At 44.3% G+C, this 144,179-nt stretch overlaps 1 protein-coding gene and 3 long non-coding RNA genes across 12 annotated transcripts; 1 reads left to right on the forward strand and 3 right to left on the reverse strand.

The window, feature by feature from the left end:
• Nucleotides 1–6,214: 6,214 nt before the first annotated feature.
• GALNT15 (polypeptide N-acetylgalactosaminyltransferase 15) lies at nt 6,215–54,720 on the reverse strand. Of its 9 annotated transcripts, XM_038570768.1 has the most exons (12): nt 30,190–30,295; nt 29,999–30,034; nt 28,010–28,117; nt 27,361–27,524; nt 25,002–25,098; nt 23,089–23,256; nt 20,920–21,037; nt 18,756–18,950; nt 15,775–15,906; nt 15,308–15,412; nt 10,821–10,964; nt 6,215–8,258 (listed from the first exon to the last, which is right to left on the reverse strand). In XM_038570768.1, exons 3-12 carry the CDS (start codon nt 28,042–28,044, stop codon nt 8,112–8,114), a joined length of 1,305 nt encoding a protein of 434 aa, XP_038426696.1. In that variant the 5' UTR covers nt 28,045–28,117; nt 29,999–30,034; nt 30,190–30,295; the 3' UTR covers nt 6,215–8,111. The 9 variants fall into 9 exon arrangements, 8 of the variants coding, with proteins under 8 accessions (XP_038426696.1, XP_038426700.1, XP_038426701.1 ...); XM_038570772.1 differs by lacking the exons at nt 25,002–25,098; nt 27,361–27,524; nt 28,010–28,117; nt 29,999–30,034 and adding exons at nt 33,875–34,041; nt 52,364–52,463; nt 53,495–53,526 and having other exon boundaries at nt 30,190–30,394; XM_038570773.1 differs by lacking the exons at nt 25,002–25,098; nt 27,361–27,524; nt 28,010–28,117; nt 29,999–30,034 and adding exons at nt 33,875–34,041; nt 52,364–52,463; nt 53,509–53,514 and having other exon boundaries at nt 30,190–30,394.
• LOC119865381 lies at nt 44,459–46,661 on the reverse strand. Its single transcript, XR_005377002.1, has 2 exons — nt 46,358–46,661; nt 44,459–45,203 (listed from the first exon to the last, which is right to left on the reverse strand). It is a non-coding gene; the product is annotated as an uncharacterized LOC119865381 (long non-coding RNA).
• Nucleotides 54,721–69,347: 14,627 nt separating the features above from the next.
• Nucleotides 69,348–71,164, reverse strand: LOC119865308. Its single transcript, XR_005376719.1, has 3 exons — nt 71,060–71,164; nt 70,697–70,910; nt 69,348–69,501 (listed from the first exon to the last, which is right to left on the reverse strand). It is a non-coding gene; the product is annotated as an uncharacterized LOC119865308 (long non-coding RNA).
• A 38,033-nt stretch (nt 71,165–109,197) lies between these two features.
• LOC119877421 lies at nt 109,198–120,401 on the forward strand. The gene is made up of 3 exons (XR_005376720.1): nt 109,198–109,361; nt 112,117–112,288; nt 119,808–120,401. It is a non-coding gene; the product is annotated as an uncharacterized LOC119877421 (long non-coding RNA).
• The last annotated feature ends 23,778 nt before the right edge of the window (nt 120,402–144,179 follow it).

Genomic DNA, 144,179 nt, shown 5'->3' on the forward strand with positions numbered 1-144,179 from the left:
AAGGTCACCACTTAACTTCGTTTTCTTTGCTCACAAATACTGAGAGGCAATAAAATGTGTAGGTCAAAAGTAAAGGACTTGAAACTAGATGAGCCTGTGGTCTAGCTGCATTGCTCTCTAGCTGTCTGGCTTCAGGAAAATTATCTATTTAAGTCTCACTCTTCTCAACTGTAGAATGGGATAATGTAAAATAGAATAAGAATGGGACCTACTTCACTGGCCTAGTTTGAATATAAGAAGAAATAATGTAAATAAAGAGCTTAGCACAGGCTTTACACTTGTGGTTATTACTGTTATTTCTGATGATAGTACATATATTTGTTCACAGATACCTTACTGTCTCTTGCCCATATGGTATCCAGAGTCTTTTATATCTGATTTTTCTCCCAACTCTTGAAATTTCACTCTTCTATATCACAACTCCTGGATTTTTCTTCTCCATAATATAATCCACAGAATCAGGAATCCAGCCCTATGGTAATGGTAAGGGCAAAAACAGGGAAGTATGGATCATGGCTCCTTGCTAAAACAAAATGCCTATTGCTTAGTCTGGAATAGAAGTCTACCATAAGCCATATTGAATAGCGACATAGGATAGGAATCATCTTAAGGCAACCTATATTATGTTTCCAACTGGATTCTACCTACAAGGTGGGGGCCAGCTGGGTAGGGACGCTATGCAAGGAAGTGGCAAATGGCTTGGATAAAGGTGCTGGAGACCTACCTGACCAGCTGGGAGGGCCATTACTCAAACAAATATATGAAGGGATGTCATTACTGGGGACAGAGCTGGAAACTTAGGGAGACAGTGGTGGCTCTATCACCATGCAAACCAACCTACCACCTAGAATTATGTGTGAAGCCCCCCATGGAGAGTAGTCAAGGATATTCTAGAAGAGTTGACTGAAGAAGAAAATTATTTTCCCAATGAATAGTAAGAACAGGGACTTCTCATCCTTCCATTACTTTAAGCATCTGACCAACATGGGAAGCAAAACAGGATCTCTCCAAAATAGAAGTCAATAGGCCTCAATTGTATCTCCCATCTGGGTAACCTGAGCTATGGAACTATCTGTCCCTTGTGCATGGTGAAGGCTCACAGACAATGACAGGTGGGGATAGCAGGGTGCAGAGTAGACCCATATATTGCAAGGTAGAGATGGGGTTGGACAGCTCTGGTTCTGTCCGTGACAATGGGGAGAAGGAGGCACTCCAAGTTTTTTGTTTTATCTGGAGCCAGCCTTGGATGTGCCAACATTGACACTTGAAGGGATGTGGTGGGTTAGCAGTCCCAAATATAGATTATAACAGGCAGGAGGCACCCCAGGGTCTGGCATTTAAGCATGTGTTATGGGCCTATGGTGGCTTAGGAGCACAAGGAGTGAGGTTTGTTGGTCTGGTACACCCTTGGTCTCAAGCCAAACTACTGGAAATCCCTCTGGGCCACTTGACTTTTGCTGTTTGTGCTTTGAATCTTGATGAACCTGGATGTCAGGGATGAGAGTCTATGTAAATAACACAGGGGTTATTGTTCTTGCCCACATAAGAGCTTGTATCTGATTGTCTTCAAATCCTGATTGCAAGAGAACTGTGGCAGGAAAGGGAGGGAGTGTGTGCATTGCCCTTTGTGTCTTAACCACAATCACGAAAAACTACAGTGGCAATTTTATCTGTTAGCACAAATTAATCCCACCAGCTTGGCTAAAATGCTTCTTAGCAGCCCTCCTTCCCACATTGCTGTTCTTACTGCAGCCTGTGGTCTCACTAAAAAGGTTTGTTCTGCCCAAGCCCTGGTGACAACGAAGGGCTCTGGAATCTGTGTGTTTCCAAAGGAAAGAAGGCTGTGGGCTGAATGTCAATGTTTTATATTTTGATTAAGAAATAAAGATTTCGGGGCAGCCCAGGTGGCTCAGTGGTTTAGCATCGCCTTCAGCCCAGGGTGTGATCCTGGAGACCAGGGATCAAGTCCCATGTCAGGCTCCCTGCATGGAGGCTGCTTCTCCTTCTGCCTGTGTCTCTGCCTCTCTCTCTCTCTATCTTTCTCTCTGTCTCATGAATAAATAAATAAAATATTTTTTAAAAAGAAATAAATACTTGTTTATTCCTATTTCTTTCTAAAAAAGATTGAAGTCTGCTTACAGTGAGAATATGATATATATTTTCCCCCTTTTCTTTGCTTTTTGTATTTGCTTTTGTACCAATTTCTTTGGTAATATTTTTCTGTTTTTAAAAAATCTATAATTTACCTCCTTCTACAGCTGGGTCAAAATCTCTACTCCAGGGGGTGGCAAACTACAGTTGTGGGCCAACTCAGTTTTTGAAAATAAAGTTTGATTGAGACACAGCCATACTCATTTGTTTATTATTGTCCATGGCTGCTTTTGTGCTACAGTACAGTTGTGAGTAGTTGTGACAGAGATCATGGGGCCTGTAAAGCGAAAATATGTACCATCTCACCCTGCGTAGGAAAAGTTCGCTGACCTTGCTCTAGTCCACAGTCTAAAATAACTTTAACATATCTTGCCTCAGTGAATTTATCCTTACTGACATGATGTGGTAGCAAGAACTTGTGTTAGTTCTCTATGCCGATGTTAGCCTGCTTCCACTGAATGCCCAGTCTCACTGGTATCTATCCAACCTGTGGAGACTTCTCTCTTTTGACTTCTCTCTATTCTGGACAGGAGTTCAGTCCTGTTTCTTGATTTCCATCCTCCAACACAGCACACAATCAGTATATAAGTCTTGGCCAAAAGTTTCAGGTGAGGGATGCCTGGATGGCTCAGTGGTTGAGTGTCTGCCTTTGGCTCAGGCATGATCCTGCGGTCCTGGAAATCAAATCCACATCAGGCTTCCTGCAGGGAGCCTGCTTCTCCCTCTGCCTATGTCTCTGCCTCTCTCTCTCTCTGTGTTTCTCATGATTAAATAAAATCTTAAAAAAAAAGAGTTTCAGGTGAAAATAAGATGACACCTTTATAGTGAGGACTAAAATAAGGTGACACACTTTATTAGTCACCTAACCCTGAAAATCCCTCTGGCAACCTCTCTGCCCCCAGTGGAAATACTCCCTGGATCATCTTGCTCTTCAGGACTTTACCATATTGTTTGGCCGATCTCCTCCTCAATACCTACCTTATATCTAAGTGCCCCTCAATCATGGAGAACAACCATGCTCTCTGCTCTTAGCTTACATAATGTATTTGCACACCCGCCAACACTGGTATGTACCAGTTATTGCACAATAACTAAAATATAAAAGGGAACATTGTGTGTGTGTGTGAGAGAGAGAGAGAGAGAGAGAGAGACTCAGGAGGAACCTAGGCTTTCCGACGCTTCAGGTTTCTACAAGGAGGGATATCAGTTCTTGGAATACTTGTGGCCTCTCGCTAACCCTCATTCATTCTTCCCCAAGAAGGAAGGATGTCTAATATTAATGATATGTTTGAGATAAGGACTGAGCAGTTTGCTCCTTCCTCAGTCTCTCCCTTCCTGAGACACAGCTGCCTAGAGGCCCATATTCTGGTCTTGCAGTTCAGTGCAATAAGTTCAGCTCAGGGAAGTAGGGCATCTGGTACATGGCGGGCAACTACTGATAAAGAGTGGAATTTGACGAGCAGAATAACTCCCATAGGTAGAAGCTTCTGGAGGCCTAGGCCATGTATGTTAAGGTGAGTTTCCCTTAGGAGACACTGAAATAAGGATTTGAGTATAAGTGGTTTACCTGGAAAGTGGGTTTGGGAAGCACCAGTGAGGGGGTGGGAAGGGAATATAGCCAATTAAAAATGTATTATCAAGCCAGCTACCACTGTGGGTGATGAGAGTATAATCCCACAGGCTCTGAGAAATGGTGTGGAATTTGCATGTCAGCATTATCCTACTGGAGAGGTGAGGGAACTGAGGTATCTATACTCTTAGCAGTCATTGATTGAGGACTGCTCCTTACAGGTGACTTTCTGGCCTGCCCCACATCATAAAGCAGCCTTCTTCAGCTTTAGGAAAAACCCTCAAGCAAAGAAATGCAGATAATAACAGTTGGGAGTTCTTCAGGAGCTCCCTGAATCTATTAACACCAGAGGGAAGTGAGTGGGGCCAGAATACTGTGTCACTACCAGAGACTCCAATGTCAAAGGGTGAATTTGGCATCTCCTTCTTTTCTTAAAAAAAGATTTTATTTATTTATTCATGAAAGACACAGAGGTGGGTGGGGAGCAGAGACACAGGCAGAGGGAGAAGCAGGCTCTATGCAAGGAGCCCGATGTGGAACTCGATCCCGAGACTCCAGGATCATGCCCTGGGCCGAAGGCAGGCACTAAACCACTGAGCCACCCAGGGATTCCCTTAGCATCTCCTTCTTAGTTAGTTGTGCTTTACCTTTATTGTGTGACTTAAGGATTGAAGGAGTCAAATTTTGGGCTTTGGCAGGATTTGTTTTCTGATCATCTATTCTTATGCCTGGCTATTATATGTGACTATTTTCAGAGGTTATGGGTCTTGGCCCATCTCCCAATAGTCTCCTATAGCTTCCTCTCTGTAGATCCTCTAGATAGGGCTACCTGCCTGGCAGACGCCGGCAGCTTCCTCAAGACAAGGGCTGTATTCCCATGATTAGTAGCAGCATCTCTAGTAGCTCAACCATCTCACATCCATGTGACATGATATTTCTACTCCTCCATACTCTGGATTCCTCCAAGACAGAAGCTAGGGCTGAGAAAAAATTTAAAAATCCAGCAATTAATTGATGTGCTGCTCAGTGCTCCAAAAATCCTTTGGTTAAACCAGGGGTGTTCACTCCATCAAGATTGGTCAGTTGGACTTGGTGATGGAAGGGAATAGAGGGTCAGAAGAAGGAATGGGAGAGTAAGAGAAAAGCTGTCACAGGACCATGGATGCGGGAAAAAGCAGCGTTGATCAGAGATGAGAAAATGAGGGAAGCTGTGGACAAGATAAGCAAAATAAGGCGATCACAACACAGGCCAAGCAGCAAAACAACAAAACTAACTCTCCTGGTCAAAAGAATAGAACTAGTCAACAGAAAGAGAAAAAGGAAAAGTGTGGAGGGAAGAGAGGAAAAGGTATTACATTGGACAAGGAGTGTTGTCCAACATCCTACAGGATCAAACCATCTTGCTATGTGGATTCAAAAAAGAGATCTGTGAGAAGCAAAGAGTAGTCCAAGAACTGGTCCGGTGGGCATTCTCCTAGTTCCAAGTAGCAACAGAAGACTGCTGGAATAGTTTAAACCTTAGCTATTCAACATGAGAGACACCTAACTCTGGGAAACGAATAAGGGGTGGTGGAAAGGGAGGTGGGCGGGGGGTTGAGGTGACTGGGTGATGGGCACTGAAGGGGGGGGCACTTGACGGGATGAGCACTGGGTGTCATGCTATATGTTGGCAAATTGAACTCCAATAAAAAATATACAAAAAAAATTTTAAAAATAAAATGTGAGTGCTCGCTTCGGCAGCACATATACTAAAAAAAAAATAAAATGTGAAAAAAAACTTGAAAAAAAAATAAACCTTAGCTATTCAGATAGTGGTCCATAGACCAGCATCAGCATCCCCTGGGAGCTCATTAGGAATGCAGAATCTCAGGCCCCACCCCAGACCTACCAAATCAGAGTCTGTATCTTAACAGAATCCCCATGACTTGTGATCACAGTGAAATTTGAGGAGCATTGGATTAAACGAAAGTATTATGGGATGTCTCACAGGCTCGGAGGACAGGGGTCTAGCAAGACCTCAAGAACAAACTAGAACCAGCAACCTGAATACTAACAAGGTGTCCCATCTATCTACTCCTGAACAATAAAGTCCAGTCAGGAGCTTGAATTCCTGAAAACCACAAAGTTCCATCACAAAAGTGGAGATCACACTCTTGGAAATAAAATCTTTCAAATGCCAGGTTTCTCTACTTTTAAAATGATCATTATGGACAAAATTAAAGCAGAGTCCATAGAGAACAGAAATTTGAACACTTGATTACACTATGAGGAGAAGGTTGAATTTCTTTTAGAACTAAATGGAGACATCTGTTTTGTTTAAATTAAGGATCTGTAAGTACCAGCTAGGGACAGAGTTGACAGCCATTTCTACAATAAAGTAATAAATCATGGGGATGGTTAAGGAAGCAAGGAACCCCATATTCTTGCTTTGTTAAACCAATTAAGCAATAAGCCATCTGGGTCCTTTTGTTAATTACTGTCAAACACAACTTACACAATTGAATTCAGCCTTTTATTTAATAATATTAATTTATTCCAGCAACTTCAAACACTCACAATGCCAATAATTAAGTTTACTTAAAAAAATAGAGGTCTTGTTTAATTTTTAGTTTGCAACTATTAATACCATTTACAGGGTTGCCATCTGAGAACTTTTAGCTCCGTCTCAGCCTCAGGATGTTAGGAGAATTTGTTTTAAATATAGAACGTCTGAAGGACGCAGACAGTGGCTAAAATCTCTTCTCTCAATGGGCTGATGAATCTATCGAGATCAGCACTACCCAATAGAACTATTTGCAGTGATAGAATGTTCTATATCTGTGCTCTCCAATACAGTAGCCACTAGGCACAAGCAGCTATTAAGCACTAGAAATGTGACCAGTACAACTGAGAAACTGAGTTTTAATTTTTATTAAAAATTAACATTTAATTTAACATTTAAATAGCCACATGTGGCTAATAGCTACTGTAGACAGCACAGGTCTGGAGTGTATTCTGAGGAAGGAAAAATGCAGTGGGCTATTGACTTAAGCTGATGGAAAAAGAATACATAATTATGATAGGCATTGCTTAGAAACCCTCACTTCCTACCTAGTTTTTCTTATTTGAAACACTCTAAATTCTGAGACAGCCCAGAGGAGATAATATCTTTGAAGGGAGGTTTCTAAGCTGACCGTGTAGAGATCAAACTCTACTTAGAGGAGAAACAGGGGGATAAATGGTGTCTTCTTAACAGTACAATCAACTTCACTCAACAGCTCCCTATGGCCAAACTAGGTAGGCCAGGTCACAGCAAGGAGAGCCCTTCAGCTCTTGCTAGCACTGGCTCTGCTCTAGCTGAGGCATGTTCCTCCCCCAGTTATGAACATTCAACCTGCAGGCACATTTGGGGATCCCAGGCTCAGAAATGGCCACATCAGCCCTAATGGGTATTGATACCCAACTCTTGTTCCTTTCATATGAGTTTTGGCTCAAGTGCAGGCATGTCCCTTCTGGGGAGGCTTGTTTCTTTATGGAGGTTGCTATTTCTGATTCAGTCAATGCAAATCCTATGACAGGGCATCAGGAGAATTTCTCAATTGTATATACTTTGTTACTGGGAATGCTCAGTCCAAGCTGACCCTTCCAATACCAATGATTAAAGAGAAATACATTGCATGAGATTCTGGTTGGGGTTAGCCAAGCTAGAGAAGGGCTAGGGCAGGGAGAATGGAGGTAGAAAGTATGGAGGAAATTCTCATTTACATGAAAACATCCTATTCCAGGTCTGCTGACTTTCCAGCTAAGCTGAGCTGGAGAATTGGGTCAAAGCTCTTCCATCTTCTTTTCAACTCTACTCTTCCTCAGTGGCCTCCCTTTCTTCTTCTGAGCTATGGCTCAGCCAGTGAACATGGAATTTGTCCTAATGAGCTTAATCCAAAGTTTTTGGGATGTCAGGCCATTATATCCTCTTCACACTTGAATTTTCATGGTTGGCTACACAGAGGATCCAAGGTAAGGCCATTTGCAAAAGATTTATCTATTAGATTTATGTATCATTGGAGATGTTGCCAGAGACTGCCCATGCCTCTTTCTTTTGTCAGAGATAAAAAACAATTATCAAGTGCTCAATGGGAAAAAAAAAACCCTAATCTTCCATACTATGTAATGACCATCTACCAGTGATGAAGACAATGAGCAATGATTTTTTTTTTCCTTTTTCTAAAACAGCCAGCAGTCAATGCAATAAGGTGTAAGAAGCAAAGACTTTCTATATTCATTCACGGAGCTTTCTTTTCTACTGTCACCAGAAGCACAAACACAAAAGGGTCTGCTTCATGAAATAAACATGCTCTTTCAGTTCTCTTGGGGCTGAACTGCGATGACTAAACTTCTGTTTTCCCTTTGACAGTCACCGTTCATCCACAGTGTTGACATTGTCAAATCGCCACAGCTGGCTGGCTTTTCCATCACACTGGTGCAAGTACAAATCTTTACTGTTTTCCTGCACCACAGCTTCCATGCATTTTCCAGAAAGAATGTGGACAATCATTCCATTCTGAAAAGAGAAAAAAAAAAAAGGAAAAGAAAAGAAAACCAGTCAATTCTCTACAATCAGTCAGCAAAGAAGAATATTTCTAAGCTTTGTGCTCATTATTATAAGAATTATAGAGGTGGTCTGAACTGGCTGATAGGAACTGTAGTATGTTGGCTAATATAAAGTATAATTTAGGGATGCTTGGGTGGCTCAGCAGTTGAGTGTCTGCCTTCGGCTCAGGGCATGATCCTGGAGTTCTGTGATCAAGTCTCACATCTGGCTCCTTCGCATGGAGCCTGATTTTCCCTCTGCCTATGTCTCTGCCTCTCTCTTTCTGTGTCTCTCATGAATAAATAAAAAGAATAATAAAAAGATTTTAAGAATCTTTAAAAATATAAAGATTTTTATATTTAAATCTTTAAAAATATAAAGTATAATTTAGGTAGCCCTAAAAATAAATATTATTTGGAAGCTTGAGGTCACTAATTAAATTATCTTTGTTGAGATTGTATAATTGTGCCAATTCTTAGAGAGTTGTGGTTAGTAGCATGCCAGTGTACAGAGCATGTTCAGTCTTTATACCATATTGGAGACATTCACTGTTATCCTTGTCTTGTATATTTTTGCTTTCGAAAAGATTTTAATCTGGTCTCTGCCCACTCTGGATCCTGCAATTTAGTACTGCTGCCACCAGGTTGCAGTAGAAAGTGAAAGCTCAAGGATATATAAAGGGCCTAAGTCAGTCATGTTTGAAGGATGATAGCCGCTTCCTACTCAAAAGCGACCAGATTTAATATTGAATCTGGCTATCCTTTTTTCCAACAAAAATTGATTTCTATTTTAAAAGATTTTATCTGTTTATTCATGACAGACACAGAGAGAGAGGCAGAAACATAGGCAGAGGGAGAAGCAGGCTCCATGCAGGGAGCCCAATGTGGGACTTGATCCCCAGACCCCAGGATCACACCTTGAGCCAAAGGCAGATGCTCAACCACTGAGCCACCCAGGTACCCCCCAAAATTTATTTCTTTGTAAAAAGTTAAACATTTAGACCAGCAATGCTGATAAATGTCCATTTGGTTTTTTTTTTTTGAGTTATAATTCACACTCCATAATATTCACTCTTTTATAGAATACACCTTGATGGCTTTTAGTATACTCACAGATTCCATGCAACCCTCACTGTAAAAAGAAACCCACCATCCATTAATAATCATTTTCTGTCTCTCCCTCCTTCTAGCTCCTGGAAATCACTAATTTGGTTTCCATATTAATGGATTTGTCTATTCCAGACATTTCCTGTAAGTGAAGTCATATAATATATGACCTTTTGTGATTGACTTCTTTCTCTTTGTGTAGTGAAGTAGTACCTAATTTCTTTTCATTGCAGTAAAAACAAATTACATAAAAGTAACCATCTTAACCATTTTTAAGGGTAGTTTTATAGTATTAAATATGTTCACATTGTTGTGAAACACATATTCAGAACTTTTTCATCTTTCAAAATTGAAACTATACCTATTAAACAACTCTCCCCTCCCCCCAGGCCCCTGGTAACCGCTATTCTATTTTCTGTTTCTATGAATTTGACTACTTTAGATACCTTCTATGGGTGGATTCATATAGTATTTGTCCTTTTCTGATACATTTATTTCACTTAGTGTGATGTCCTCCAGGTTCATCCATGTTGTAACTTGTGACAGAATTTTTCCTCTCCTTTTAGGCGAATAGTATTACATTATATACATATGAATATATAGGTATTTATAAATGAATAGTATTCCATTTATTTATTTATTTATTTATTTATTTATTTATTTATTTATTTATGTGGAATACTATACCACATCTTGTTTATCCATTCATCCATCACTGAATGCTTGGGCTGCTTCTACCTTTTGGCTATTGTAAATAGTGCTACTATGAACAATACTTCACTCCTTTTCATGGCTAAACAATAATACTTTTTTAAAGTCTTAGTTTTTAGTATATGTGCTGCTGAAGAGAGCACAAAGTCTTAGTTTTTAAAGCCTGAAATACACTGGGTGTATCTTACTAATCTTTTACTTATTATTTTAAAATGCTCTTTTTAAAGCATTTCTTATACATAGGACTTGAGTTGAATGGTCCTTTGTGACCATTCATAATGGACCTTAACTTGGTTTCCAAGATGTCTTTGAGCATGTGTGGGCCTGAGTCTTAGATCCACTTATCACCAAGTAGAGAAGGAAGGGCCTTTCTATTGCTCCTAAAACCACATCACTGAGGTATTTGGCTGCTTCTATAACATACTCCATGGTCTTGCTGGTGACCTGAGCTAATAAACTTCAAAAAGGGACTGTCTCCTCTCTCTTCCATGATCATAGTCAGAGATTTACAAAGACATGGCAAATTAGTCTTCAAGAGGCTGTTGGTCCAACTTTGCTACAAGGTTGGCTTTATTCCTCTTGAGGCCTTAACACCAAGTCCCCAAGTTCAACAGCAGGGGCACCAGCCTGTATGGTAACACTTGACTCTTGGAAGACTCCAGAACACAGTCCCAGCCAGAAGCATTGCTGAACACTTCCTGAGTAGATTACTCACCTCTTGGAAGTCCCAGTGCTGTTGATGGATAGCAGGGCCTTCCTTGGTGCAGTTCTGAAGAATCACCTGCTCTTGCCTGACATCAAAGCACAGGTGCTGTGGGCTGCCATAGTGGATCTGCTTCCTGCTGGTGTGCTTCAGGTGCTGTGACAGAGGGGATGGTTGTTAGCATAGCTAGAAGGAGATCTTTTCCAAAGCTAGAGATGAAGGAAGGAGAACTCAGGTCTAGGGGCAATCTTTAGATCCTATTAGGGTCAGCAATACAATCTCTCATAGTCCAAGCTACACATACAATCCTAGACCAGACCCAGCCACTGAAATCGCCATGTGCCACATGCTGTTGTATTCATGATTATACATTTTGGCATGTTTCTCCATTATTCTTTTTATTGCATCATAGGTGAGGCGATAAGGAATACTGTGTATCGTGTGAGTGCACTGCCTGAAGAGCAGATGGGGGACACTCTTGAGGCCCAAGGTTATCTCTTTCTGGAGAGATCTAACCTGGCCTGTAACTAATTCTCCTGCTGTCTGTTGCATCTGCTGACTCTCGCTCATGGTCATTTTTTCCTCCCATGTTTTGTAGTGTTGGATTGTGCATATCTTTGCAGAGGGGCTTTAGCTGTAGGAAGCTTGTGTAGCCTGGCTAGAGAGTACCTTCTGATAAAACCATTTTCTGTTCCTGCCAGGTACAGCTTGAATGAATTTTTATATTAATTTTGTGGCTGGGAGACAGAGTTGGGTTCATGGGTGTGCAACCTGTGCATTCACGTGGGGCCCATGCCTAGAAGGGCTTAGTGTTTTTGGTTTAATATACTTAGTTTAATGCTCTATTGTCACTACCTCGACATTTTTAATAATTATTGAATGATGGGCCCCACATTTTCATTTCGTTCTGGGCCTCACGAATCAGGTAGCCATTCCTACTGGAAGATTCCCACACCATACATATATTTGAACCCGAAACCCATATTAGGTGCAGGCCGGTGGTTAAAAAAATTTTTTTAAAGTAACTTTCTCTATACAAAGACCTTGTGGAGACAGACAAGCTTCCTTTTCATCTTCCTGTGGGAGTGGGTGGATTTTTCTAGTCAAACTTTTCACAGATGTGTTACTCTTTAAAACTCAAAGTTGGCTTTCTATGATGTCTCGTTTCCAGCTTCTCATCTGTCACAGGCTGAAGTTAGGCTCTCATTAACTACTCCTGCCTGTAACTAATGCCTCTGGATTCCCCTGGCTCCCTCATCTTAGGCAGGATAGTTTGGTCCATGCCCTATGGCTCTATTTTCAGCTGCCTCTTGATTTTTGGGCCCTGGAGATTTCCCTTTGTTACAAATTCAGTTAGTTTTGTGTTTCTTCTTAATTTTTATATGGCATATATAGGTGCTTTTATGAGAAGGGCTTTCGACTTAGCTAGTTCAGGATTTTGCTACATGTAGAAATCCTTGCTAATCTTCTCCTTCCCAATAAGATTCAGAAAACCCACCAACACTAACATTCTGTTTGCATGCAGGAGACGGGATTATTGCCAGCTGCAGAGGAGGAAACCAAGACTTGGAGGGGTTAAGAAGGCTTCTGATATCATACAGTTAGAAAGTGGTGAGCTGTTTCTACCACCTTACACGGCTTCCTCACTTAGCACTTTATCTCTCTGTCCCCCTCCCCTGTGCCAGGTGTGAATGCCTTTCGGTGTGTTCTGGAACACTGGTTAAGGGCCAAGCCAAAAGAGGCCACATGCATCCTGAGCACCTGCTTCCTCACAGGCCCTCCAGATGCAGGCTTTCCCCCAGGGATCCCAGGGTCTTCCACTGGCAAGCCTGGCCTCATGGGTCCTCCCTGCAGGGCTGGAATCCAGACCCTCCAAGACATGTTCTGGCATTTGCCCCCAGGCTCTTGGGGCCTCACCTCACTTGTTGGAGCAGTATCTCCAGCAACTTGTACTTTGTTGTTTGTTTTCAATAGAGGCCTTAATGCAAAGATCCCTGTCATAGGCCAAAAGAGATTTGGGGACAGACTAGGCTTTCTAGGTTCATCCAGGTCATGAAAACCCTCAGCCAGCATCACTGAGGCTTCCACCATCTTGGGAGTTGTTTCGTGATGGAAATTTTAAAGAGAAGCTATACCCTAAGATACAAAGAGACCTTCCTGATAACCAAGAGGCCTACAGGATGCTACACCTTCCCCTGACTCAGTAACCTTTTTCTTTCCTCAGACAATAGAGGGCATGAAGTTTACCAATCATTGGGGTACTGAAGGAAGAGACATGGTTCTACCCTTCGACTCTTTCTTTTAGCTTCTGGAAATTATAACCCAGCCAATTATTTGGCTTGGCCCTTAACCAGTGTTCCAGTTTTAGAGCCCCGTGGACCAGAGAGAGCTTCAAGGGATCTATGAACCCTGGAAATTGTTAAAATTTTGTGCAGATGCACTTTTTTCTGGGGAAGAGTCCTTAGAATTCATCACCTTCTTAAAGGAACCATGTGACCTGTGATGGTGTCTGCTAGTCTGACCTCTGAGCTTTCAAGCCCCACCCCTTCACCTTATCCCTTTGCTCCACCTCTGGGCAAGCTCATAAGAAAGCCCTGTGCTTTCTTCATTGGTGTTGGCAGAAAGTTCAAACCAGGTATGCCCAGCCAGAGTTTGGGTACCCTCACCTGGCCCGCCCCCCGACCACATAAGAGCCAAAGCCAGTTGTCTCTTGCTGTCTCAACCCAGTTGCTGGCCTACCTGGGAGCCTGCCCATCTCTCCCCCAGAAAGTCTCATAGCGTGAATAATGATGCTTTCCATTGTTTCATTGCATGTGTGAAGTCATGAGTCTCCATATCTGAACCAAATTTGGGGTCAAGGGTTGATCACGCGTCCCACAGGGCGACCACAAGATATAACCTAAAAAAGGTTAAGAACCATGGGCAGGGAACAAACAAGCCACTAGACTGACCCATCCTTACTAGGCCTACATTTTCACCAGGTGTCACCTGGATTTCTCAGCACTGATTTCAGATTGTCTGTCCCATGGTGAGCTACTGCTATCTGAGAATGGGAACTCTGGCTCAGGGAGCAGCCTCTCCCTGTGGTCAGGGTGCCTGCCGAGTATATTCAGCATCTCTCTTCGACTGCCCTTTGGGCAGCCCCAGCCTTGTTGGGTCCAGATAGGTCCAGCCGCATTGCAGAGTGGGGCCTCGGGGAAAACTGTGTGATTTGTCTTTATTGCTGCCTCTTGGTTCCTCCCTGAGCAAGTCATCAGAGCACTGTAACCTGGGGAGTGGCCCCACCAGCCCTGGCATCCCAGAAGAGCTTATGTGCTATTCCCCTCTGCTCTGAAGGGGTGTTTGTTCTCTCTGCTTTGCTTCTGACCATGGAGTGAAAGGCTTCACAGACCAAATTGCTCTGTGCATGGGAAATGTTCTGAATGAGGCCAATGCTCTGCAGCTTGGAGCCAATGACTCCATCTGTGTGGGAGCTCTCCTCTGGCAAGTGGAGCAGATGGTCATCTGAGGCCACAAGGCCTGTCTGCTCCCAATCCAGCCCTCCTCTTCCGCTTCACATAGACCACAAAAACGTGCGTGTCCAGAGACACCCACACAGACAAACAGAAGCACACACGCCAGGCTCCTCTGGTGCCCTATTGATTCCCCTTTGTGAACTCTGGCTCTCATAGAGCCACATTAAATTCCTGAAAGCCACACCACATTTGCTTGCGAGGCCTCAGAGTCAGAGAACTGAGACAAGACTGCAGCCATGAGTTGTAGGTTTGAGACTCCACTGCAAGTGGGGAACACTTTCTGGGCTTGCCTTGCCTCCTCAGTGCTTCTGTGTCTACGGTGCCCACTTGCGTGACCCTCCTTCCCATCTCTGGTTCTAGCTGGCCGACGATCTCTGGCTGGTCCAGATGTTTCAAGTAGTGGCCTGGCGGAAATGTGAGTGCCCATATGGTGGTCTTCTCTGACTTTGGATGATAGATTTTTAATTTAAGTAGGGGGATTTTCCATAAACTCTGGATTTCAAACATCTTTCAAAACTTGGGGGTGACCTCATAATATTGGGCCCACTTTCATACAAAAGAGAAAGCATTGCTGAGGCTGGGGAATGGTGCTGCTGTCCTTTCAGATGGGCACATGTTCTGCAGACACTCCTCAGTCTCCACCCAGCTCACTATGCTCTCTTTCTTTCCCTGCCTCACCCTGGGCATATATGACCTTGCAATCCCTGGGCTAGTCACTCTCTGAGCCTCAGTTTCCTCACCCGTTAGACGAATGGCCAGATACTCTCCATTTCCCCCAGGCTTGGATAATTGTATTCTCTGATGATGGTCCATGTCTGTGCTTGTGCCTGAGGGTGGGGTAGGCAGAGCTGGGACGGGTCACTGGAGTAGGGGACACAGGACTACTGAAAGGAGATGCCCTTAAAGGGAAGCGAGGAGCATCCCAGGAAAGACCACCCTTAGGTCTTCCCCGGCTATTGAATGCTGAGAACTCTGACTACCTACCTGTTGCTGCCGGCTGTCGCTGCAAGGAGCTAGCATCATGGCACAGCCCGGGATGTCCCCTTCCGCCTGGCAGTCTGCACAGAGGCCAAGTCCGGTGTTGTGGAGCTGGAAGTGGACACCCATGCAGCTATGAACCCCCCTGTCAACTGTAAAGACACCTGCTGTCCAGTGCCATTCCTGCAGTATAGCTCAAGGTACCAGGTTCAGACCACAGAAATAAGCAAGGTCAAGCTGAAAGCTCTAACTCCCAGGGACAGGAAGCAGGCCACACTTGTCATGATGAAGGGCCCTGAAACAGGCTTTGCAGCAATCCAGTGACCTCCCTCCAGGTAGGCATGAAAGCCTCTGAGGCCCCAATGAGCTGGGGACAGTGTGGCTAGGATCATGGTCAAACATCTGGACATCCAGTTCCTGTCTTGGGAAGCTGCCCCCACCTTCCTCCTCATCTTCCCTGGGTCATGCCTTGCCTTTCCAGAGAACCTCAGCCTGCACTCAGACGGGTACAGCTCAGGGTAGATGTTGGCCAGAAACCAGTGGAACATCCGACACCCCAGCCTTCTTTGCAGCTGCAGACGTTCTGTGCAATCTGGCTTCTCGGCCTGGGGCAGGAGAAAGACACAGGTAGGGAGACAGGTGAAGGCTGCTGTTCACCACCATTCACATTTGGGGAGGGACAGAGGTGGCCGGGAAGAAGCTGCAGGAATGGGACTCAGACAGGGGACCAAGGCTGCAGACAGGAGGGAAGGTCATGTGTTGGGGGAAGAGGTCTGAAGGGGACAGAATAGGATGGATCCTCCGTATAGAGAGCTGTGGAACCAGTAATGTGGTTGTGAGGTCACTCCTTCCCCACTATCCCTCATTTTTTCAGTTGACAGAGACCATTATATCTGTGCTTTAAGGACTTCTCTGTGAAAGCCAGTGAAACAGTGGGGCTTTGCACCTAGGCAGGTGAGGTGCAGCACTATAATGAGCCTTATGGAGGCAGGAATTGACCCAAAGGCCACTGAGATTAAATAAGCTGGGAAATTGTGGGGTGGGGTGGGGACAAGGAAAGTTTACTCTTCTTCTCCTCTAAGTGCCCATCTCCTCCATTAATGAATCATTCCTTTGGGCTATGCTATCCCCTTTCTTTGAAACTTTCCTTTAGGGATCCCTGGGTGGCGCAGCGGTTTGGTGCCTGCCTTTGGCCCAGGGCGCAATCCTGGAGACCCAGGATTGAATCCCACGTTGGGCTCCCGGTGCATGGAGCCTGCTTCTCCTTCTGCCTATGTCTCTGCCTCTCTCTCTCTCTCTCTCTCTCTGTGTGTGTGTGTGACTATCATAAATAATAAAATAAAATAATGAAATTTTCCTTTATATACAGTTGTCCTGGGATGGACATCAGGTAAGTCCTTAACACTTTAGTATAAATTTATGTATTTGGCTGTATTGATAAGATGTAAGGAAACCTACGTATACATTTGCTACTAAATCCTGGATATCTTTAGGGAAGACAGAGATGCTAAGGAGGAGATGGAAAGATCAGAAACAAAAACAAAGAGAGAGGGGTGCCTAGATGGCTCCGTTGTTTAAGCGTCCCACTCTTGATCTCAGCTCAGGTTGTGACTTCAAGCTGAGTTGGGCTCCATGCTGGGTATGGAGCCTACTTAATAAAAGAGAAAGTGGGGTAAGGAGAGAAAAAGAGAGAGGGCTAGAATAAGAAGTCCATGTCCTCTAGGATGGCAACTAGACACTGGGCATTATAACAGGCTGTATGAAGTGAGTTTGGTTTGATTCAGCTTTCTCCCTCTTCTACTCCTCAGATGGCAATGTTGGAGGAGTAAGGTCTGAATCTGCCATACTGAAATGCTCTCGGCATGCTTCTCAAACTGTTATCCAAGGCACCTGGCTCAGAAATGCCCAAGGAACTTGTTAAAATGCAGATTCCTAGGCCCTACACTAGAGACTATGATTCCATAGGCTGGGGCAGCACCCCTGGAATCTGCATTTTAACCCTCTCTCCTGGTGAATATTATCCACAGGAAGTTTGGGAGCAACTTCTCTAAGTCAGGAATGTCTTATTTATTTAGCATATTTACCTAACATTAAACCAAAGAGATCTACTACTTTCCTTTAAGGAAATTAGTATAAATTTTTTGTAGTTTCTTGGCATTCGGAGTGTTCACTTGAGACTTTGCCAGCCATTCTGTAGGGCTGGACTTTGGTCCCAGAGCAGGAACATTCCTTCATGCATATTCCATCACCTTCAGCTTTCTTGGTAATGAAACAAACTGGTACATCTAGCCAGCCCTTGTCTGACCTCAAATGAGGAAGGATGCTGACAATGAACTTGCCCTTCTGTACAACCTTGCCTGAGAGGAAAACAAAACAAAACAAAAAACAGGATGACAACTCTTCCAACAGTGAAACCCCAGCCTTGTCTTTTGAGTGCCCAGAATTTCTGTATCTCAAAATCCATACGAGGATTTTGGGGTTGGGGTAGGAAAGGGGATGGAAGGATAGAAATTGTAGAGCAAAATGAGGCAGTGATATTATTAAAATCTTTTTTTTATAAATTTATTTTTTATTGGTGTTCAATTTGCCAACATATAGAATAACACCCAGTGCTCATCCCGTCAATATTATTAAAATCTTGATACTGATGTAAGCAATAGGACAGTTGCAAAACATGAATTAATAGGAATGTTTAAAGGGGGAAAAAAAAGTCTTCTCATTTACCAGTAGGAGGTGCCATTGTCTTTGTGAAAGTCAGATGAACAGATGGGGAGATTTCTGAATCAGAATAGAGCTCGGCCCTGCAGTGTAGGCTGGTGAGGGGCTTTTGGGAGTTGTCCCAAGACCTTTGCGGGTGGTGGAAATCTTACCTCAGGCGTCCCCACACCCTGCATAGCAAACATTAATGGGAACCCACATCTCAAGTTGAATAGTATGTATGTGTCACGCCACAAGAATTGAGGTGAGTGGCAGTTGAAAATGCACTGTTTGTGGACTTAATTAAATATTTAAGATTTTAATTTTTCCATGGCTTGTATTAGATCTTTATGTTTATACCTACATTTGTTTCATGTCTTGGATAATTTCATAGCCTTGAGCATTTTGCCCAGGTTGAAAAGGCCCTCTGAGACCTGTTACTGCTAATATTCCCTGCCCAATCTGTCCTCTGCCCCAATGTGTCCTACACCCCATGGATGTCATCCAACAGACATCAGGGGGCTGCAGACCAAGACCAGCTGGGATGCCCTGATGCTTGGGAGAGACGCTGGGGAGAGACAGGCAGCCCTGCCAAGTAGAGGAGCCACTTGAGAGGAACAACTTAAGGGAAACACAAGGTGGAAGCTTTTATTCCCCCACCCCCACCCCAGGCTAGAGGGGGAGGCACTCCCTGGCCCACTCTCCTGCTGGTGGCCCTGTGGCACGTCCAGAAGCCCCCGCCAGGATCTCTCCTTACCTTGCTCAAGGAGAAGGCCTCTGGGCTGTGCCTGTAGAAGGTTTCTTTGAATGAGCCCAGCCAGGTCTCAGCGATGCGAACCTTGTTCCGCACAGTAGCCTCCTGATCAAAGGGGGAGTGGGTTTCCTGATTTCGGTAGATGTGCCCCACTCGAGAGCAGGGCAGGATTTCAACAGAGCCACCACAGAGCCAGACCTGCCAGAAAAGGAAAAAATAAACATCTGAACACCATTCCGAGGACATGGGAAGTGAGGGACCCTGACAGGGGCTGGCAAAATGCACACAATATCAGGAGCAAAAAAATGGTAAAGAGATTAGAATCCTCAGGGTGCCATAGAGTTTCCAGATCTGGGAGTTCTGGGCAGGGGAGTGACAGGGTGGAAAGAATGAGTATATTTGTCCCAGGACAGAACCAGTGGAGTAAGGGGGCCACATCCATGCAACGTGACCTGCCCCCGAAGCACACATGCAACACTTTTAGAGATGTGGCCATGTGGATTAGCACCCCTGTTCCTCAAAGCTGCTTTCTTGGGGAGCAAGGGGTCCCTAGTTCTCAGAGAATTTCTAAAAACTCATGAAATCTCCTGCTGCAAAGGCACCAGAGCCATTTATGTGACGATCAAAACAAGTTTTCCTTAAACATAGTCGGTCTCTCCTTCTTTAGGAGGGCTCTCACTGTTCACTAACGCTCCTGCCTCATCCCAAATACCTGGAATTCATTTGATAGGAAGCCTTTCATTTCATACTTGAGGGTAAAGAGGAAAGATGAAAACATTCCTAGCATAGGCAGCATGTAAACTGAAACACACCACACATGGAGTTCCCAAACTGTGTGCCAAGGTACCCCCAGGGTGCCCCAGCAATCTCAAAGGGTCTTGCAGACCCTTTAAATGTTTGGGAGAAACATAGTGACATCTGTTGGATGTTCTGCAAACTACAAGCTTGAGCTAATTCGTGGTTTCAACGTTAGATGGCTGCACTTGATAACATTCATCCTTATTGGGTTAGGTTTTCAGTGATTGCTGTGATGAAAAAGCAAGTATCGTGTTAAAATCGACATGGAGGGACATCTGGTGGCTCAGTGGTTGGGCGTCTGCCTTCCGCTCAGGGCATAATCCCAGTGTCCTGGGATTACGTCCCAATCAGGCTCCCTGCTCCATGGGAGCCTGCTTCTCCCTCTGCCCATGTCTCTGCCTCTCTCTGTGCGTCTCTCATGAATAAATAAATAAAATCTTTTAAAAATCAGCATGGAATGGGAAATGAGGGTGGCAGTGTCTGATCTGATTCCAAGGTTTGAGAAGCTGTGTGGGGCTCAACGGGTGCTAAATTTTTAGGACAAATACTTATTTTACTTATTTTTTAGAGCTCTAGTAGTTCCCTCTTATCCATGGGGGATATGTTCAAGAACCCCAGTTGATGCCTGAAATCACAGATAGTTCAGGAATCTATATATACTATATTTTTTCTTATACATACACCCATATATGCCCATGATTTAACTTATAAATTAGGCACATTAGGAGATTAACAACCACTAATAAAATAGAATGGTATAATGATAAACTGTAACAAAAAGTTATGTGAATATGGTGTTTCTCTCTCAAAATATCTTCTTAGAGCATACCCAGTCTTTTTGTGATGCTGTGAGATGATAAAGTGTCCACATGATGAGATGGAGTGAGGGAAATGATGCAGGCACTGTGATCTAGCATTAGGCTACTACTAACCTGACCATACCTCAGAAGGTGGCTCATCTGTTCTGGGCCATGGTTGACCATGAGCACCAGAAACCGCAGATAAGGGGGGAACCACCGAATTCAATGTGCAGAACTGCTTGGCATTTGTTTTGACCTATGGGTGCTGTGAATAATGGCTGAGATGCTGAGGGTGCCATGCCCAGAGAATGTACAGGAAACTTTGTGCTACATTATACATGGCTGATACCGTGCCCTTTCCTATGGGCAGGTTTGATAGCTGGGTTCACTAGGGAATATAGGGCATGAGAGAGATGGGAAAGGGAGTTTTGACACACCACATTTCATGACTTTATACTTTGCCTGCAGCCTCAGACCCAACTAGGGGCATTTGCTGGCTGCCTCCAAGCTGGGACCTTACACACGACTCCATAGAACCCACCCGGCTCCTCCCTTGATCCAGGACATACCTTGAGAGATAGTTCGAGGTTTTCGCCACCCTGCAGTGACATGAGAGGGTCATAGGCTCCAGTGTTTTGGAAGTAATGTCTGTCCATGGCCACAACCCCAATGGGCACCACAGGGCTCCTGGGCAGAGAGAAGACAGGAACGATCAGGTTAATATATAAATTACGTAAGTCCAATTATTAGAAAATCAAGACAATTTTTTTTTTGCACTTCTAAGCTTATGGCTTATCAAACTTCTGTTAGAGTCACACTCCCTTGAACGGACCCTTGGAAGTCCTGTTTGTGCCTAATGTCTTCATTCTGTGTCCCTGTACTAGACACTCAGAGGCCACCAGAATAATTGGTTGGCATTGGGCAGTATATGACTGAGATGGACTGTGGCTAATGGAGATCCACTGCCCAGAGGTGAGCACCACCACCCTTGTCCCAGAGGCTCTTCTTACAATGTGACATTGACATTGCTTCCCCTGAGAGGTGGGGTCTATATTTCCTTCCCATGAAGAAAAGACCTGTGATTATGTTGGAAGTGACCCTGGGTGACTTCTAAGTCTTGGTTAGAGAAGAGGATAATGTACTCTGAAACATTATACTAAGTGAAAGAAGCCAGACACAAAAGGTCACATATCATATGATTCCATTTATGTGAAACATCCAGAATGGATCCATCCATAGAGACAGACAGTGGTTGCCAGGTGCTGGGAGGGGCGGGGAGGAGAGGGTGGGAAATACCACTTAATAGGTATGAGATTTTACTGTATTGTGATGGAAATGTTTTAGCACTAGATCCAGGTGGTGGTTGCACAACACATGCACAACATTGCTACTTGTTACAGAACTGTTCATTTTTAAATGGTTTATTTGTGACATGTGAAATTCACCATTCATTTTTTAAAATTATTTTTATTTTTTAAGATTTTATTTATTTATTCATGAGAGACACAGAGAGATTCACAGAGACACAGGCAGAGGGAGAAGCAGCTCCCTGTAAGACCTGATCCCTGGATCCGGGATCCTACCATAAGCCAAAGGCAGAGGCTCAACTGCTGAGCCACTCAGATGCCCCTCACTCATTTTTTTTTAAAAGGAGCGGGGGATACAGCTTGTTTCACCTGGCTGGCCATCTTGGGATACATAGTCTCAGAACCCAGTGCCATGGGTAGCAAGCCCAACGTGCAGAGATCTCATGGAGGGAGTGGGTGAAGTTCCCATGGAGGTCCCAGCTGATGGTTAGCATCAACCTACAGATATTCAAGGAGCCTCAGGGCTGCCTCCTGCCCCACCATCTTGAGCCATTTCCTGCCATCCCAGATACCATGGAGCAGAGACAACCAACCCTGATGCTTCCTTTCATAATTCCCGGCCAGCAGAATCTGTGAGCTTAATAAAACTGTTGTTGTTCTATGCCACTAAGTTTGGGTGGTTTGTTATAGAAAAGAAGATATCTTGAACATCTTCTTAAAGAGAATAATTGCTCAAAACCCAAACATGCTCCAACACTAAAGCAAGCAAGCAACCCACAAAATTTGATGTATTTTGAGAGTTAGGACGTCTTAGCATTCACCTGACTGAATCCTTCCTTTTTAGCAAGAAAATACCTGAGGTCAGGGAAATTCCTGGGGGAGGTAGAGTTAGGTCAACATCTCAGTTCAAGGGATGCCTGGGTGGCTCAGTGGTTGAACATCTGCCTTTGGCTCAGAGTGTGGTCCTGGGGTCCCGGGATCTAGTCCCGCACCGGGTTCCCTGCAGGGAGCCTGCGTCTCCCTTTGCCTGTGTCTCTGCCTCTCTCTCTCTCTCTCTCTCATAATAAATAAATAAATAAAACCTTAAAAAAATAATAAAAAGATCCCAGCTCAGGCTCTCTCACTGCCCCACTAAGGGGCGTCAACTGAAGCTACCTGAAAGAATTTAAGCTGGACTCCATTCACATTAAGAATATAACAATGAAAACACCAAGGGTTGAGTGCCTGGCATTCTCTCCATGCTTTTCATGTAGTGATTCTTTCAATCTTCACAACAGCCCTGTTATCCTCAATTCACTGATGAGGAAACTGAGGAACAGATTAAGTAACTTGCTAGGAAACGATGAGACTAGGATTAGATCCTAAGCAGTTTGGCTGCCGAGTCCTTCCTGAGGAAGCAAAGGAGAAGCAGGCTGTGTGATAGAGCCTCACCTGATGGGGCTGATGGGGGACTGGAGGACCTTCCTTTCTCGCTCCGGCAAAGGCTCCCAGTGGAAATCCAGCTTCCAGTCCAACACCCCGCGCTGCAGGTCCTTGGAGGGGTAATATTGGAAAGTCTTCCAGTCGATCACATCTATGACTGGAGACACCACCCGGCTCCTGGAAAGAATTGTGGAATCAAATAAGAGATACAAACCATTCACTTGCTGGGGGATAGAAACATAATCTACACCCGTGTTGCCTAATACGGCAGCCAGTAGCCACATGTGGCTAGAGGGCACCTAAAATGTGGTCTGTTTGGTTTTTTGTTTTTGTTTTTGTTTTTTTTTGAATTGAAATGTGGTGTAAGTATAAAAAACACACTGGATTTAGAACACTCAATACAAAAAAAGAGTAGAGATCTCAGTAATTTTACACTGATTACATGCTGAAATGATAACGTTTTGGATTTAGTGGGTTTACTAAAATATGTTATTAAAATTGATTGCATCTGTTTCTTTTTGTTTTATAATGTGACTATTAGAAAAGTTTAAATTATATACATGGCTTGTTGTATTTCTATTAGACAGCACTGTTCTAGAAAACATGTTTTTCCCTAAGCAGCTAGGGGCCCATTTCATTAAAGAGCATGCCTGCCTCTTTCTCTTTTGAAAAACTTCTGTTGACAGCACCCAAAGACAGGAAAGCGGGTTCTAGGCTCAGCTCTGGAGTATGTCTCTGGGCCTCAGTTTCCTCATTTGTAAAATGTAAAATGAGGGAGGCAGAGATTGAACCACTTCCCATAAACACCTTTCTCAGCTGAAACATTCTAGGACTGTGACTCTTGACTTCTTTTGGGGCCTTTAATCCCTTTGAGAATCAGGGGAAACCTATGGGCTTGTCTTCAGAAAAATAATCATATGCATATATCCAAAATACTATGCACAGTTTCAGAGGGTTCATGGGCCCCTGCTCTAGGATCTGGTTTTTATTCTTCTCTATATCATACAAGTTGATTGGCTTTAAGACTCAGGACTGCCAAGTTCCAGAAGTGTCCCTGGTGTTGAGCATGCAGTGTCTATAAGCAAACCAAAGTCCTGAGTCTAGGCTTATCTGCTTGCTCATTTACTGATGCTATTGGTGGTTGTATCTTATCCCTTTGTTGTTGTTGTTGTTGTTGTTGTTGTTGTTGTTGTTTATTTTGTTTTGCTCACACATCCTCAGAGAGGATGATGTGGAAAATGGTACAGGCCAGAAACTTTACTTTTAAATAAACAGGTAATCACTCAGGTGTACAGGAGCTAATCTCCACCTAGCCAATATCTCGTTCACATTTTTTTCTGGCCTGTCATGACTATTATTTCTAAAATCTATCCCATGGGCCCCTGGGTGGCTCAGTTGGTTAAGCCTCCAACTCTTGATTGAGATCAAGAGAGGTCATGAGATCAAGCCATGCATTGGATAAAATAAAATAATTTAAAATCTATGCCATTACATGGATCAGGCTTGAACTTCGGGGATACTGGAAGATGCCACTCTAAGAAAAAAGAGAATCCTGGCAGAGAGATACCAGCCATACTGTGTTTACACTTCTATCAATTTCCATCTCTGATCCTTCCACCTCAGACACAGCCAGGCTGGAGTAGCCCAGGCTACCTGGAGAGGGCCAGGCTGGTCCTAGGACTCAATTATCTGTCCCTAAGTGACTGACATTGGCATGAGGAGTCATGGGGTTTATACTTAGAACAAGGATCCCAATATGATTTTCTTGCCCTTTTCACATTGTGCCCTTTAGAAGGTAAGGGAAACTTAATCCCTTTGGGTCCCCACTACTTCTGGCATCCTGAATTGACCTAAGAAAACTGAGAAGCAGGATCAAGGAAGAAAGGAGGACACCCAGCCCCCCCTCCCAAGTCCCCACTTACTGTGGAGTGAACTGAACAGATGGGATGGATTTGGCTACTGGCAAAGCATTTTGTGGAATTTCAGAATCAAGAGCCAGGGAAGCCGTGCAGCAGAATCCTGAAGAATCCCATCAAATTTGTGCCATCTTAGTAATCAGGACAAGAAAGGAAATAACATCTGAGCATCCACACACCTAGCTTGTCCTAGACCTTTGAGCTGTGTCTTTCCTGACAAAGGTGTACATTACTTTTGACCAGAAAAATGGCAACTCTAGAATTTATCAAATGTTTCTTTTTGCTCTGTCTCGCCGGAACCTCAGAGTCCTATGCGAAACTCACTGTTAAAAACTATATTACTCCAAATATCCAGTGCTATCTTTTCCTGTCTGAGATCTCCGTTTCCTTCTATTTTAACCAGACACCTAAGTGATGAATCACGAGACACTCTGAGTGCCTTTTGGATAGAGATGAAGAGGATAGCAGCTGCTTAACCACGGCTGAATTAGGGAGTAACTTTAGTCTAGTGACTCAAAAATGGTGATTTAAAAAACCCAAACAGTATTATATTTAGCTTTGGGTTTCGTACCTACAGATGTGTCTGGTGTTCTTGGAATACACTTAAAGCAAAATGGCAATGCTGCCCTGTTTGACTTGGAAGGAGCTAGAAGTGTCTGCTTACACCATCATTCTCTCTTTCAAATTGAGTTTTAACTCTCAGGCAAGTACAAGGTTGATTTTCTCTTAAGCCCTTCTAAGCTTCAAGGGGTCAGGCACTTGGGTTTCAAAAAACAAACAGAGGTAAGTTGAGCTGTCAACCAAGACTGGTTGACTGCAAAACGTGAGGTCAACTAATAAACTACTGCCCAAGTATTCAAAAGCCAACTGTGGCTTCAACCTTACCAACCAAACCTAGGTTACTTACAAGCCCTAGCTTATCTCATCCCTTCTAATTACTTCTGCACCTCCAAGTTCCTCTGGGCCTGTGGTCTCTAAAGTCATTTTGGGAGTTCACTCAAGTTCTTGGTGCTGTGGAAAGTATCTTATATCGAGAAGCAAAAGGCTCTGGGTTCTCTCATCCCAGAGCTCTTGCTTCTCAAGTGTGACCTCAGGACTCGTGTCAGCTGTTGCAGTACTGTATCATGCTGGGGCCTATGTGGTAGGGTGAGGGCTGGAGAGTTTCCCTGGGGCATGAGACCAAAAGAAGGCTGCTCGCTGCTTCCCTTGTGGGCTGGAAGTATCTTGGTCCCCCGGATGCTCCTCACTACACACACACATACACACACTCTCTCACATACTCATATTCTCTTACACACACACACATACACTTACTCTCTCACACACTCATACTTTCACACACATATACACACTCATACTCTTTCATACTTTCGCACGTACACACTCATACTCTCACAAACACACACTCTCTCACACACACACATACTCACACTTTCACATAGGATTTCCATCATTTAACCCTTTGTAGGGCAGAGAGCAATGGGAGGTGGTCTGTTCCCTGTCCTTCTTTGCTTCTCCCCATTGAGCAGGCTCAGCCCTATAACCCATTATATAGGAGGAAAGTAACAGCAAATCCATATTTATAAGTAGATGGCTTATGTGTCTCTAAAATAGAGGCCCAGACCAAATTCAAATGGAAAACAGCTTGGACAGCCTCTGGAGCCAGAGGAGTCACCCCTCAGGAGTTTTTGTCTTTCAGCACTTCACTAAGGGACTGCCCCTTCTCCATTGGAAACTTTCCTTTTTCTAGGGCCGTGACTCTCATTCCATGGCTTGGATATTAGAGCTCATGTATAGCACAAGGCAGTTGACAGGTGGCACCTGGAATAACAGCTACCCTTGATCTTCATCTTTGTTACTTTACATGGAAACCAACTACCAATCAGCACCTCTAACACTGCTCTAAAAACTGCTCTTTGAGCAACTCTGTCTGGGGCTGCTATGTACAGTTATGTGGGTTGTGCACTGCCCAAACTTAGAGAATGCCTCAAATATCATAGACATTGTAAATTTGCATAATTCTAAAATTTCTGGCAGTTAGCATTAAAGTAGCTTGTTCTAAAAAAATGAATGTATTATGACACATGTTCTGAGAAATGAGAGTAAAGGGTAATGAAGAAGGGATTCCTTTTACCAATCCATACAAAGTTGCCATATGGCTCTCTATAGACCTGTTCTGTGGGTAGGGGCAGGGAACCAGGGCTAGGAACTAGGCCTAGAACCCTCTGAATAGGATGTTGAGGAAGTTATGACTCTTTGACATAATTGATTTGTGGCTTATTACCTGTTACTCATCATCCCATTCCACCTTTTTAATGAAAATTCTTAAAGACCTTTGTCTATCTTCTGCACAATAGGTCCTCACCTGGTGACAGAAGTCTCTTGCCATGAGCATCAGGGGCAGCTGGGGCCCATTTTCTCTCCTGAAGAGTAGCAGCTATTAGAAGCTGTGCCCAGTGGCTTCTACGGCTTTGCTTTACATGAGGTGAGCTGCCATGGGAAGCTGGAGGAAACGCTTGAGCAAAATTGCTGTAGGACTAAGCAAACCTTAATAGGGGGCACTCCCCCACCAGCCACAGCTTTCAGAGCATCACTGTGTGTAATGGAAAGGGATGAGAACTCAGACCCAAGAGAACTGACTTTTCTTTCAGACCCTCACCTGCAAAGGCCTGTAAGCTGAACATTAGGTCCCAAAGAAAACAGGGTACACAGGAAGCTATGAATGAGGCATGGGATGACAAAAAGATAGTTAAACCATAGGAGAGAGGGGACCTGAAGAGGAAGCCAAACCAGAATGGGTCTAAGACCAGAGGCCATGTGTGTGCACGTATGTGTGTGTGTGTGTGTGTGTGTGTGTGTGTGTGTGAGAGAGAGAGAGAGAGAGAGAGAGAGAGAGAGAAACAGAGGGGGAGGGAGGGAGAGAGGAAGAATGAAAGGGAAGGAGAGGGAGAGGGGAGACATTTGATAAAGAGAGGAAGGGAAGGGCCCAGGAAATGAAAATTTCACAGACCCACCTCTTAACTGTGGAAGGTTTCTCAGGGAGCCCCATTTTATTTATAGCTGAGGACACTGAGGTATTGCCAAGTCTTCCTCTCTCAGCCTAGAGTGAGAAATCTCCAGATCTGCGAAAATGGCACCAATGTGAGAAGCAGACATGAAGGCCTCATTCTAATCAATGTTTTAACACATGTCTCATAACCAGGGTGGGGAGGGGGATGAGTAAATATCACTCCCTCATCAGCTCCTCCAATTCTTAAAATAATTCTTAGACAACAAAAAGAGCAGGAGACCGAGCATTAGAACACCTGACTCAGCTGTAAAGTCTCTGTGTGCCCCCACAGATCATTTCACCCCGTGGAGCCCCACTAACTCTGTGAAACCAAAGCAGAAGTACTTGCCTGAGGCATCTCACAGGCAGGGGTCATTGAAGAATTATATGAAAACAGTCTACAACAGTCATACATACATAAGGCTTAATGATATCAATTCTTGAGTTCCTAAACATCTGCATTAAAGAAACATAGAAAATAGCCTAGTTATTGAGTGGCTGAGTGACCCTGAGGGGTCTCCTTGCCCTCTCTGGAACTCAGTTTTTTTTCAGGAGTGAAATCATGAGATAGGACTAGGTGATCTTACAGGTCCCTCCGAAAGCCATCTGTCTATGACACAAGGATGGGAATTAGATGGGGAATAGGCGGGATCAACTTTAGCTCCCATGCCACATTGTGACTTTGAAGACGGAATCCAAGATGGCAGTTTGTAGGGTTTGCATGTTTGCTTGTCCCAGTCCTGGTGCTGGATTTATACATGTCTCCTTCTCTTCTGAGATAATAGCCAGGAGTGGGCAGTAATCTGTGTCACAGTACTGGGCAAAACTAATCCTTGATTTCATTTGAGCTCCGATTGTTCTTTACTAAAAAGGAATTGCTGGACTGTTAACAATTTACGTTGTATTGCTTGCAACCTCCTCTATCTAGTGGCTAATGCTAATTCTACCAGCATATTCTTCTATCTCCTCATCCAGAAATGTCTTTCCTATATGTTGTCACTCCCAACATCAAAGGAGACAGTGAATGTTTACCGTGGGGAGGAGTATAAGAATAGGAGTCATAAGGCTTGGTTCTGGCATCAGCCTTATCTGGATGGGCATCATCAGAAGTGATAGTTTGTTGAGTTCCTACTGTGTCATACGCCTCTGCAAACCCCAAGGGTATGCCTGAGGGGGTCCCAGGTGGGCTAGCCACCAGGTTTTGCTTTTCCTTTGTGGGATATTCAGATTGAGGAAAATGGTCGACAGGACACGTTTAGGAACTGTATGAGGAGAACAAAGAAGTGGGGAGCAAATGACAGCAGGATAGGGGAAGAAGAACAGAGAAATGGTCAAAGAAAAATTTTGAATGTTTGACTAAGGGGTGTGTAATGCAGTTCTCTATGATCTCACATTCCTGAGACATTGGTTATAACATTAGAGACCCCTCATCCAGAAAACCAATGCTGGTTTTTGATGGAAGTTTAGCAATCACAGAGTCTAGTGCTTTCTGTTTAAGGGTAAGTACCTATGAGCAAAATACAAAGACTTTTTCTCAGGTTATATTACAATCTTGATTAAAATTGCTGACTTAAGGGGCACCTGGGTGGCTCAGTGGTTGAGCGTCTACCTTTGGCTCAGGGCATGATCTCGGGGTCCTGGGATGGAGTCCCGCATCAGGCTTCCTGCAGGGAGTCTACTTCTCCCTCTGCCTATGTCTCTGCCTCTCTCTGTGTCTCTTATGGATAAATAAATAAAATCTTTTTAAACAAATTGCTGACTTAGGCACTAAAGAGAGTGATAACTATAGAAAAATGTTACCCTATCCAGGAGTATTTGCAACTTAATAGAAGCTGTCCTCCAAGACCCAGTGTTTTGTTTTGTTTTGTTTTTGTTTTGTTTTTGTTTGTTTGTTTTTTAATCTAGAGAACAAGGCAGATAGACTGGAGGACCTCTAACTTCCTTCCAACATTACCTCTCTGTGCTTTAGAAAAGGCTCAACTTCAAACATCTGAAAAAAAACAACAACAAAGAAACATGTTGGTCTCTAATGGTAGAGACTTGGGGCCCTTTTCAATGGTGTATAGATGTTCTGTGAGTGGCTGAGGCTGTAAACTATTTCTTCCAGTCCCACCTCTGCTCCCCAGACCCCAGGGGCAAAGTTACCTGTCACCAGCTATTCTGCTGAGGAGGGGCTCCAGCCAGCCTGGGTGGCACTCACAGTGGGAATCCATGAAGACCAGCACATCCCCGGTGGCCCTGGTGGCCCCCAACATCCGGGCCCTGATGGCACCCAGCCTTTTGTTGCTCCTGAGCAACTTCACCCCCTCCAGCCTGGCCACGTATTCGCTGAGAGAAGACTTGAGTTGTCCTAGAATCAACAGAGTTGTGGTCACTGGGGACACAGATGCCATAGCCAATGAGACTGTGATGCCATCCCTAGGATTCTTGTCATCAATTCTCTCTTGGGAGCTGTAGTGAGCATAAGGGTCCTAAGACTCTGATATATTACAATGTAGTTGTTGCTAAGATGTCAGTTGCTTCAGTAATTTAGGGTGGTCGGTATTCCCTCCAGTAAAAACCAGGAGAGATGGTGTGATCAAACCAGGAGAGGAGAGAAATGGCCTGCTTTCTCTAACTGCAGCAGTGGGGTTATGCAGATACTGTTGGTGCCCTACTCAAATGCCCCATAGTTCCTTTTACTGGTTTGATTTGGTTTGCAGGTACCCAGCAGCTATCGGTTTGCTGCTAACTAGTCTGCACCCTTCTCTGGAAACATTCCTTTGGGTATAAAACTGCCTCTTCTGTGAATGCCAGAGAGTTATGCAGAATGCCACCTCTGGCCCCAGGTGCCCAGGGTCAATGACCAACCTAGTGCAGGGTTACCAAAGCCCACTCCTTTGCTTCAAGGGAGGACAGATTCTGAGATGCAGTTTGCACTACCGAGCTCTCTGTGGAATCAGGGTGGGGCTAGACTTCATATGAAACCCCATCCTGGCTCAGTTCCTTCCTCTGCCTCTTCTCCTTCCTCTACTCTCCTACAGGGCTCCCCTGACAGAACACCCCCCTAAAAATCACAAGCACATGAATCCCATCTCAGGCTCCACTTCTAAGAAATCTGACTTAAGACAGCGGTCAAGGAGGTCAAATCCAGGGATCCATTAAATGTGGCCACTCGTAGGTCATTGGTAGGACTGGCCAAAGTGGTCTCATTGCAGTGGTAGGGATGGATGGGCAATGCAGTGGGTCAAAAAGAAAGTGGGACATGAAAAACCAAGACAAGAGTCTAGACATTCTTTTAGGAACAATGATTCTATAGGAGATAAAGGAAGAGAGAGGCTTTTTTATTAGGTTTTATGTTTAAGGTAAGAAAAGTTGTGTGTGCATGCACACACACACACACACACACACGAATACACCAAGATGACCAAGTCAGTCAAGACAGAAAGCATTCACAAAGAAGTAGTGTCCTCCCTCCATGAAGTCTTGGAAATGGGGTCCTCCTCATTCTCTGAATTAAGAGCTTCTCAAGGGCAGGGATTATACCTCATGCATTTCCACTGCTCTGATCCCTAGTGCAGGGCTGGCCCATGGTAGGCACTTAGTACATGTGTGTTGAACAGAACTATGCCAAAGAGCAAGAATGTCTCTAGTTCCCCAGCCCAGAGGTAATCTTGACAGGGACATGTGTAGTAGCCTTGCTACTTTGGTGGCTGGGTCTCCAAGGAGCTGGGGAAGGCTCAGGCAGCCTGACCTGAAGACCGCACCAGACTCCCTGGAGAGCTGCCTTCTGAGCAGTATATGGCTCCCCAGGAAGACTTTTCTGCAGAAGAAACTGTCCTGAGCCGTGGACATAAGGATTCCCAGTCATTGGCTGTTGAATTTCTTGGTGATAAAGTATTGTACCAATTTATTACTTTATAATTATTTTTCTGGCAAGCTTGTTAGTTCCAAGTCCATTCCCTAGAGAAGGGCCTCTGTTAGCAAAGCTATTAAAATTTCTGAACTTGATTGTGTGAGAACCAGCCCCTCAGTGGCTCCACTGTACTGAGCACAGCTAGTTGTTTTATCCAACATTCATTCTCCCCTTCTACCTTACTAACTGAAACTTGATTTTGCTCAGGACAGCTAAAAACAGTAATCTACCAAGACCCCATTGCTGTTAGTAATAGCCTTTTAATCTAACTCTGGTGGAAATATATTAGGTAAAAACATTCTGGAAAAACTATTGTTTTACTAATTTTTTCTAAAAGGACAAACTTGGCTGACCTCTGCCTATCTGCATTTCACTCTTTCCTGCTTGGAAGGTGATGTAATGTCCAGAGGTAGAGTGCCCTCATTGGATTATGAGGCCAAAAACCACACTCCAAGTAGGGCTAAGTGGAAGCAGAAGATGCTGAGGACTGGAGACCTGGGTGGCTCAGTCGGTTAAGCATCTATCTTTGGCTCAAGTCATAATCTCAGGGTCCTGGGATTGAGCGTCAAGTTGAGCTTCCCATTCAGCGTTGAGTCTGCTTCTCTCTCTCCCTCTCCCTCTCCCCCTCCTCTCTGCTCTTGCTTTCTCTCTCTGCCAAATAAATACATAAAATCTTTTTAAAAAACAGAGTGAGAGTATTAAAAAAAAAAAGAATATCCTGAGAATATTGGAGGTCCCCACTGCCCTAGGACACTTCCACCAGCCAACCCAGACCAGCCCAGGAACTGCTCATCCATTTTGCCTAATGGCCAACAGCCATATGGCCTAGACAGCCATATGTACCTCAGTGGCCTCACACATTTCCAGAGCCTCTGGCTAGTTTGACCTGCTGCCATGCGCCAGCTGGACAAATTCTCAACATGAGGACCTTTGGAAGAACCAACAGAGGTATGTGGCCACTTGATCCTGTTTTCTGTCATTCCCCCTAGAAAGGTGCTTTTTTTGATCTCAGCAAATGTTCAGTTGCCCTTGGAGCAGTCTGTTCTCCCCACAGGACCAGAGGGGGTCTCCACAGGCCATTTGGTTGAGCCAAAAACATAGACCTGGGGCCCCAGCCAAAGAAGAGCAGTGGTTCTCAAAGTGTCATCCATGGATCAGCAGTATCCACATCAGCTGAGATCTTGTTAGAGTGCAAATTTGTGGACTCAGTGCCAGATCAGGAAACTCTGGGGAAGGGCCTAGCAATCAGTGTTTTAATAAGCCTGACAGGTGATTCTGATGTATATTCAAGTTTGAGAACCACAGACCTTCTTTTGTCTCCACCTTCTTTTAGCAACTCAGCCATGCAACGGGCTGGTCCCTAGTAGTGAATCTCTTGTCAGTGGAAAACATCTGAGCAGATTCTGCAAGTCTGGACTCTGGGCCTGACTCTGCTGCCCTTGGCATGACTCAGCCCTGGTCAATTCTCTTCTGTAGGCCTCAGTTTCCTTGTCTGGAAAATGAGTAAATCAGGCTAAACAGGAATTATTTAGTGACTAACACACATCAAGTGCTTCACCCAGTGTCCAGGAGGCAGTGAGCGCTTAGGAATGGCTACCCTGCCGTGATACATGAGTGTCTTGAGGAGAAGCACATTGGACTGCATGGAGGCTGGGATTGGGAGAGATAACCCTGGGATCAGGCTGGAGTGGCCCCCTTGAGATCCTTGCCAGGACTACCTTGCCTTGCCTGGCTGCTTTGCCTTCAATGTCTTCTCCCCCCACTTCCTTACTCATTGTCTCAGGGCTCTTCATTGATGAGTTACCTGTACCTGAATCCTCATCTGGAGGGAACCTTGACGATACAGGCTCCAAACCCCACACTGCATGGGAGCCCCACCCCCCACCAACCCAGGGTCTAGGCCCACCCGAGGAGCCGGGAGGAGCCCATAGCCACCTTGCTGGCTGAGGTCGTCCACCAAGATGATCTCCTTCAGAAAGGCCCTGGGGACCGTGTCAAGGATGCTGTGCACCGTCCTCAGGAGGGTGGACCAGGCCTCGTCGTGGAAACAGAGGATGATGCTGGCTGTGGGCAGGCTGTCCCAGGGGGGCTGCTGCAGACACCTGCAGGGAAGAGAACCAGGGAGCCATGGGAAGAGAAGACTACAGGAGCATTGGACATCCTCTAACTCACTCCGTAAGCCCTGGCTGAGGCTGCTTTAGTCAGATGGCTCTCCCCCAGTTCAGTAGCTCCCTGGGTTTGCTTGAAATTTCCATGTAAAGAGAACCCATCACACCCTCACAATAGTGCTGTCCACTGTCTTCCAATCCTCAAATCCCTAGAGCAATGTTTTATCCATGCCTCACTCATAACATTTGAGAGGTGTGGCCACCATTCCCAGCCAACAACCATTCTAACCTGTAAAATGGGAATGAATGACATTATCAACCTCGTAGAGCTATCCTAAGGCTTAAACAGGATAAAGTACACAGTAAGTGTCCCATGAACACACATTGTCATTTATTTAAGGGCAAGAACACTATTTTCTTTATTTTTGTATCCATATAATCTAGCATAGCACCTGGTACATAATAAACATTAAGTATTATTGTTCTTGAAGAAAGGCAAGGATTGAACATTTGTGAGTGCCAGTAATATGCCACATACTATGCTAAGGCCCTTTACACATATTACTGCTTGTTTACACTAAAATAAGTCTTTGGCCCTTACCTCATTTTGTGGATAAGGAAACTGAGGCTCCGAGAGTGGGCAAGACTTATCAAAGCTCACACTATCAGTAAGTGGCAGAGCTTTAAACTACCCTGGCCTTTCCCCTCTGCTGGTTTGTGAGTGGATAGGTGGGAGTGTGAGGTACCACCTCTGCCCTAAGCCTGCCTGGGTTCCCTCCTTCCTTTGCAGATGAATAGGATGCTCTGTATTTGCTTTGCATTTCATCTGCTGAGAGTTCTGAGTGAGACCACAGTGGAATAAATTAGAACAACAGTATGCATGGAGCAGTGTGTAGTTCACAATTGTTCACAAAAGGTGCTTTTTTCTAGGTAGCTTTTAAATGTCCCTCCCTGAGGAGTATTTGCATTGAGTAGGGGTTGTCCTAAGGACCTCCAGCTTCCAACACCTAAAGGCAATTTGTGATGGTTGACCTGCTTGCAGACAGACAACCAGATTAAGGCTGGCCCAGCCTGAGGGAAATGCCGTGCTGTTCCCTCTGCCTGCTACAGTTCTAACCAAGGCTGAAACTCTCAATGTGCAGGACACCTGCATGTAATTCCAGGCAAAAATCCTATGCTGGGGGCTGGTGGGGACTGATATTAGGTAAGTACTTTAAGGTAATGACAAAATAGAAATCCTAGATTAAAAAAAAACCCAAATGTAAGAATATCTCATAACCAGCTGTCAATTATTTTATTAGTTTATATATTTATGCATTATTTCTTTCCCTAAAGGATTTGAGGTCACTCACAAGGAATATGTACAATAAAATAATGATAATATAAAGTAAGGATGAAAAGTCAGGAGGAGGGAAATAGAAGTAAGAATAGAAGGCAAGGGGCACCTGGATGTCTTCAGTCAGTTAAACATCTGACTTTTTATTTTTATTTATTTATGATAGTCACACAGAGAGAGAGAGGCAGAGACATAGGCAAAGGGAGAAGCAGGCTCCATGCACCGGGAGCCCAACGTGGGATTCAATCCTGGGTCCCCAGGATTGCACTCTGGGCCAAAGGCAGGCACTAAACCGCTGTGCCACCCAGGGATCCCTAAACATCTGACTCTTGATTTCTGCTCAGATCATGATCTCAGGGTCCTGAGAATGAGTCCTACAACAGGCTTTGTGCTGAGCGGGGCGTCTGCTTGAGATTTTCTCTTTCTCCCTCTGCCCCTTTCCCACACACTGCTCTCTCTCTATCTCAAATACATAAATAAATCTTTAAAAAAAAAGAATAGAAAGTCAACATTTGGAGAAAGAAGATAAATATATAGGCCATAAGGGCCTTGGAGTTTCCAGAAACTTTCTTCCAGAAAGAATTTTAAATTTGAGCTTCCTAGTAGCCAAAGGAAAATAGAAGTTTATTCTGCAGCAGAATTGTCACCATCAGAGAAGCTATATGCCAAATCTTTTTTAGAGAAAGTGATTCTCTTTCTTTTTTTTTAAAGATTTTATTTATTTATTCATGAGAGACACACAGAGAGAGAAAGAGAAAGAGAAAGAGAGGCAGAGACACAGGCAGAGGGAGAAGCAGGCTCCATGCACTGGGAGCCCGACGTGGGATTCGATTCCGGGTCTCCAGGATCACACGCTGGGCTGAAGGTGGCGCTAAACTACTGAGCCACCAGGGCCGCCCAGTGATTCTCTTTCTAGTACCTTTTTTTTTTTTACAGTTTATAATTTTTATTTTGAAATAGTTTAAGAATTGTAAGTAGTTGCAAAAACAGTACAGAGAGTTCCTGTGTTATCTTCACCCAGCTTTGCCCAGTGGTGATAGATTACATAACCTTCCACCATGAGCAGAATCAGGAATTTGTCGCAGTTCAAATAGTATGAGCTCAAATAGACTTTGTTTGAACTCCAGAAGCTTTTACATCTAGCTCTAGTTTTTAAGAGAAATTCCTATGAGCTTTGGAAAGAAGTCCCCAACTGGGTGACAGTGTCCTTAGAAGCATCCCTATGACAAACAAAATAATGAATTTTTTAAAAAGATTTTATTTATTGTTTATTTGAAAGATAGAGAGTGAGTGAGAGAGAGAGAGTACAAGCAGAGTAAAGGGCAGAGGGAGAAGGAGGTTCACCACTAAGCAGGGAGCCAGATGTGGGGGCTTGATTCCTTGACTCCGGGGACCATGACCTGAGCCAAAGGCAGACGCTTAACCAACAGAGCCACTCAGGTGCCCTTGAAATAATGAATTTTATGTGTACATTCACAGGCTGCTTTCAGAGTTGTTTTTACATCACAAGTTCAAAATGGACCCCCCCCCACCCCGCCCCGTAAGGTTTTTGGGAGATTAATTGAGTCCCTGGTATGTGCTGTTGGCTCTGCTGAGTGACCCCGGCAGCCCCTCCCTGCAGTCACCTTCTTCTCCCCTCCATGCCCTCGTGAAGCCTCTCTCCTCCACCCCACCTGACTTTAAGAATGTCCACTCTGCACTCAGAATTGCTCTAGATCTGCTCACAAACAGGTTCAAAATTTCCTTTGTGTCCTCTCTATTTCCTTTGTGGTTGGGAGTGGAGGAAAATCCAGAGGTCTAGGACTGGGGCCTCTGGTGGCTGTGAAAAGAAATCATGCCTCGGTGAATTCAGTGGGTGCAAATCAAACCGAAAACATTACTAAGGCAATGGCTTGGGGGCTGGCTGTTTTCCAGCTCAGATAGGAGAGATGCTTAGGGACAGAGAGGCCTGCATGTGGCATTCTCACGGCTGCAGTTTTATAGGGACTGAGTCTGTCACTGGAGGGCAAACAGGGCCATGCCTTTTGGAGGGATGGGTCTTTTCCCTCCTCCAATCCACCGATCACAAGCACCAGAAACAGCACCAGTGTGTGGTGTGCGTGTGAGTGCATGCATGTGTGCGTCCTTGAAGAAAGTGGTTAAAGAGCTTAGGCTTCAGACTCATATTCAGATTTGAATCTTCACCCTGCTGCTTCCTAACCCCTGGGGTAATATATTCAATATTTACAAGCCTTAGTTTCCTCCTCTGAACACTGGATTATATTTACCCCTTGGGCCTGTTGTGAGAATCTAAGAATAATTATAGGCACTCCATAGACAGTGGCTCTTTTATAGCTCTCTTGGAAAAAAATGTAATTAGCATGTATACTGTATTTATGATTATCTTTGTAAAACATAATAATCTTTAAGCAACCACCCTACAGTGTAGCGTTAGATGCTGCCTGAACCACTTTTGGAAGACTTGTTTTTCCACATCTGCACCAGGGGAATGCTCCGCTTCCAAGCTTTTGTAAGGAACAAATGTTTAGCTTAGCACAGTGCCTGGCCTGTAGTAGGGGCTCCATCAGTAAAAGGGATTCCTATTGAAACTCTAGCTATTTGGGACCACACTCCTCACACATTCCTCAAAGTCAGGAGACAGGAGAGCTTTCTGTCCTGCTAAATAGCTGGTGAGCCCAGGGCTACTGACTTCCCTTCTTTGGCCTTGGGGAACATGCTCCACGGACCAGGAGTCTAGCTGATGATTCAAGCCATGGATACTGGGGCATCGCCACTTCCTAGCTGTGCAAATGACCCTGGGGAGCTGCTTAGCGTCTTGGTGCCCTGGTTTCCTCAGGTGGTAATAACAGCACCCACTTCGCAGAGCTGCTGTGGGGAGGATTGGCCTTCATAAAGCACAAAGCTGCCATCGTTAGAAGCTGTACCATCACTAAGAAGATGATCATGGAAGCTCTTCCAGCCTGGAAATTCTGTGTTCTTGACTCTTTGGGGCCCACTACAGGTAGGCGAGGGGAAAGCAAGAGGAAAAGCCAGGGAAGCCGGGATTTCGAAGAGAATTTGGTTAAAATTCCTCTCACTCCAGCTGTCTTGCTGGAGGATTTTCTAGGTCTTGTGGAGAGATAGAACTGTGCTCTTGCTTCACAGTTAGAGAAGATGGAGAAGAGATGAATGGGATAAAGGAGTGTGACTGGGATAACTTGACTAAGCTGCCAGCTTTTGTTGAAAAGCCAAGTGGGTTTCTGAGAGCTGTTGCAAGGCTAAGGGAGATGCCCCCCAACTCCGAGCTGCGGTGATGAGTGCCCTGGCAATAACAGTTCAGACACAACTGTCACCTGCTCTGCAGAAAGCAGCTCACACAGCCTCCAAGACATAAACAGACAGCTCTGGGGCACCTCTTCAGGCAACCGCAGGACTGCTGGGAGCCGGAAATAACAGTGGAAATAATCTAGAGTTTCAGGAGAAGACAAGCATGGGCTCTGAGTGAATCCTGTGGTTTACCAAAAGGCCCAGCACTCTTGGCAAAGTTCTAGAGTGCAATGCTAACTATTAGAAACAGAAGTTTGGCAAGGCCTTGTGTCTCAGGGCACATTAGATACTTTTCAGAGGAGCCAGGAATTGATTATTTTGTTTCTGGTGAATAGAGTGACTGGGTGGAGGGGCCTGCAGACAGTGTAGGCTGTGTAGCCTCCAGATACCAGTGGCAGGAAGTCGGACCCACTGTATGCATGGCCTTATGGAGGGGGTCCATGGTCATCATTCCAGGGATGGGAATCATCAGCCTGTGGGTAGCCCTGAGTCTTGCGGGGATGGGCAGATAGGATGAGCCCCCTCCATGCCCACAGACCCAGGTAGTAGCACAGAGTGGAGGAGGGTGTGACACTTGATGCCCTGAAATTAGCTAAACCCCATTCACCTTGCTCAAAACCTGTCAGTTTATCATCTTGGGAAAATTCTATATGTCACATGGACAGAGATCAAGCTTTGGCATTAAGTTTTAACCTTGAATCTGTTCTTATGTGGCTTGGGCAAATGACATAAGCTCTCTGATAACCATCCTGTCCTTCCTTTCAACAATTTCCAGATCCACAGACCCAGTTATATCTATAATAATTAAATCTTTTTTTTTTTTTTGCAATCCTTTTGATTCTAACAAGTCCTTTTTGAGCATGTAATATGCTTAACCTCCATTTTCTTATCTGTAAAGTGGGGGTGTTAGAAGGGTCAAATGAGTTAATATATATAAAGTACTTAACCCAGTGCCTTACTCATAGTAAGAGTTCAATAAATATTAGTCTTTATTTTTTCTTGCAAGCCTTCTGTGTGCCAGGATGCCTCTCTAGGCCTCAGTTTGTTTATCCATAAAATGAGGATAACAAGTAAAGTTACTTTAGAGGGCTATGTAAAGATTATATAAACAAAGAGATGCTTTGTTCATACCAAACTTTCAATAAATGGAAACTGTTGCAGTTTTTTTAGGTTAGTGTTGTATGCTGGCTAGTTTCTGGTATTGCTTCTCATCATAGAAGACTGGTCTGGTCAGGTGTTCTAAAAATAATGATCCCTGATATTTGTAGGATTTTCCCATGTGCTTTGTCATTTAATTCTCCTTCTCATCATGGGGGCTGTTGCATTGCCCAACTCCAGGGGGTGCCATGCCCCCACAAGACCACGTGATGGTGCCTCTTGGAGTTGTGCAGCATGAGGGTGCAGTCTACCACAGAGGATCTCAGACAAGTGACTAGAACTCATATAGATCCCCTGCTGGACCCATCCTCTGTATAACACTAGCCTAGCAGTGAGATGTTCTCAATTGCTCAGGCAGTCTTTGGGAACAAAGTCCTGCTGTACACCCAAGTGGCCTTGGTGGCTTCCATTTTGTTTTGTTAAAATACAGGAAGAATTCTCCTTGAGAGACTAAGGCTTGTGATAGCAAGCATCCCCTCATCCCTTATTTGATATGAGTGGGTAAGGTTGAGGAGATCCTGAAGGAACAGAAGGAAATGTGGGGCCCTCATCACTTGTGTTTGGGGACCCTGGTCCCCTAATATCACCATGGGGACATGAGGTCCCTAAGGAGAAAGAGGCACAAGGAGGGAGGTGGGGAATGGGAGTAGAAGGCAGGTGGTACTACAAACCTACCATCTGCTTCACAACTGCTCTTCCTGCCCACTTCCCACCAATTTTTAGAGCTTTGAGGGGTGGGGAGTGAGAGGTGTAGGTAGGCCAGAACGAGGGAGAGAGGTTAAGTAGTGATTCAAAGAAGCTATTGGAAGCCTCTAAAAAGCAAGCAAAAAAAAAAACCCAAAACAAACCCTCTAAAAGTCCAGCCAAGATTGTTTAAAAGGGGATTTAAAGTTCATTTAGCGCAACTCCTCCTTGCAAGTGCTCTTTTGTTGGATACAGAGTGAGCACACACTCAAATGTCTACAGAGACTGTCAGACAGCCAGGGGACAGTGACCCGACCCACGGGGGTTCCAGTGAGCTAGAGACCACATGGCCTCCCCAAGAGCAGCCAGTATTACCAGGAGGAAATTCAGCTCAACATTGCCAGATCTTTCTGATTTTCAGAAAAAAGCCATAAGCCTGAATTGTTTATGGGAAATCTCTCAATTTTTAAATGTTGGTCACACTTCCAAAAAAAACCTGTGGCCAGGGGCGCCTGGCTGGGTCAATCATTAGACCATGTGACTCTAGATCTCAGGATTGTGGATCCGAACCCCATGTTGAGTACAGAGATTACTTAAAAATAAAATCTTAAAAAAAAAAAAAAGTAAAACTGCAGCCAAACAACATATCTGCGACAGAACACAAGCCACGGGCTGTCATTTTGTGACATCTGAGTTATCCCTAACTCCAGGGACTCCTGTCCCTTCATCCCAGGCAAGACTTTGCCTTCTGCGCATCTTTTCCCTTGAAGACCCTCCTGCTGGGAGCTGGCACTGTGATTACAGTACAGCCTGAGCCAGGAGACTGGTCTGGAAGGAAGAATGTGAGACTAGGTGTCAGAGGGCATGTATCATGTGCGCTGAAAGAAGACCTATGCCATGCTCAGACCTCTGAATCCCTTGTGAGTAAGGGAAGTAAGGGACTTTGAGCTGGTCCATAACTTCTCTGGTCCTAGTTTTCACATATGATGAAGGAGGGGTTCACTCACTATGCAATGTCTAGACATTTCCAGCTTTGCTGTCTGCAATCTGTTCTCGGCACGGGGGATTGGGGAAATTAGGGTGTAATGTCCTATTAATATTCACTGTAGCCATCACCCAATGAGCGTTCCTATACACCAAATGCTTGCTAAATACATACGCTATCACATGTAATCCTCCCAAGTGCCCTTTGGAATAGGTATTTTCATGTGTGCAGAGATGGTCACTATAATTCTATAATTCACCCTCATATGCGTGCTCCTTTGCAACATGACTCTGCCACTTTTCTCATCAAGAGGGGCGACCTATTTCATCACTCCCTGAACCTGGCTGATCTTGTGACTTCCGATAGATAGAATGTACTGGAAGCGATATTCTGGGACGTCCAAGGGTAGATTCCAAGGGGCCTTGCAACTTCCACTTGCTGCCATAAAATGCAGTGTAAGGAAGCCTATCTACTCTAACAGAAGTTGAGAGGCCACTTGGAGAAAAGCTGAGGTGCCCCAGGAGGGGACCAGGGTCAGCTGCTAGATACATGAGTGAGGCCGTCTTGGATCCCTCAAGCCCACCTGGCCTCCAGATGAATGACAGCAGCCACAGGAGGGACCCCAGATGAGGGTGGCAGAAGAAATGCCCAGCTAAGTCCAGTCCTAATTATAGACTTGTGGATAAATGGTTATCGGTTTAAGCCACCAATATTTTGAAATAATAATTCTATGGGCATAGAATTCATATATCACAAAATCCACCCTTAGAAAAGTATACAATTCCGTGGTTTCCAGTATATTCACAAACTTGTGCATCCATTACCAGTATCTAATTTCAGAATATTTTCATCATCCCCAAAAGAAACCCATTACCCATTAGCAGTTACTCCCCAACCCTCTGGCAACCACCCTAGCTCCAGGCAAACACTAATTTGTTTTTTATCTCTATAGAGTTTCCTACTCTGGACACTTTATGCATATTAATGAAATCACACAATATGTAGCTTCTTCTACTCAGCAGAATGTTCTCCAGGTTCATCACTATGTAGCACATGTGTTAGTATTTCACTCCTTTTTACTGCCAAATAATATTCCACTGTTTGAGTATGCCACATTTTGTTTATCTAATTGCCAGTTGATGGACAGTTAATGTTTCTGTTTTGGGTTGTTTTGAGTAATGCTGCTATGAACATTCATGCACATGTTTTCATGAACTTATAAAACAAGTTTTTAGAACATAGGAAATATGTTTTCAATTCTCATGGGTGTATACCTAGGATTGGCATTGCTGAGTTATGTGGTAACTGTTTAACATTTTGAGGGGCTGCCAAACTGTTTTCCAAAGCAGCTGTATCATTTTGCAATCCCACCAGCAACATGTGAGGGTTTCAGTGTCTTCACATCCTTGTCAGCATCTTTGATTGTCTTTATTTTAGCCAGTGGGTGGTAAAATGGAATCTCATTGTGGTTTTTGATTTGTGTTTTTCCTTACTGGCTAATGGTTTGAACATCTTTGCATGTGCTTTTTGGCTATTTCTATGTATTCTTTGGAGCAATGTCTATTCGAATCTTTGCCTATTTTTAAATTGGGTGTCTTTTGGTTGGGTTGGTTTGGAAGGGTTCTTGATCTATTCTGATACAAACTCCTTATTAGATTTGCAAATATTTTCTCATTCTTGGGTTGTCTTTCACTTTCTTAAAGCACAAAAGTTTTTATTTTCATGAAGCTCAATTTATCTGTTTTTTTAAGCCATTAAATTTTGAGGTGGTGTGTATGTAGTGCTAGATAATGAATACACAATCCCATTTTAGAGATGAGGAAACTAGAGCCCAGAGAGCTTAAATGACTTGTTTTAAGTTACATAGCAGATACCTGATTGGGCAGTCTGACTCTTCTTCAGTTTGGTTGCCAGGAAGCTCAGAGTAAGGAATAGGATATTTTGTCATTGAGAAGGTTCCATGGATTGCCTACCTTCGATCTCATTTTCTCTTCGATCTTGACTTTCCCTCTTCCTATCCAGTCATCTAACAGATATTTAATGATAACCTGACACCTGCGAAAGATGAATTAAGCAGGTATGATCCTTGAAGCAGAACCTATGGTGCCCTGCCCACACCTCCTTGAGCCATAGCAGTACAGCAGCCTGCCTTCCAATTGCCTAAGGGCTTTCTCTGCCTACTGGAGATGCTCTCTCCTTTGTTGGCCTAAAGAGCTGGAGAATCGACCTCCCACCCTCTCCTGAGAGCTGCCCTCAACCAGTGACTAAAAGTGCTGAGGTGGGCACCTGGGTGGCTCAGTGGTTGAGTATCTGCGTTTTGCTCAGGGTGTGATCCCGGGGTCCTAGGATGAAGTCTCACATCAGGCTCCCCACAGGGTGCTTGCTTCTCCCTTTGCCTATGTCTCTTCCTCTCTCTGTGTGTGTCTCTCATGAATAAATAAATAAAATCTTAAAAGAAGGGGTGGGGGCAGAGGTATTAATACCCAGCAACCCTGACCCTGAGGAGGTTGGACACATAGAGATGTGTGTTTCGTAGCGCCTCGCAGGTTCCCAGCAGGCTGAGCCCTGGCTGCCCACAGAAATAACTGACCTTTCATGGCCTTCTATTTTCTGCTCCATGGTCCTAGTCCCCAAACAGGGCTCCCTGGCATCGTTTCCAAAACGAATTCTCCTCTCAGGGTTTGCTTTGGAAGAACCCAAACTAAGATAGTCTCTGATGTCATGGAGTTTATAGCCTCTTAAGCTGATAACCAAATACTTATCTAACAGCTGTAGCAAGTGCGCCAAGGAGACACTCAGGACTTGGGCAGTGATGTGAAAACCAACACCTGAAGGGTGGCCTGGATGCAGCTGAAGGAAGGTGTGTGGGTGGGGAACAGTGTTCCTTACTGGCAGATGTCACAGCCCCTGCTCAGGCCTGGAGGAGAAAAGGAGATTGGGTATACCAGGAACTGAAGGGAAGATATTCCAATTTTATTTCCCCTTATCTTGATTAACATTATATTCATAGCAATTTTTCTATTTTTATGATGTATTTTTAAATCCTTGAGGGAATAAGGTTGGTAGGTAAACAAACTCTCTCCCTGGGCAAGAGAGAGCCTTGCAAGGGGCCATGGGCAAGTCATTTAGCCTCTCCACATCTCACATTCTTTGTCAAGTGGGGATGCACATTCTCCCTGCTGTGTCTCTGCCATGGTTTTGCTGGGGCAATCAGTGAGGCGGTGCACAGGGATAGCTTTTGGACATTGCAAGGTGGTACCCAAATGTGACAGGTAGTTGTGAAGAGGTTCCATGAAGAAATGCATGTTCTTATTATTTACTAATGGGGTTACTTTCTTTGTCTTTCAACCATGTCGCTGGTGGATATCTTACTCTCTCAGTTATACATCCAAAAGCTCACCCTGACCTCATTTGTCCATCTTCTGAGTGCCAGCAACAGGGAAGGAAGACCGAGGGCTTTGGAATCAAATCAACTCAGCTTTGAATCCTGACTCTATTTACATATCCTAATTAGCCAACACAGGGATGCTGATAGGTTTCTATTACCCAGGGGTGCTGCTTGGATTAAAGGGATCATCCTGGCCCAAGAGGGCGGCTGAATAAATGTTAGCTTCATAGCTTCACAGTCCAAGATCAGAGGAGTCCAAGGTCTGTGTTTGCCCTCTCTGCATGCAGCTCCAGGATCCCCTGTGAACTCAGAAAACGCATTTGGGTGATGATTCTGAAAAGGATGAGTCACAGCTTTGCACCAGATGGCCTGGCTTTGGCACAAACACTGCCCCCCACCCTCCAATTTCCTCACCTGGCTAGGGCAGAAAGGTTTCTGCTGGGTTTTCTGTTTGGGGGTTACTGACCTCCAGCCTCCACCAAATAGGCAGGGGTCCCCAACTCAGATGAGTTTCCATACTGCTGCCTTGAGCCCACCAATGTAACAACCTGGTTGCTTATCTGCATCCCACATGCACCCCAAGCTCCTTGGGTTTGGGGCTGGGTCTTGCTCACCTTCTCACCTTTCATAGTTGCTAAATAAATATTTGTTCAATGAATGAAGGTAGACATTGGTCTTGCTCACAAGGAGTATACAGACTGGTTGTATAAACAGGAGGGTAATACATAGAGTCAGTCACATTCTGTGAAAATCCCAGGGCTCAGTGTATTTTGTCTGTAATTGGTAGGGCTCATCTCAGGAATACTAATTCTAGGCCAGGCCTGGAGATAGAAGGGCTGGGACACAGCCTGAGGATGATCCTTTGAGGGATGGACAACATTCCTACAAATGAGAGAGAAGGATGGGACGGGCTGGAGCCTATAGCTGAGGCTAACGCTGCCAGCCTATCATTCCCCAGAGTTGGAGAGAAGTCACACAAGGACCGCACAGTCCCCTTCTCTTCATGGGGTCCTCAGAAGCCTCACAACCTTCTTCTCAGGGACTCCAAGCAGCTGTGGCTTTGCTCTGATCCTGGCTCCCCAGCCCTGGAGTAAAGATGGGCACTGCCAGGGAGTCACTGGCCTGAACCCTGACCACAGCCTCTGAGACACCCTGGGACAGTAGTCCCCCTAAAGGCATAGCCTCCCCCAAATGGTGACCAGGTGAACTTTCTTGCTCCTCTATATCAAGGAGTTTGATATTCAGACATAGAGAGAGGGTCAGCAGTTGGTAGCAGGTCATAGAACGGGCAGGAATCCAAAGATGAGGCAGCAGAAGCCAAAAGGCTGCCCAGTGCCTCTCGGATGTTAACATATACCTGATCCACCTGCCCGCCCTGGGGCATCTCTGCCAATGAAGATGAGGCAGCAGAAGCCAAAAGGCTGCCCAGTGCCTCTTGGATGTTAACATATACCTGATCCACCTGCCCGCCCTGGGGCATCTCTGCCAATGAAGATTTGGATCTAGGAGGTCCGGTGGGGCCTGCGATTCTGCACTTCAGGATCTAGATGCTGCTGACCTCTGGACCAGAGCTTAGGTAGAAGGCAGTGGTTTCTAGTGGCAAGACATTGGCAGGTAAGTGGCTGTGAGGGCAACATGAGCAGGCTCTGGGGACAGCAGCCCCTGGAGGGTGTTGGGAAGGCCCAGGCCGAGAGGTAATATGGCTTGGGAGCCTCTTTCTTTTCCTCCTCCCGCAGCCCCCTGCCCTCCTCCACAGATTGTCCCTACACCTCACTCACCGTGTCTCTGCTCCTTTGTACCCCAAAGGGAAGCTGCACATTCGAGTCACTTAGGAGATTCCCAGTGAATTGTATTTAATTGGTTGATCTGAGGTGGAGCCTAGATAGGCGTGATGATTTATAAAACTCTCCAGTTGATTCTAATGTGCAGGCAGGGCTGTGAACCATTGGCCTCATCAGAGTTCCTGAAACTCTGACATGAATGTAAATCAGCTAAGGATCTTGTTAAAAAATAGAGATTTTCATCTATTTAGTAGGTTTGAGTGGGGCCTGAAGTTCTGCATTTTTGATGCTGCAGGTCTGAGGACTAGACTTTCAGTGGAATTACCAGTTTTCCTAAGGATTAAAAAAGATAAGACGGGAGTTAACCACCTCTGATCTGATCCCCAAGCCTCACCTGAAGCACAAAGACTCTGCTGCATTGACTACCAGGAGTACATTTGATCTCAGAGAGTTATAGTCAGCTTGTCTATACCACAAGCCCACTGAGGGGTGACAGATCCAGGGTGGAGATCCAGGAGGCGTGCGGGGTGGGGGGCAGCTCTCCCAGCCATGGCAGCGCTAGGCTTGAGGAGTGAAAGCTTGGAACGTGTGTATTAGCTTTGTGACTCGGCTGGCCAGGGCTCGGAGCCAGCACTCCGACTGTCCACACTGGGTTGTCTTCCCTCCCTTCCTGGTTGGGAGGGTGGATAAGCTGAGTCCCAGCACTAGCTGTCTGCCCCAGCCTGCTGCTTCTTGCCCTCCCCTCCCTGCCCCTGTCCCAGGGCCGTGGCCACTTGCTCAGATTTATTGATGCCTGCCTGCCAGCTGTCTTCTCTGCCTTTTGCAGCCCAGGTGTCAGAGCCAACAAAGGGGTAGGGAGTCAGCCTGGGGTGGCTCCCTGCCTGCCGGGAACTGACCAGACAGGAAGGTACACTAGACACAACCCTCTCCTTGACAACAAATCTTTTTGTATTTTTAAAGACTATTTATTCATGAGAGACACAGAGAGGCAGAGACATAGGCAGAAGGAGAAGTAGGCTCCCTGCAGGGAGCCCAATGCAGGACTTGATCCCAGGATCCCAGGATCCCAGGATCCCAACCTGAGCCAAAGGCAGATGCTCAGCCACTGAGCCACCCAGGCGCCCTATGTTGACAACAAATCTGCTGCCAAAGTGGCCTCTGGACAGGAGGGAGGGAACAAAGGAGAGAAACCCTTCCTGTGTCTCTCCACCTGCTGTGAAATGCCACTGCCCACCTGGTGCCTCGAAGCCCCAGTTCTCAGCCCTGGCTGTGCATCACAACCACCTGGGGAGGCCCAGGCCCTCCCAGGGCCAGCTAAATAGGAATCTCTGGGAGTAGGGCCCCAGTATGAGTAGTTTTTAACACTTATCAGGTAATTCCAATGTGCCACAGAGTTTGTGATGATTTCACAGCCCGTGGGGGTAGAAAATAACTCTTTGATCAGAGATAGGACAGTGACGTGATGTCCACAGCTGCCTACTCTGACTTTTCTCCATTTCTCATTTCACTCCTAGGCCCTATGCTCAAGAATATGATAAGGACAACCTCTGTTTGGACTTGAATACAGAGAGGGGAAGTCATCACACATTCTATCTCATTCAACCCCACTCAAGGCTGTTATTTTAGCTACATTTTAGAGGAAACTGAGGCATACAGAAATTGAGTGGTCCCCCAGGGTCCCCCAGTAAGAGCTGGGGCTGGGATTCAGCCCCAGGTCCGCTGTTCTTTGGGTATATGAGTTAGTCACAGTTGTGGGGATATAAACCAGGGAAACATGGACCAAAATAGAACACGAGTTATAAATTGACGCAAGTAGGTAGTGCAAAGCCAGGTATGGAGCTGACATTTATATTTAAGTACAAAACTCTGGGTCGTGAAAGGGGACTGTGTTCTTCTCTGCCTCTCTTTTCTATTTTCCAATCCCAGGACTACCTCCTCCATGGAATCTTCCAGAACTCTACTCCCTCTTCACTCGCTGTCTATATCAGCAGTTCCCCAAACTAACTTTTAAAAATCAGATCACTGCCCTCCAACTCCGAACTATGGAGAGTCTCCAGCAAAGACGCTTGAAATCTACATTTTAAAAAAAGCAGTACTGGGGAATCTGACAAGTACATACTTGGGTGAACCAGTGATATAGCCCCTTGCTGCTCAAAAATGTGGTCTGTGGACGAGCAGCACCAGTACCAGCTGGGAGCTTGATGCAAGTGTAGCATCTGGGGCTGAACCCCTGGCCTACTACATTAGACTGTGCATTTTAACAAGATCCCCGGAGTGGGGGCGGGGAGGGGGGTTTACACATATTTTAAAATTCAAGAAGTGCAGCTCTGTCTAGCCTGTTAGGTATAGAGGGTGTCCTCAGATCAGCAGCATGAGCATCACCCAGGAAATTTGTAGAAACCAAATTCCTGGGCCTTACCCTTGACCTACTGAGTCAGGCACTGTAGGGGGGGAGCCCAGGAATCTGCATTTTTGTAAGCCCTCTAGGTGATCCCATGTGAACTCAGGTTCGAGGGCCACTGCCTGGACCAGGCTCAGTCAGAAGCCTCTGATCCTGGCAATCAGTGGCCCCATGCTGGATGCCAGGACGATCAAAGGAAAGCTAGGCCTAGAAGAGCCTTGAAAGCCGTCATGCCACACAGGGCTGAGTGGGGCAAGACCCATTCTTCCCCAACCCCCTCGTGGACGGCAGCTTTGAGGGACTGAGTCAACCCTAATCTTCAGACTGGGGCTCTTTATTTCATCTATGTATTCATTCACTTCTGGTCCCACCCGTGTCCCCAGGATCCTGCCCTCCCCATAGCATGGCCAGTCTATGGGGCTTCATGTGTTCTTATAAAGAATGCACTGGTTAGTGTGCATGGAGCTCACTTTTCCCAGGGATGTCATGCTACGGACCTCTTTTCTGCATCTTGCTACACTCCGCGTGGTGCTTAAAGGCCTCCCTCGATCACTGTTGTGCGCCCAGTCTGTGGCCTCTACCTCCCACAAAGTACCTCTGGGGCTGCACCCAGCTCCCCTAGCGCCCTCTGATGACGTGCTCCCGTGGCTTCCCACTCCTTAGTATGCCCAAGGACACTGTGACAAATGTCCTCCTCCGTGTCTTCCTGTGGACCCATGGGAGTTCTCCCTAAATTTGTAGGTGGAAAAACTTGAAAAACTTGAAAAAACTTGAAATGCTTTCAGCCCAAGTGACCTACCCAGGTAGTTAAGAACATGACTTTGGTGCCAGACACACCTGGTCAGGTAACCTGGCCTCAGTCCCTTCACCTTTCTGTGCCTCAGTTTTCATATCCATAAAATGGGAACGATAATAGGATCTAGCTTATGGGTTCATTATGAAGATTAAATGAATGAAAACCACTTAGCAGGGGCCCTAGCACATAGTAAGTGCTCAGATGAATGTTCACTATAATTTGGCCTTTATTTCCAGGGCCTGCCTTTTGATTGTTTGCACTGATTTTTTTTTTCTATTTTGGTTTTCCATCATTACTGATTTCCTTGCATGCCTCTTTTCAAAATGACCTTCCTAGAGGTCCTTAGAGAAAACCTATGGCCTGGGGGGTACGGGTGGGGGTGATAAGCAAAGGCCAGAGTTGGTTTGGAGATTTTGATGCATGAATTGGGGCCAACAGGACTTGTCTGGGTTAGGACAGGCTTGGTTAGGTAGGACACCCTGGGATGGGAGGTGCTTGGCACACTACAGCTGAAGACAGAGGTACTGGGATTTCCAGAATTCTCCTAGCCCTAGTGGGAAAGCAGTGCATACAGCTGTATTCTTCACACATAGCTGTTCTTTTATGAGCTGTATTTGGGCCTAGTTTTAAAGTGGTGAGGGAAGCAAAGTCGCGTCAACCTGGAGGGAGAGTAGGGGGTTATTGCCTCACTTTTGCAGATAACCCCTTGTGTGTCCTGAGAGGGGCCCCAAGGGGAGACACCGGCACCTGGACTGCAGAGGGGAGCCAAGAGGCTGGGGGCCCAGGCCCCAGCCGCACAGGCTGCATGGAGTGGCTGGGGCCAGCAGAGGGTGCCACATACCTCTACACAGAGCCGACAGCCGGCCTGTGATGACCAGGGCAGGCTGGGCACAGGGAGGCCAACTGTCCCTGTTTGCCTGGGACTGAGGGGTTTCTCAGCCAGGAAAGTCCCAGACAAACTGAGACAAGTTGGTTACCCTGGCTTGAAGAGGCAACCACTGAAGCGGTGCACACACATACACACATATCAGTGCATATTGTACACATGACACAAAATGTACCCACATTCACACCACACGTGCACAACACACACCCCTGCACTTCACACCACAGGCATAAACTGTAACACACTTGTACACACATGTGCACAACTTGCCCAACACATTTATAATATACACACAACACACTCAATGCACACATGCAACACACACCAAATGCGTGTGCACACATGTACCCACAAACATGTAAAATACCACATGTGTAAACTCACACCACCACATGCACAGCATACACAATACGCACATATACTACCTACAGGCACACAACACACATGCTGCAAAATTCACCCATACTTGTACCACATGCACACAAACACTCATGCACTTCACACTGCATGGATAGCATACATAGCACACATACACATATACAACTCAAATAATAAGTTTTTACCACACATGTGCAACACATGTAACCCACACTCATACAAGCACATCATGCACACGTAACACAGTCACAACACAGTATCATGCACTAGTATACCACAGAAACACAAACAAAACAAAACCCCAATTACAACACACACATGCACAATGCATATCACACCATGTGTAAAACATGCATGGTCATACAAGTACCACATGTGCCACTTCATACATTAACGTGCACATACATGTGAGAACATGAACACATCCACAACACACAAGCATATGTGACTACACACCATATAACTCATACCTATGCACATCACACCACAACACATGCAGTCACTAGGCACACAGGCACCACATAATGTACTACATACATGTACTGCACACAACACATAACTCTAATGCACACACAACACAATGCATACACAACATACACATGTACAAACACACACATACAATGCACACACAGATATGCATATGCACAGCACAGTTGCATAAGGCAGACACACACACAAACACACACCTGTAGATAGCCAGAGACCCTCCTGTTTGATGTTTCATTGCCAGCAATGATTGTTGTTATTGTTTATGATTACTGGCAAAAGGAAGACATTCATTCTTATTCTAAGCCAAAGAAAAAATGTATCCAAAGAATCTGAAAACAATATATTCTTCATTAAGCCATCATGTCTTTACCATCTGCATGGAAGAGACCTGAGCATTGAACAAACATTAGTAACCATTTAGCTTTGGTTGTAGTATATTTAAAACTTCTGAGAGCACAAAATTGCACTGGCGTGGACCTGGCTGGGCCTGGAAATTTCCTGAAAAGAGCCCAGTGTGGGGCTTGATCCCAGGACTCTGAGAAAATGACCTGAGCCAAAGACAGATGCTTAACTGACTAAGCTCCCCCAGGAACCCCAAAAAGAGCTTTTTAGCCAAGACCTGAAGTTGGAGCAGCAGGGTTGGGATGGGTAAAATGAGTGAGCACCCCCCCACACCCGTAATACAATCTAAGGAGCCACTCTCAGGGGCAGACCTGCATTTGCATTACCCTGAGGGTGAGTGCCCAACAGTGAGACCAACAGGAACACCAGGGATCAGAGGAGTACATGGTTTTGCTCTTGACTGCAGCTCTACATGGATCCATTCACCTAGAAGTTCAAAACATGTGTTTGATCGCAGGGAAACTCTCTGGGCTCTAGGAAGAGCAGTGGCTTATAGAGATGGGACTTCCCCGAACTAACCAGCTGCCTTGGCCCTGGATGCTGGACCAGAGCCCTCCTCTGCAGCCAGCCATGGTGATGGTGGGGGAGGACAGGGGATGTACAAGGCAAGCTCTGCATCTCCCTGGGTCCGGCCTGCATATTGTCACACTTCCCAGCTTGCCTTCTGTGGTGGGACCACACTCCCAGGCTAGGCTGCATCTGCACAGCATTCTAACCCCTGGGCACTGGGACTGTGCTCTTACTCTAGTAGACTAAGGAGGGCAGCATGGAGTGGCAGTCCAAGGAGACTGGAACTTCTTGGATTCAAAACCCTGCGTTGGTAGCTGCTAGCTGTGTGACTGGACAACTTACTTGACTTCTCTGTGCCTTGTTTTCATACCTATAAAATAAGCCTGATGGTGATACTCACACTCATCTTACAGAGTTGTAAGGACTAATATATGAACAGCTCTTAGATTAAAACTAGGCACATGGTAGGAGTCACATAAATGTTAGTTTCAATTGCTCTTTTGGCCCAAAATGAAAGCAAACAATAACAACAATCATAATATCAAAAGTATCAGAGGCAGCGTGTTGGAGCTAGAAGGTAGGTTGGAGAATGTCTACCCAGGCTCACTATGTGTTGTATGGATAAGGCTGTTTGACCTGATAATCCTGAGACAGGATTAGAACCAGGATGGGGAAGCCAAGAGCAAGTAAGGGGCCCTCCTTTTCGCACCTGGTTAAATCACTGGACTAACCCAGACTTTCTCACTCAGTGGTTCTGGAATGTGGTCTGAGACTCTGCATTTCTAACAAGTCCCCAGGTGATGCTTCTGCCACTAGTCCAGGGACCACACGTTGGGAATTGCTGCCCTAAGGACGGTGGAGGCAGAGTGGAGAAAGTTGGCATCCCTGAGTCCTCCGCAGATAACGGGCCTGGGGATCTGGGGAAGGGAAGCCAGGGCCTTACTTACAGTGGATGCCGTACCTCGGGCAGCGCCCTCTGCAGGGGGATGCGGGCACTGAGCGCCTCCTCCAGGCTGAGCGGGGTCAGCTCATCTTCAGCTACCTCCCCATCCTCCTCCTCCTCGGCTGCCCAGTCCTTCCCTGGAGCCTCTTCATCCTGCCTTCTGCTCGGCTGTTTGATGAGCCGGTAGGTCCCACCTCTCCTGCCCTGGGTCTTGTTCCTTCTGGCCCTGGGCGAGGCCACTGCCACCAGGAGCTGATCCTCCCGCAGCGAGATAAAGGGGGGCAGGCCCTCCAGGGGGCCATACTCTTGGCCCTCGTCCTCGGCCTCCAGCACCCATTCCTGGGATTCCCCGAAGTCCAGGCGATACCCAGCATCCGGGCTGCGCTGGGCGGCCCGGGCTGTGGCCGCAGGGTGCGGGGCGTGCGGCGGAGGGTGCAGCATGGCCACCATCAGCAGCGCGCACCCCAGCATCAGCAAGAGCAGCAGGAACTGCAGTCTGCACGATCCATGCCTGCATCGCTTCCTTAGGAGCATGTTGCTGGAACTTGCCAAATGCAACAGGTCATATTCGAGTTCGCTGCCTCCTCCCGCTCCAGGTTCCTTCAGGCTTGCAGGAGAACCTGGCTTCCTAGTTCCACCTGGAAGTTTTTTGCTGGTCACTTAACCTGCTCCTTTCCCCCCCATCTGACATCTGTGTAAGAGTGACTTCCACTTACAATCAGAAAGCCACGGGACCCAGGTCCCACCCTGGCTCCTCTCTGAGTGGACTCCTGTTAATTGCCTCCTGAAAGCCCATTCACAGGGTCTTCACATGGAATTGTTTTGCCCCTTTTACCCCTTTTATCTCCTTGGGGAAAAAAAATTATTCCATTCTGCTCAGGTGTCTAGTCCCACGTGTTTCATCTCCCCCCCTCGCATGATTGGTCAGGTTGCTATGCGATGTCTTGGAGGGAGCTGGTGGGTCCTCGGTCCAGCAGAGCTGACAGTCGTCCTCCTTTGGACGCTTCAAGTCAGGTCAGATCAACAGATGTGAAGCCGGCAGGCAGCGCCTGATCTCCTTTCACACATAGCTCTGCGCTCAGCTGAGAGCCCTCTGCCAGACACATCGGAGCCAAGCGTGCGCCTCGCTCCTGGTCCTAATGCCCTCACTGTTCCCAGGCTTTGCACAATCCCACGGAACACAGCTCCGGGGCAAAATAAACACCGTCACTGCCAAGACCAAACCCAAACAGGAACATCCCAGGAGTTCAGATTTGAATCTCGTTCATAGGAAGACTTCTCTCCCCACCCACAGGGGCAGGAAAGAGTATTCCTTCCTGATTTCAGAAGGGCTGTATCTGTATCTATCTAGATGTAAACAGCTAACTGTTTATTTGCACCCTCAGCCTCCCACAAGTGATCTGGAAAGTTAGGCTGAAGTCTCCCTCCTTCTTGAGGACCGTGGTCCTCATCCTTCTGAAAATCAGGGAAGCTGGGGGGAGATGCTCCTATAAGCCCCTCCTGCCCCCAAGAGCTTCTAATGCCTCCTGTACATGGCCAGTAAGGGGAACCATCAGGAGAGAAGGGGCATGTTCCTTCAGTTGTGAAACCTCCTTCATTCAACCAACAAATATTAATGAGCACCTACTATGTGCCAAAACTGTGCTGGGGCTGGAAATCCAACAATGAGTAGAACACCAAAATTTGGGCCTCAAGGAGTTGACATTCTAGCTAGAGAGACAGGCAGATAATTAATTTAAAAATGCAGTGGGCCAGGTGGTTTGATAAGGGCTAAGGAGAAAAGTGAAGCAGGGGAGAGCTGGGGAGCATGTGATGGGAGTTGACGAGGGACACTGCGTAGCGAGGAAAGGTTTCACAGAAGAGTTAGCATCTGTGTAAGGAGGAGGACCAGGCAGCGATATGGGGATGAGCACTTGGGGCAGAGGGGATAGCAAATGCAAGAGTCCTGCAGCGAGCATATGCCGGCCTTTCCAGGAGCAACAGAGAACCTAAGTGGCAGGAATGGAGTGAGGAGGGCAGAGTGTGATGAAGAACAGGATGAGAGAGGTATGGGGTGGGGGTGGGGGTAAGTGGTGAGGAGGGATCATGTAGAACCTCGGAGGAGGGTATTGTAGGGATTTTGGCTTTTCCTCTTTCCTCTGAGTGAGATGGGAACCCTTGGAGGGTTGTGAGCAGAGGACAGACACAATCGACTTAGATTTGAATGGTATCACTCTGGCTGCTGTTTCGGGATCAGACTGGGGGAGCAAATGGCAGAAGCAGGGAGACCAACTCAGACACTGTTGGAGCAAGACATGGTGAAGATGTGGACCAAAGTGGCCTCCTTGGAGGTGGTGAGGAGCAGTCAGCAGGCATATATTTTTTTTTAAAGATTTTATTTATTTATTTATTTATTTATTTATTTATTTATTTATTTATTTATGAGAGAGAGAGAATGAGAGAGAGAGAGAGAGAGAGAGAAGCAGAGACACAGGCAGAGAAAGAAGCAGGCTCCAGGCAGGGAACCCAATGTGGGACTAGATCCCAGAACTCCAGGATCACGCCCCGGGCCAAAGGCAGGCGCTAAACCACTGAGCCACCCAGGGATCCCCCAGCAGGCATATTTCAAGGATGATCCTATAGAACCTGCTAATGAATTGATATCTGTTGTAAAAGAAAGAAGAGTCAAGGATGATTTCAAGTTTTTGGTCTGGTAATTGGAAGGACAGAGTTGCCATCGACCAAGATAGGGAAGGAGGGATAGGTAGAAGGGGATGTCTGGCAGCGGCTCTTTGGGCCATGTCAAGTTTGAAATGTCTTACAGAGAGCGGAGGGGAGATGAAGGGTGGGCAGCAGGATATGCACTAGCTGGAGGTCAGAGGGGAGCCCTGGCCTGCCGATGGTAAAGCAGCACAGGGATGGTGTCTGAATCCGTGAGATCCGAGGCGGGGATGATGATGGGAGAGAGAAGGGAATGCAGCATGCTCAGAGTCCCTGGGCTGCTGGCTGGAAGAGCTGATTCAGGGTGACTAACCATCACTGTGAGGTGTGTTTCTTATAATGACTGCAGAACTGCAAGGCAGCCCAGTAACCAGGGGGTGAGTGGGGGAGAAACTGCCATTAGGGAATTCCTGAAATGAATTGCTCATTGTTTCTGTTTTGATTTTGATCTTAGAATGTGAGCTTAAACATCTCATGGAAAAAAAATGTTTTTCCCTTTGAATCACTTGCTTCTTCCAGAGCTCAAGCTCATGCATGTATGTGTGTGTTTTCCCTAAAGACATTCAGAACCAGAGGTGACATAGTGGGTTATATGTGATTGTCCTTCATAGCCTGGCATAGTGTCCCAATGGGCAGCAGTAAAGATGGCTGGATTGGACCATATTTTCCAAATCCCACATCAGGGTATACTGGGGTGGGAGTTCTATGGCTTTCAGGTTCAAGAGGCAGGCACTCTGGGAGATGTAATTTAGAATTTCTGGGACATTTTGAGGTTAACAAGGATGAATCCGGGAGACTTTCAGAGAACAAGGAACGTGCAGTCTCCAGCCTCAGAGCAGAACACCCTCCCCCACCCTCTCCAGCAATAGAGGTTACAAACTCACCGACCACCTCCCACCTCAGGGCCTTTACCTGGCCAATCCTTTGCTTGACTGCGCCTTCCCCAGAAAGCCAGCCAGAAGGCTCATTAACTTGCTTCAGCGTTTCATCCAATGTCACCTAGTCAGTGAAGCCTCTCCTGACCCACCTTTTCACACCAGAAGCCCCTCCATCTACGCATGGCACTCTCTGTCCTCTTGCCTTGCTCTCTGAGGATCTCTGTGGATTTCCCCAACACTTGGTAAGTAAGAAACTTGGTTCTTTGTTGTTGATGCCCCCATCCCACCCCCATAAATGGTAAGCTCGACAAGGAGAGCCATTCCACCTGTTTCTTCATTGCTGTTTCCCCAGAGGGCTGTGTCTGACATAGAGTGGGCCCTCAACAAATATTTGTCGAATGAACATAGGGACAACAACTTAGCTCTTCTGATTCAAGTAAGGTCTGCATGGCCTCTGAGACTTCGGGATTTCGATCAGCCCTAACAGGATTCCACACAGCCCAGAATCATGGGATGATACTTGATCTGCTCAGAATGAAATAAAATTCCCATATACTTCTCCCATGGGCAGAGTCATCCCGAGTGGAGAGAGCCGTAGGCCTTCCTGGCTCCAAGCCACTGGGACCCTCTACGTACGCTGCTCTGTCCCATCCTAGCTCCTGTCTCATGGTTGTGTTGTTTTGCTGATGGCTCATCTTCTCTCAGGTGGAGCCTCCCCTTCAGCACCCAGATGTCAGCAATGCATCCTCAGTCTAGAATAGAACCTTGGCTCTTAGCTTCTGTCTTCATGAAGCTGGAATTTTCTGCTTGATGTCTTCTGCTCAGAAACAAAACCAACCAAGCCATCGATCCCCAAACACAACACAAAGTCCTTTTAGTCTTATTTGCCTATTCCTCCCAGCCTGGCTGGCTCAGTCAAAAAAGCATGCGACTCTTGATCTTGGGGTCATGGCCTCAAGCCCCTGTTGGGTGTAGTGATTGCCAAAAAAATAAATAAACTTAAAAAATAAATAAATAAATGAGACTTACCCTCAAGATGTCCCTTCTGTCACTGCCCAAAGTCTCAGGGGCTACCCTGCCCCTGTCCGGGGCTGGATACAGTCCGATGGCCCCTGTCCCCTGTCATCTTTCTCCTCTTTCTCACCTGTGTTCCTATTATGGGTTGAACTGTGTCTGCTCAGAAGATGTTGAAGTCCTGTACACTGGTACCTAGGAATGCAACCTTATTTGGAAATAGAGACTTTGCTGATAATCAAGTAAGATGAGATTATTAAGGTGAACCCTAACTCGACATTACTGATGTCCTTATGTGAGGGGAGATTTGGGCACAGACACACACACAAGAGGAATGTCGTGTGAAGATGAAGCCAGAGATCAGAGCGATGCACCCACAAGTCAAGGGACACCAAAGATTGCCAGCAGACCACCAGATGCTAGGGGAGAGGCCTGGAACAGATTTCCCCTCACAGCCTCAGGAGGAACCAATCCTGCCAACACCCTGAGTTCAGACTGCAGCCTCCAGAGCTGTGAGAAAATGAATGTCTATGGTTCAAGCCACCCAGCCTGTGACGCTTTGTTACAGCAGGTCTGGAAACTAATACAGTTCCTTCTGCCTGCCCACTTTCTCCTTCCTTCAACTCTCCTTCTCCCTGTCTTTCCTTCCTCTTCTCCCATTCCACCTCTCATCCTGTATCACACGGTCTTTGGTCCGTGTGTCTGTCTTCCCACAGTGCAGTCAGCCCTGAAGGAAGGCTCCTCTAAGGACTGGACCTGGCTTGGCTCTGGCCTGGGGCTCTTGGTTCTGGTTTAAGACAAGCCAGGTCTGGGGCCCTCCTGAGGCTGTGGCCTGGTTCTCCTCATCTCAAAGCTCCAGTAAACCGGCCTGCTTCCAGGGGCCGGACGGCAGGACGTCAGACGTGCAGTAAGGCCCGAAGAACTCAAGCAAACAGCACAGACTACTTCTCTTTTCCTCCTTTCCTTCCTTCCTTCCTTCCTTCCTTCCTTCCTTCCTTCCTTCCTTCCTTCCTTCCTTCCCTCTTCCTTCTTCTCTCCCATCCTTCCTTCTTTCCTCCCTCTCTTCCTTCATTTCTTCCATCCTCTCTCTCTGCCCCCACCATGGTTTTTTTCTGATCACTGAATTGTTGAAAATGCCAATCATATTCTAAAACTATGGTCAACCAGTAATTCCTGATGCTGGGTAAGTGCTGGGGAATGGTTTGAGTTTTGTTAATCCTTAAATTGAGTTTTCAATTTTGAAGTTGAGAATCATAGACTCTAAATGAATTTTTTTTTTTTTTTGGTTTCATAATGGTACATACAGGTACCAAGAAAGTTATAACTTAGGGTTTGGCTGTGGGGTTTCTTGCTTGTTTGTTTTTGTATTATTTAAATGATTCATTAACTTTTCTAACTTTACTGAAATTTGCAGCTTATACCTCGATAGAACAGGGGTATTTTAAATCACACAACTGCAGACAAACTGGAGGAATACTGGGAGCTGGGACAATGAACCCTCCAGTTAGGTGCCCATTGGGATTTCTGCATGTTATGTCCTTTAGCTTTTATCTGTTTTCCCATAGTTCCCAGCACCTCTACTGTAGAAAAGTCTGCTATTTGCCTAAAAAAGAGTTGAGTTTTCATTTTTTTAAAAAATTATTTATTTATTTATTCATGAGAGCTACAGAGAGAGGCAGAGACATAGGTAGAGGGAAAAGCAGGCTCCCTGCAGGGGAGCCCAAAGCAGGATTCAATCCCAGGACCCAGGGATCACGCCTGAGCCGAAGGCAGATGCTCAAACCCTGAGCCACCCAGGTGCCCCCAAAATTGAGTTTTCAATTAAAATTGGTATCAGGTCAAAGTGTTTGAATAAGTCAGAAACTGAGAACCTTCATTGAAGGAACAGTGGTCATCAGCTAGTAAAGAAACTCTCTGCTGTGCAACAAGAGTTGCCTGGCCCAGGTCATTCAAGACATCATCAACCGGTGACTGTCTGATCACCATTCAGTTCCCATCTGAATTGGAAGTGAAGAGAAGAGCCAGAAATAAGATGAGAAAACAGTTCCCTCAAGAACTTGACTACAGTCGTGTCCTCTGTGTGATTTTGTTATAACATGTGGGGATGGCTGTTTGCTTTTTTGGGCTCCCCTGTTAATGATCACTCCACCTTTGTCTCTCCCACATGTAGCCCAGTGCCTGAGTCAGAAACGCGTGTCAGATGCATGGTTCTTGGAGATGAGACCTGATGTACACTACACATTGTGCACTGAATGAATTGTTGACAATAAGGTAACAGCCTGGGATGGGGAACCAATGTTTGGGCTCAGAAAGGGGAGAAGGGAGTGAGTGGCCATGCCAGCCCCACTTCCTCCCTTCCTTCAGACCACCTGACAGGACTGGGCTTGAGGTGGCCAACCCCACTCCTGCTTCTCTGATATAACCCATTTGGCTCAGCTTTCCTTGTGCAAAGATCGTACTGGGAAAGAACATTACCACTGATTAGGGTGTGTCCAACGTATAAATGCCACGATGATAGGCATTGACAGAGAGTGGTTTTTACACAGGGCTACATCAAGGGAAGAGTGGCATCTATGATGCCTGTAAGCACCCCCTCTGTGCCCAACCATCACCAGCAGGGTCATCTTCAAATGCAAAAGTGACCAAGAATATAGACACCTTCTTAGGTCCTTCTCAGATTTCCTGAGCTAGAGTTGATGGGGTGGGCCCAAGCATCTGTGTTTTAATAAGCCCTCCAGATGCTTCTGACATCTGTGAAGGATGGAGAGCTCTCTCAAAAGGAATGCATATCCTTCAATGTATATCATTGTCACATCACTATGTTGTACACCTAAAACTAATATAATATCACATGTTTGCTCTATTTCTTTTTTAAAAAAAAGATTTTATTTATTTATTCATGAGAGACACAGAGAGAGAGGCAGAGACACAGGCAGAGGTAGAAGCAGGCTCCATGCAGACAGCCTGATGCGGGACTCGATCTCGGGACTCCAGGACCACGCCCTGGGCCAAAGGCAGATGCTTAACCGCTGAGCCATCCAGGGATCCCCATGTCTGCTCCATTTCAATTCAAATAAAATATTTTAAAAATAAAGAAGGCATCTCCCTTAACATGACAAAGAAAAAATCCAAACTCGGTTTGTTTCTGTCTTTCTCTCTAGTCCAGGACATATCCTTCCTGGGCATGAGAGGGAAGCAACGGAGCTCAGTTTCATGTGTATAAACTTCAGATGTGCAAAGTCACATTCTCCTCAGTGTGGATTCAAAAATAAAAACACTCTTCTGGCCTCACACATAAACCAGTCTTGGGTTGTTCACAGTTTCCCCATCTCTCTCCCCAGGGCAGGCTCTAGGTTATGGGTGCTACACAGGGCCCGGGCATGAGAGGGAGCACACCTGTCCTCATCCTTGTTTTAATCCATACCAAGGTGTCCTGAAAGGGCCTGCAAACCCTTACAGAGGTTCTGCTGAATCCACATGCTCTCCAAACACCAGGCTTCCTTGGGCCACAGGCTTCCTGAGACATAGCTGCACCCCTCTTCTCGGGGGGCATGGGGAACTCTGTAAGACTGCCTCACTCCCCACCACCCTAAACCCATGGAAGACTGTTCTCCTGCTCGCACGCCATGCTGGTTGAAGAGGACTCTGGGGGCTTGTCACTGCCCGGGACTGTACCTGTGCATGGGGACACTGGTCCTCTCTCTGTGGGCCTTCTGTCATTTATCTCCACATACACTTTCTGCCTTGGGAATTAGCTTAGAGGAGGGGAATAGGGCCCTTTCAGGGATTTACTGGGATCCAAGGTCTCTCTACTCTCCCTTCTATCTTTCTGCTTCTGGACTAGTGGGTTTAAAATATATACATTTAAATTTTGTTTGTTTGTTTGTTCCTAAAGAGACTGTAGCAGCTGTGGTTGACTCACTGCACTAGATCCCTTGGCTTTGCTCTAAGCTTACCTGTAACCAGAGATGGGCACTCGATGGGTACCCAGACAGTGTGCCATGGTGCCTGCATCCCCTTGCCTGCCTGCAGGTCTCTCCAGCATCAGGGAATTCGCATCCCTTCCTGCAGAGCAAGTCAGGAGTGCTAGGGACTTAACTGCAGGAGCATCTTTAGCCATTAAGGAAAGGAAACTGGGGATAAGTACCTCAGTGAAATATAGCAAATAAGCTCAGCACAACCGTTCTGAGATGTGGTCTCCATCATTCATTAGAGAATTCCCAGCAGGCGTGAGGCCTCGGTTGTCCACGGTGGCAAGCGGCTCATCAATACACCCTTTATCCACGTTCTCCCTTCTTTGTCTCCTTCTCACCACCCACTCATGTGTACTTCTTGGTTCTCTTCCTAAATAAGCTGCTTACATCCAAGTTCTGACCTCAGGGTTTGCTTGCAGAGGAATCCAAAGTAGGCAGGGATGCCGACCAGCAGAAATATTTTATCTATCCCTTTTATTTTCTGGTTGTGGAGGAAAGTAATTGCTGAAAGAAATAACTTCCTATAGTATCCTGCAGGATTATTTGTGTTCTTTTTGTGTAAGTCTGAATGTGCAATGAAATGGATAGCTATGTAATCAGCACTCTTTTAGATCTCAAGTCCTCAAAAGAGTGAAACATTCTTCAGCATATTCTATATGATGTCTAGAATAATATGTTGAAGGGTAAAGGCTTGACGCTGTAAAGTCAGTCCATCTTAAAAGAACAGTTAATGCCAGGACCCTAACAGTATTTTGGTATTCATGAATTATCCAATTCCACTGAAAGAAACTTTTTAAAAAGATCCTTTTATTTTGTTTTCAAGTCATGATTATGTATTTTTTTAAAGATTTCATTTATTTATTTGAGAGAAATAGAGAGTGCGCACAAGTGGGAATGGAAGGGCAGAGGGAGAAGGAGGAGCAGACCTCACCCCTGCCCCACTGAGCAGGGAGGCCCATGTAGGCTCCATCCCAGAACCCGGAAACCATGACCTGAGCCAAAGGCAGACACTTAACCAACTGAGCCACCCAGGTGTCCTATGACTATGTATTCTTTAAGGGCAACAACTTTTCTCCTAAAAACAAGAATTCAGAAAATTATTCCTGCTGCTCAGTAGGCTGCTCAGCAATACCAGGTGGGTGTCAGATGGGGAGGGCGATCATGGACACTCAGCTTATCCCCCATGGACCCATCCAGATAGTGCGGTGGGGTGGCAAGAGCACTCCTAACTCTGCCTGCCTGGGGAGGTCTAGACTCAGGCAGTGGCCATGACCCAGTTCGACATCTTGCTGAGCCCAGAAACAAGACTTCAGACAGCTCCTGCCAGCTCCACACGGCAGATGTAACAGAAAAATGACTCCATACAAATTCAAGTGGTGTGCATTTCAGCTTCATGTTGTGAGAACATTCCAGGAGAGTCTGTACTTATTTCTTCCATCTTCTCAGCTACCACTGACTCTCTTGTCTTTGTGAATGAGGACTAAGATTCTCATAACCACCCTAGACTAGCCACGTGAGCCCTCTCTGGGTGACATCTGTCACTGTCAGTGCTATGATCTACTCTCAACAGACTCTGCTCAGGGGACCTCTGGCTCTTGTATAGGACAGGGAGGCTCTGTTTATAGTCTTCAGGTGTTCTTCCTTTTTTTTGGAGTGGGGAGGCATTTATGTCCCTACTTAGTCTATTGAACCTGAAAAGCCAAGCATTTGACTTCTTTGTAAGCAGTTTTCTTCAGTGCCATCCTTTTCCCAAAGCAATGAGGATGGGTGCCAGTTGTTAGAATGGGGAAAGCTAGCTAGGGTACAGAAGAAATTACAGAGAGCAAACTTACCAGTTATCCTGCCATTTGAGTTCCAGGTGTTTTTGCAGGTCTAAGGGATCTAGGAGAACAACACGCCCCTGTCCTTCATTATTCTTCTAATTCTGAGAACAAAGGTCTACTTTCTGTCCTGGTGCAAAAAGCAGAAAGAATTCACTACCCTCTTTACTCAAAAATGTGTAGTTTGTGTATGTGTATGTGTGAGCATGTGCACGCATGCATATGCACTTATAGCATACATTTGAAATAGACTTTGCAGATAATTACACTGACTTTAATGGGTTGAAGGGATTAAAGATGCTGCCAAACCTTTGGGAGTACCTGGAAGAATAATTGCAAGGGTGTGGTGTGCATTTGGGAGATAGAAATGAGTTATGTGACCAATATACGAGGTTTGAAGTACCTATAATTATTCTTTTGGAAAAGCGCTGTGAAGCCCTACTGGGCATATTTATTATTATATTGTCTCCATTCATTCTGAAAACATTACTGAATACCCACTATGTGCCAGGCAAGGTGCTTGGCATGGTGGATAAAAAGATGAATCAGATGTGGCCAGTAAGACAGGTCCACAAGCAATTATAACCACAATACTGCGCTGGAAGTAATCACAGAGATGCCCACAAACTAATATTTGGGTAAATATGAAGAAACCAAAATAAACTGTAAAGGCCTGACATTTCCCCAAGCCTTCTGATAAACAACAAAAGTGCAATTACCTCTCCACCCTTTTGTAAGCTGTAAGATCTTAGAAAGCTATGTGGAATCTTGTGTGCTTGGCTCCTGCTGGTGCTGTGACTTCAAAAGGCTTTTTAGTAGTGTGTTAATAATGAATTAAAGCCAAATTGATTCCAACTTTGAGGCTGCCACTCTCAAAGCCTTGCCTTTGGTTCTGTGAAGCTAAGAAGGAGTTTCAACAGATGACCCTGAGGGAGGAGGATAATCCTGCCATGGATGATGAATACTTTGTTTACACAATTTTCCATTGGGTCTTGATCCATGGAAGGTGGGTCTAAAGGGAAAATTCTTGTTTTCATCAGCTCAGAATTCTGATCATATGGGAAACTTTTTTCTTTATCAACTCTGTTCCTGGACTTTTTGTATTACAGTTTTAGGAAAATATATAGAGAGACACTGAACTAGAGAGGCCCTGGTAAAAGGGATGAATTCTTGTGTTGGTCAGTTCTCAGGTTCTATTTCACTCTGGGAGGATCTAAATGATGCGAAAAGTGGAGAAGAAAGAAAAGAAAGAGGCAGAAAGGGAGAGCCACCATGAGAGAGCCTAAGTTGATCCATATAATAAAGAGATGAGACAGAAGAAAAGGAAAAAAAAATGAAGAAAGCCCTATGGACTGGGCATTTAGAGTGAGATATGTCAAGTTTAGAGGAAGAGATGCTCTGTACTAACTACAGAGAAGAGAGGAAAGGAATTTTAAGATGTGGCTTTGTTCTTCACTTCTCAATAGCAGAATATGCATTCTTCTCAAGTGCCTATGGAACATTCTCCACAATAGACCGTATGTTAAACCTTAAAACAAGCCTCAATAAATTTAAGGATTGAAGTCATATAAAGTATTTTCTCCAACCAAGTACAATCAATACCAGAAGGAAATTTGAGAAACTTACAAATACGGAAATTGAACAATACACTCCTTAATAACAAATGGGTTAAAGAGGAAATCATATGAAAAGTTAGAAATAAATGAAAATTAAGATACAACATAGTCAAACTTATGGCATGTAGCTGAATAAGATTTAGAGGGGAATTTATAGCTCCATATGCCTATACTGAAAGAGAAGCAAAATTTCAAATCAAATCTATCCTACTACTTTAGGGTACTGCAAAATGAACAGTGAACTAACCCTAAAGCAAGCAGGAAGAAGAAAAAATAAAAATCTTGGGCATTTTCTCATGTAAATATTTATAAAGCTGCCATTTTATTTGATGACCATGTAGTATTTCATTGGATAAACTATTCAGTGGTTAATTTAACCAGTCTTGTACCAATACACACGTAGGTTGTTATCAGTTTTTTTCTCTTATGATAATCTTGCTTTAAATATCCTTATACACACAAACTCTCATATGAATGTGCATATATTTGTGAATTCTGGGAAGTGGAATTTCTGGGTCAAATAAAATATGTATTAAAAACTTTAAGGCTATTACAAATCATACTCCAAAGAGGCTGAATTAATTTACACTTGCAATAATAAAATATAAAAATCCCTGTTTTCCCATAATATTACCAATACAGTGTTAGTAGCCCTTTTAATCTTTGCCTAACTGATAAATGAAAAATGGTACCTTAGCAACAAAAGCTCCAAGGTGCCTACTAATAAATCTCACAAAATTTATAGGGCAAACTATAAACTTTATCGAAGGAATAAAAGTAAAACTGGAGAGCAATACCATGATGAAAAGACTCAATATCATAAAGATGTGAATTCTCCTAAAATTCATCTATAATTTCACTCTCATTTCATTCAAAGTTCTCATTAAGCTTTCTATAGATCTTCACAAGCTATCCTACAATTCCTACAGAAGGGTAAAGAACCAAGAATGGATAATTACAAAGAGAAAGGAAGGAGATTCCTCTTCCCAGACATCTAAATTTATAAAGCTATAATAATTAAAATAGTGTGGCATTGGCAAATGAATGAGAAAAAGATCAATGGAACAAAATAGAGTTCAGATACAGACTGATAAAAATGTTAAAGTCTGATGATACCAATTCAGTCGAGGATGTGGGGGAAAGGAATTGTTCACATTATTGGCAGCAGTGTCAACTGGTACCTTTGAGGAGCATTCTGACAAAATCCAGTAATATTGAGGATGTACATATTGGAAAGCCCAACATTTGCACTTCTGGGAAAACCTTTTGCACATGTTCACAAAAAACACGTGCAAGGATATTCACCAAAGCACTATAATGGCAAAAATAAGAAATAACCTAAATGTCCACATAATGTCACATAATGAAGTACACATAAAACTCTAAAACATTGTATACATAAACCACATCTTCTTTATCCATTCATCTTTCGATGGACACCGAGGCTCCTTATTACTCAGCCATTAGAAATGACAAATACCCACCATTTGCTTCAACGTGGATGGAACTGGAGGGTATTATGCTGAATGAAGTAAGTCAATCAGAGAAGGACAAACATTATATGTTCTCATTCATTTGGGGAATATAAATAATAGTGAAAGGGAATATAAGGGAAGGGAGAAGAAATGTGTGGGAAATATCAGAAAGGGAGACAGAACATAAAGACTCCTAACTCTGGGAAATGAACTAGGGGTGGTGGAGGGGGTGGAGGGCGGGGGGTGGGGGTGAATGGGTGGCGGGCACTGGAGGGGGCACTTGATGGGATGAGCACTGGGTGTTGTTCTGTATGTTGGCAAATTGAACACCAATAAAAAATAAATTTATTATAAAAAAAACAAAACTCTAAAACATCGTATCAAGTGAAAAGTTAAGTTGTAACAGGACAGTGTAATATCTGTGAATTTTTTAAACAATTAAAATGACACTACATAGTAAGCCTATGTGGTAAACATAAAAATTATTAAAAAGTAAAATACTTTTAGGAGATGTGCACTACTAGGAATGGAGAAAAATGGATTGGAGTAGGGGCAGAGGGTGTAGTAATATTTGTAACTTCAAATGTTAATCAAAACCAAAAAAAAACACACCAAAGTTCTGAGGCCAATATGACCACAAATCAACTTTTTAAAAACTTGTGATGTAACTTTATGAGTGTCAATTACATTATTTTCATTATGTTTGAGACACTTCATCATCAAAAGAAATTTAACTGGTATCTTACTGAGATTTGAATATCCATTTCTGCAGGGCCTCAGCACTTATTCAGGGTATATTAATATCATCTGAGAATGTCCTCAGAGATGTCCATTGAAAAAGGCAAACCCCTGGCCATTTTTATGTTTTACCGACTGGTAGAAACAAGATCTATGGAAATTTAGGGTGGTATTTAGGACATTTCTCTCATCTTCATTTTGTTATTCTTGTCATCTATCCTTGCTCATTAATGAGTAGATAATCTTAAAACCAAAGGTGCCTATGTTTATTATAGAAGGGCAAACATAAGGGAAGGAAATGGAGAGATAGAACCTCCATAGACCTTCCTTACATTTCCTGGGAAGAATATCCCTTAAAAGTATAGCAAGCAACTCCCCACCAAATCTCTAAGGCCTGAATGAAGAAACCTGAGGTGTTCTAGAAGCCACCTTAAACCGAGCATGGCAGGAAGCTTATCCACTGCTTCCTCTTTGACCATGTATCTGGGGACTTGGCCCCTAGTCTAGCTTCCCCATTGTGTCTCCTCCCAAGAACCACAAAAGCCCACATACTGTCATGTTCCAGGGACAAACCTAAATGACCTGCAATTAGAAGCCACACTCTAACAAAGCCTCTAACTTCTCTTACTCTTTTCCTCTCTAAATTTCATTTTCTGCTTCTAGTTTCTATTGCTCTATCTTCAAGTTAACTAATCTTTCCTACTGTAGCATCTAATCTGCTATTGATCCCATCCAGTGAGTCATTACATTTTTCATTGTAGGCATTCTTGTTTTATCACTAGCAGTTCTATTTGGATCTTTTTTATATCTTTCATGTCTCTAACATATTCAATGTGTTTTCCATTTTTGAACATATGAAATAAAGTTATAACAATGGTTTCACTATTCTTGTCTACTAATACTACCATCTGTGTCATTTCTTGGTCTGTTTCTATTAATATTTCACCTCACTATGGGTCATATTTTACTGGTTCTTTGCACGCCTAGTAATTTTTTCTTTGATGCCAGATACTGTGAATTTTATCTTTTGATAAATTTTTCCTTCTGTTCCTTTAGGTGGCCTTGCTGTTTCCTTGCACACATGTTCTAATCAGAGCTCATATGAAGGCTCACAGATCCTTGCATTGGAGCTTTCTCTGAGCACAGCTCTCCACTCTCCAATACTCTGCCTTATGAACAGTAACCACCTCTACATCCTTGGTCCCCAGCTCAATCTCTTCAACTTAGGCTCCACCTGGTTCCTCTTTCCTGCAGTACAGCCTGGAAATAGTCTCTAGGCAATCCTCTGGGGGAAATCATAGGACTTACCTCACTTGTTCCCCTCTCTTGGGGATCCTGTGGTTACTGATGGCCAATGCCTGAAACCATTGTTTTATGTTTCTTTCCAGTGTTTTTAGACACTCCTGAATTATTTGAGAAAGAAAACATTTCTATGGTGCTATTTGGGGTCCTCTGGAAGCAGACTCTGGGGTATAGTTGATATTCATCATTCATGGATTCTGTATTTGTGAATTTGCCTCCTTACTATAATATTTGTAACCTCAAAATCAACATTCATGGTACTTTCACATTCATCATGAACATACACAGAGCAGCAAAAATTTTGAGCATACCTGATATGCCCATTCCCAACTGAGGTCAAACAAGGCTTCTTGTTTCAGCTCTTATATTGTAAACAAGTATCCTTTTCATGTTCTATTTAGTGCCACATTTTTCCCATTCTTGTTCTTTTCGTTGGTGCCCCAAGCCTGGTACTGAAGTGCTGGCTAGTGTTCAAGAAGGCTGTGATGTGGTCTCTGGAGAAAATATGTGTGTTAGATAAGCTCCATTCAGGCATGAGTTATAGTGCTGTTAGCTATGAAGTCAATGTTTATGAATCAATAGTATATATTGAATAACATATCTTTGAACATAAACATAAAAAAGGTTATATATTGATTGGTTGATGAAAGTATTGTGACCAGAAGCCTAGGAACCCAACCCCCAGAAGTAATGGTTCAGTATTTGCTAATTCTGTATTCACAACAACTGCATAAAACATAGCAAATCTAAGTTCTTGTTATTGTAGAATAAACTATATACTCGATTTTATTCAGGTGACAAAAAAAAGAAAGAAAAAGAAAAACTACGAGCAGTGAGAGAAGAGAGATAAGGAAAGTAAGGCAGCCTTTAAAGGTCATGTCATCCAGGCAGTTACCATGGTGGGTCACCAGAGCTTAATATCCTTGGGGACCTCTGGCAGCGAGGGTACAACATGTACCTCAGAGTGATCTCAAACCGGGGGAGGAGGCTGGTGTATTTATGCACCAACTCCAATCAGTTGGAGACTGCTGGGAAGGGGCAATTTTTGACCTGCTGGGAAGTAGACAGAGGGACTGGCTGCCAAAGAAAGTCCTCAGGCAAAGAGGTACAGATATTGGCAATTGAAGTCCAGCCTAGTTTCCTACTATGGTGGGAGAAGGGGATCTCCTACCGACAGGATGATCAGAGCTACAAACTTAGGTGCCTCCAGAAGCCAGGCAGGTAATAAAAGCAAGAGAAACAGGCGAGGTGGGACTGCAGGAGCTGGCAAGTTCCTGTCTCTGTCAGACAGGAACAGCTGTCACTAAGGATAGCCAATTTTTGCCACGCAGGAAAATAGGTCTATCCTTGCCAAATCTTTTGATTTTTCAAGAAAAGTGGGAAATTCATATTTTTTAAAATGTGAAATCCCCAATTTGCAAAAGTTGGCAATAGCGTCAAAAATTTTAAAATACACCGTTAAGGCCAAAGAAAACATCTTGGCAGGCCAACTTCAGCCCACAGACTGCCAATTTGCAACCTCTCTGATAAAGGATGTGCAAAACTCTACCTGTTGGGTATGAGCCCAGGAAAATATATCTTTATCTTCTGTGCAATCTAAGGCATTCTGGGAGGGGCAAGAGATGCCGAGAAGTTTGCCCGGACATGAGAGCATGGTGAGGCACCTCTGTGTCTGTCTAGTGAGCTTACCTCTCTCTCCTGCCTTGAGGTTTATTCGATGTCCAAGGACCACCATTCGTTGTGGCTGGTGGAATTCTCTTTGATTTCTTGTTCCTGTTCTGGCATTTTTCTTCTCATGAAGAGATAGCTGAGCCTACTGGGTTATTTTTCTTGCATCTGCTGTTCTGCACAGCCAGTCAACCCTTTCCAGAGTGGAGACGAGGCTGCCTGCCCAAACTTCCACCTGCACACAGAACGGAGATTGTCAGGAGGAACTTGCAAGTCAAGTGGCAGTGTTTGCGGAAGTGGAGACTAGGGAATTAGCCATCATGTGGCATTCTCTGTGATGCAGAGGGAGGCAGAGGTCAATGGTTGTGGAAAATGGAAGAGTACCTCATCAGTCAGGGGTTGGGGGTCAGCCAAATCACCAGGAGATACATATATATTCTTCAATTCTAGGCCATTATTCTTAAGTGGATCTCCCAATTGGTGAGTTGCAGCCTGGCTGATCCCACCAGCATGATTCTTTGACTCATGGTGACCCATAGGGCCTCTGTAGCCAATAAGGACTTTTTTCGTTGTTTGTTTTTTTGTTTTTGGCTGAGTCCAAGAAGGCTTGGCTGTTCTGGCCTGTGACCTCATTGTTTATCATTATGTTTTAAAGCTTCTACCTCCCTTCCTTAGGCTGGATCAGAGCTGGAGAGAGCAGGGTAGATGTGTGAAATAAACTCTAGCCAGTGGCCAGTGTTACTATAATCTTGAACACCCAAACAATGGGTCACATGTCTACAACTCATGACTTCTCTGCAGCTTGGCTGGCCCTGAGATCTTCCACTTTTAACCACCATTTGAGATGGGAAGGTATTAGAAATAGCTAATCTGTGAACATTTACAGTGTAAAATCCAAATGGGTAGGGAAGAGATGAATTGATGAGCAGCCCAGTCTTAGCCCTCAGGGAAAGACTAGAAAATACATTTAGTCTGATGTACAAAGGTCCGACATGATCCAGATGCTGCTAGTTAAGCATTCAACTCTCCCTACACTGTGCAGCACCTGGAAGGGAGAGGGTGGGGTGCTCTAGGACATTCAGGTGTCAATGTATTTGACAATGAAGACAATGAAGACAATGGTCCCCAAGATGAGGAACTGGAATTTACTCCTTGGATGTTCTTTGTATAATGTCCCAATTTGCAAGAGTGGGAACATCTCTAGAGGGGGTTTTTGAAACCTTGTGTAATCTCTTTATAAACATGAGATGATTCTTGAGAGAAAATATATAGGCTGGGGATGAGTCTTGACAAGAGTGGTTTGCCAAGAAGCAAGAGTGGGACAGGTTGAAATGTAGGCCTTCCTTGAGTTTAGAGAGGAGGCAGGGCTGGGTTCCTGAACAGAGAATTCTCAGGGCCTGCTAGAGCCTTCGAGTAGGCCTCGTGTTCAGAAGGCTATGTATCCAGACAGTTTGGGACATGAACTCCCCAGGCATTTCTGCAATTCTTTAAAGAAGTACATTGCCATGGGATGCCTGGGTGGCTCAGCGGTTGAGCGTCTGCCTTCGGCTCAGGGCATAATCCCGGTCCTAGCATCGAGTCCTACATCGAGCTCCCTGCATGGAGCCTGCTTCTCCCTCTGCCTGTGTCTCTGCCTCTCTCTGTGTGCCTCTCATGAATAAATAAAATAAAATAAAATAAAATAAAAAGAAAGAAATGCATTGTTGTGAGTGTATCTTGAATGTACTGAGCAAATTTGAAGGTAGGTCTGGAGTAAATTTCTGAAAGATTGTCTTAGAGTCTAGAATTGAAGTTTATGCACCTGATTCTGGGTTGGTCACAGATGTGGTGGGCATTCGATCCCAATCCAAATTCTGCAACTCAGTCTATGTGTAGTCCTGGAATTTTCTATATATTCACAGAAGGAATGGGCTGGATAAGATGTTCCCTAGGGATTTTTCACCACTAATGTTCTATGATGTTAATTGGACATGCATTATAAAATGGAGATTTTACTTGAGCCATTTATACAGAACCTGTGAATAGTCATACAGCTAGAGGAAAGTGAATAAATCTTAAACATCCCAGGTAGCCTCCCTTCTTTCTGAATAAAACAGTTCTTGGAATAACCAAAGTCTTAGCATTTGCAAATATAACCCCACGGAGGACCAAGTCATCCACCACAAAGAACTTTAGGCACAAGACTACCCTGAATTCCCATTAAAAATGCCCATGCTCTTGGCTCAAATATTTATTTACATTTTAGATTATATTTGAATATTGATTTCAAATGATACACACACACATAGCTCTGTAAATAAATCAAATAAATTAATTAGGAAAACTGACTGTGGTAGCATGCCAATCCAGCAGTGAAATCACTCTCACAAAGTGCAGAGTTGAGCTTGTAAACCAATCAAGATAATTACATCCTTGATTGGGAAAGTTGTTGTGTTGTTGAAGGCAATCGTTTGCTCCTTACTAGGACTCTTGGAGAGACCAGAAGACAATATCAGAGGGAGGCCAAAAGGCATTTCTTGGGTTGGGTATTTAGGCATTGGTACTTTTTCTGTATGAGTCATGGGAAGAAAGCATGCATCTTGAAAAGGTAGCTTTGGATTAAAAATTGGAAGCCTTGCATCATGAGAACCAGCATGATCTGCCTTGTAGAGTCTGTCCAATACTTTTTATGCTCTGCCTTTCCCTAAAAATAGCAGTCACCATCTGCATTTTATTTGTTTATATTTTAGGCCTTTCTTCTGAAAGGATTTATGGGAGCTCGTGTGTACATTCAATTTAATAGGACGGAATAAATAGCTAAGGACTTTGGGTCAAAGGGAAAGTCAGCTTAAAGAATAAGATGAAACCAGAAGTAAAGTTAGCACATGAAGCATAGACCATGAAGTCTATACAACTGTTAAAAGTAAGTTGATCTTCCTAGCAGCCAGTGTAAAGAAGGGAATATGATTAGTCATCAGATCCACAGTATTCATAGAGTAAGAACATTCTGACTAAATAATCAATAGATTCTCCTGGTCATTGTCCATGAAACCTTGGGTCCAGGGTTTCAATCTTCATTTTGTTTTTTTTCAGGGCTTTAATCTTTAAATGGCAAGTACCTAGAGAGAAAATGTCTCTGTTGATCAGGTAAAAGCAATGTCAAATGCTCTGACAATCAAGAAAATGTAATACAAGAGTTACATTCTTTTTGGTTTGAAAAAAATAATTGTTCACACCAGGACTTACGCCTGTGTGGAGATCCACTCCACATTTGGGGGGAGGTGGGCTAGAGGAGACTGTGGATAGAGGCAAGATTTTCTTCAGAAAATTCTTTTTTGGACATAGGAACATTCAAGTGTCCAATGTTGTAGGTCCTAGGTCAGTGGATCTCAACCCTGGCTGTGCATCAGAATGACTAAGAGCTTTGAACAGTATTGAAACCCAGTTCTCCAGGGGATTTTCTTGTGTAACCAGAGATGAGGACCACTGCCCAGAGCATAGATGGGGTTGTTTCAGGTGGAAAATCCAACCCAGAGTAGCTACTACCAATCACCAATCATAGCCAGAGTTAGTAAGATGTCCTTGCTATATCTGACTGCAAGGGATGGGAGATCTTGGTGAACAATGAGGAAAAATGTACCTGGAGATAGTAAAGGAGTTGACCTGTTGTATCAAATCATTGGAGCTTAGCCAGTTTGTCTTGGAGGATGCCAGCCCACAGGCAGGACCTAAGCCCTTTCAGAATGGGGCCTCCTGCTGTGACTTCGTTTTGTAAGGTGACCAACCATCTCAATTCTCCCAGGCTTACCAGGCCATGGGGCTTTCATTTGCTGAGGAAATCCCAGCAAACGGAGATGAGTTGGTCATTCTACTGGTTTGGCTTCTTCTCAAGACACATCAAAGGGTAGAAAGGGATGATTTGGCCAATGAGGAGGAGTCAGGCCTGAGACATTTGTGACTCCTTCTGAGGCAGGACTGTGGCTCTCTGTGGATATTTATCTGGTGAGCTGTGGTCTCCTTTTTAGAGGGGCTGCCAAAGGCAGGGTTCTCTGCCTTCACCTCTGTCCCTATCTCCCTGGGACATCCTTGTGTCCTCTCCATATTCCAGCAGGGGCCCAGGACACCTTTGGTGTCTCAAGGAAGTGGAACTTCCCTAAACCCTGAGCTCTGTTCTGTTGGACTCCCTAGGATCATGGCTCTCTTCCAAATTCAGGACACAAACTTTTAAAACTTACTGCCTTTTACCTGGAAGCTTTGTCCTTAAAAACCAGGTGGGCAGCCCCGGGGTTACATACACTCAGACAATGCAGGATCCCCACAGGCACATGATGACCTGCTACCAGGATTGGTTTTATGGGCATTCACAAAGGTCCTCATGATCAGAAGGGCCCATGTTTGGTTTAATGGTCTACTGTCATCATTTTGAAATCTCTAATAAATTTTGAACAAAGCATCCCACATTTTCATTTTACACTGGGTTCTACAAATTATGTAGCCCATCCTGCCTGCCACCCCAGCCCAAAGATTTCATTCTACCGCAACAAATTGCCTTCTGCTGCCTTTGCCAGGGGTGCCGTTATGAAAAAAAATTGACAATAAAATGGGTAGACTTTACCTCAGAGACTCACAAGCCTGGCCAACTCCTGAGACTGTTTTATAGCACGTCATTATAAAGTGCTTCCAGATACCATATATGTAAATAACCTCAGGTGCATAGGTCTAATAAAATATGGTAAAATAATTAGGAAGTGATGAATTTTGAGTATCCATTACTTTTTCTTTTAATATAATTCACTCAAATACAAATTTATATAATTTAATTTTTAATAATGATCATGTTCGACAACCAGCTAGCAAGATTCCTGAAATTTAACAACTGGCTCTCTTTAACAAGCACCAGTTGGCTCCAGCACATCACTACTTCTGGAACTGGGCTCAGTGATTAACAGTGCTGTGATCAATTAACAGTGTCTCTTAAGGACACAGAAGGGAAGATAGGTGGCACACATTGTCTGGAATGTCAGTGACTTCAAAAAAACAACTTTTGTTTTTTTAATTGCCAAGAGCCTGGAAAGGAAATGGCACATTTCTCCCTGGGAAGGAACTTGTAGATCTTGTCCCTGGTTTACGATGCTTCTTCAATGGTATCTGACTGCATCTCACTGGCATTGTCAAAGTTCTGGAAAGAAAAGAGTGAAAACAACCTGGATGAAAACTCCATTAAGTACCGTTTACTACAGAAAAGTCAACTGCTGAAATGTGGGAGTAAATAATTTTGCGGGTTCTTTTGTTTGAGTAAAGGGAGTGTTTAAGGTCTGAATTTCACAGTTTAATATCTCATCAAGACTTTTGCACCAGCTTTCCCATTTGTCTTTTGTTTTTCTTGGTGGTATTCACCTGCAGATGAGCAGATCCAGGGTCTGCCTGGTTCTTGAAGGCACCAGGCAACAGCTGCCTGAGTAGAAGCACGAAGGAGTTAATGTGTATTCCAGTGTGTCAAAAAGTGTCTTAATGAGTTGTTAGTATTTGGTACACCTGCACCAATGGCTGTGACTTGAGGGCTTCAGATATTGCTTTGGGAGCTGAAAAAGTTCCCTGAGATTTAGGGACTAGGTTTGTTTTCCCCGCTCTTGCTATATCTGTGGTTACTGCAAGAATTTGCCCAGAGTGGGTATTTGATAAACCTTCATCCCAAGTCGATCAATTGGAGGGCGTTAGTTACAGGGGAGAGATCACCATTCTTACAGAATTTTTCTTCATTTCTTTATTGAGTTATAATTTACATGTAGTAAAATACACGTATCTAAAGTGTATAGCTTATAGCTCACTACTTTTTTGCATATACCTATATAAGTATCCGTGTGACCACCACCCTATCAAGATGTAGAACATTTCCTTCACCTAAAAAGTTCACCTGTATCATTTTCCAGTCAATGTCCACTTCCTCAGAAATAAACACTATTTCCATCTCATCTTAGGGTTGCCATAATAAAATATGGTAGGCTAGATGGCTTAGACAACAGAGATTTATTTTCTCATGGTTCTGGAACCTAGAGATCCAAGATCACGTTCCAGCCAATCCAGTTCCTGTTGAGAGCCCTCTCCCTGGTTTTTTGTTTTGTTTTTTTAAGTACTCAATATAAACATTTAATTTTTTTAAGTACTCAATATAAACATTTTTTATAAATTTATTTTTTATTGGTGTTCAATTTGCCAACATATAGAATAACACCCAGTGCTCATCCCATCAAGTGCCCACCTCAGTGCCCGTCGCCCAGTCACCCCCACCCCCCACCCCCCACCCACCTCCCCTTCCACCACCCCTAGTTCGTTTCCCAGATTTAGGAGTCTTTCATGTTCTGTCTCCCTTTCTGATATTTCCCACTCATTTCCTCTCCCTGGTTTGTAATGACTACCTTCCTACTGTGTCCTCACATGACCTCTTTGTATGCATGTGAGCCCTTTGGTCTCCCTCCTTAAAAAGACACAAATCTTATTGAATCGGAGCCTCTCCATTATAGCCTCATCCTACTTCGGTTTCTTTCCCAGAGGCCCCATCTCCATGTGCAGCCACACTGGGAGTTAAGTCTTCAACACAGGAATTTGCGGGGCACACAAACATTCAATACATAATAGACCTCTATCACAGATTAGCATTGCTGGTTCTAGAGCTTCATATACATGGGATCATACAGTATATGCTCTTTTGTGTGTGCTTTTTCTTTAAGATTTTATTTATTTATTTATTTCACAGACAGAGAGCAAGAGAGAGAGAGAATGAGAGAGAGAGAGCACAAGCAGAGGGAGGGGCAGAGGGAGAAGAAAAAGCAGGTTCCCTGCTGAGTGGGGAGCCTGATGCGGGGCTCAATCATAGGATCCAGAGATCATGACCTGAGCTGAAGGCAGACACTTAACCAACTGAGCCACCCGAGTACTCTGGGTGTGCTTCTTTTGCTCAGTGTAATGCTTTTGAGATTTGTCCGTCTTGCATGTATCAGTAGTTCATTCCTTTTTAGGAACAAATCTAAGTATTTGGGAATACTGAGTAGTATTGTGTTGTACAAATAAACCATAATTTGCTTATCCATTCTCCTATTGTTGAACATTCAAGTTGTTTCCAATTTACCAAGAGATGTATTCTTGAAAAAAAAAACAAAAAACGATTTATTTATTTATTTTAGAGACAGAGAAGAGGGGGAGAGGCAGAGGGAGAGAGGGAGAGAACCCCAAGCAGACTCCCCACTAAGTGTGGAGCCTGATGTGGGGCTCGATCCCAGAACCCTGAGATCATGACCTGAGCTGAAACCAAGAATTGGACGCTTACTCAACTGAGCCACCCAGATGCCTCGAGATATTTATTCTTTGTAGGGCACTATGTTAGCTTTTGGGCTATAAAGAAATGTAAAATATGTCCCTGCCCATAAGAAGCTTATGCTTGGGATCTGTGCTTGAAAAATAGCCAAGACTGTACCAACATATCAAATAAAATATGACTCTGACTCAATGAATAGAGACTGAGGCGAGGACTCAGAAGGAGGAACTTTTAAAGGAACATCAGTAAAGTCTGTTTGTAAATACATGCACTTAGAAGATGAGCCAGCTTAAAAACATCTGCCAGAGAACCAAAGGCAACTTTAAGTGAGGTCAGGGCTGGCAGGTAGTCGGGCCTGTTGCAGGGTACCTCTGGGAAGCCTCAAAATGCCTCATCGCCTATGTCCTAGGCCAAAGAGCTTAATGAAATGGACACAGGGTGAAAACATTCCCCTCGGAACACAGCTGGCTCTGGTTTTGTTTTTGTGGTTTTCTCCAAGAGGGTGGGGAGGGAAAGGCCTGTCCTCAGAAGGACAGCTAGATGCCACATCCGTGGTGAGGAAGGGCTCTCTGTGGACAGGCATAGATGTTCCAAGTGGTGAGAAGGCAGAGTGGGCAAAGGGGATATTGGTCCTGGAGCTCAATTTGGAGTCTAGAGGGCGTGTATTCAGCAGCTCTGACCCAAGAGTGGATTTGGGTGAGTTGAGTAGAGTTTGGGGCACCAAGAAAAATACTATTACAGTAAAGATGGGGCTGGAACATGACTGTCCCCTAAGGGGACCTGAGAGTCTATGCAGAGCTGCTGACACCTCTGTCCATGAGGCTGAGAGTTGAGGTCTGATGTGTTTTCATAAACATTCATACTCTTCAAGTCCTCTAATTCTTAGGGCTTTGCCTTCCCTTGCTCTGATCACAGAGCATGTTGAGTTGAAAGTGACCTTGAAGTTCCTAAGCATTCATAGGTGAAGGAGTGATAGAATGGGCAAGTTTGGGGAGATTTCTAGAGGGTTATTCAATGAAATCTCCTAACCATAATTTTATGACTGTGTTGGTGGTAAGAACATCAATAATAGCACATATTAATGCTTCACTTGCTTGAGTTTTAAATTTTCTTTATGTTTTTTTCTCATTGAAAGGATAAAAATCATCTTATATAAAATTTGGAGAAAAAATGAGAAATCTTTCTAATAGCATCTCCTCACAGATATTCCAGTTTACATCATATATACTGTCTTCTTACAAGCTTACCTCAGCATTTTCTGTGTTGCTGCAATAGTCTTGACAATGATTATACTTAATAGCTGCCTAGTATTTAATGTTGACTTACCATAATTTCCTATTTTTTATTGCTGGACATCTTAGTGTCCAGACCTTGCTATTATCTGTAACTCTGCAACAAAGTAAAATTCTTTTTATACCCAAAAGTGCCACTTACTGCAGCCCTGAGGGAGGACCAAGGTGTCATCAGTGATCGAAGAACAGAAAGATGGAAAGGACTCATGACTTAAAACTGCATTTTTATGGGTGCGAAGAGAACCAAAAATGGAAGTGTGGTGAGAGAAACTTCCCAAAGCATAATTTTTAAAATGCTGAAAAAAGCATAATTCTCATACAAATATATTATGAGTACACGTCAAAGTTTTATTTTGACTCAGTAAGAGAACCAGGTGTCCAAGATGTATGAGATGACACATATATGGTAGTTAAAGAAAAAATGTGGAAGTTGGGCACCTGGGTGGCTCAGTCAGTTGAGTCTCCGATTTTCAGTTTTAGCTCAGGTCATGATATTGGGGTCCTGGGATTGAGCCCCTCATTGCACTCTGCACTCAGTGGGGAGTCTCCTTGGAATTCTCTCTCTCCTTCTCCCTCTGCCCCTCTTCCTGCTCGCTCTTGTGTGCACATCACCTCCCTCTCTTGCTCTAAAATATAGAAGTAAATCTTTTTTTTTTAAATGTAGAATAAGTTCACTAAGTTAGATACAGAACTAGTTATTTTTCTTCAAGGCAACAAAACTCTAACCTTTATAGTTTCTATCAAACAGAAGTCTTTTTGATCTCTATAGGAAAAAACGTATTTGTACCACTATTGGATAAAAACCATTTGTATCTTAATGATTTTCAACAAATTAATAGCTAATCTTGGAGAGCTCTACAGTGTTGAGTCAAGAGTTAGTAGTAAATCAAACAAAGTTGCATTCTACTGGAAAGTTGAATGACTTTGAGGCAGACTTGACAATGAGGGTCATGCATCTATATTGCTTTATGTCTGACTTTTGGATATTGTTTTCTTGAAGAGAAGAGTCACCAAAGGGGAGACTCCATATTATCGATGATATGGACAGCCTCTCTAGTTGTTTCTGTGCAGGATGGCACAACTGGGTTGTTCTCATGGGCTACCCAGGGCCTGTGAACACAAGAAAGGGAGTTTTGAATAATGAATGCCCTGCACTGAGATAGACAGAGAGGGAGGGCCCCAGCGTGAGAGAGGAAATAGGAGTGGAGCTCAGGGATTTGGCTAGAGTCTGGACTGCTCCTAACTCCCAAGGACTCTTAGAAGGGCTGCCTGGAGGGGATCCTGCATGGCTCAGTTGGTTAAGCATCTGCCTCCAGCTCAGGTCATGATCCTGGAGTCCCAGGATTGAGTCCTAGGATGGAGTCCCAGGATCAAGTCCCAGGATGGAGTCCCAGGATTGAGCCCCATATGGGAGAGGGAGGTGGTCCTTGCTTAGTGGGGTGTCTGCTTCTCCCTCTGACCCTCCTCCTCCTTCTCACCATCTCCCCTCTTACCCTCTTCCCTCTCATCCTCTCTCTCTCTCTCTCTCTCAAATAAATAAATAAAATCTTAAAAAAAAAAAAAAAAAAGCCTGCCTGGAAGAAAGGGACTTTACAAGCTCTGATAGAACCTGTTCATTTTAGAAATTTGAGTGATCCTTTCCTTATAGGGTAGAGTTCTGCCTCAGTACTTTTGAACCATTAACAGTGCTGTTCCCTTTCAGCACTGCCACTTTCTTACCCCAAACATCCCTTAGCACCCTGAACCTAGAAGCCTAAACGGCTGGCTGTACGTCTGGCTCTTTTCTTTCCTTCTAGGCCCTGGCCTGGGGTCATCTTTACCCCTCCCTGCTGTTCCAGAGCAGAAGGGGGCTCTGTGTAGCAGAGCAGTGGGGATAGCTGCTGGTTAAGGAAGAGAACTCCAGTTCCCACACTTCCAGGAATTTCCGGATTAAAAATTGGAAAGTCTCACATCCCAGGCACCCCCTCAGTCCAGGCAAACTGGGACAGTTGGTCACCTTAAGCCCAAGCCCACTTGCCATCTGAGCGGCTGTTGGATACTGCTATTGCCACCCTTGGTGTTCTTTTAACTCTTTCTGCTGGGGTTTCCTAGTTTTAATGCTCTCATCGTAGCTCTCTTAAATACCCTCTTCATTTGTGAAGCTCAGACCATACGTTGGGACTCATAAAAGTTTCCTGTGTATTTCAGTCTGGAACAGAAATGGGTACAAATTTTGCATTTTTGTTTTCTAGCAAGGAGATATTTGTGGAAGCTTCCAAGAAGACAAATTGAACAGGATGGGGTGTTTGCTTTCATGGATCAGAAAAGAATCACATTGCTTTCTTTTGATAATGACACAGAGTTGTGGAGTCACAAGAAAGAAACAGAAAAAAGTATTTTCTAGTGGAGATTTGTGAATAAAGGCTCCGGCATGGAGACCCAGGATTGCAAGACAGAGATTGATGGTGGTTGACTATGGTCCACTCTTGAAGTCCACTTAACTTGTCATGCGTATTTACACCTGGGGGCTGTTTCCAGATGCTCTCTCTAGGCATTTATTCTGCTCCAGGGATCTCTAGAAAAAAAGTTAATAACAAGGGAGGAAAGGGGGACTGTGTCAGTGGAATGGTCCATGGTCGAACTCCTCTTAGGGATGAAGGCAAAAGCAGATCCCTGGATGAGGGGGCATCATGCACAGCTCTGAAAATAAAACGTTATTGGCTCAAGCCTGAAACTGTCACTTTCCACTGAGATGGAATATATTACTCAGAAAAGAGAAGCACCAAATATTATGCAGTCTGACTTTGGGGAAAGAAAAAAAAAAACACCCACTTCTTATAAAAACACTTTTTTGGGATGAAGGATTTGATTTCAACTGATGAATCATCACTGTTTTTTTACCACTGAGCCAAAAAATGAGGTTTTTAAAAAAGCATTTCTTGAAGCAAATTCTTCCATTGCTTGGGTTTCCCTCATCTGAGAGAAAAGGCATTCTAAGCACTTATATCCACAGTGCCAGAAGCTGTCCCAATTAGCGGGAAAGATATAGTGGGACAAGATTCATAACTATCAAGTTCCAGAGTCATCATGAACAAGTAACCTCAAGGTAATAATTATGATTTAGAAAAAAGAAATCATCAAAAAATAAATTTTAAAAGACAAATTTCAATGAGCAAAGAGTATGTTTTAAATGACACAATGAATGTCAGAAAGGCAAAGAAATGTAAGAAAGCTTGGTGAGCATGGTAGGAGAGGTGACCTGTCTTGATTTGCCAAGGACAGTTTTATTCATGCTTGAAAAGCACCCACTTTCATTCCCAAAATGTCTTGTTTTGGACAATGAGTTATATGGTCACCGTAGGTGTAGTGGTTCTTTTTTTTTAATATAATTTTTTAAAAGATTTTATTTATTTATTCATGATAGATATATATATAGAGAGAGAGAGAGGCAGAGACACAGGCAGAGGGCGAAGCAGGCTCCACGCAGGGAGCCCGACGTGGGACTTGATCCCGGGTCTCCAGGATCACGCCCTGGGCCAAAGGCCAGCACCAAACCGCTGAGCCACCCAGGGATCCCCATGTGTAGTGGTTCTAAAACATGTCTGTAGACCCTTTGACACTCTTACCATCAAGAAGTCTACATTCCCTCCCCTTGAAAATTGGTGAGATTTTGTAACTGCATGGATAAGTGGGGTGTGATAGGATATGGCTTCCATCCTGCTCTCAATCAGGACACACACCCTAGAAACCCAGCCACCACATGGAGAGGCCATGCATATGAATTCCATCCCATAGCTGTGGTTGAAGTCCCAGGAGATAGCCATCATAAGCATTGGACAGCTGAGTGCCTTTTCCTTCAAAGGATTCCAGTGCCTAACTTTTGAGTCACTCTAGCCAATGCCAGCAAGAACAGACATGAGCTTTCCCCTTTGAGTGCTCATCAACATGATGCAGTCTATTGTCATTGTTTTAAGACTAGGCTTGGGATGGTTTGTTATGCAGCAATAGACAATCACAACACTACTGTATTTTTTATTTCTTAAAACAGTTCCAATTGTGATATATAAATATTTTTAAGTGATTTGCCAAATGTCTGTTTTTCCTCCTATATTGCAAGTTCCATGAGAGCCAGGACCCTGAGTGCCTTATCTACTGTTGTATTTCCAGCACCTGACTGTGGCTGTTTACACCAGAGGGGCTCTTAAATATGTTTATAGAATGATTACATGTATACAAAAGCCTGAAACGTCCAAGGGAATGCCAACAAAGTGGAAATGAAAATCAGAACAGTTCCTGAGGATACAAAAAAATTATCTTGGTTATTAGAAAATCGAGGAAGGGTATATTGCTTGTATAAGACATCTGTGGAGCTGGTTGCATTTTGTGGTTTTGCATTTATCAGCTATCCAACCACATTTGGGTGCACACTAACACACTATTTCAACAAAAGCCTTTGGTAATCTTTTGACAACTTTAAAAGTTAGGTTCAGGGTATATTCTTGGCTCATGCAATTTCATTAATGCATTTATACAAGATTTAGCTGTACCAACATACCAAAACAAGTGTCATCTCTCATGAGTGGAAAGGTCTATATCTGACTCCACTCTACAGAAGAGAGTTTGTTTGAAGTTGGGTAAATTTAAACTGGCAAAGTAGGAGACTTAAGAAGTTAACAAGTGTTACTGCAAAATACTTAGCTACTATTTTTGAGAATGTGTGGAAGATTGAGGTCCCAGAGCAGGGAAAGGTTACAACAGTGCCCATTTTTCAAAAAGAAATAACTTCTCAAGAAAGGGGGGAAAAAAGAACAAAACACAAGTTTATAAATTTGTGAATGCGGCAGAATTTGAAGTTCTGAGGAACCAGCTTGGCTGGAAGAAGATGGATTCAGGACCAGCTAGTGGCCTCCGATGGGAGTCACAGGCTATATAAACAATGGCAGAATTTGAATGACTGTATTTGGGCTTCTCGGGTGTTGACTGCAGGTCAACAAATCAAATGCCTCTTCAAAAAGCTGGACCTGAGAAGAGTTGGTGAGTATCTCCTACTACTGGTGGAGAAACAGACCACCTTGTGAATTGGAGCCACTCAAATGTCACATAAATTTCACTGGTCATCCTTCAGTGTATACTACTTCCATCCTCTGGTTCAGTTTCTCCAGTGACTGCATCTCCAGTCTCCTTTGAGGTAAGAGAAGGGTAGACATCAAATACCCAAGGAGAAGGGGTCCTCACCCTATGATATTAGCTGTGATGCACACACACCCTTCTTTTAAATCCAGTGTTCTATCTATCCCATTTATAGTGCAATGGACTGAATGTTTGTGCCCCCATCCCAATTCATATTGCAAAATCCTAACCTCCAGTGCGATGGTACTGGAGTGTCCTTATCAATGGCACACTAGATTCTCTTGTCCTCTTTCCACCATGTGGGAATACAACAAGAAATTCGCAGTCTACAACCCCAGATGAGGGCTCTCACCAGAACTTGACTAGATTCTGATTTCTAGCCTTCCAGAACCATGAGAAATAAATTCTGTTGTTTATAAGCCCCTCAGTTTATGGTTATTTTGTTATAGCAGCCTGATCTAAGACATCTACCAAAATTCTGTTCTCCCTCCCTTCCCTGATGTGCTCTACCATTCCCCCTCCCACATGCTCCCTATAGCTAACTTTGCTCTCCTCTTTCGAGAGTCAGTTCAGGCTATTGTAGTAGAGACCATCTGTGCCCCACCAAGATCCCTGTTAGCTGGGCAGGTACACTCATCCCAGCTGCTCAAACCTGCTTCCAGCAAGAGTTTCTCCCAGAATTACGTAGGATGTTAGGCACCCTCCCCCTGAGGAGCAGCCTATAGCCCACAACTGACTGATAAGGAGTACAGGAGCCTGGTCTCTTTGACTCCATGAGGGACAACTCTGGTTAAATTTATACTCTCTCCAGATATATCTCTGGGATCAGACTAAGGCTAGACTTCACAGCTGAATTCACATCTATGCCTACATCCATCATGCTTCCCTCATTTCTTCACAGGTTTCTTCTGATCTCCTTCAATAAATCACTTGTCCAAAATTTCTCCTCTCAGGCTCTCCTTGGAGGGAACTTAACCCAAGCAGACATTGTCTCTTCCGGGAGACTTTCTTTCACCATTTCCACCAAACTGAATTAGGGACCTACTTTTGCACACATACCTCTACACTGAGGTTCTCACCAAGTATTGGAATCCTTGATTTACTTGTCAGTCTCCCCCATGATCCACTTGAGAGTAGAAACCCTGACCCATTGATCTCTTCCTCCCCAGCAACCAGTATAGTGTTTATCTGGCCTTTAGCTGGTGCTCAGAAAAGTTTGATGAGTTGAATTCTTGGGGACATTTTTGAAAGAGAATGTGCTGGTGAAATATACAAAAGTAAATGGATGAGACATATTTGGTCTCCTGTGTTGGAAGAGGGTTCAGAAAAAAAATCACAAGAGATGGTTATAGAAATAGGATATGAGCCATGGAATATTGGTTAGCACCATTGGAAATGGAATGTAATCTGTCAGGTGGGTCAATGAATGATTATCAAGTCAGTTACTTACAAGATACAATGGAAGGTTTTTAAAAAATAGAATATGTGAGCCTGCCTTCAAACAATTTAAAATCCAGTTTGGGAAAGATTGATTGTAAATTTATAAAGAGCCATTCCAGAGCAGAACACAAACCAACTTCTAGCCCCAGTGAAGAACAGGAAGAAATAGCTTTAAGCTATGGTAAAAAAAAAATATGGGGAAATCTCTAAATCAGCTTTCTGACTGGCAGGGCACTAGAAGTCTCATTAGCACTGACAAGGGCTCTATCTTTGACCAAACTTGAATGGGGCTCCTCTATGTCCTCTTTTTGACAAGGCCTCAACCTTGGCCTATGAAAACTGCAGACTTCCAGAACAAATTTTTTGTCCACCTTTCACACTAAGAGACTTAAACAACACCAGTATAGTTTCTAACAGCTCAAGGGCGCATTCCTAGAATGATGGCCCAGTCTCCTTAAATTCCTGCTTGAGAAAACTTAATGCTGCCAAAAGAATTTACTGTTTGTTCAAAAACATGACTATAGGCTCCTGACCTCTGTTTTCTTAGAAGCATTAGTTTTAAAAACTTGCAATTGTAAATCTTTTCTCTGTCCTTTTGTAATGTACTTTTCACAAGCCAGGAATGTTTTCCTCAAGGACCTGGGAGCCATCACTTTGAAATGTAATCATCAAGAAAGGTAGGGCCCTGTCACCCAGTTTCTTTGGGAGGATAAGAGCCTGACTTCAATAAGCAAGCATGGGTGGACTCTTCACATCAGTCATCTTGACCTGACTCCAACTTTTAAAAGCACTTTTCCTTTAGCACACCCCAGTACTTAAAAAGCCTCCTGCCTTTCATTTCAGTGAAGCCAAACTGAGGTCTCTCCCCTACTGCAGTAGTACTGGATAAAACCTTACTGCCTTAACTAGTGTTTGGATGTTTCTCTTTGACAGCACCCAAAGGAAGCTAGGACTTCAAAATTAGTGGACAGCTCTGAAAAGAAGAGCAACAGGGTTCCACTTCAGAGGTTTTGTCCTACAGAGAAGTTAGAGGTGGACAAGTTGACCTTTTAAGCCCCTCTCCTGACCAATTTGTCATATGGTGGGTAAAATATCCTCCAGGAGCTCTGTGAGTTTCAGGGAAGGATCCAGCAATGAATTATGTCTCCAAAGTAAATAGAAAAGTTGTCTTTCTAGCAATTAAGAATAAGACTGGTCCGGACTCTCTGCTTCTCCATTGCTGAGTGACTTTAGATAGATCACAGAACCCCCTGAGTCCCAGTTTCCCCATTCTATAAAAATAAGGGGTTGCACTAGATGATGTTCAAGCTCCCTTCCCTGAGTTCCCGAATTATTTGGAAAATCCCCCTGCTAATCACCCTTGATGGTTATATTGAAATCCCTGTCAACTATGTGTTGAGGTGGGGGAAGAGTTCTCTACTGTGTGCCGAGAAAGAGCTCTCACACCTCTTCTAGGGCCATATGTGGCCAGGATCCCCTGGGAAACCAAAAGCACACGTGGTTGCCAGAGAGTCTAACTCTGTGACTCAGAAATTGCCATCTGCTAAACAGCTTTTAATTGAAGCTCCAAGAGGCAGAAGCTGGCTGGAAAAATCTTGCAAGTTGATCCAATAGGATTATCTTCTCTAAAAGAGGTTTTTCTATGTTTAATTAGTTGGAAGCCATTTTGCTACAGATGGATTATTCAGGTGTCAGTCCTTTTGGTGCCCTGCCCCCTCCCCTCTGTGTTTGAATACCACAGATTCTTTACTTAGTAGCAGCCTCTGATTTTTTCTCCCCTGAGAGACTGCACTACCAATCTTGAGATGCCCAGTGTCACAGAAGCCTTTTCTCCACCATTCAGGATGCAGGTGAGCTATTTCAACATGGATGGAGAAGGCAAATGTAACCAGTTCTCAATATTTGGTGATCTGAGTCAGTTACATGCACTAGGAACCGGAAACTCATGGTCACATTGATCTACACTGAGTCACCAGGAATGCATGGCCTGAAAGACAACACTGACCAAAGGGAAACTGAGTCATTTCAGGGGCAGAGTGTTAACCCTTTGCAGTCAGGGTTAGAGAGGGCTTTCAGCTTCATATGCAGCTGGCAAGAGGTGGGTGAAAGAATAAGTAGCCAGAGTCAGAGGTTTCTTCCAGTCTGGGATTTGGACTCCTGCAATTCCTCGTCTGTCCTCACGGGGCAGAGTGTGAGATTCTGCTATAGACATGGGTAGAGTCCGGGAGTGGAGGGAGGTACAGAGTTGGAACCAATGTCAGACATGGCTGCAAAAATGAAGATGCTGTTCAAAGTGCTTCTAGGTTTGCAACTGGGTGAAACACTTGATTTCAACTCACAGGTAGTTAATACTTTCTTCATATAACCTTTTTATTATGGAAAATTTCAAAGCACACAAGACATTTAAAGAATTTCCATATACCAATTGCCCAGTTTCAACAATTCAACTCGAGGCTAATCTTGTTTCATCTATACCCTCACCAATCTCCTCATGCCCACCTCACTCCCCATATAATATATTCACATTTTATAAGGAAACAAGGCTATAAGCATAAATGAGGAAGAATAAATTGGGTCAGTTATTCTCAATGAGTGGGGGAGGCAAAGGGTAGAGGCTATATATTACATTCTTTGGTGTGACATGTGTGTTTTGGAAAAAGCAAGGTTGATAATACACTGCCATCATATAATTTTTATTTGAAACATGATAAAACAATACCTATTGTTTTCATAATATAAATTACAGAAAGCAAAGCTAGACAAAAGTTTTCATGAATCAGAGGGTGGGAATGACATCAAACCTCTCAGTCTGTAAGATTTTTATGTTGATCAGAAAGAAAGAGGTCATGGGTGAGACTAGGTCATAAAATATAGAATTAGAATCTATTCAAGGTTTCTTCCCTCTTTTACCTCCCAGGATTTACTATCGTAATAGCTGGGAATGGGAAGCCATGGCTATTCTCTTTTATAGCATCTAGCACAGTTCTAGCTAACCAGGAGTCTTCACTAAATGCCTTGGAGAAGTGGCCTTTCCTAAAGTTGTAGTTAAAATATGAACCAGTGGGAGATTTAGAGGAAATTGTTCATGAACAGCTTTCACATGGCATTTCCAAATTGGAACAATAAGCAAATCTCCAAATTGGAAAAATTGCTTAAAAATAAGCAAACTCTGTAGTTTTAAAACTCTGTTCCCTTGAACGTTATAGCTGCAAGAGGGCATTGGCAAACACTGACATGTCCCAATCAACTTTGGACGAACTGAACTCTGTATTGCTTCTGTTTTATATTTGGGTTTTGCTATACGATTTCATCAGAATTTCAAAAACAAGTTCTACTGCTAAAAAACCAACGATGATAGTCTCCTTCTACAGGAGAGGAGCTGGTGATGTGGAAAGGGAGATGTGACTTGCCCAAGCTCACACAACAGGGTAGTGGAGTTGCTGGGGGGCCAGAGCCTGGTATCCTGGAATCCATGAGCAGTTGACATGGTTGTTGGATTGGGAGCCACAGAAAAAAAGGGAAAATGCTTTGGAATGAAAGTGCTATCCATACAAGTTCTCCTGCTCTTCCAACCCCAGGTCAGGCTCAGCAACTTTTCAGTGGTTTGTTCTGTAATGGTTCCTGTGAGAAAGAGGCACTGTGGTCCAGGAAAACAAATGAATAAACAAACAATAAGCAGAATCAGATGTATAAATGCATAGAACAAATTGACGGTTGCCGGGAGGGGGGGCATTAAGCAAAATGGGTAAAGAGGAAAGGGAGATACAGGCTTCTAGTTATGGAATGAATAAGTCATGAGAATAAAAGGCACAGCATAGGGAATACAATCAATGGTGTTGTAATAGCATGGGGTGACAGATGGTAGGTACACTTGTGCTGAGCATAGCATAATGTGTAAACTTGTCGAATCACTATGTTGTACACCTGAAACTTATACAACATTGTATGTCAGCTCTACTCAAATAAAACATTTTTCAAAGAAACAAAGTGAAGAAAATGTCCTAGATCACCGGTGTGCAGCTGGTCGAGGGCACGGTATGCTGTGCTCCTGAGCTCTCAGCCAGAAGCTCACCTTTGCTAAATGTTCCTCTTTCACTCAACTAATTCCCCAGAAAGGAGAGTTGGACACATTCCACCATTAAGGAGCAATAGAGGAACTTTGGACTGGATGTTTGGGAGGATTCTTGCAGAGAAAGCCATTGCTGGGAGACATGGCAATATGATGAGAACATAGGCTGTGGTTTTCTCTGCTGAGCTAGAGAACCCTTGACTCATGGACCTCAGAGTACCTGCTGGTTAAGCTAAGGTCATGTCAGTGGTTGCAAATGAGTGTTCAGGAGATTGAGCACTACCCTCAGGCATATTTTATTTAGGTTGTATCGTGTTTGAATATTTTTTTGAGTTAGTCACCTACTTGGGAGATTAAAAACTAGATTTCTGGGAGCACCTGGGTGGCTCAGTCAGTTGAATGCCTGGCTCAGCTCAGGTCGTGGTCTTGGGGTCGTGGAGTGGGGTCATGAGATAGAAACCCGCATCAGGCTCTGCACTCAGTGCAGAGTTTGTGCCTTCCTCTCTCCATCATGAGCATGCATGCACCCTCTCTATCTTTCATAAATAAATAAATAAATAAATAAATAAATAAATAAATAAATAAAAATATTTTTTAAAACTAGATTTCTGGTGTCTGTTAAAAAAAAAAGAAAAGAAAGAAAGATCTGGTAACAGTGAACAACACTGACAACACATTCTTTTGTCTTTAATACATTCCTTTGTTAGCTTTAGTCCCCACCATTCCCTACTACCTTATACCCAGCTTGCTTCCCTTGTTCAATATACCTCCTGGACCCTGTAACCATCTGGCGTAGTGACTCAGTATTCTGACAAAGTGCTTCAAACAAAAATTCTCAAATGTAGCATCAGAATTTTCTTAGTCTTGCCCAAGGCTCTACCCAAAAGATTATTCCAGTGCATTAATAAGCCTCAAGATTTGCACTATAAACCAGCAGCCCAGGGGTTCTGAGGCAGGTGGTTTTATGTCATCATTTAAGAAAAGCTACTATAAAATCAAGGTTCTCAATATCGGGAACACATTTGAATCACCACAGGGGACTATACAATATATTCAGCTTTTAACCCCAAACCAAAAGAATCAGAAAACACTAGAGGCACAGCACAACATGGTTAATATTTCTTCATTGCTTTTTTAAAAATTCCTCCAAATACATGTAATTCAGAAGAGTTCATTCAACTCGTTTAAATTTCTTATCTAAATGAACCAACTGTTAACATCTTGCCATATCCATGCCATCACATGCACTTCCTCTTGACCAAATCAGTCAAAAGTAGGTTGGAGATGCTTTCTATCTTACCCCTGACCATTGTAGTATGCCTCCCTTTAGAAAGAATATATTGTTTTACACAACCACACAGCATAACCAAGCCTAAGAAGCATAATTGTTTCCTTGTGATTAGATTCAGGTCAGATATTTCCAGCAAGAATCTCATACAGGTTCTTTGTGATGTTCTGTATCTCCCACCACATCACATCAGGAGGCAGAAATACAGTGGTTCACAAACTTAAGTATGCACCTTGAGGGCTTGTTAAAACCAGATTGCTGGACTCTACCCTTATAGATTCTGATTCCAGAGGTCTGGGATAGGGTCTGAGCATTTGCACTTCTCATGAGTTCTCATATGATACTGATGCTGCTAGACCAGCCTCCCAACGTGGAGAACAAGGTCATCCCACCATCGCAATAAGTATTGGTGATTATGGCATGCAGCCAACAATGGGAATCACTGCTAGTCTGGTCCCTTGATACTCAGATACAGTCCTCAGGGCTACAGCAGCAGCATCACCCAACACCTTGTGAGAGATATGCGATCTCAGGCTCCACCCCAGACCTATCAACCCAGAATCTGCATTTTAACATCAAAATCGGCAGCGATCCAGATACACATTCAGGTTTGAGCAGCGCTGTTCTAGAGCACTTGGGAGCTTCTCCCACACCTTACCTGCTGCCTATGGCTCTGCACCTATGGCACCCGTATGGGTGAGGTGGTGACGGCTGTCTCTGGGAGTCAGCTGGAGCCTGCAATAGTTGTGGGGAGGGCTGTGGCCTTCCTCCAACCCTGGAGGAAGCCAGTTTCAGTCCTCCCCACTTTCCCACCCTCACTTTGGGTTTGTCAAGTCGTTCTAAAGAGCCCTTAATTGAGTTCCATCCCTAATTTGGATGCCTTGTATTTCCTGCTCCTCTGACTTGGGTTTCCTCCTCACATATTGCCTTGTTTAGTCTTGGGATTTCTGAGTACACAGCATTTTGCTAAGCCCTGAGGCTATGTAGGTGACTAAAGCCCTGAGGATATGTAGGATATGTAGGTGACTAAAGCAAATTCCCACCTTCAGGGAGCCTGCAGCCTGGTTCCATTTCCCAACTGACCACCTGCATGGCCTTATAAGGTCCCCACCTCAGCTTCACACTTCCACTTCAGTTGCCTGTTGTTCCCCTGGACTCCTTGGCTCTGGGCCTGCAGAATTGAGTCAGACATAGAATTTGCCTGACCTCTTTTTTTTTTTTTTTTCCAGTTTAGAGGTGGGGGCTATTTGGGGCCATCTACCAAGTATCATCAAATTGTCATTCATCAAACACATAGAGGGGACCAACTATGCACCAGGCCTTGGATCCCATGGAGATGTGCTTCCTGGCCTTTGATTACACACAACATGGAAGAGGAGATGAGGTCCTTACGGAAAAGGACATAACACCAGGAAAAATGTGTTTGGAGACACTTGTGAGATTTCAGACTGGGGAGAAGTCACTTCCCATTATGGAATTAAAGCAGGCTTTGTGGAAGAGGAAGTGACATTAGGAAAAAGGCAGTTGACATCTTCAGGGTTGGATAAAATAAGGTGGCTTGGTTCTGCTTTGAAACAGGCCCAGAAGTTGCTCAGATTCAGACATTGTTTACTGCAAACCCACTTCCTCACCCTGGGCGTCAAGGAGAAGGCAATATATTTGCTCATAAAGCATTTTACAAGCCTGAGCAATGGGGCATGGATCGTAAAAGACTCTAACTAATTCAGTGCTGGGGTGGAAATAGCTTCAACATGTGGGAGGAGGAGAACCAACTGGGTAATGTGACAACTGGGGATTGGAAACAGCCGTCAGAAGGACTGGTCTGCACTTTCCACTCCTGGCAGAGAGCAGGTCTATCAGGAATATAAGCAGATGGCTGGACCAGGGAGTTTCAGAAGCAAATCTGGGGCTGGCTAAACTGTTGTCCTGGGTGAAATTGAGTTTGGGGATAACCAGGAGAACTGGACAGAAGAAGAATCAGAAAGAGGGTGGCAGAGACACCATCTCCCCATCTCAGAGCACCAGGCAAGGCAGAACCATGATTCCCTAGCTTAATCATCAGTTCAAAAGGAGGGCCCTGCTGGGGGTGGTCAGGGAGGGCTTCACGGGGGAGGGAAATCTTACAACTTGAGTTGAATCTTTTTAGGTCGATGAGGACTGATGGGAAAGTAGAGTACAGTACACAGGAAGTACAGGGGTGTGAGCACATGTGCTGTGCCTGGGAGTGATGACACTATGACCGACCACCCTGGCTGCCCCTTTGCTGGCCCTGCCTCTTCACCTCCCCACCCTTGCATCCCTGCCCTTTGCTATAAGCTGGGGTACCTCCCACTGTGACTCTGGCCCAGCTCTCTGCTCGCTTTGACTAATAGGATGAGACAGAGAGAGGTCTTGCAATAAAGGATTAACTCAGCAACTCTGATGGTCCAAACCATGAGCATTGCAAATGAAGCTGTGGCCCTGGGCTGGTAACTGGTTCCTAGGAGGTAACCCCTAAGTCCTCAGGATAGCTTGCCTAATAGCTTGGGCTCCATGGTATCAGCTTAATCCCTGGAGAGGCTAGGGTTAGCCACACAGCAGTCAGCCAGGCCTATGTGACCAACCCCCTTCCACCACCACCACTACCACCACCCCTTAAAAACCTTGGGCACCAAGGCTTGGGGGAGCTTCCCTAACTGGCAATGTTCCATGTATGTTGTTATACACTGTTGCTGGGAGAAATAAGTATTGTCTGTAGAACTCCACTGGGAGAAGACAACTGGCATCTTGTACCTGGTATCTCTTAGACTCTGACTTGTGAGCTACTACTGATTTATTTAATCTGCATCTTTTTACTGTAGCAAATTGTAGCCATGAGTATAACAGCTTTGCTAAGTTCTGTGACTCCTGGTGAACCTGAGGGTGGCCTTGGGGACTTCCCAGGGACATACAGTATGCCGCTTCTGAGCCTAGGCCTGAAGAAGCCTCAAAAGTATTTTTTTCTTCTCTGACATTCATTCAGTTGCCTTAAGAAGGGTATGCTTGAGTCTGCCCACTAGTCCAGTAGGGGAAAGAGAGATATATGGAGCAGGGCCACTTCTAACAGGTTTATCCTACATCAGTTTACCACCAGCTGGCTGTACAGGAGTGAGCCCCATTGAGAACAGCAGAACCACCCAGGTGAACCACTCATCCCTGACACCAAGCTGATCTACAGGCTCAATGGGAAATTATACACACTTGTTCTAAGCTGCTGGGCTTTAGAGTGATGTATCTGTCATGCAGTAGTAGAATCGATAGGCCCCCAAAAAACTTTGGTGGCCCCAGCCCTGCTGTAACTGATATCAGGGCCTCAAAGAGCCTCCACAAGCAGGTTAGTTTGAGGGGTTGTCCATCCTCAGCTTCAGTCAGGATAGAAGTCTCAAAGCAGCCACCCATGTAGCTTCACTCATGCAAATACAAATGATCAGTGTCTCCAATATGCCCATGTCTCACGAAGGCTTAAAGGAAAGGGAATGGGTAAGGGGAGAAAGGTGGTCTGAAAGCAGGTTTAAGTAAGAAAGCAGGTTTAGGGAGAAAGAGTGGGTCTCAGGGAGAAGTGCAAAAAGAGCAGAAATAAGAATAGAAGAGCAGAAAGAAGAATAAACATGAAGAAAAGGACTGTATGGAGGACAAGGTGGGGAAAAAATCTTGGGAGTATTTCTTACAACCTTCTATCCATGTACCTTCCAAAATGCTGCAGGCTTCCCAGGCTCAATCCTGGATTCATTTATGTCTTTCCTCAGGCTACTACTACTCTTCTTGGATACACCATTGACCTTTTTGATTTCACCATGGTTTTGAATTCTCTGGTACTGACTCTCTGTACCTTCCCTCAAACAAGTTTGCTTCATTCCTGGATCTATCCACTCCCAACTTCCCTGGTGTCTCACCCCTACGTGATGGAACCCTAGCCTCCAGGACCCTCCCCAGGCTGATGACCTGCAGCCCAGGACTCTACTGACCACCTGTGGCAGACTAGATTACTTTAGAACAAATATTCACTTCCTTTACACCAACACCTTGAAGGGAGTTACTCACACACATTGATGTAGAGGTTGGCCATGTTACTTGGTTTTGGCCAATGAAATGTGAGTACCAGTAAAAATTTTCTCATTCCAAGCTTATGTCTTAAGGGACATCATATTTCTTCCTGTTCCTTTAGGAGATTCTGATCCCCACCATGAGAGATCATGCCCTAGTCACTGCTGTCCTTTTATCTCAGGTCCAGAAGGAGACATGGGGGACAGATGTGAATCTGATCCTCAGCTTGAACTAGAGCTACCTTGATCAACTCACAGGCATTAAAACCAATTTGGGAGCAGCTTATTATGTAGCACAGTATAATGGTTTCTGACTAATACACTACCCATGAAGGGAGAGCTAACATCTTGCTGAAGTGGGACCCCCATTATAACATTAACTACCACAAATCACCATTAAGGAAAATTCTTTTTATTCAGAGACACTTCCATAACCCCATCCTTGGTATCAACATTTTTAAGCAACATAGAATTTGGCTATTACCTGTTCATGAAATTTGGGGAAATGATGCTAAAACATGAATGCTCTGAAGAAAACTCCAGTGAGAACTGGTCTACTATCACCAGTCCAAATGAAGGCAAGGTACTAAGTGTTTTTACTGTCTAAGGGAAAGAAACTTGTACTCAGACACATTGAGCTTCTTTTTCATTTGGCTACTTTGATGTCAGAGGGATAGAATTCTTAGGGTGTGGGAGAGCTCGCTTGGTACATTGCTACAGGATGTGCTTATAAAAAAAAAAAAAGAGTTTGCAGGGCTGAGAAGATAGGTACCTTGGAGTATGTGAAAGGTTTCCCTGAGGAAAAAGATTAGACTAGGTTTCTATGTGAGGTGGAAGACACAGGAGTCAGATCAACATTCAGAAGAATTCTCTGAAAAGAGACATCATGTACTGCCAAAGGAGAGGAGTTTTCCATTACTGGAGCTATTTAAGTGTTGAGTGGATGACTTCTTTAATTCAGTAATGAAACTCAATAAATTTCACTCAATAAATATATCTGTAGAGCCTGCCACATGCCAGGTGTTATGTGAGGTGCTGAGTGATGAACAAAGGGAGCATAGCACCTTCCCCTCCTAGAGTTTTAAGTCTGGTGGTGAAATTAGATATGATACATGCAACACACATAAGTGGACATATAGTGGCAAATTGTAGAAAGTGCTTAAGATTGCTTTACATTGGGTGGCCAGGGAGGATAGTAACAGACATTTGTCACTAATGTGACTGATTACTTCCATGCCTGAAACCTTTTAACTCAGGCAAACTTCCCCAGGACCAGAATACGACTTGAAGTGGCTATAAGCAGTCAGGGAACTTCCTTGGTCAGTGACTGGTTATAGGGAGGTCATTTACCAATGAAATAAATATCATTTCTGGCCAATGAGAGGAAAGTCAAAGTCTGCTGGCTAGACCTTATTAGAAAAGTTTGCTATTCTGATAAAAAAAAAAATGAATAGACCCAGATGGAATGGCCTTTTCTCTTTGTCCTTCCTTCTTTGTTCAGACTGAAATATTTGGATAATACCCGGAGATATGGCATTCACAACCATGAGGCTGCAGTTCAAGTACCCTAAGAGTAGAGGGATGGAAAGACAAGGAGACCTGGTTCTTGACGGTATTACCAAGCTGCTGCATCAATCCCAAACTATGTACCCTTGACCTCTTCTTAAGTGAGAAACACCAAGCCCTATTTGTTTAACCTACAGAGGTTGAGTTTTTGCTTACTTGCGGTCAAACACATTCCGAACTGATGAGTCCAGTAGAACTCTCCAAGGAAATAACATTTACTGAGACCTCAGGGATGAACACATGCTATCCAAGTGGAGAATGAGACAAAAGCATTGCAGGTAGAGGGGCAGCATGTGTAAAGACCCTCAGCAGTAAGAAGCTTGGCATGTTTGAAAAACTAAAAGAAGGGCTGATGATCTGAAGTTACAACGAGAAAGCATGGCCAGATCAGGCCACGCCTTGTAGGATGTGATGAAGATTTTTCTTTTACAATGTATACTGTACATGATATTCAAGACTGGAGTAACGAAGCACCCCTTCAGGTCACATGTCATCAATGCATGCCATGTGCTACTGACCTCTTGCTGAGCCTGGACAAATATTCCCCTCTATCTTTCCCTTAACCTGATTAGTCTGGACATGCAGCCAGAGTAGGAAAATGGGATAAAAATATTTGGTTGTGTGATTACTGGCTGGTTTGCTTTGGTGCTAGCTATTGATAATACAAAGAGAAAAGTAGCCATCTTTGCCCTTGGAGTATGGGTTCAACCATTTTTACTTTGACTGGTAATGGAAAGCAGCTTTCTACTGTTCATCATTAAGACTTTCAGGAACCTAGTTACTTTTTTTTTTCTTAATATGAAGAGAGTTGATAAAGGTACTATTTTCAAACTGTGTAGGGAAACTCCAAGGAATAATGCAGTATTTTTGAGGCCAGAAACCAGAGGATACTGACATCACCTCTAGGGCTGAAGGACTGGTAATGGCAGACATAGCAGAGTTCAGAGAAAGAAATTGTTAATTGACAAGGGCTTCCTAAAGGGGCTGTGACCTGTTGAAGGATAATCAGCCCACAGAGACTCAAGGAGGAAGCCAGAAGAATAAACATCCACCCTGGCTCTCCCACTCACTCCCATTTCCTCCCAGTGGTCCTCATTGGCAAAACCCAGCCAGAAGCCAGGAGCATGGGAGAAGATCCCACTGACTTAAATGACTAGAAAAGGGAATATAGGGTTTAATGTAACAGAAAAGTATAGGAAAGAAAATTTGCATTACATTTGGAGAAGTAACACTCTTTGTTTATAACTATTTGTTATAATAGTTTTTAAGAGTCTAAATTGTGTCCGTCAAAATTATTCCATTCAGAAAAAATCATCTCTACTTGGAGCTCCAGGCTGTTAGAAAGAGGCAGAACCATCTAGCTTCAAAACCATGTCAGTCAGGTGTCTTTGGGCTCCAGGAGATGGAATGATGCCAAGCCAGGTGGGAAGCAGGCTGGTGGGTATTCCCTCCCGTCACTCCCACATTTGTTTTAACACATATGCTGAGCCCTCCTGCCACCCCTGCCGTAATGTTGATGGTACACAGAGCCATTTCAGACCAATGATGCACTATGGGGACTGTAGAGGCTTATCCATGGGATCTCAGACCCTGTAATGAGGAAACCCTTTAGTGGGGACAGCTGAAATCCAGACTCACATCCAGTGGATTGACATGGACACCTTGGCCTCGGTCACCATGACTAGGCCTTAACTTAGGGAAATACTGAAGTCAAAGAAAATTAAGTCCCAGAGCATCAATGGTAGAAAGCATGCACATGCACTCCATGAGCCTATAACCACATTCTTTCTCCACATCCCCCTTGGCAGAGGTGGGTGGGACTGCTTTGTTCTTAATGTGCGTTGCACTCCAATGTGGGTGTATGCAGGGTGGCTTGCCCTGAACCTAGCTGTGTTTAGAAAAGGCCCAACATGGGCAGCCTGGGTGGCTCAGTGGTTTAGCCCCGCCTTCAGCCCAGGACGTGATCCTGGAGACCTGGGATCAAGTCCCACAGCGGGCTCCCTGAGTGGAGCCTGCTTCTCCCTCTGCCTGTGTCTCTGCCTCTCTCTCTCTCTCTCTCTCTCTCATGAATAAATAAATAAAATCTTTAAAAAGAAAAGAAAGAAAAGAAAAGAAAAGAAAAGAAAAAAGAAAAGAAAAGAAAAGAAAAGAAAAGAAAAGAAAAGAAAAGAAAAGAAAAGAAAAGAAAAGAAAAGAAAAAAGGCTCAGCACACCTGGGCCTGACGAGGAACAATAAAGCTAAGAGATAACACCAAATAAATCCCACACGTGGGATCTTAGTACCTTGTCTTCCACCCATTAGAAAATCAAGGTCTAGTAAATATGGACATCACTTACCAATGCTTGGACCTTGCTGCCACCACCCCCACCACCACACCCTGCCATCTAGTATGTCTGCATTTGCCCTCCACCAAGTCTGGAGTTGCTGTGTGACCACCTGCCACATAGTTCCACAACGCCTGAAGGACACATCCTCGGATAGTTTTTGACCCATTCCTGGCATGTCCTAGCAGATCTGCCAGAGCAAACTTCACATCTGCAGCCTCATGACTCTAAGTGATGAGATTTCTGTAGAAGAAAATCAATACTTGGTTGCCACAGTGGAGATTTATCGTATTTGCCATTACAGTCTGATGGTTAAAATACGTGAGTGGCCATAATTGTCATTGATTGGTGTGCAGAGGAGTTAATGGAAACAAGGAGGGCTGAGTAGGAGACACACAGTTCACTCAGAGCTGGACCTCGTATTTGCACCTTCACAGCAAAAGAAAGGCATTGACTGAATATCAGGCACCAGCAGAGATTTTACCAACTGGGTTTGGGCTGAGAGGGAACCTTCTGGGACTTTGCCCCTGGGGCCCATTTCTTTCCCCTTCCTCCTTTCCCCCCCTCCACCCCTTTTATTTATTTATTTTTAAAAGATTGTATTTATTTATTCATGAGAGACACAGATTGAGAGAGAGAGAGAGAGACAGAGAGAGAAGGAGGCTCCTCGCAGGGAGCCCGATGTGGGACTCGATCCCGGGTCTCCAAGATCTCACCCTGGGCCAAAGGCAGCACTAAACCACTGAGCCACCCAGGCTGCCCCCCTCCACCCCTTTCAAATCCCACTTGCTAAACTTGCCCCCAGACCCAGTCCCCAAGCCTCTCTCCTCAAGAGTCCATAAATCCAGCCTTTCAGAGAGATCTCCCTCTTGGAAACTCTGCCACCTTTATTGTCGGAAGCCCCAGAACCTCTATCATCCTGACTTTGGCTGTCACTCAGCAAATGCTAGTGTTTTGAGAGTTTTACCTACTAGATTGAAAGCTCTTGGCAGTCAAGGACTCTTTGTGACCCAGCTCAGTCATGGCTACTCTTAGTATTATCATGGATGATAAATTAAGATGCTGATTCTCTCCTTCGTGATGCAAAGAAATGCCACATCTCCTGTTTACTCCTTTTGTTATAAAGTTTAAGGTACAGTTTGTCCTCCAACTTTCTTCTTATCCCTATCTTTCAGGAAATGCTGCTTTTGAGTTGCAAACATTGCTTCCTCTAGTCATCAACACAGGGACCCTCCTCTAAAGGAGTTTTGTTCTGGAAGGTTTCAGGGGATGAGTTTCTTTACTACTGAAATTGAATGGATGAGACGTTTAAGGCAGCATTCACGAGTCACTTGTTCTTCTGGAACCTCCAGAAGCTCTACAGAGAGGAGAAGCTTGTAATCAGTCAGTCTCAGCAGAAGAAATCAGAGCCTGGATTCCTCTGGGGAGTACCAGTGGAGTCACATTACTAATGAAAACCTAGGTTTATTTCTCTCTCAGAACTTCCAGCCTTCTGTAGGGCAGTCACTTCTGGGACCCCACAGAGGATGTCTCAGATATGCTCTCAGGAAAGTGCTCTTGGCTACCCCATGGTGGCCACCATGTTCCCTGGTCCTGCTCTGACTCTGGTGAGGTCCACAGTGCCTATGTAGATCCTTCCAGCACAGGATAACTTAGAGTAGCAGTTGTGGTAGCCAGTCTCCAGATGCCTCCACCCCCATTCTTGCTTTCTGGTTTTCATGCCTTTGTGTAGTCCCCTCCCATGCTAGATAAGGCCAACCTATCATCCAACAGCATGTGACTTCTAACTAGGTCAAAAAAGACACTTTGGCAAAAAAGACATTTTTAACCTTCACAAGACAGGAAAATTTACTATTCCATTGTAAAAAGAGATTGAAATAGAAAGGCAGGACAGGGGATAATGGTATGAGAATTATTGCACAATTTATCAAGATACAAGTACTTAGACATTATTTTGTTTCTTCAAATCCCACAATAATTATTCTGTGTAGCTGAAGAGTCTGTCCATTTCAGGCAGATCACCCTCATTCAGCTCTTTATGTTTCTATGCAGCTTAACTCCCTTGCCTAAAATTGGTACCTCACTTTCCTAATTTATTCTGAAGACCAAATAAATATGGGCTGCACACATTCCCAGGGTCTATCATATATTCACGAAGCCAGGAGGGATGATGCTGGCAGTGCCCCCTGAGCTCATATGTCCATCTGTCTCTTTGAGGTTATCATCCCTTTGCATAGATACACATTTTGATGACATTTTTGGAAAATCATTAATAAACATCAATGGCTATTGAAAAATTTGGAGTTTTGAGGAAATAGCTTCTTGTGGGGAGGGGGGCAGGGATAGAAAGATGGGGCAGAAGATTTTAGTTCTCATGAAGAATACAAATAATGTATATAGTCGATCTGCATTATTCACTGTGTACTTGCAAATAGCACTTACTTGCTAAGATTTATTCATAACCCTCAAATAAAATACTTGCAGTGCTTTCATTGTCTTTTGCTGACATGTACAGAGAAGCAGAAATTTTGAATTGCCCAATACGCACATTCCCAGCTGAGGGGGTCGAAGGCCGCGCTCTGCCCTCTTGTTCCAGCTCTCACGTTGAGGTATCCAGAGGATGGAGGGATAGAGGTAATGCTGTGTAGTGTAAACTCAGTCTCTGGGGCTGGATGAATAGTTTGACTCCCAGCTCTGGCATCTGTTAGGGTGGCAGCCTAGGGCCAGTCACTTCACTCTTCTGAATGTCATTTTCTTTTGTAAAATAAACAAAATAGAATTGACTGGAAAAAATTATTTTTAGGATTTTAAGATTATAATCTTTGTGAGGTGTGTGTGTGTGTGTCTGCGTGTTTCCCTTAAGAGCAATGTTTCAGTATTCACTGGTTCAGTGTTCCCAATAACTTTATACAAAAAAACTATCATAAATAACAAAAATTGGGATCCCTGGGTGGCTCAGCAGTTTGGCACCTGCCTTCGGCCCAGGGTGTGATTCTGGAGTTCCAGGATAGAGTCCCACATCGGGCTCCATCAGGAGAAGCATGGAGCCTGCTTCTCCTCTGTCTATCTGTCTGTCTGTCTGTGTGTGTGTGTGTGTGTCATGAATAAATAAATAAAATCTTTAAAAAAATAACAAAAGTCAACTCTATATTGGTCTAAACCAATGGTGGGCATTCTGCTCTGTCCAACCACTCCAAAAAATGACCATAATGGAGAAGTCCAGTGAGTGGCATATACAGGACAATTGTCCAAGATCTTAATTTAAAGGCTGGAAAAATTGGCCAAGAAGTCAACAGAGGCAAGTTGACATTATTTTTCAATTAGGTAGAGCAGTAGTTGAGCTATCCAGTCTGGAATCAGACCAATAAGAGGAGTTACATGGACTCTGCCCCAAGCAAATCAAAGGGGAGTCCATTCAGTTCAAAAATAATGTTTATTATAAGTGCTTAGCTCAAAAAAAAAATAAGTGCTTAGCTCCTGCTACATACAAGGACTAGCTGTGTGGTTTTCAACTCCTATACTCCTATACTAGAGGCACAATAGTATACAGAGGATCCCTCAGAAGATACTGCCAAGTTTTTATGTAAAAAAATTAATAATTATTCTGTTTCTACAGTAAGTATACCCACTGTTCCAGTGAAAACTGTCAGTATGTGGAGTTGAGTGATTTGTGTGATATGTTCAGTGTACAATAGACCATGAGAGAAGAGGTGATTCACAGCAAACAAACAGACAAACACCCTGTGCCTCTACTGGTATACCTCCTGAATATATGAAAGCTCTGAGAGGAGATGAGTCTAAAAGAAAAGTGAATAAATTGGGTAATAACTTGATACTGACTTCTTCAAGCATCCCCTTCAGTACCTATATTTGAAAGTACAGAATTGCCGAGTCATGGGGCTTATAAGTAGATACAGCCCACTTTCTGAGGTCTTGGTATCAGTCTACATTCCCCTCCTTTCCAGTTTAAGATAATTCTAGTAGTGCCACATAGTCACCAACACTTGGTATTAGCAGTCTCTTTAACGGGATCTTGAATCTTGCATGGAGAGTCTCAAGGGTAGAGAAAGCAGTTGGAGCTTGTGTGTTCCAAGGAGATCACTCTGCCAAGACAGTCCACAGTTCCTGATACATGGTCCCTGGGAGCACCAATTTTGTGTGAAGCTCTTCTTCCCAGCAATTCTCTGAGCTCCAGCTGTCTACAGCTTCAGGGGCCACTCCTGGCAAGACTTAGACCAGTGGCTCTGAAACATCGGCATTCATCTAAATCAACTGGCAGTCCTATTGAAGCACAGATGGCGAAGCCACCCCAAAGCTTCCTCTTCAGTAGGTCTGCAGCAAGCCCCGAGAGTTACATTTTTTTTTTTAAGATTGTATTTATTTATCATGAGAGACACAGAGAGAAGCAGAGACATAGGCAGAGGAAGAAGCAGGCTCCCCACAGGGAGACTGATGCAGGACTCAATCCCAGAACCTCAGGAGCCAAAGGTAGACACTCAACCCCTGAGCCACCCAGGCATCCTGAGAGTTTACATTTCTAACAAGTTTCCAAGTGATGCCCATGCTGCCAGTCCAGACATTAACCTAGATAAAGGGGAAGTAGGCATTCTAGGGAAGGATGAGAGAAATGTTTCAAAGAATGTTGGAGAAGATCCAGACAGAATGAGCTAAAGGGCAATACGAATGTATAACTTGGCCAAAAAAGTGCTCAGTGTGGGCTGGACAAAGCCTGACAGTGGAGAAGGATGCAGACGAAGCTCTAAAACCACCTCACAGCACCCAGGTGCAGGTGGACAATCTATGGTCAATGAAGGGCAGTGGAGAAGATTTCAGTTTGTTTTCAGATCTGCAGTCATATCTGGGGAATCTACAGTTTACAGGTTAGACACTGAGCAGGTGCAGCAGGAAGGAGTAGGCTCCAAGTCCGGTTGTCCTCAATTGTGTGCCTCTCAACCACTTAACCTCTCCCTCCAGGCCTTACTTACTTTACTTTCAGTAACTCCTCAGGGTTGCTGCAAGGATCAAAGGAGAGTTGGACAATGAGTCACTTCGTGAATTGTGACATTCTGCAGAACACCACCCTTTAGCTACTGCTGGGGATGTGGAAATGAGCAGGACTGTGTCCTTGTCCACAGGCAGGCAGGTCCCGGAGCAGGAGGTTCTACACACACACACCTGTACATCCTATTAGGACTTCGCTTCTCTTCATCTCCCTTATTACCATCTAGCCTAACTAAGCAGCCTCACCGCCCTCCCAGGCCACTCAGCAATCCCCTGGGTCTTGCCCTGTAAGCCAACTATACGGCAGCCAGGGGGATTGTTTAAAAATCTAATCACATCATGTCGCTCACACACTACAAACATTCAGACAGTTTCTTCCTATTGTCTTGAAACCAAGTTTAAGCTCTCTCCATAAGCTCCAAGAGTGTATACGCTCTGAGCCCATTTTTCTAGCCTCACCTGGGACTCTTCCCAAAGATGCCCACCCCACATTCCTTCTCAGAATGCAAAAAATTTCTCTGTTTGTTCTCTGTCTTCTGCCAGAAAAGCCCTTTCCTTCCACTCCTTGCCCTGTCTGCTCACCCTTTTAGATCTTACAGTGGCCTTTGGCCACCCTGCAATCTCAATTAGATCATCGCATGAAATTCTGTTTCATTTATTTCATGGCTCTTTGTAATACTTACTTTTCATTTGTTCAGTGTATGTCTTTCTGACCCTATTGATAGGTTCTGAAAGCTGTGATTACATTGGTTTCATTCATTTTTGTATCCATCAGGGTGTTTTGGATGAAAGCAACAGAAATCAGTCTGGCTAATATAAGAAAAAGGAAATTCACTGGAAGGACATCTGTAGTTAGTAGTCAGGCCAGAGATCAGGGCTTGGAAACAAGCAAGAACAAGGCAGCTCAAAAAAGTAGGAAGTTAAAATGGCAGGAAATGTTCTGGTAAAAACAGCCTGATTGGGGTGTGAGATCCCTGAATGCCAACTTGTTTTCAGTCTCTTTAATAATCTGTTTTGATTTAAAATCCAGAGTGAGAACATTTAATTGTCCTGGCTTAGATCATGGACTCACCCTTGGCTTGGGGAGGGAGAGAAGCCTCATTGGACTGGATCCAAAAGAGAGTAGTAATCTCCATTAAAAAAAAAAAAAAAAAAAAGTGTTGGTTGGCTCTCCCAAAGGGGAGAATGCGTGCTGCCTATCCTCAAACAAGTTTATCTACTAGGCCACTATATTGATGCCTGCTGAATATCCAGACAGAGTAGCTACCCAATAAAAACATTTGTTCAGTGAATAAATGAAAATTTGCTTCTGGGCAAAGTTCAGAGCTTGTTCAGTACATATGCTTTAAAAAAAGCAATTGTAAATGCCAGTCTTGCTGCTTTGGAATATGAACCTCTTGGTGCATTTAAAGGTACTTGGAAGCACACATCCTGATTTAGTGTCATGGAATCCATAAGCAATCAGGGATACTAGGGAGTCATATACCTTTAGATGAGGACAAACCCAAAATATTCCTGAAATGTCATGCCCAGTTTTACTTTTAATGATCTCAGAAGGTGATGATTTTTATCTCTCTGGATAACTTTCTCTGGCATTAAGCAGGAAGATTTCCCCTCCAGTCTTTAAGGATATACAACCTATCACACACTGAGCCCCCTCACTAGAGATTGGACAATAAGACAGGAGGCCTCTGAAGAGAGTTTTCTCTCTTGGTGTCTCAGGAGAACCAAAAAAAAAAATCTTATGGCCTTCCCTTAAACTGATAGAATTATGGAGGAGGAAACTAGATATGTGAGAAAGGAATGTGGGGCACTAAGTGAGAGCTTGGTCTTATCTGGCTGGTTAATGGAACATTCTTATACTTCATGGTTTAAGGATTTCTTTTTCCTTTCAGGATTTGTAGGTAAAATATTTTTAATTTTCAAGAGAAGAGGAGAGAATAGAGACATTTCCAGGTTCCATTTCCAGGGCCCTTTGGCTACATTCCCAGTGCCAGAATGTTTTCTCCAAGGGTCCTAGGCCAGATATCTGGATTTTTAGATGAGTTTTGTCGCCAAGAAAATTTTAGAGAGGAGATGTGTTTCAGTTATCGTTTGTAGCTTTATAAACCCCCCCCCACAAATAGTGACTTAAAACAGCAGCAATTTCTAATTCTTCATGATTCTGTGGATTGACTTTTATCAGCTGAATTATTCTTCTATTGCACACAGTATAGCTGAGGTAGTGCTCATGAACTATATTCAGCTGCGAGTTTGGCTGGATCTGGAACATCCAAGATGGCTCCTCATCCTCCAGGACCTCTCATCATCCAGTAGTTTGGACCAAACTTCTCAATATCATAGCAGTTGACTTTCAAGGAGCATCTCAAGAGGACAAGCCCCGACATAAATTCATTTATCCACCCTCTGTTGATACTATTTTGCTAATGTCTCTGACGACCAAACCAAGTCTTGTGGTCAAGTGCAGAGACAGTGTGGGAGGGGAGCCCACAAGGGTGTAAACGTCAAAAGATGTGGTTCATTGGAGGCTACCAATGTATCAGTGTATCCCCCAAGAGAGCAGGGCAGCTGTGCAGGCTGAACCTCCCCAGTTGTCAGTGCTTAGGTAAGGATGCATAACCCAATATCCAGCCTATGATTTTGCAATTCCAGAAATTCACTATGATTGGTGCATCTAGCCCCATCATCTTCTCTGAAGCTGCCTCTCATCTACAGACCCTGCCAAAGAAATGAGTTTAGGTTGCTGTGTTTTTAAGATCCTGTCTCCTTTATTTTTATTGTAAGCCACTGATATTTTTGAGGTTGTTTCTTATGTGATGGTACTATGCCAGTAGCAGACTGATACAAATCTCAAAGCTAAAGGTCCTGATTGGCCACTTTTCTGCTCCACTGACCACTTAGGGCTTGGGTCTCCCTAATCTTGTGGTTCTACCAACCACTAGAGTATGATCCTGATCTGCATGTCTGGAGCCTAGTTACAGGCTTGTTTGGGTATCATCTTTGGGAAGAAGAAAAATGCATAGAGAAGCACATAGGTAATATTTTAGGCCAAAACTTGGAAGTTGAGTGCCTCATTTTCATTTACATTCAACTGGCAAGAATATAGTTACATGACCAACCCTAACTGCAAAGAAAGTTATAAAATAGTCTCTACCTGAGTAGCCAGGTATCCAATGAAAGAAGAGGAAAACAGCTTTTAGTGAACAATTAACAATCTCCACTTATAGATGGAGACAATGGCTAAAAATCTTCGAAGATTTTCATGAATAGTAGGATAGCATGAGTTATCATAGTGACATAGTTTCTGAAGCAAACTAGACAGTGAAACAAATTTTATGCTGGCTTGTACAAGCAACTGAGAAAATGTGATAGTCCTGGTTTTCCTGTGTTGTTTGACATGCCTCCACAGTACAGTGTCCACTTCATGGTCACCTTTTAGGAAAGACAAAGACAAACACAAGTGTATTCAGAGGGAGTAACAGGGTGATAAAGGCCTCAGAAGTAGGCCAGAAGCAGAATGGTTGAGGACTTGGGAACTTTAACGTTAAGGAGAATATTTGGGGGACAAAATGGCTGCCTTCAAACGTTTTAAAGTATGTCATGGTGAAAAGAGATAAAATTTATTCTGTAAAGTCTCCAGGAATAGATATAAGATAATAAAAGGAAGCTACAGAGAAATATATTTATGTTCACTATAAGAAAAGAAGACTCTAGCAGAGAGGTCCAAAATGATTTATGCCTCAGATGCATTTGGGACAAGAAGCAACTGAAAAAAGGCTAATGCTTGTCAAGTACCCACGATGTGCCCAGTACATGGTCAGGCACTTTCACATACTATTCCTTCCAAGCTCTGAAAGTCTATAAATGAAGAGGCTGTGCCCTAATTCTTTCTGAAGTCCTCTGAAGAGGCCACTTTACTCCACATAAATTCGTACTAGTTCCTATCTGGAAGTTTCCTCTTTTCCTGATTTTATCTCCAGATTCCAGAGGCAATTTACTGCAACTCTACATACTTTTCTTCAAATTCTATTTTTTGGGACTCACTGATAATTCTGCAGAGAACACACATGAATTAAATTTGTGGGGTGGAACTTCCTAGGGAGAAAATCCTGGGATGTTGTATGTATACCAAGTTGTGGGTTCTGTGGTAGATGGAGAAGCTGGCTGTGGCAGGGAAAGAAGGAATCCTGTCACTTAGTAACTTTCCAATTCCCAGCAGAAACCTAAGATCCTTGAGAGGATGTTTATAGTCCGGACTAGCATAGCTTTGTGGTGACCCTTATGTCTACTGTGTTACCGCATGGGGGAATCTGGAGAATGCTGCCAAGGAGGGTGAGTGGGCTGTTTTGGAAGCTCTGTCCAATGCACAGATGTCTAGTATCTTCCATATACCTCCTCTGGGAACTAGTGGGGAAAGATGCCTTTTCTGATACATTAGGAATTCCTCTTTATTAACTGGAGTTAAGAGTCTTTTTCTTATTCCTTATATCAAAGTTCCTCGATCTTCCAGATGTTTCCACTTGTTTCTCTTAACTCAACAGTCACCTCAGTCAATCCAGAGCCCCTAATGTTATGTTCTTCTATCAGTGGGAATCTCAAAGCAGGAAAGAGAAAGTGATGTTGAGGAAGAAACCTTAAAACTCCAAATCTCCTTAAAGGGTGTGAGAAGCTTTAATGTTTTGTACACAGCTGCAATGGAGTGCTAAAAACGTCCCACACAGTCCCAGGAAATTGAGAGGGAGCTGAGAGGGTGAGGAAGGAACCTATAAGGACACATAAATATCCCAGTTAAGCTCTGAGGAAGGTGAACAGAGGACAATTCAAGGCCCCTGGAGTCATAAAGTGACTTGCCTGAGGAGTCTGCTTGAAGAATGAGGGGTGTCCAATCTCTCATACCTATACACAGTCCACCCTTCAGCCCCCAGTCTCTTGTATCTTTGAAGCCCTCAAGCATCATATTTGGCCAGATGTTAGTAGAGGTTTGCTATGCTCAGGAGTCAGGAGTTCTAAAGTTCTGGGAAGGTTCCGGTCTTGTGACCTTGTGGAATAGAATCCCATTCAGCCTTTCCAGTGATAAGAATTCCAGCCAGCCTCCTTTGATTTACCTAATGGAAATCATATTTCACCATAGCAAGCAATAATTTTTCCCAAGACAACAGGGTGTAGACTCAAATGAGAAATGCACGTATTCTTCTTACCAGCTTTCTAAGGCCCTCTCATCTTTTGTCTTCAGCTACTCTTGTGGTAAGTGCTATCAAATTAGCTAAGAACACTCCCAGCTGAGCATCCAAGAGGAGTGGACCCAGAGAAGATTGGGGATGGATAGGGACTCTTCATCAGAATTATTTCCTTGTTCTAGATTCCAATGAAGTGAAATTATAGAGTTAAACAATATTAACATTGTTCAGGACTTTGATACACATTGCAAAACTGCTTCCAGAAAAGTTATACCATCACTGCTATCTTGGGCTATTTTTCATATTTGGTCCCTTAGCAATGTCCTTTTTATTTTTTTAAAGATTTTATTTATTTATTTATGATAGACACACAGAGAGAGAGAGAGAGAGAGAGAGGCAGAGACACAGGCAGAGGGAGAAGCAGGCCCCATGCAGGGAGCCCGACGTGGGACTTGATCCCAGGAACCCAGGATCACACCGTGGGCCGAAGGCAGTGCTAAACTGCTGGGCCACCAGGGCTGCCCGCAATGTCCTTTTCCAAAGCTAGTGGCTATACTATCTTTCTGAATTATATTACCAGCCCCCATTCTTAGAACTTAGTCCCTAACTTTGATACTTAGAACTTGCCCCACTCATTTGGGGCAGGGAACTTTTGAAAACTGAGTTTAGAATAAATCCTTATTCATATGTGAAGCTCCCACTCCAGGATTTCACCAGCCTCGTTACACAACCAATACATTAGCTATACCTTTGAAATGAACTCATCACATTAACTGGCAACACTTTGTTAGTGAAGGAAATAAGGAAAGGCTGTTTTTCTCTCAAAAAGAAAGAAGCGTCCCCAGGAAATCTCAGGTTGCCTCCTATATGTAACCTGTTTAAATGTTCCTATCATTAAAGGATTTGCATTGTCTTAGTCTCTTGATGGGGAATAGACTAAGGAAGACAATCAGGAAAAAGAAATAGTGAGATCTCCATTAAATTGCTCTTCAATTTGGGCTGTGTAATTAATTAAGGTGATTTTGACAAGTAACTAAAAAGCCAACTCAAGAAGTAATTTATGATCTCACACCAAATGATCCAACAGTGTTTTCAAGGAACTAACTCTTTCCTCTTCTACTCTATCATTCTCAATGTGTAGTCAGTATTGCCTCCGTGCTAGCTCCTCCCAGTCACAAGACAACTGTGACCATATGTTGCTGCCATAGCCTCAGTCAGTTTCATACATGTCAAATCTAAGGTGTCTATTAAACATCCAAGTGTAGTTGTTGAGAAGGCATTTGTGTGTATATCCCTGGAGTTTAGGAAAGAGAACTGGTCTGGGTATATAAATATGTTAGTCATTGCCATAGAGGTGATGTTGCTGATGTTGCTGTCCTGGATAAGCACAGTTTTAGTTTAATGTAGGAGCAAAATCCTGTTCAGTGTGGTTTAAGAGAGAATGGTTGGAGAGAAGATAAATACTGTGAGTCTAGAAAAATCTTTTCAATTTTGCTGCAAAGGGAAGCAAAGAAAATATAATCAAAAGAAGGGGGGATTGATGGGAAAATAACAGTGTATTTGTGCAAATAGGAATGATCTATAAGACAGTGAAAAAATAATGACATAGAGGAAAAGAGACAAATTATTGGGGTAAGGCCTTTGAGTGTAAGAAATGATTGGGAATTCCTATTAAAGAAGATATTTCTTTCTAGAGGAGTACAGATAATCCATGTATAGTATTGGGTGGAAAGCAGATGGTGGCTGGTGGGTACATAGATGTAGTGGTGGGAGTTCATAGAAGCTCTTCTTTAATTGTGAAGAACAAGGTCATCAGCTAAGAGTTAGGATGGAGGGGGCGGAATTGGAGGTTTGAGAAGAAAGAAAAAGATCTGAAATTGTATGAAAGTAAATAGACTAGGAAAAACCATGTGATTGGCAGCAACAAGAAAGGCACATTTGAAGTTCATGCCTATAATATGGGATGATAATAAAAACACTACATTACGAAGATTAAATAAGTTAATTCATGTAAAGTAATCAGAACAATGCTTGGCATGTGGTAACACTGCAGAAGTATTAATCATTCTTGTAGTAGCAGAAAGGGATAGCTTTGTTAATTCAGCAGAACTGAAGTAGTGGGTGTGATTCCAGTTGAGTTACATTATTTATCGTATATCATATGTCTAATGGTAAATGTAAGTAATAGTATGCACAAGAAATAGCAGTAAAACTAGAAGTAAGAACATATTAATCTTGAGATGACTTTGAAGCACCCACTCAATGTCTACTTTACGGCAGCCCTTGATTCATCTAGGTATTAGGAATCAGGATAGCTGTGGTCTTGTGGGGGGGGTGAGTAGAACGGGGGAGTGACAAAGTCTTCTGAGAGATGGACAATAATTCTGTTTCTTGATCTGGTGCTGGTTACACAGATGTGTTTCATTTGAAAAAACAATGTATCAAGCCGTACACTCGAGAGATGTGCGCTTTTCTCTGTATTTCAATGAAAAGTTTTAAGCACATAAAATTTTTACTTAGAAAAATTTTAACAAGTATAGAAACAGAGGGCAGCCCTGGTGGCACAGTGGTTTAGCGTTGCCGGCAGCCCAGGGTGTGATCCTGGAGACCCGGGATCGAGTCCCACATCGGGCTCCCTGCGTGGAGCCTGCTTCTCCCTCTGCCTGTGTCTCTGCCTCTCTCTCTCTCTCTCTCTCTCTCTCTGAATAAATAAATAAATCTTTAAAAAAAATATAGAAACAGGGAGATGAATGTCTTCTAATGTCAGTAGACTACCTCAAAGAATGATAAACTTGATCTTTATTTAAATTTTCCTTTTTCAGATCCAAGTTATCTTGAGTGGATTTCTTCACCCCGAGCATGAGTCGCAAGTCCCTTTCCCTGGGGAAGTAGCCCTGCATAATGCAGAGATTTGAGGCCCAGAACTTTTTCCTTCTCTTCCCTGCATCCTGGCATCTTTAAAAGTAGATGAATCTATTCTCTGCAGAAAGTTAGGTAATCTTCAAATTATTAATCTCTACCATCTCATCGAGATCAACATTTATGGGACACCTGGATGGCTTAGTGGTTGAGTGTCTGCCTTCAGCTCAGGTCGTGATCCCCGGGGTCCTGGGATTGAGTCCCCACATCGGGCTACCTGCAGGGAGCCTGCTTCTCTCTCTGCCTATGTCTCTGCCTCCCTCTGTGTGTGTGTGTGTGTGTGTGTGTGTGTGTGTCTCATGAATAAATAAATAAAATCTTTTTTAAAAAAGATCAACATTTATCAAATTCTGCTAAGAGTCTTGAGTTCTTTGATACAAGATAATGTGAACCACTAGCTACTTTCTCATCTAACACGTCGCTCTAAAACAGAGGCAGAGTCTAATGCTGCAGACATTCTAGTCTCAATTCACCCACCAAGTGTTCTGCATCTGCAGAGGGACAGCGGCATATCTCATCAGCCTGGGTGTGAGATGGGGATGCTGGCTAGGTTATCAGCCAACAGAATGTCAGGACTCACAGTCTGAGATGTCTTATGACCAGCCCAGACACATGAGACTGTGGTTAAAGCTATGCTCTCAGAAGCTTGGTGATTTATACCCCCACCTCAGTCCCCTAGACAGCTTCATGAGAAAATAGAAACCAACTCAGAGTCCAATTCCTCCCATACAACTAAAGGGAACAGACATCCAGCCCATGAAGCGGAGGTAGCAGAGCAATGAGGTGCTTGCAGCCAAGTAGAGATCAGACCCTTGGCGCTGAGCCCTAACCCTCTACAGATGGCGCTCAGCTGCCCAAACCTAACACCGACCCAGACAAATGAAGCAGCACCTACTTTAGAAGAGCTCAGAGTGACCCAGCTTCATCCAATACAGTAATTATTGAGAAGCCAAAGCTATGGAAACTCGACTCTTGATATCTGTTCTTCATGCATCTTGTATGACCATTTTCCCTCTAACTTTTCCTTTTGGCTGGAATGGATGACTTCACTTGCCGCTAACCACAGTGACTAAGACTTAAAGACTGTGTTTGCTTGGAAATAAAATTTGGCATCAATGGCATCGTTCTGCCCCTATGTGGATTGTATGTCTCCAGACCTCCTTGTACTGTCTAGAAGACAAGAGTTCTGAGACTCAGTGCTTCTGGCAAGTCCACTTAATGTCATGGCCGAGTGAGAACTTTATTCATTTACAAGTATTTAGCGAGCACCCATTCTGTGCCACAAACCACTCTATCTGCTAAAAATACGTCATGAACAAGATACACAAAGTCCCTCTGTCATAGAGTTTACATTCTAGATAGAGGGAGACAGACAACGAGCAAGTAAACAGATAACATTTTTAAGGACAATTTCAGCTATTGGTAAGACCTGTGAATAAAAACTAAACAATGTGGTGAGAGGAAGAGTGACTAAGGTGGGAGTGAGCTGCTTTAGTGGAGTGGCAGGATCAGACTTCTCTGGGGGAATGTCACATCTAAGCTCAGATTTCAACAAGGAGGTGCATGTAGGCAAAGATCTGAGGGAGGTATTCCAGGCAGAAAGAACAGCAAGTGCAAACACTTGAAGGCAGGGACCAGCTTGGTATGTTTGCGAACCAAAAAAAGGTCAGTATGGCTAGAGTAAAGGAAAGAAGGCCTACAAAGCATGTAGGAGCTAGATCATGTAAGATTGTGGACTGTGATAAGAAATAAAATTTACCTGCTTGATAGGGACAGATCATTCAAATGTACTGCCAAAGGGAAAGAAACAGTTTTGAGTGTGAAGGATGGAATATAGCCAAGTGGTTAGGAGCTCAGGCTCTGGAAATAGAGCTCTCTTGGGCTATATCCCGGGTCTACCACTATGCTGTATAAGCTGAAGCAAGTGGCTTAACCTCTTTGGGCCTCGGTTCCCTTATTTTAAGTTAAATATAATGGTAGTTTCTACCTCAGAGATATTATTCTGCTTTGAGGATTAAGGAAGTTTATACATTTATGGAGCTTAGGATCATTCCTGACGTGGTAATACTTACATTTTAAGTGTTCACTGTGGCTGTGTTATTATTGTATAGACATATTGATAATGAGAAAAGGACTGTCAATGTACTTTTTACTATGTTATATTTTACATTTTTATTTTTTTAAAGATTTTATTTATTTATTCATGAGAGACACACAGAGAGAGGCAGAGACATAGGCAAAGGGAGAAGCAGGCTCCTTCTGGGGAGCCTGATGTGGGACTCGATCCCAGGGCCCTGGGATCACGACCTGAACCGAAGGCAGATGCTCAAACACTGAGCCACCCAGGTGCCCCACATTTTGCACTTTTAAATGGTTATTGGAATAACATTGTCACAAATTGTATTATGTGTCCTTAATTCTTTTTTGTGTGTGTGTGTGTGTGTGTGTCCTTAATTCTTCCTTCTATTCTTCTCCCATGGCTTCTATATTAGTCTGCTAAGATAAACAACAGAAAACTTTTTAAAATTTAAAATTAATAAAATTCTGGGTGGCTCAGTCAGTCAAGCAACCAACTCTTGGTTTCAGCTCAGGTCATAATCTCATGGGTTGTGGGCTAGAACCCCACATAGAGCTTCAGGCTCAGTAGGGAATCTGAAGATTCTCTTCCTTTATCCCGCCCTCCACTTGTGCACATGCACACCCTCTCTCTGTCTTAAATAAATGAATAAATATTTTTTAAAATAAAATAAAATTAATAACAACAGAAATTTATTTTCTCACATTTCTGGAAGCTAGAAGTCCAGGATCAAGGTATTAACAGGGTTGGTTCCTCCTGAGGGCCGTAAATGGCAGATCTTCTCTGTCTTCACATTGTCCTCTCTCAGTCTGTGTCTCTCTGTCCAATTTCCCCTTTTTGTGAGGACCAGTCATTTCAGATTAAGGCCCACCTTAATGCTCACACTTGAATTCGATTACCTCTGTAAAGACCCTATTTCCAAATGAGGTCACATTATGAGGTGCTGGGGGTTAAGACGTCTTGTAGGAATTTTGGTGGACATAATTCAACAGCTTTACTGAGTGGAACATATCTCATCATCCCACTCATTTGGGGCTTGGTCATATGACTTGCTTTGGCAAATAGAATGTGGGCAAAAGTGACAGTTTCCAATTCCAAGACTCTCAAGAGACATTTACATGTTTCCACATGCTTCTCTTGATCATTTGATCTCTGCAATCAGGATGTCATGCCCTGGATCACCACGGTGACTTTAGACAGAGCTTCAAAATGAAACTAAGCAGAACCTAACCTAAAGTCTTGAGTCCAGCCTAGCCAAGCTGATCCACATCTGGCCCACCATCACCTGCAAACCAATTGGCAAGAAATAAATATCTGTTGTAATAATAAGCCATTAGAAGTTGTGGAGTTATTTGTCATGCAGCATTATCACAGTAAACATGGACTAATAAAACATTAAAAATATTTCAAACATTTTTCACTCAGAAAATAATAATCAACTATCTTTGTTTTTACACCTCCATTCTTCCAATCTTGATCCTGGAGCCTACATACTTTTTTTTTTTTTTTTTTTTAAGTAGGCTCCATGCCCAGTGTGGAGCCCAGTGCAGGTCCTGAATTCACGACCTTGAGATCAAGACCTGAGCCGAGATCAAGGGTTGGATTCTCAACTGACTGAGCTACCCAGGCGCCCTGCCTACATACATTTTTAGTGTTGTTTAATTGTGTGTCATTATCATTTCAGACTCCAATTTTTTTTCTATTTAGCACCATGTCAACCACTCTTCATGCAGTTTCACAGTTGTCCTAATAGTCAAATTTCCTGTCTACATAGCACCTCCTTCATCTGCTCCTCTCTGGGGGTCACCTGTGAACTCAGGCCATCTCTACCATATTTCCTTAGTCCTGACCATTTCTAATGCTTCCAGATTGTTGCAATTACAAACACTATCATAAAAGGGTATGGTAAAGCCAGGCTGCCTGCAGGCCTGCCTGCTGACCACCAGGAGGCCCCCAGGATGTGCCAGTCTTAGCCATCTCGCCACTAGTCAGTGAATGGTTTTCAGCCTTGGTGAATTTTAGAAGTCCAGCTGTGTCAGTGCTCCCGAATAAGCCAGATGCAAACAGACAGTGATGTAAACCAAACCTATGCATTTCCAGCAAGGAGAAGCTCCCCAGGTTAGGGATTAGATAGCTGCTATCCTGTAATGAGGTTTCCATTTTTCCAATGCTCTTGTTCTGGAGGATCTAAGTTTGTCCTAAGATTGGCAAATTTAGAATCAGAATAAGAGAGGAATGAGGATTCTGAAGGCTGTTTCATCCAGCCTGGGTTGGAGGTCTGATGAGAGATCATGTCACATTGTGCTGGGGACTCTAGTCTCTTACCTCACCCTATGCCAGACTGTCACTGAGTCCCTGAATCTCCAATACCTTGGTGTTTCTATGTTCTCTAAGGAGGCCTCAGCTGCTGGAGATGGAATGAGTTCCCTCAAATTGCTTTTGTGTGGCTTAAAAACTATACTGTCACCACTTGGGATAGTACATTTGGGCTAATTTCTAGTAATATACTTGAAGTATTATAAGAATATTTGGAATCAGAAGACCCAGGTTTGAGTTTTTATCCCTTATCAGCTTCCTGGATGGCCTTAGCTGAAAAACGTAACCTCTTCGAGCCTCAGTTTCTCCATCTGCCCCTGCAAGGCAGACTTTCCAAGGTCATTAAGGTGAACATGTTTTCAGATCCTGTTAGTTGTTGTTTCTATGGCTGCCCGGGGCTCTCCTTCATTGCATAGAATTCTCCAGGCTCACCTAACTCCTTGCAAAGTTTGCCATGGTAGAATGGGTCAATGGCTATTATACCACAAAGAGGCCCCCAAAAAGCCCTTCAGAGATAAAACAGTAGTAGGGGATGTAAATAACTGCCTTCCTTCTGCACACATCTCCACTGCTCAGTGACCTGAAATTCCATCCTTTGTCTTCTCTCTTGAACTCTCATTAAAGAATGGCTTTAATTTGGGGGCCCAGAGTGGTGTTGGTGATGTATGGAGATCCTAGCAAAATGTCAGGGTGTGCAAAAGTGACATGAGCCATGAATAGAATGGCCAACAATAATCAAAATAATCATATCTCGGGCCTTTCAGTTCTCAAAGTACTCTTGGAAAAAAGTACCAAGTAATCTTCATTATTTGTAAACTGAACAGCATCTATACCAAGTGCTCCTGGGGTTTGTCTTTGTCTTCATCTTCTAGGTGTATTAAAAGTGGAAGGTGCAGGTGAAAATTAGCAGTTGGTATTTGTGCAATTGGTGTGTGTGCATTTGTCTGCATGCTTGCACACACATGGAGGGGACATAAAAACAGCAGGAAACAGAGAAAGAGACAGAAAAAAAGTGGGAGGAAAAAAGTGAATAGAAGAAGAGGAAGGAGAGACACTAAATGCTTACAATGGTAAGACAGAACTGAAAAGAAAATGGAAAGAAGGATAAAGGAGATGAAGAAGAAAGAAGGGGTGAGATGTAGCAGGAGAGAAGAGAAGAAGAAGGAAGAGAAAGTATCAGGGAGGCAGAGACACACCTCCCAGGGTGAGCCGGCTCCTCAAGCCAGTTTCAGGAAATGAGGCACTTCTGCCAGAAGTTGGCTCTAAACTTTTTAATTTTGTTAGAACACCCAGAGATGACCATGGGCTAAGAAATCATCAGTTCATACTAGCAAAATTCAAAGGATGTTGGAATAAACTCCAGAATAACACTTCATTATCAAAGATAAGCATTTCTCAGTATTCACAGATTGCCGCCCACTCTCCTGAGCCCCCTCTTCCTGGACTCCAATGAAATAATCAGTGTCAGGGACACCTGGGTGGCTCAGTGGTCGAGTGTCTGCTTTCGGCTCAGGTCATGATCCCGGGGTCCTGGGAGCGAGTCCTGCTTCGGGCTCCCCCGCAGGGAGTCTGCTTCTCTCTCTGCCTATGTCTCTGCCTCTCTATATCTCTCATGAATAAATAAATAAAATCTTTAAAAAAAAAAAAGAAATAATCAGTGTCAGATTGGAGTTCTAACAAGTCCAGTGGGATATTTTGATCATCTCCCAGAAGGGCCCAGACTCAAGTATTTTCTAGCCAAAATGCTTATTTCTGCCTGTGACTCTCCACAAGGTAGGTATCATCATTATGTCTGTTTTTTAGAGGAGAAAACTTGTAGACACTAAGTAGCTTGCCCGAGATCAAACAAATAGTGAGGATTCAGACTTCAGTCTGACTGCAGGGCCCGAGGATATAACAGGTGTGAGCATAGTTAGAAACACACCTGGGGATCCCTGGGCGGCTCAGCGGTTTGGCACTTGCCTTTGGCCCAGGGCGCGGTCCTGGGGTCACGGGATTGAGTCCCACATCGGGCTCTCGGCATGGAGCCTGCTTCTCCCTCTACCTGTGTCTCTGCCTCTCTCTCCCTCAATCAATCTCTCTCTCTCTCTCATGAATAAATAAGTAAGTAAATCTTTAAAAAAAAAAAAAAAGAAGAAGAAGAAAAGAAACACATCTGCCACATGGGAGACATTCAACACAGCTGCCACCTCTGCTACTAGACGCCACCTAGTGTCCAGGGAAATGGGCGATTCCTGTCACGGCTGGCCAAATCAGTTCTCTGCCTGCTTTGCCTTCTGCATCTCTCAGCTTGCCTATGGATGCATCTCATGAACTAAGCCTCAGTCATGTATTGGAGCTTCCAAGATGTTCTGGGAATTGTTTAATAGTGGGCAAGAAAATCCATACCTCTGGCCTGGACTGATACACACAGCATGTTCAGGCAGAGCTGTCATTAGTTGAAACACAACAATACAGCCAAAGCATCTGTTAAAATATCAAAATCCTTCCAAACTAGTTGGTAAGTCATCACTATCCCCGGCTCCCAAGTGCCTGCCACCAGCCAGGAAATCCCAGCTCTCCCCTAAGATACTCCCTCAAGGCCTCAACTGTGATGGTTAATTTTATGTCACTTTTACTGGGCCACAGCGTTCCCAGATATTTGAGCAAACATTCTGAGTGTGTCTGTGAGGCTATTTCTATATGAGATTAACATGTAAATCAGTGGACTGAGTGTAGGTCCCTAACATGGGTGGCCCTCATCCAAATAGTTGAAGACCTGAATAAAACAAAGACTCCGGGCAAGAGGGACTTCTCTCTGACTGACTGTGTCAAGCTGGGACAGTGGTGTCTTCCTGCCTTTGGACTCAAACCCAGGCTGGAAGCTGACACCACTGGTTCTCCTGGGTCTCCAGACTCTTGCTCCCAGGATCACTCAGCCTCTGTAATGGGAGCCAATTCCTTCGATATTGGAAGATAGATACATACGTACATACATATAGGGAGAGAGAGAGAAAGAAAGAGATTCGATTTGGTAGATATTGATATTGATACTGATATCTGTTTCTCTGGAGAACTCAGACTAATACATCATCCAGAGTGTTGATGCCTGACCAACAAGCAGCCTTTGGGACCTTCCCTGAGCCAGTGTGCCAGAGTATTATTGTAATTAGTTACTACCAGAGATCCCCGAATAATCAAGCATTTTGGCTTCGCCAACAGGGGTGTGCCTCTGACTGTGCCAGGCAAGAGCATTCTTGGAGAGCACAGAATGGCATTCAGGAGGAGTCACCAATCCGACCTTCTCCTACATCACTCCACGTCCCATCCATCCTGCAGAAGGACGGCAGGCTTCTCCTGCCTGCCCAACATCAGTGCCTGTTTCGTCACGTCTGAGCCAAAATGCTTCAATAAGTCATTGCCATCTGTGGGTGGAATCTACTGAGGGGAAGTGGGGGACCTGGGAGAGGGGAAGGGGTGTAGTTGTTACTATGAGAGGCATATCCCATAGGTGTTTGACTTGTAATAGGTCTGTGTCCAAGATCCAGATCCCCGTGCCTGTAAGTCCCTGTGCCAAGAGCCCACGTGGAAGGAAAGCTCAGTTTTGTCTTCATTCTTCCCGGATCCATTCATATAGAGACTTAGATGGGCAGGAACTGCGTGGTCTTTTCCACTCTGCATGTATTTTCCAGCATAATCAGATGTAGGAGGAGAACATATCTCATCAAATAAAGAAGTCGGCTTGTCACAGAAACTTTTGTAGGAGGGGGAAAGACTCAGAAAAGCCACAGGAAGGTAGACAAACCCCCAAGTTTATAAGGAGTTGCTATTTGTTGTCTGTGCTCAGCAGTAAAGCAACCTCACCATCGGGGCTTTCTAAAAAACCGTCAGTCCCTGTGTGTTAGTGTGGGTTCAGCTGCATGCAGTCCTCGGGCCTCTGATTCTAGTCATTCTGCGTGAGAGATGTGTGAAAAGAGGGAACGTGTTCATGTGTAAGAGCTGGGATAAAAGAGGGAGGGAGGGCGGGAGGAAGAGAATATAGAAAGCAGAATTAAAGCAGCACTTGAGACAGATGGCAGGAGGGGAAACTAAGACATTTCCTTTCTTGGCTTAACTAAGGAACGGATCAGAGCTGAGTGATCAGCTCCAGAAGACCACTGTGTGAGAAGGCCCAAGGGGGAGCACTGGGGCGTACCCAGGAGCTAGAGCAACCCAGCCGGGGGTGCACACAGAGCCTTGGAAGCTCCTGAGTGGGCTGCTGTCTGTCCCCTCTCGCTCCTAGGTTACACAGGCTGACCAGAGACTAGCCCCTGGCATTCCCGGGCGAGTCGGCGAAGTCCCGCACTGCTGCTTAGCCTTCCGATCGCTCTCCTCTACCTTCCCACAGCTTCCTCGGGAGAGGATGCAAGGAATCCCGTTGGTGGCAAGTTATCGGTGGCCAGCTCCAGACCCAGGGCTCTTGGCTGGCCACGGAAGGCCAGAGGATGCCAGGAGCCCCAGAGAGGAAGGGCAGACTCCTGGGGACCCCCTAAAGATGCAAGATCACCGAACCAGGAGCAAAGGTAGCATGGGCTCCTTCTGCCTCGCCCGCGCAGAGCCATGGCTATGGGAAGGGAGCAAGGAATGAATGAAGACTTTCAGGAGCTTAAATAAGCTTTCGGCTGGACTCGTGATGTCTCCTTGGCATGCTAAAGTGTCAAAAAGTCATACAACTTTCCCAGGGTCCAGTGGGCCAGCCTGATCTCCGACCTACTCAGACGAGTTTTGCAATACACTCCTACCCATTAGTACAATAGGAAGGAACCGTCTTTCCCTCTGAGCAGAGGGTGGACTGCAGCAGATTGTATTTTTCAAAGACAGCTGCTACATCTCTCATTGTACATGTCTTCTGGAACAGGGATCGACAGACCATGGCCCATAGGCTCGCTGTCTGGTTTCGCGATGGAAGTTTTACTGGAACACGGTCTTGCCCATTTCGTCTATGGCTGCTTTCCTGAGGCTGCTGGGGTGGCGTGGTTTCCCAACCAGCACGGGGGGAACTCAAGCAGAGTCGTGCTGCCTGCATCCCGTTGCTGGCATGAGCTGTGCTCCCAGAACTACTCAGATGCACCCCTGTCCCTCACTTCCACTGGGCTTCCTCCATCAAGGTGGATGGGCTGCAGTCTCAGGTCCCCATCTCCACTCCAATTCCCCCGAACCCCAGCTGTCTGGGACCACCTGCCTAGCCTCCCATGTGATGCTTCTCCCTCCCTGCTTCTCATGGCTGGAATGCAGATGGTGTGGTGGGCCACTCCCTAGGCTAGGATGGAACAAAGACAAGCAAGAAAAGGGGAAAGCCAGTCACTGTGAAAGAGGTCACAAATTTAAAAGCTGCCTCTCTTTCTGGAAGGACTCTTAGGGTTTCCCCCCACAGGGCAGCTTTTAATTTAAATTACTTCCAACCCACAGCCAGACTTGTGTTTCTCCAAGATGGGTCAGTTCCCAGGATGGCCCATGGCAATGTCTGTGCAGCTAAAGGGCTGAACTGTCTCTGGAAGCCAAATGGACAGCCGAGAGCACTGGAGAGATGCCCTTAGTGATGCACATGCTGTAGTAAGACACTGACATGCCACATCCTCCCCCCAAGAATTGTGGATGATTCCAAATGGACTGGCTGCTCTGGGGAAAGGCACACAAGTTCATCCGAAGGGTGGTAGTCAGGGCACAGTTGGCAAAAATAGCCACTTCATTTTATGGCTGATTCGGTAGCTGTTTCAGTTAGCTTAAATTTCTTTGAGCATTTAACAATTAACCCCTTCTTAGCATGTTCTGGAAAATAAAGTATCTTGTAGAGCCCACTGGCATTCGGCTCAGGTCCACAGCTTGTTGTCTACATGCTCCCTAGCAACAAATGACCTGATAATGGCATTTGTGTAAACAGATCAGGTAACATTTATTGATTTGTGCTTTCACGGACTTTTTCGCAGGTTCAAAGTTTGGTTACTGCCTTTAGAGAATTAATTGTACTTGACTTTTTCATTAAGGGTGAAGAGGGAGAAAGTTAATGAGCCTGAAAACCTCAGACCTTCCCCTGTATTTGCAGAGATTAAAACTCTTGGCACCTCAGTTTCTTCCTCCAGAAAGAGGACATGGAATTATCTACCTTGCAGGGATGTCGTGAGGATCAAAAGGATGGAAGACCTCTGTAAGCTGTGAGGTGCCAGAGGCAAGTGAGAGATTTGTTAAAACTAGTTCCCTCCTCTCATCTCCTCTCTCTCCTCCTTCCACACACACATAAACTCCAAGTGTGCAAACTCAAAGTTTGCTGTTAAAATTACAGATGATCAGACCTGGAAGCACTTGATCTTATTCCAGCTGCCTGTTTACATTGTCATCACAAAACCAAGCTATGATTAGACCAAGAGCTCAGGCTAAATCAGTCACAAATTTGTCAGGATTTGCCTCTAGTGTTTTGACAAGAGTAAATGTATAAATGTGTGTGTGTGTGTGCATGCACACACACATAGGCACATGCACACATACACATACGTATGTACTCATGAATACCACGCATAATCACTCACTGGGATCACTCTGATTAAGGACACTGTTAAACTCTATGGACTCTGCAAATGTCCCTCCAAGACACTCTAAGATCCTGCATACTATACTCACCTCCGCATTCTCTTTCCTGTGGATATTCAACAAAGAGCTATTGGTGGAAGGCTCTGAGAGTGTTAGGCTGAGCCTGGGTGCTCCTTCTGGGCACAGCGTGTGGGATTTTTGTGTATTTATTGCATTTGGGGTTTCTACAACTTTATCCATTTTCTTTCCCATGCACGATCTTTATACTAGTAAGTTGGCAATGGTTCAGTCCCACAAAAAGCTTCCTGCCTTAGCGTACTAGCTACTGCCCTGGAAAAACTCACCTTGGGTTCTATTGAATCTCTTCCCCTTGCACTTCCAACATAGATCCTTAACTGCAGGATAGAACTCCCAAAAGAAAAGAATCCCTGCCCCTGAGATAAGTGTATCAATTGTAGAGACAAGGGGGAAGCATCATAAAATCCTAACAATTTGCTTGGGATCCTGAATGTAAAATTCTGCCATAGTTTCTTCTCCTTCTTGTTAAAAAAACAAAAACAAAAACAAAAACAAAAAAACATTAAAAAAAACTGTTTGGAAAAACGATCTCGGGCAGGAGGAGAAGAATGGTGGAGCATAGCTGTGACTACTCCAACTAGATCATTTCCACCAGCATATTCTCCTGGAACTTCCATTCCTTGGAACACTATGTCAGGTTAGCAACATGGCCCAAAGATCTAGGCAACATTTTTGGTGGATTTTGAAAGAAGGTCATGCCTTGAATGAGGTAATTTCAACAAAGAGCTACAAATTCAGTACTCTCTACTTATTCCTTATGCTCATTCTGATGGTATGAGTCTTAGAGAGACAGAGGCCAAGGAAACTGTCATCTGGTGAAATCCACAAAAAAAGGGAACAGTTGAGCAATTTCAGGAAAACCAACACCCAAGGTGAATTCAATATACAATGTTTTCTACTATCATTTGCAATCAAAGGATTATAAATGGAAATCATTTTTTAAATATACAAATTGTCTCCATTTTACAGACCATCAGATGTCTGCCTCCCAGATCAGCTATTACCCCCAGACAACTCTCCCCACACCACTCTGGGCATGTACTGGCCCACCCTAATCTTCTACACTGCTCTGCCTTCCAATCCTCCCATTGGGCCCTTCGGGTTTCACATTTGCCCTTGCTAAAAGCTTCTAGAGCCTTGCCATCTTCTTTGAGCCTTCCCTTCTGCTTCTTGCCCTAAATCTGGAAATTAGGTCTGTCCTGAAGACACCATTTCCTCCTGAGCTCTACTGAGCTCTATCCTCCTTGCTTCACTACCACTTTCAAGCCATTTTCCATTCTTCTTCCTGCAAAGCCCTAGCTCCTCTAGAGCTCATGCTTCCAAACTAGACCATCTCAACCTGTCTCTAGTCCTGAGTTCTAACAATCCATAAGGGATTATCCCTTAATCCTGGAAGTTTCCAGCACCTGGAAACTGTCTTTCTCTCCACTCTGGCTCTGTAATCACAACTTCAAATACATATATGGATGACTCATCTACCATTTGGCATTCTTATTCTTTGACTTTTTCACCTCCATTTATCTTTCCCCCAGGGCCCCACACCCAGCCACCTTTGTCCATAGTCATTCTGACCTTATCACCACGGAAAAGGCATCATCTCAGAAACTTTCCTGCTCACATATTCAGACAACCCATTCCAACCCACCAACCCTGCTTCTCCATGGAGCCTCTCAGTCCAGAAGTGACTATCTCTTTATCCGTTACCCCCTCAAAAGCCTACCCTCCTATTTCTCCAAATTGTATTTTGTGATCCACCTTTCACTCACTGCCTGGCAACCTCCCCTGACTCTCCGACCCTCTCTCCCTGCCATTTGCTCACCTGGTTAATTCCCAACTCAGGCTGAATTCACCCCTCCACCCACTCCAGACCTCTGAGTAGCAGCACCTGCTGCAGCAGAATGCTCAAAGTAACAATGGGTCTCAGATTAAATTCATGGTGACTGCAGTCTTACATGGGTTTTACCTGGACAGCCTACACAACTGCCAACATATGCCCCGCCACTCTTGAATAAGAGCCTTGTGGACTTTCTTTTCTGTCCTCAAACTGCCCACACACCTTCCTCTGGCTTTACATTCAGATGAATATCTTATCTGATATTTTACTGAACAAACAGAAGTCAGAAACTCTCTCATCCTCCTATTAACAAATCTATCAGTTTATCTTCATCTGTCCCCAAACCTCTGCTTTCCCTCCTACTAAAACAGATGAAGCATCCTTGCTCCCATCTAAAGCCAACACCTCCCTCTCACCTTCTCAAAGTTGTCACTCGTGAAGTTAGGCCTTCTCCTTAACTCTGCGGACAACCTCATGGCCATATGCTTACCCCAAGTATCTCTCAAAAGAGTGTCCCTTATCTCCCACACCTTATCCATGGGCAAGGCCAGGACTCATGGAGTGAGAGAGACACCAGGGCACCTGTGAGTGTGACCTTTAATCTCTAGCCCTCAGTGACTTTCTTGCTTCATTCTAGTCCTGGTCCTGTCTCTAGCTTCTTCAAAGCTGCACCCCAGTCTCTTTTCCTATCTTTTCACCAGACTGTGACAAACTCCTATCTCCTTTATAACATTTACCACAATTAGAATCAAATAATTGTGTAATTATTTGTTTGGTGTCCATCACCCCTACTGGAATAAAAGCTCTTGGAGGCCAGGACCAGATTGACCACATTGACTATTATAATCTTTCATAACAACTCTCTGTTCCTCAGTTTCCCTGTCTGTAGAATGGGAATAATGAAGACACAATAAATATTGGGTTTAATGATGAACAGTATCCCCAGCATCTAGTAAGTTCCCAGCACATAAGACGTACTTCATCAATCGCTATGGAAAGAATCCATAAATGAAGGAATAATTCCAGGACTGAGGTATGGATGAAGATTCGACGGGTTGAATACTTTTCTGAATTTAGTAAACTATGAGAATGGTGGCAATAAAAAGTCCTGAGGATACAAGCCTTCCTCTTTTTCTGGTGGTTGATGAAATGAGCTCTCTATCTTCCTCTTCCATATTTGTGGCCACTTTCATTCTGCTGCCCCAGGTGCCTATTATCAACCCAGGGCCAACCTGCCCCTTCCTCCCCAGTTCCAGGGGAGCCCAATGAGAGAAATCTTTGGCAAAACAAAATCATTAGCACAGCTTCCCCCTGATGCCCTGGCTAAGGCTTATCAAACTCCTCAGGGAAATAGAAAGGCTGGGAGACTGTTCTCCTCATTGCTACAACAGAGTGGTTGCTAAGGAAACAGCCCCATCCCTAGTCCCCTTCTGGGCCCCTCAGGGCCTTCCCACTCCTCCCAGGGCCTACACCACTCTCCTGAGCCGGGCCCTGCACCTTTCTCCCTTCTGTCCAAGAGAGACTGAGTCCAGGCCAGAAAGCCAAGGAGGCCCTGCAGAAAGCTTCGAGGCTCCAGTCCCTGGTGACTCATTGGTCTCGCAGGCCTCAGCTCTCAAAGCCGATACCCCACCCCCATTGCTTCTTCCTCCAATACTGCAAGCACCGAAGCACCAAATGCCCAGATGCTGGCTTCAGCTCAGCCCCACAGGATTGTGGCAAGCAACCTGGGCATCTGACAAAAAGACGTAATAGCCATGCCCTGTTCACGGTCTCAAGAAGTAGGGGGTGTGGGGGCAACTCTTGGTCTCTGGCGGTGGTGTCTCTCAGCCTGGCAACCTGGACTACAGGGCTCGGGGGAGTCATGTCAGCACTACCTGCAGATCCCAGCAGCCGATCCCAACGGCTGCATCTGCAAGAACCATTTTCTTGTGTTGCTTCCCCTCACCCACTGTTTCTCTTCCAACCTCCCTCCCTCCTTCCAGATGGACGGGTTTCTGACTTTCTTCATGTTTCCCTCAGGCCAGCTATCTACTATTTGGTTTTACCTTGAAGGTGCTATGGCCTTCCCTACTCCCCTGTTCTAAGCCGTGACCCAGATCTGAGTGGCTGCTGAGCTGGGAGTGGGAGAAGCAGCCCCTGTTTGCCAGCTTCCTAAAACCCTCCTGTGTCTGTCTCCCTCTACCCATCAGCCCTTGCTTCAAGGTGACCTTGCTTCACAGAGTCAGTCCTAGCAGACATCTCTTTTCCTCAGTTCCCCAGGAAAACCTGTGGCTTTGCTATCAGATGGAAGCTCTCTTAACCGTACATGTTGCTAATAGAAAGCTCTTTAAATATTTGTTTTAGGGACGTCTGGGAGGCTCAGTGGTTGAGCATCTGCCTTTGGCTCAGGGCATGATCCTGGAGTCCCGGGATCAAGTCCCAATCAGGATTGAGTCCTGCATCGGGCTCCCTGCAGGGAGCCTGCTTCTCCCTCTGCCTGTGTCTCTACCTCTCTCTCTGTCTCTCATGAATAAATAAACAAAATCTTTAAAAATAAATAAATAAATAAATAAATAAATAAATAAATAAATAAATAAATAAATATTTGTTTTAGAATAGAAGTAACAGAAAAACATAGACTCCTTCCAAACCAGTCTTTCCTCTATATTGTTCTGAAGGGACACTCCTGCATCCAAAAGAATAGGATCTTTGGGGGAAAATTCCTGTGATTTCCAGTCATAGAAATATATATCAGAATAAATCAATGATCAGAAATTCATTGTTAGATTTAAGTGGACACTGAAATCTCACATTAACAGTGGTAGCTCCTTATCTCTCTGCCTTTCAAAGGGGAACCTGTGGTGTGTTGGGCTTTTAGGCAGAAAAAAAAATATATGTTAGTGTTCCAAACACCCTGACTGAGTTGAAAACATCCTTGTGGAATGTTTCATTCTGTGTTTGACTGAATGAAAAACGAGGTAAGGGGCAACAGTATGTGCAGGGACCTGCCTACTTAGCTGTGTGACCTCAGGTGAGTTACCGTTCCTCTCTGAGCCTGTGTCCTCATCTTTATAATGGAGATAAAGCTGCCATCCTTACACCAGTATTGTTAAGAGTCATATTGATATAATTTATGTGAACCCTCTTATATGGTGTGTGACACAGAGAGGCAATCAGTGAATGAAAGTCACCACAGGGAAAGGTGGCCTGTATGCAGCGTCAACCAGGGTGTGTGGAGGGAGTTTGGGGGAGGGGCTGTTTGCTACCCAGGGCCCCAGATGCCTTAAGCATGCTTGTCCATTAGGCTCATCCTGCTCAGGCCCCCTGTCTTTGATGTCTGAAGAGGTTCACTTCCTAAGGACTTCATGAGGACAAGTACAGGTCTGATGAGGATGTCTGAATCCAGGAGATGGGATGGAAACTATGTGTTTATCATAGTAACCAAAAATTGAGTTAACTAAAAATTGTGGTTAACTAAGAATCAGTAGTGGGGCAGCCCACCAGGGTTTTTGCCCCCTCTTCTTCAGCAAAAGAAGCTGTCAAGTCATAATTGAGCAAATCTTCAGGCCACTCTTGCTATGCAGATGTAAGCCAGGGACACCCCTGTCATGGGAAAAACACCCTTTTCATGACTAGCAAAGCTGCTCCTCTTGTGACATGTAACAGTCTGAAGAAAATTTACATAGTTATTATAAGAATCCCAGGAGTTGGAGAGAAAGGATTAATCATGCTTCACAACCAACCACGGCCACCATCAGCACCTGCCATCACCACCACCAAAACTCACACTTCTCCCACCATCATCACACTACCAACCATGATCACCACCACTTCCACCATTTCCACCATCAGAGTCACCATCACTGCCACCACGCCACCAACCCTCACCACAGTCTCCCTCTTTGCCACCGTCACCACTCCACTTCTACCACTATCATATCACCTCCTACCATTACCACCAGCATGCCTCCTACCACTCCACCTCCACCCCCATCCCCACCTCCATTACACTGCTCATCACCATCATCATCCCTGGTACCACCTTCATACACACTCGCCATTAGTATTACCACCATCATCAATAACACCCTGCTACCACCACCACCACCATTACTCTCAACATCAATGTCCTCACGAACAACAGCATCACCATCCCCAGCTCCATGGCACAACCCAGCCCCACCTTCACCAGCACTCATGAAATTATTGAAATTTAGATCTTTAAGTTTAGAAAAAGAGCTCATGGCCTAGGCCCATTGGCCCAAAACCCAAAAATATAGTTGAGAGAGAAAATTCGTGAACTGACTTTGATCCTCAAAAGGGAGACAGAAAAGGAAATGGTGGTTTTGTGTTTTTGAGGCCATAGCTCTTAGGAGTTACTTTTACCCCGGTAATGAGCAATATATGTGTATAGAAACACACAGCTAGTCTTTGGGACCTCAGACTTGAAGAGCCCTTTTAACAGAGAAAAAAAGGATATTTTTCCTTCTTAAATGATGGCCAGATCTACCAGTCTTAACCCAACCACCTTATGAGGCAAAAAGACTCCAAAAACAGCTCCACAACCACCCTCATAGGACAATCTGTCATCAAAGGAAGTGGCAGGATGAGATCAGCAGGGAGGCAAATGGTCCCAGTGAAGGTAAGCTTTGAAGGTGGTTAGACACAAAGCCCAGGCTTTCTGATATTCCCAGTGAGTGGAGGAGGCCCAAGGGTTTGTCTTTAGGGCCCAATGAGACATAGTCATCTTACCTCAAGTGATAAAAAGAAAGGCAGAAAGAGAAATGGGGGAAAGAAAAATGTAAATCAGAGGCAATTGATTTACTATGTTGATTGTGGTATGAGTTGCCAACCTCTACTACAAATCGAAGGAAACCTCATGGAGAGTGGATAAGAACGTGTTTGTCCTGATCCAGTCTTTCCTCTTCTTTCATCATCACCTGGTTCTGTAATCCTCACTGCCACCATCCCCCGTTGTGTGTCATCCCTTCCACATTCCCAGATTTTAGGCAGTCAGAGGACAGAAGCTTTCTTAAATAAAAATGCCCTGGATGTTTTGGTTTTTACACTGAGATTCCCACTCTCTCCGACTTCAGTTGCTGATGGTTCCAAGCTAAAGGTTCAGAGCATTAGCAGCTGTATTCAAAACCTTAAATCTGCCTTTGTTACTGGGACATGAGGAAGTGTGCCCTCCTTTTTCCCTGTGGGCTGTGGAACGCCTGCTCCTGGTTTACTAGGAACGCATTGCGCTGCTTGAGCGGCCGGGCTCTCTGCCTCTCTCCCCTGTGTCCTCTCTGCCTTGCAAGGAGAGGAAGAGATTTTAAAGCCCGCCCCGTTTATTGAGTGGCAAGTGATGTAAACAGCCTGCAAAGACCTGTCCTGAGTCATCACCAGCCCTGGTAGCAGCCGAGTGGTGCATTGTCAACACCCCAGCACCACCACCACAGTAGCTACAGTCCTCTGAAGTTTTTAATTTCATGGTTTGTTATTTAACTATTTCATGCCCACATCTGTGCCAGCTCCCTAGGCAGTGCTCCAGCCACACACTGCCCAGCTCAGATGGGACCAAGGAATGCAGCCTGGAACCCTGAATCCAATCCCAAACACCACCAGGGTGGCTTCCATTGGGAGCACATCTAGTGACACTAAAAGTCCCAGACAGACCTGTGTCTCTAAGACCACCACCAGCTGCCCGGGGCAGGCCTATTAGGCTCAAGCTTGAAGAGTGTTTAGTTTCTAAAATTCTCAGTCCTTAATATCAAAATCACTAACCTTAGGGCCCTATTTAAAACATCTGATGTAGAGAACCCTGGGTGGCTCAGCAGTTTAGCATCTGCCTTTGACTCAGGGCGTGATCCTGGAGTTGTGGGATCGAGTTCCACATTGGGCTCCTCGCGTGGAGCCTGCTTCTCCCTCTACCTGTGTCTCTGCCTCTTTCTCTCTGTCATGAATAAATAAATAAAATATTTGAAAAAAATTAAATAACTTAAAAAAATAAAACATATGATGTAAATGCACTGAAATGGAATCAAATTATGAACATTATAGTTTTGGATTGATGATTGTTTTTTTTTTTATTTTTAATATTATCAGCCTTAGCAAAAATCTCTGTTGTGTTTATGCAAATTTTATGTGCAATATGCAGATGTGTGCTATGACTTCAAAATTTTTATTTTGCAACAAAAAGCCCAGAGGATCTTCTGAAGAAAAACACAAATAAGCACAAGAGAAGTAATGCAATAATGATCCCTAAACAGCCCATGTAGTAAAATTGAAGGGAAAAAGTTCTAATGGGTTCCATTCTAATTCCAGCTAAGTCCTCCTCAGAAAACTGAGATAAAGTATGTGTGTGTGTCTAAATGTGTGTGGGGGGTGTAAGTGCATGTGTGAGTGTAAGCCACAGGAGTGTAAGCATGTGTGTGAGTGGGAATGTGAATGCATAAGCCTGTATAAACGTAAGTGTAACTGAGTGTAAATGTCAGTGTGTAAGTGAGACTATGTGTATGGGTACTGAGTGACTGTAAATAGAAGTGCACTTGTGTATAAGTGCAGTTTATGTGATATGAGTGTGCAAGTACACATCATGTGAGCGTGAGCATAAGTGTGTGTACCTATAAGTTATAAGTATGAACATGAGTGTGTGTGTTAGGTGTGTGGATGTGTAAATGTAAGTTGTGTGGGCATGTGAGGAAAAGTGTGTGAGTGTCCACGTGACAGGAGTATAAATTGTATTATGAATGTGTGTGCAAGTGCAAGTTGTGTGAGTGTGTGCATTTACTATGAAAGAAGATCCAAAGATGCAATCTTATAGGATCTTGACTCTGAAAATCAATCACTTCTGAGCATGCATCCCAGCTTGTGTATCCCTGGAGAAGCCATCTTGGGAACTCGTAATGATGAGGATGACCATACATCCCAATTTGCTCAAGTCAGAGCTCATTTATGCCTGTTATCCTGGCATAATTATCATTATTCTGTAACCATATTGATGATGTGGGTGAAGTATAGCTTATATCGGTAAAATAAACACCTTTCGAGAGAGCAGGCCAATGACTTTTTACAAATACTTACACCCATGTAATCATTCCCCAGATCAAGATACAAATATTTCCATCACTCAATCTCAAAAATATCTTGGTTTGGAAGATGAGTCGCCCTAGTAAAGTCTTCCAGGATTTCTCCCCAGCTCACCTGAGTGAGGGTGGATTTTACTGCCCATTAACATTATACTATCTTCCGGCCTCTGTGTCATCTTTTACTCAGGCTGGAATCAGTAAATATATTGCAGCTGTTTAGGAACCAGGAAGGGTTAAATTACGTCGGCTCAACTTGATGGGCTCTGAGGATGTGTGGATTCTGGAAGGTGGAAACTATTAGAACAAACACCTTCATGGAAATTACCATTAATCCAAAGTGTCTGAACTTCCCTTTACCCTGTCTCCATCACTCTGGCCTTCCCCTGCCAAACTTTCCTTTCATTAAAGGAGTGACTCATCCCCATCGGGAATCATATAGGATCTTGGGGAAAAGTATGGGATTTGGAGTCAGCCACGCTTGGCCTTGCAACTTAACTGTACCATTAGCTAGCTCTGTGTCTTTGGGCAAGTCAGTTAACTACTTAAGGCCTCAGTTTCCTGATCTAAAAAGGATAACACGATCTACTCTGCAGAGTTGAGGTGAGGCTTAGATTTAATGAATAACAAGGTGCATGACAGATGGGCACCCAATACATGACAACTAATATTTAAGTCAGATTTCAGAATCAGAGCAAGAGCAAGGTATGGGCCAACAAAAATGGCTACGGCAATGTTTCCAATCCCATTCATTCTTCCACAACTTTGCCACTCCCTTGAATGCCTCAATGAGTAACATGTGGCAGAGGCAATGCTACATGACTTCCAATGAAAGGTGAAAAAAGACAACACAGCTTCTGCCTAGCATTCTCTCTCAGGATGATCACCTCTGGGAACCAGCCACCATGCTGTGAGGAAACCCAAACTGGCTCACATAGACAGACTCAGTGGAGAGGCCCACGGGGAAAGGAACTGAGACCCCCTCAGCCAAAAGCCACTATCAACCACCAGACTTGTGAGTGAATGAGCTTTTAGATGATCCTAACCTTCAGCCATCGTCTTCCAACTGAGGCCCCAGAAACTGGGAAACAAATTTAAGCCATCCTTGCTGTGTCCTATTCAAATTCTCACCCCATGAGTCTGTGAGCTTAAGAAATGGATATTTAAGCTTCTAAGTTTGAGGGTAATTTGTTATACAGCCATAGCAACTGGAGCTAAATGTAATCAGGGTGTTGTGGGATGGGGCTGACATTTCTCGCAGACATCTGCATCAGGCCAAGTCAGCGTGAACACAGCTCTCTGCTATACACACTCATCCTGTTGCTTGTGATTAGAACCTGGTGTACATGTTCTTGCTCACAAAATGAATTGATTCCATTACTCAAACTCAGAATGATTTCCTATATGCAAACTCCTAGAGCCCTGTCTGTTCTTTAATACTAACGATTTACTAGCCTGTGGGAAATGGAACCATAAAATAATGTAACTATATTATAACCAAAGATGCCTTAAGTTATATATGCAAATTGGCTGTTATCCTCTTCAAACAGCAGTTGTGAAAGCTCTAATCCTATTTTCTGTCTCACAAAGATGGAAACTACCCAGTGCCACGGATGCATCTGGGGAAGGAGGGAGTTATGGCAGACTAGCCAGGCCTCCAGTGACAGCCAAGGGCCATCAGGAAAATCAGGCCAGAAAGTGGGGCAGCAGCAAGATCAGCTTTCCACACTGGCCCAAGGCAAGGACAATGGGTCCAATGGCCTAGAGCCTGTCACATTGTCATGGCAAGGAAGTTAGTATAAGAGTGGTGAGACTGTGGACTTTGGATCAAACACACTTGGGTTTAGATCTGGTTTTTCCACAGACAGGCAGTGTGACCTGGGTTAAATACCTTAACCCCTCAATTTTGTCAACTGTAAAAATAGTACTTACATGTGGCAGAGGCAGCTTGCTATCTACCAAAGATATGCATTCCTCTGGCATAGTCCAGTTATGGCTGGGAAGCAGCTGCCCAGCATCTAAGTTGGACCATGTGACTAGATGGACCAATATGGCCAGTGTATTTCATGTGTCTTGCCTACATGGTCACCCCTTTCATGGTGACCTTGGAGGCCAAAAGTTGAAGATGATGACCTCACAGGATAGACTGAGGCTGGATCTCTGCCACTGCTTGGAAGAGAGCCACTTAAGTGGAAACATGCACATCAGACTTTGTGTGAGTGAAAAATAAACTTTTACCAGGTGAAGACACTGAAAATTGGGGCTGTTTGTTACAGAAGCTAGCTCGCCTTGACTCATACATTGTTTTAGAGAATGGAGACAAGCATAACTGTAGATAATTATAAAGTTTTTTTTTTATCATCTGTCTTCCCCATTTGACTGATGCTCCTTGAGGGCAAGGACTGGTCCCTGTTGAGCCATAGTGCCCTTCTCTGTGTCTGGTACATACCAAGCACGGGAGCAAATCTGAATTGGTTATCTGCAGCCTGATTAAGAGAAGAAGATTAAAATTAAAATCTGGGCGTTCTAGCAATAGAAGAAAGAAAAGGTTGATGTTAAAAAAAAAAGAAAGACCATTACATCAATATTTCAGTACAGAATGTACTTACTTAAACACTAATCAAAAGGACCAAACACAACAACAAAAAATAAACCCAAAAACCCCACCTAGCAGTAAAGTCATAATTTGCCAGTTTGAAACTTTGATGCCAAAGGAGTCCAAAGAAATGAGTTTTCCCATTAAAAGTTTTGGAAACCAAAGCTTACTCTTAGATTTTTCTCTCAAGTTCCACAAAGCTTTTACAAGTTAATTAAATGGTTGGCTTCACCACTCATTTGTGTTTCCAGCAGAAGAAGCAGAGTGAGCTAGGAGAGCAAATAATGGTGTAAATACAAACTTGGTAGCAAGAATTGTCCCTGAAAACAGCAGGGACAGAAGCAGAAGTTATCAGTAACTTCAGAGTTTTCTCTTTGAATTATCAGGGTGAACAAACAGAACTTGCATTTCTATGGAGCACTTTCCTTTTTATTGCTCCCACTGTGTTCTCACAACAATCCTCAGAGTTCGGGCACGTTTTATTGTCATCATTTCACAGATGGAAAATCCATGAAATAAAGTGAGCCGTGATTTGGCCAACATATCAGGGCTCGTGTATGAACCAGAAGCCAGGACCCTGACTCTCAGCACAGGACTTACTCTCCACCGGACCCCCCAGGCTGATATGGGTTCGGCATGGACAACAGCCCACTAGGAACCAAGCCAAACAAACTGTCTTTGAGCTCAGTCCAGGTAAACGTTTCATGCTTGCATGTGTTTCAGGGTAAAAAAGAAACTAAGACACTGTCCTACAACAACCACCCAGCGAGGCAGAAAAGAATTTAAATAGGTGAACAGTTAAAAAATAAAATGTTAAAGTAGCAATTCCTCTTAAGAACAGAAAAGACAAGGTAGGACATAAGGTGCTAAATGACAAATAAGCAGTATATCCAAGAAGTGTCACAACCATCCAGGAGAGGGAAGGAGTACACAGGGCTAGAGCACCAGGTAGGCTGGATGGAGGAATTGGGATTTCAGAAGAGAGTAAAATTATGTAAGAAAAACTGTAAGAGTAAAATTATGTAAGAAAAACTGGCTTATCTCCTCAGCACCCCTCCCTTATTCTTTTGAAAACATATCCTCCTTTCTTCAGGAGGATTGTTCCTACCCCTGTTCCAGTTATTTGAGATTGATTCTGGATGAGGCTGCCAGTGATAGCATGTTACACCTTGGCTTTAGTGGGCATGAGACTTGTTCCAGGGAATTAGAATTCTTAGGGGAAAAATAAAGAACTGAAACTAAGAGAAGAAAGCAGTCCTGCTTGCATGAGACAGCTGGTGGCCATGGGGCCTGCCTTGTGTAGAAGATTGGGCTGCGAAAAGGCAGCTGAGATGAGAGATGGGGCAAGAGAGTACTCGTGGCTTTGGGAATGTGGCTCCAGTAGACTCCTGCCTACTCTGCAGGTTATGGTTGCATCAGGCTAATCACTCTGTTCTCCAACGGTGGTCAAGTGGAGCTCAGGCCACTTGTAAGCATAGTCTTGCCTAAGGCAATAGGTGGAGAGAGGAGAGGAAGCCACCCTCTCTTAGGCAGAAACTACTAAAGGAGTCTACAGGGAAAGTGGGAAGATACAAGGTCTTTGGGGACAGTGAAGAAGCCAGGGTCTCTAGGGATGAGAATTGACATAAAGAAAGAGTGAGATACCAAACTCTGAGCACATTGAATTTGAAACTAGAGCAGAAGGTGTCCATGGAGACACTGAACAGGCAACAGGATGTGGAAGTGGGTCTCTGGGGAGAAATTAAAGCTGATGCAACTCTAGTGAAAAGAGTGCTACACTCGGAGTCCAAAAGACTCCAAAGATAAAGGGCTTTTATACTGATTAAACCAGTTTGTGAATTTAAGAAAACATTATTAATTTGGGAGCTATCTGCATGGAGAATGGTATTAATTTGGGAGCTATAACAACAGGAGTCATAGATGTAGAAAATTCTCAAGGGAAAGAAGAGAAGAGAGTCTCGGATAAATGCTCACAAGTAGTCAATACGATAAAAGCGTCAAAGAATTAAGAGAAGGCAAGGTGGCAAAAGCCAGGCAAGCAAGGAGTTTAAAAAGGGAGAGTTTGAGCAGTGGTGAAAAAGAACCAGTGAAGCCAGTAAGAAAGTTGATGAGAGAGAAGCCTGTTTAAATTGGAGGAGCAGAAGGTTTTTGGTGCCTGAACTTGGATATGGCGGGATGGCAGCCAACTGCTGGAGAGAAGTCACCGGTGAGGTGATGTGTGCTATCAGCCGCCACCCCATTCTCCATTTGCCAGTGGGCTCCTGCCGACTTCTTGGTGTGGAATCCCCATCTCTGTGCCTGAGGATTCCTTCCCTCAGAACCCCAGAAGGCTCCCCTGCCCGTAAGGCAAGCCACAAGTCCTAGGGAATTAATACGAGTTAGTGTATGAAGACCCCACCTCTCTCGCCCTGCCCCTGGGGTGGGGGCAATGCTCAGGCATGGCTTTTGCACCACTTCTCAGAGTTTCCACCAGGATTAAGCTGCAGGTGCCCCCTGCGGTAGCTGGCCTAAGAGGACGCTGTTTGTTAGCGGTGTTCCTTTGCCCGTCTTACTTCTCTGGTCCCCTAGCGGCATGGTCCCTGCATTTCCCAAGTAAATGGCTTGGACTCCAATCCTCGTCTCAGCGTCTGCTCCTGCTCCGAGGGAAACCAAGCTAAGACCAGAGATCGTGTAACTTACAGACCCAACTAGGGTGGGTCTGTAGAGTGAAGAGTGAAAAGGGGCCGCTGTTAACAGTGATGCTGGGGCAAATGGGGCACAGCAGGACTTGGCGTACCTGGAGGTACGGCCTCCCTGGTTCTGTGGCTCTTCTTTGAGAGGATGGAATTCAGGTACCCATGCTTCAGAATAACAGGGAGTGACGACGTGCAGAGAGTAAAGATGCCTTTTCTTTAGTGAGCACTTGTGCCCTGTGCCCCATTACCTGGAGGGCTCTGCAAAAGAAGACGTCAGCTCAAGAGTAGGAAAACATCTCAGGAAGAGAATGGACCAGAAGAAGTAGGTCAGCGTCCAGCCCCCAGGAAAGCAAAGCTTGTGCATTTCTGTGATCCTGGGCTGCGAGGCTGCGAGCGATCCTGTCAACCGTAGTACCTAAGATGCTCATCTCACGGCATCGCTGGGCACCCCCTTCCTGCTTCCTCTCGCCTTCCATTAGTCATGTCGGTGCGCTACTCTCCGCAGCTGCACAAATGGACAAATCTCCTCTGACAGCTCCTCCGAGCCCTCTCTGCTGGTGCCAGCAGCCCTGGGGATATCATCTGGAAACCTGGATCCTTTAGTACCCAAGTCCTTCCACTTCACATGCTTCCACATCTACCCTTTTATCCTCTCCTCAAAAAATAGATTTTTTTTTTCTGCCAGAAAATCTTTCAAGAAAGCCACTCCATTTTCTCACATGGTTGGAGAGCCACTGGATGTGATAGTGTAGAAAAAGGACAAGGCACCAACATTTTTTTTCCCTGCCCTGTGCCCAGATTAATCCCATGCCTGGATTCAAGATGGGAGTTGCTTGTGTGATGTTGGTGGTGCAGATGATGTGCCCCTGGGGGGGGTGGACCTCAGCCCTCCTGTGCCAGGTGTGGTGCTGGCTGCTTCCTGTGGCTCTCAGGACACCCCTTCCTGGGAGATGCATCTCATCCCTCTGACTGCCTGTTCTTGGCAATCTGGCTTCCAGCTGCCCGACTTGAATGTAGAGTTGATATATAAATAGATCAACATGTGCCATGTTAAGCCCCTTCTATATATTAGCTCACTACATCCTCACGATTCCATGAAGCAAATCCCGATATTCATTCTGTGTTACAAGTGAGAGCAGAGATACAGACAGACTAAGTAGCTTGCCCAAGCTCTCAGATGGTAAAGTTTGCAGTTTGAGCATGGGAAAACGGAAAAGCCCGTGGGGTACTCCATTAGATGTACAGGTAAGGGGGTCTGGCCGGCTGGGTTGGCTGAGATGGGAGCTGCTCTGATGCATTTCAGCACCACAAAGTTCTCATTAGCTTAACAGATTAAAATCCTGCTCTGCAGCTACACTCATGTCCTAGACCTCAGACCCATGGGGGAACTCCCACGCACAGCCCAGGGAGAGCTTATCAGGACCCCAGATTGTGCTCTTTACCTCCAAAACACAGCTCCTTCCCCTAACTCTTCACTTTGCAGTGGGTTTTTTTCTCCTGAGAAAAGCTGCCCTTCACTGTGCCTTTGCACCATGGACCAAATTCATTGGGAATTTGGGAAGACCCTCAAGACCTCCTCCTCAGGGAAGACCCTGAAGACCCTTAGCACCTGCCCACTGCCCCTGGATATTACACACCTGGGTCCTTCTCTGCCCATGTCTTGCACAGAACTTCGCTTGTCGTCCATTATGGCAGACAATAGGCAAGTGGCTAGGGGTAGCTCTCAGCTAGACCAGCAATAAATGAACAGGCCCCTCTCAACATTTATATTCAAAGGGCTATTTGCTGAGCCACGTTCCATGGTGATCCCCAAACGCACTCATAATTTCCTGCCTTGATGGCTTTGCCCATGCTGTTCTCTCTACCATGGATGAGTCATCGTGACTGCCCATCTGCTAAGGCACAGTGCTGTGTAGCCACTGCTTGATACCTTCACTGAGCCCATCACTGGATGTCCTCTGAACCTCTCCTGAAACCCTGTAGGTTTTCTGTCTGTATCCCTCTTAGGTGATATATGTGCTGCATTCTTCTCTGAGATATGCATATTTATGTTCACGTTTTCTTTTCCAGTCTGTGGGTTCATCAAAGGCTGACCCACAGTAATTCAACTGTGCTTCTTCAAATTTGCTTAGCAGAGAGCCTGGCATGTGGGGTGTTTTTGAATGAAAGAAAAGGGCATACTAAAAAAAAAAAAAAAAAAAAAAAAAAAGAAAAGGGCATACTCATGCAGACAGGGGAAAAAAGCAATGTCTGGTTAAGAAACCTTTAGAAATCGCAAATAACATATTTGTCAAATAGATGATATACTGGATGCATCAAATAAAATAATATTTATATTCCAATTCCTGTCCTTTGGACATGGGGTGCAGGGTAACTCTGAGAATCCAAATAACCAATTTGCCATTTAAAAGAGTAGATTGTGGGATCCCTGGGTGGCACAGCGGTTTAGCACCTGCCTTTGGCCCAGGGCGCGATCCTGGAGACCTGGGATCGAATCCCACGTCGGGCTCCCGGTGCATGGAGCCTGCTTCTCCCTCTGCCTATGTCTCTGCCTCTGTGTGTGTGTGTGACTATCATAAATAAATAAAAATTTTTAAAAAATTTAAAAAGAGTAGATTGCATAATCTAATTATATTAGTCATGGGAGGGGGCTTGAGAGAGGTTGTCTCAAAGCAAGGCTTCCTTAGCCTCCCTCCTCACTTCCATCTTCCAGTGGAATGTTGACAAACCAGCTCCAAAGTTTCATACTTTCTCAGTAATTTTTATTTTAAAAAGAGTCTGATATAGAATTGATGACATAGGGCAGCCCGGGTGGCTCAGCGGTTTAGCGCCGCCTTCAGCCCAGGGTGTGATCCTGGAGACCCAGAATTGAGTCCCACATCCGGCTCCCTTCATGGAGCCTGCTTCTCCCTCTGCCTGTGTCTGTGCTTCTCTCTCTCTCTCTCTCTCTCTCTCTCTCTCTCTCTGTCTCTCATGAATAAATAAATAAAATCTTAAAAGAATTTTAAAAAAATTGATGACATAAAATTTACAGCAAGGTCTTCTTCATTCCTTACTCTTGAGAAGCCATGTACTTTCTGAGTAGATTTGGGGGTAGTGTCTAGTAATGATAATAAAGATAATACCCATAGTGTAGTAATAGCTACCAAGCTCTTCTAGAATTCCTCACTCAGGGCATTTTGATCACAGGCAACAAGAACTAATTCTGGCTAATTTAAGCAGAAGAGAAGCATTAAGAAGCATAAATGTAACATATGCTGTCAATATATGAGACATGTAATATATGCTGTCAATATTCCACTCAGATTCACTGTATCTTTGGCACATTCAATCACCAGCCACTGTGAATGTTGGCTACAAACAGTGGAAGCCGACCCCTTCTCCAGACAATTGGCCTCTGCCAACAGGAATCTCCTCATCTGGGGGATTACCCTCCACCTCCCAGCAACCCAGGGCAAATGACTGACTGATATGGGGGTGAAAAAAAGCCAAGCCCTTATCTCAAGGCAGGATTTGCTCTGGAGTGCCATTCACACCCATAGCCACTAGGCTGAGGCTAGACCCCTGCTGAGACAGCATCTTAGCTCTTTCCCTGTCTGATCCTACTTCTCTCACTTCCAGATTTCTCTTGAAGGCATCAGTAATCCATATACCAAGAGGCCCCATCTGAGGTTCTGTTTCTAGGGATCCCCAACCTAAGACCACAAGGCATTGGGAAGCCCACAGAGCTGAAAAAGGATGAGACCCACAGCAGCCCTGGGAGACTCTGGAGAAGGAACTGAAGTCTGATCTCTTCAGTCTGCCTCTCTCAGGATGAATCAGCTCCAAACATTTTCAAGGTTTTTTTTTTTTTTTTTTTTTTTTTTTTTTTCTGCCTGTTGAAGATTCAGATTAAAAAAAAAAAAAATCCACATCCTGGATCACATGCCTACCTTAGTGCAAGGGTAGAACAGGGCATCTCCTTTAGTTGTCTTCCCAAACTATCCAGTTTCCTGGGTACCTTGGTACCTTGGTACCTTGGGGTAATACCATCTCACTCAATCCTAAGAATCCTTAGAATCCTTACCTTAGAATCTAAGGTAAATCCTTAGATTTACCTTAGGCTATAAGGTAAATCTGTTATATAACTGAAGAAACTGAGGCATAATTCAGGAAAGACCAAGGATCACACTCAAAATTTTTTTACTTAAAAATCCTACTTTGTAGAGTTGACTCCCCAATATCCATTCCACCCCTACATGGGTAGTAAGCCCATCATGGCAATCCCATCCCCCTTGGCAATTACTGGTTTAAGACGGGCATGTGTCTATGTCCCAAAGATACATGAGGGAAAGTTTTCTGGGCTCTTCTGAGATAGATAGATGATAGATAGATAGATAGATAGATAGACAGATAGATAATTAGATATAGAGATGATAGACATAAGAGATATATCTCCTTGCTCCTGAAAACAAGACCCAAGAAGATAGCATGCCCAACTCCCTCTGGACATTGCTAAGTCTGGATCCAACAGCCAAAAACTTCTTCAGCCATCTTTCTCACCCCTGTTGTTCACAGGGCAGTGGGCAAGTATGAAAGAATCAGAGATGTGGAACCCATTTGGAGCCCGCTAACCTTCTGGTGTCTTTGTTATATGACAAAACAAAATTCCTCTATCATTTAAGATATATAGCTCAGGCAGGGGATTTCTGTTCCTTTCAGCCAAATGTAACCCAACTGACATACTCACTACTGTGGACTGGAAAGATGCCAAAAGAATGATGACATTTTCAAAGATTAGTCTCAGGACAACTCATGATTTTGAGAATTGCCATTTACTAGCTATGTAACTTTGGACTAGTTATCTAACCTCTCATGTGTAAAATAGAGATAACACTTGTATCTACTCTGTGGCATGGTCATAAGGAATAAACAGGGTCAGGCCTTTAGAACAAACGCCTACCACCTGGCACACAGTGGGTGCCCACCAAATACTTGGCTATTGGACATGCTCTTGAAAGAAAAGTTGAAATAGAATAAAAAATGACAGGCAGTCTGGGTGGCTCAGCAGTTTAGCGCCACCTTCAGCCCAGGGCATGATCCTGAAGACCCGGGATTGAGTCCCACGTTGGGCTCCCTGCACAGAGCCTGCTTCTCCCTCTGCCTGTGTCTCTGCCTCTGTGTGTGTGTGTGTGTGTGTGTGTTTCTCACAAATAAATAAATAAAGTCTTTTTTAAAAAAAAAAGTAATAGAATAAAAAATGAGTATTGGGGATCCCTGGATGGCTCAGCGATTTAGTGCCTGCCTTCAACCCAAGGCCTGGTCCTGGAGTCCCAGGATCGAGTCTCGCATCAGGCTCCCTAAATGGAGCCTGCTACTCCCTCTGCCTATGTCTCTGCCTCTCTCTCTCTCTTTGTGTCTCTCATGAATAAATAAATAAAATATTTTAAAGAATGAGTATCGATTGCTTTTATACATAGCTGGTGGATATTTGACAATTTTTTTCCTATACTCCCTCCAGATCGTTCCTGATATCCATATACGTATCCAACTCAGCCATCATATCCTCTCCTGTCACATGGCATAATGCTGTCTGTGCACCCACTTGCAAATTTGTTCATATTTGAATTATGAACTTCTAAAGGGCAAAGATTCTCCTGCTCTGTTTATTTGAATAATATGATTCCAGGAACATGGGAACACAATATAGTCTTAGCTCAGCTAAGGTTTCTAATCACAGGTCAAAAATCAAATGGGACTGCATTGGTTCTTAAACATTTTTGGATCATGAACCCATTTTGAGAATCAAATGAATGTGTGGAGCAACTCCCAGACAAATAAACAACCAAGCAAAATGTCTATATGCTGCGTATCTTCTCGTCCCCCAGGCACGACACTCCATGAGTTAAAGTCTTTAAAATAAGTGGAAAAATGAAATAGTTAATAAATACAGCCATGGGTCAGCAGCTTCACAAACCACACCTTTTTGAATCTTTAGAAAAATTCCAAAGTGAAGGGCTTACTCTTGCCTTCTGAGCAGGTGTCATGTGTGAGGCAGGTATCAGGTGTAAGGTCGTAGAGCTAATTGTTCCACTGTCCTGGCATAGAAGGCCTCCTTGTTCCCTCCCAGACCTGCCATAGATGGCCAACCAAATTTGTAGGCAGAAACAAGCATTTTCATATCAGTTCTGCTGTGAGGAAACTGAGGCATTTTGAGGAGAAGACCTCATTGAACATACAGGTAGTAAGATAAGGTCAACCCAGGTCATCTGAGCCCAAAGAGGCCTTCATTCATTGGTTCTTTCCTTTCATTCTCCCATACATCTGAGCGGTGTATGTGCCAGGGACTGTACCAGGATCTGTCACATGCAGAGTTAGAGAAGGAACTCATGGCAAGTAGGCCTGGATTTGGATTCTAGTTCCAAATCAACAGCAGCTAGTTGCCGTGTACCTTGAGGAAGCTAATTCATACTCTTAGCCACAGCTTCCTTATCTGTAAGTGGGGTTAGTTGTGAGGGTTGTCCTACAGGTCAAGGGGACCTGGGTCAGGAAAGCAACCTGCCCAGAGGGCCTGCACAGGGTAATGTACTGGACAGTGGTCACTTGCAGACACATTTGATCTATTTTAGGCTGTCAGATGAGAAGCCCTTAAAGAAAAAAAGTAAAAGTCCTGCCACAGAGAGGGAGCCAGTAGAAAGGGCAGAGCAGGGACCGGCATTGGCATAAGGAATGTTAGCTTCCTCTTCTCTCCAGACCATTCAGCTGACACTCCTCTTTGTTTTCATGCTGAAAAGGGAAAAATATTTTCCTGGCAGT

Source organism: Canis lupus, chromosome 23 (genome assembly GCF_011100685.1).
Source record: "Canis lupus familiaris isolate Mischka breed German Shepherd chromosome 23, alternate assembly UU_Cfam_GSD_1.0, whole genome shotgun sequence".
Lineage (NCBI taxonomy): Eukaryota > Metazoa > Chordata > Mammalia > Carnivora > Canidae > Canis > Canis lupus.

Coding starts and splice junctions, on each gene's coding strand:
- GALNT15 (XM_038570766.1), bottom strand. CDS start 54,024: ATGCTCCTAAGGAAGCGATGCAGGCATGGATCGTGCAGACTGCAGTTC. Junction 18,951..20,919: donor ACCTCGAACTATCTCTCAAG/GTATGTCCTGGA, acceptor CTTTTCTGGCAG/GTCTGGCTCTGTGGTGGCTC. Junction 15,413..15,774: donor GGCTGAGGTTCTCTGGAAAG/GCAAGGCATGAC, acceptor GTCCACTTCCAG/CTCCACAACACCGGACTTGG.